The sequence below is a fragment of the Copadichromis virginalis genome, linkage group LG8 (genome assembly GCF_057382275.1).
Source record: "Copadichromis virginalis isolate Kocher_CV1m ecotype Utaka linkage group LG8, C_Virginalis_male_GT1.1, whole genome shotgun sequence".
NCBI classification, from domain to species: Eukaryota; Metazoa; Chordata; class Actinopteri; order Cichliformes; family Cichlidae; genus Copadichromis; species Copadichromis virginalis.
Window position 1 is genome coordinate 18,913,645 of NC_140625.1, and position 121,178 is coordinate 19,034,822.

At 40.5% G+C, this 121,178-nt stretch overlaps 5 protein-coding genes and 1 long non-coding RNA gene across 12 annotated transcripts; 3 read left to right on the plus strand and 3 right to left on the minus strand.

Moving 5' to 3' along the window:
• Nucleotides 1-1,643: 1,643 nt before the first annotated feature.
• LOC146703187 (serine/threonine-protein kinase tousled-like 2) lies at nt 1,644-13,872 on the plus strand. 2 transcript variants are annotated; one of them, XM_085466316.1, is made up of 21 exons: nt 1,644-2,193; nt 3,267-3,361; nt 5,892-5,963; nt 6,638-6,707; nt 6,909-6,946; nt 7,141-7,233; nt 8,054-8,161; nt 8,631-8,723; nt 9,061-9,171; nt 9,443-9,603; nt 9,689-9,841; nt 10,179-10,245; nt 10,363-10,460; nt 10,551-10,632; nt 10,848-10,939; nt 11,054-11,143; nt 11,708-11,877; nt 12,009-12,147; nt 12,347-12,458; nt 12,552-12,659; nt 12,840-13,872. In XM_085466316.1, the coding sequence occupies exons 2-21, from the start codon at nt 3,269-3,271 to the stop codon at nt 13,017-13,019; spliced, it is 2,130 nt and encodes a 709-aa protein (XP_085322442.1). In that variant the 5' UTR covers nt 1,644-2,193; nt 3,267-3,268; the 3' UTR covers nt 13,020-13,872. The 2 variants fall into 2 exon arrangements, with proteins under 2 accessions (XP_085322442.1, XP_085322443.1); XM_085466317.1 differs by having other exon boundaries at nt 1,645-2,193; nt 9,443-9,579.
• Nucleotides 13,873-13,992: 120 nt separating this feature from the next.
• becn1 (beclin 1, autophagy related) lies at nt 13,993-19,201 on the minus strand. Its single transcript, XM_085466318.1, has 12 exons — nt 19,084-19,201; nt 18,689-18,821; nt 18,541-18,605; nt 17,766-17,824; nt 17,575-17,665; nt 17,355-17,491; nt 17,066-17,260; nt 16,832-16,978; nt 16,523-16,672; nt 15,509-15,569; nt 15,273-15,415; nt 13,993-14,729 (listed from the first exon to the last, which is right to left on the minus strand). The coding sequence occupies exons 2-12, from the start codon at nt 18,813-18,815 to the stop codon at nt 14,561-14,563; spliced, it is 1,344 nt and encodes a 447-aa protein (XP_085322444.1). The 5' UTR covers nt 18,816-18,821; nt 19,084-19,201; the 3' UTR covers nt 13,993-14,560.
• Nucleotides 19,202-20,535: 1,334 nt separating this feature from the next.
• Nucleotides 20,536-26,679, minus strand: LOC146703189 (uncharacterized). The gene is made up of 2 exons (XR_014921967.1): nt 26,007-26,679; nt 20,536-22,870 (listed from the first exon to the last, which is right to left on the minus strand). It is a non-coding gene; the product is annotated as an uncharacterized LOC146703189 (long non-coding RNA).
• Nucleotides 26,680-28,162: 1,483 nt separating this feature from the next.
• LOC146703190 (uncharacterized) lies at nt 28,163-54,136 on the plus strand. 6 transcript variants are annotated; one of them, XM_085466319.1, is made up of 21 exons: nt 28,163-29,323; nt 30,296-30,384; nt 30,513-30,566; nt 30,649-30,729; nt 30,811-30,899; nt 30,989-31,025; nt 31,117-31,241; nt 31,503-34,055; nt 34,232-34,308; nt 35,622-35,757; nt 36,160-36,217; nt 38,900-39,003; nt 39,241-39,446; nt 39,537-39,624; nt 41,866-41,943; nt 42,116-42,156; nt 42,704-42,787; nt 46,653-46,710; nt 49,524-49,597; nt 50,373-50,433; nt 53,893-54,136. In XM_085466319.1, exons 2-21 carry the CDS (start codon nt 30,311-30,313, stop codon nt 53,985-53,987), a joined length of 4,173 nt encoding a protein of 1,390 aa, XP_085322445.1. In that variant the 5' UTR covers nt 28,163-29,323; nt 30,296-30,310; the 3' UTR covers nt 53,988-54,136. The 6 variants fall into 6 exon arrangements, with proteins under 6 accessions (XP_085322445.1, XP_085322448.1, XP_085322447.1 ...); XM_085466322.1 differs by having other exon boundaries at nt 50,376-50,433; XM_085466321.1 differs by having other exon boundaries at nt 39,244-39,446.
• Nucleotides 54,137-67,960: 13,824 nt separating this feature from the next.
• Nucleotides 67,961-101,737, minus strand: LOC146703191 (rho-related GTP-binding protein RhoN-like). Its single transcript, XM_085466326.1, has 5 exons — nt 101,305-101,737; nt 99,899-99,986; nt 78,161-78,270; nt 73,926-74,060; nt 67,961-69,004 (listed from the first exon to the last, which is right to left on the minus strand). The coding sequence occupies exons 1-5, from the start codon at nt 101,407-101,409 to the stop codon at nt 68,750-68,752; spliced, it is 693 nt and encodes a 230-aa protein (XP_085322452.1). The 5' UTR covers nt 101,410-101,737; the 3' UTR covers nt 67,961-68,749.
• A 3,590-nt stretch (nt 101,738-105,327) lies between these two features.
• LOC146703192 (NADPH-dependent quinone oxidoreductase VAT1-like) lies at nt 105,328-120,740 on the plus strand. The gene is made up of 6 exons (XM_085466325.1): nt 105,328-106,014; nt 111,344-111,551; nt 115,591-115,761; nt 115,898-115,987; nt 118,315-118,553; nt 120,336-120,740. Exons 1-6 carry the CDS (start codon nt 105,511-105,513, stop codon nt 120,516-120,518), a joined length of 1,395 nt encoding a protein of 464 aa, XP_085322451.1. The 5' UTR covers nt 105,328-105,510; the 3' UTR covers nt 120,519-120,740.
• The last annotated feature ends 438 nt before the right edge of the window (nt 120,741-121,178 follow it).

The window sequence follows — 121,178 nt, forward strand, 5'->3', positions numbered from 1 at the left end:
GCATTTTGGCCCGTAACCAGGTTTGGGGGGTTAAATGCTAAGCTATCAGCTAAGGTTATCGAGCATGGTTAGCAAGGTGCATCAATGAAAGCACAGTTGCATTTTCATTTTTTAACATTTCTGGCTTTGTTTTTCACCTCTGGAGGTTAATGCTTCATTTTGATCAGTTGCTTTCCAAAGTTTTCTCAGATGGCCCCAGTAGTCATTCTGTCTGCCCAGCAGAAGATCTGTGCTCCGCAATTTAAGGAAACACTGGTTTAAATCAAACCACAGGTTTGGTTTAAACTACAACTTAAAATAGAGTAACGCTAATAAAAAATCAAAAGCCCCTCAGTGTTCACATTAGTGTTTGTGCAGTTTGAAGGTATGTTAACACAATGCCACAATTTTCCCAGGAGTGGATATCCCACCAAAGGTTAGACCATGCCATGCTCAGTGACATTACCAAAAACCCAAGAGATACACCTCGGACTCTACAGGCCTTGGACAGCATGTTAAATGTTAAAGTTCATGAAAGGGGGAAAAAAAGTTCATAAAGCACAATTAGAAAAAGACTAATAAAGTATTGCTCTTTTGGAAGTGCTGTTGGAAAAAAGTGTCTTCTGTCTAAAAAGATCATGCCAGTACAGCTTAGGTTTGCAAAGCTGCATCTGAACAAACCACCAGACTTCTGGAACAATGTCCTTTGGAGCAACAAGACCATAATGGAAATATTTGATCATGATGTACAGCACTACATTTGGTGAAAACCAAACACAACATATCAGCGCAGAAAGTTCATACCATGTGGGAGCACAGTGATGGAAGGGTGATGATTTGGGATTGTTTTGCAGTAGAAGGGTCTGGACACTTTGGAATCATTGAGTCAACCATTAACTCTTCCGTAAACCAATGTATTCTAGAGTCAAATGTGAGGCCATCTGTCAAACAGTTAAAACCTTGTTGAAATTTGACAATGATCAATTGCACTGCTGCAAATCTGCAACAGAATGACAGAAAAAGAAAAGATGATGGTGTTGCAATGAACCAGTCAAAGTCCAGACCTCAATCTGACTAAATGCTGTGGTGGGTGAAGTCCAGAAACCTGAAGGAATTGAAGCAACATTGCATTTACTTCTGCTAAATTCTACAAGTTATAACCTACAAGCAATCGGGTGTACTTCATTTTTTCAACTGATGGTAAAGCTTCACGAGAAAACTCCTTTTAACACCGCTGTTTTATGTGAAAAGTAAAAAAAAAAAAAAATTACCAGAGCATAAAATATCTGAATACATAATATGTTCAGTGAAGTAGCTTGCATAGCAGTGATGACAAGGACTTAAGCTCACACAAATACAGTGTTAAACATTTACTAACTTCATTCATCAAGTTTAAAAAACAGCAACAGATGTCTTTGGTGTAATTTAATTTGTGGTGATTTAATGCATCTGTTTATTCTAGGAATCCATGCACAGTTCAGGCAAACGACTAAATGCATTAAATTATCCTATAAGCTAACAAAAACATGTTGTACATGCAGGACATAGTTTAACTGTAGTGGTTGAAATCCAGATTTAAAAAGCAGCTCTCAGGGAAGCTTTTTAGGGCCCCTTGTGGCGTGGAAGTTATCGATTTCACCCGGTTGTAATCTAACCTTGAGTACAGTACTGAGTCCGTTTTGGGGGAGCGTACATTATGTGGTAAACCGGCGCACTGGAAGCATCACTGTAAAAGGTCTCCTGGGAGCTCACTGCGGCCTTGCTGCGGGAGGTTATGATCTTTTCTTAAGCATTAAAATAATGGACTGTAACGAGATGACTCCTCCCGGTGCAAGCATCGCTCTGTAACGATAAAAAGAAGAACGAGTGAAGCAGAAATGTGACAGCACTTGTCAGGAGACTTCAGAGCACTGACAGCTCCCGGTTTGCCCGTGCAGGGGCACCAACACGGACGAGGAAACCCCGAGGATCACGGCCTCCTGTCCGGATGACACCGACAGGAGCCAGCCACACTGGTCTTTATAGCTAGCATTAGCTAAGCTAACAAATGTCTTCCCTGATTTCGAAATAATTGTAAATGGATAACTTAATACAGACAACTTTATTTGAGATGCGGGGAGCTCGGGGGTGTTAAGGAGTTTGCTGTCGCCGGTTGGACGGATAACATCCTTTCTGGGGTTGTGAGTGCTGTGAAAACTGCAAAAGGTTCTCCAGGTAAGACTTCTACTGTAGCTGGCGTTAGCTCGATTCATCACTTGACCCTAGCTAGTTTGGGCTGTGTAATAGGTTCAAATCCTACATTTTATAGGCAAAGTTTGAGTCGTTCTGCCGATTGGCATAGGATAAGCTGACAGTTGATGGGAGCGCATCGCTTTTGTGTTGTTGTTACCAGGATTTTGATTAGCACCTTTAGCTTTAGCCAAGTTTGGCATTCCTCGTCCACTCGATCGGTCAACAGTATCGAAACGGTTTTTTTCACCCACTATTATCAAGATGGTTTTGCTGAAAGGCTGCTCGAATTGGGGAGCTATGAGCCCATGGGATTGCTTTTGATGTTGAGATTGAGCTAGATAGTATTTCTGTTTAGGGAACTTGTGCTTTCTAGGATTGTTTTGATACACAAGTGAACGGGCTTGCTGGGCTGCCTGCTCAGAAATGAATATCATTATTTTATTATTATATTCTTTGGTGGTTTTTGAGCTATGACACGTCTCATATGTGCTCTCAGATTTAATTTCCTTTTTCTATTATTATTATTATTATTATTATTATTATTATTATTATTATTATTTTATTTTTTTTAAACCTATTTCTTGAAATTAATTTCAGAGTGTCACTTTAAGCAAATTTTCCCTGGTGTTTGTGTTTTGAGGAAAGCGTTCCTTTGAGCAGCAGGCTGTGACGTTTACTGATCAAATAATTGCCTAGGTTACCATGCAAATGTGACAAAAGGTGTTACATTTTCCCAGTCAGACCTCAAGCTTGTTGGGTCACTTCCCTAAATCAGAAAGTGCCACACAATTCAGTGTATGTCATTCTAACTCAAACCAGGTCTTCCACATAAGTTAAATATTTGTGGCTCAGGAGGTAAAGCAGGTCATCCACCAATCAGGAGGTCAGTAGTTCAATTCCTGGTTCCTCCAATGTGAAATCTGGGACGTTAGATTAAAAGTGCCTAGGTAAAAACAACTTGTGTGAATGAGACTTGTAATAAGAGAGTGCCCAAATTAACTAGAAAATTGCTATACAAGTACCAGTCCATTTACTGTTTATGTCTTACTTTCTAGGCATGATGGAAGGACTTCATAGCCAGGCTATCAGCCTGGATCCACGAAGGCAGGAGCTGCTTGAGGCTCGGTTCACTGGAGTCGGTGTGGCCAAGGTTGGAACATTTTAACATTGTAATGGTTGTTTTGTTGCTTAAAATGACAACAGTTGCAGGTACAGGTCATTTCTGTGGATGCTGGACTTGATGCATGTTGTTTTTGCTAAATTTTGCAATTCTTGCTGAATTAATTCCTGGAATTCATCCCACAACCCCACTGTGAGTGCAATTGGTTAGCACTCTTGTGTTAGTCTTTCAGTTGAGGTATGCTTAGAAGTCCTCTCTGTTTACAGTGTGCCCTCTGTTCAGGAGGTTTCTTCAGTGCTGTGATCTGTTTTCATGAGCTAAAGGTACAACAAGACAAGCTCTGTTTTGGCTGACACAGGAGCTGGCCGGCAGCTCTTTGTTTCAGTGGAGGATAGTGACACTTAAATGGCACAGCAGCTGAAGTTCACAGTATTGGCTGTGCTTTGCTGTACCCTGCTGTTGAACTGGGTATTAATAAGTGAGGGTGCACATCTGAGAAAATGGCAGCTCCTAAGAAAGCAGCCATTTTTATTTATTTATATTTTAAATGCTCTTACCTATATTTCACTCTTAAATTTATTGTCAGGACTGCTTGCTGTGGTATAGGAGGATAAATGATGTAAGGCTGTGGGTATGATACCAGTGGTATACAGTGGATATAAAAAGTTTACACATCCCTGTTAAAATTGCAGGTTTTTGTGATGTTAACAGTGATACCATAAGTCATTTTCCCCACTTTTCCCACCTTTACCTTACTTAACTCAACTGAAAAACAAATATTAGATAGTACACCCTACACTTTGTTGAAGTACTGTTTTGATCCAAAGATTCAATATTCGTCTAAATATTGATTTAGATATATGCTTCAGGTGATTCTCGTGTTGAAAGGTGAAATTCGTCTTCATCTACAGCTTTCTGGCAGATGTCTTAAGGTTTTAAAAGCATGATACTGCTGCCACCATGCTTCAACATGGATATTGCATTATGCCACTTATTTATTTGTGTTGTTGATTTTTAGGTTTGTTTTGTTGTTTTCTTTCCCCCTTTTTTTTTTTTTGTTTTTTTTTGTTTGGGGCTTTCTGTATGCATGTGTGGCCAGTCTCCTCAGATCAATGTAAATTTTCCACCCTTCTTAATTTTAAACTTGATGATTTAGCAAATTGTAGCTGGTCTTGGACATTTTTCTTTGTCAGAAATGGCTTCCGTCTTGCAACCCTACCCCATAGTCCTCACCGCCAGAATTTCCTGCAGCTCCTTCAGTGTTGCTGTAGGTCACTTGGTAGCCTCCCTGACCAGTTTTCATCTTGTCTTTTCATCACTGTTGTCCCATATTTCTGCCTTTTTATTTTTTTAATGACTGGCTTCACTGTGTTCCATGCTACATCCAATGCTGTGGACACTTATTTATTTATTTATTATAAACCTTTCTCTTGACTGATGCCTTTCAATGATAACATCTCTTTGATGCTTGGCTTTTGCTCTAGTTTGCAACGGAGTAAATGTTGGGAAAATCCTACTAGGGCAGCTGAACTTTATTTGGGGTTAATCAGGGTTTCTTTTAAAGTAAAGTGTGCGTGTTAGTCCCCATAGGGAAATAGTTCCTCTGCATTTAACCCATTCACCCAGTGAAGCAGTGGGCAGCCACCAGTGCAGCCCCCGGGGAGCAGTGTGTAGGGTCGGTACCTTGCTCAGGGGTACCTCAGGGTAGCCATTCAGTGGAGTCGAACCCCCGACCTTCCGATCATGGGGCCACCACTCTACCTACTGAGCTATCCCTGCCCTTAATTAATGGCAGCTGTGTACCCAAGAAGATTGATTGCTGTGATCTAATCAAAAGGTGCTTTAAGAAAGCATTAGTTTAAATGTGTGGACACTAATGCTGGTTATTGTACTTTTGTTTTTTGCTTTTTTTTTTTTGTCTTCAATTAAATGACACATGTTATAGGTCACATTAAAGTTTGGAAATGAATGGATGGATATATATATATTTTGACATTATAGATATCCACTGTATGTCTTTGAGTGCTATTTAGGACGTTGCAGTCAAACTGTAGATGTTAATATAAAGGAATGAGAGGAGTTGTCTGCTATAGTTGTGACCTTGAAAAGCGTTAAGCTAGCAGGCCTTAAAAAGCATTAGCCTCCTGCCCCAGAAAGCCTGCTGTTTCTTCTTAGTCCCATCAGGCTGTGCAGAGTCTGGCCTTTAATGACCCTAACCAATTCAGCCAACTGGAAGTCAAGTGAAGATTAGCAAGGTGATGTGTGTAATGCGCACTCACAAGGGTCATAGTGTGACAGTTGTGAATTCTGCCATAGTGGTTGGTGTTTTATTTATTGTTTTTGTTTTTTTGTTTTTAAAAAATAATACTGCACTGTAGAAATCTGCAATGAAATGAATTGGAGAGTAATGCTGACAGACTCTAAACAGGCCACAGACGTCTTTTGCTTTATCTCATGCATGCAGATCATTTAAATATCCCGTATCACACATTTTCAGTTCTGTCCATAAGAGTAGTTAATGATTAACCAATCGGGTCTTTGTCTCTCTTCTTTGCTGTAGAGTTCGGCCAACAGCGAATCATCCAACCAGTCTTTGTGCAGTGCAGGATCACTCAGTGACAAGGAACTGGAGGTTGGTTTTTGATTTTTGTGTGTGCAGCTCGCAGGTTTTCAGTATTAGTTGTTTCGAATTAGTTATGTATTTTGTGTAGTACATGCAGTAGTGTATGGAAACACTTTGGTATGGTGGAGTTTTGTGAATAATTTATCAACCTGGGTTTTTTTTGTTTTGTTTTTTTACACTTTAATTAAATAGTAACAGAATTTAATATTTAATTCTGTTACTAAGAAATTGAAAGAAAACCAATAATTAACCCAGAGAGAGAGGAAAAAATGCTTTTGTAAATTTTAGTTCATGCTTATGGATAAATGGGGAACCTAGCTGGCTTAAAGAAACTCACACAAACATGGGAAAACATGTAAAGCCCTCAGAGAAAGAATCATTATCCAGACTTAATCCTGAACCCTCTTGCTGTGACGCAATGAGGCACAGCAATAAGCCAGCATACCACCTCATAGGCAAATTTAAAAACCTGGTATGACTATAATATGACTGGAAGCACTACAAAGTTTACTAAATACTAAACTCGAATAAAAAAAACTGCTGTTAATGTTATTATATTTTTTCAAAAGTTTATTTTAACTAAGAGACTCGAACTTAAAGCTCTAAGACTTACATTTATACAGTTTCTTTGCTGTTAATGTGGTTAATTGATCAATTCTAAGCTGCTTTTTTGTGTTTGTCAGACACCAGAGAAGAAGCCCAATGACAGAAGCAGGAAGAGGAAAGGAGACACCTATGACAACAACAGCCAAGGCAAGTCCACATACATCTTATGTGTTTAAAGCAGAAATGCCTCTCTGTATTGGGAAATGATCAGCTGCTCAACTTTAAAGTGTTGCACCACTTTAAGTTTGGTGTTAAATAATTGTTTAAAAAAACTGGAGTCTTAAAATACAAAGTTGTAAGAGTCACATTTACGTTTCCTTTACTATAAAAGGCTGTTTTTGTTTACAGGAAAGGGAAGAGTGCAAAAAATGAGCGATTACTGCGATGTGAGTACAAACTGAAAGGACATAAGATGCTTTAGATTTGTTGAATGCATGGTTTCATTGATGCTCATTGTTTTCAGTTCTGAAGCTTTCCTCTTTCATACGCTTGTCCTGGTTATATCAGTACTGCCCTTCATTGATCCTTTGCTAAATAACCACTCTGTCCTCTTTGTTTCTTCTCTTTGTCCTGTGGTCAGTTTGCTGGTAGCAGCGGCTCTGGCACCAGTCCTGCTCGAAGCATCCCTATGCTGGTGCGCTCGTCTCCTCAACATTCACTGTCTAATCCTATGGTGAGCACAGCATTCGTCTCTGTTGCACCTTTAGCCAGTGTCAAAGTCAACCGATGGTTGTGAGTTTTCTTCTTTTCTGGGAGGACTAACTGGCACATCTTTGGTTTGTCTGCATCACTTAAGTCAGTGGTTTTAGTGAAATGGGAGCTAACTTTTCTAGTGCTGGTGTCATGCCTTCAGTTTTGGGCTTAACTGGCTGGGATTTAAAGCAGGGAACAGTCCGGAAGATCAATGTGTACATTACACGAAACATTTGCTCGCACTAAATGTGTAAGCTTCTCTGATGGCTGCATTATATAATTGATAACTTGGTTACATGCCATAACTTTCCCCCCAGCAACCAACAGCCCTGTAAGCAGTAATTTATGGCGTTGGGGTTCTAAATGAAAGGAGCAATAATTGACTTTCTGTGGCATCCTAGTCAGATGCCTGAACCACCTCAATTGGCTCCTTTCAATGTGGATTAGCAGCGTTATCCTCAACTCGGCAGACCGCTATCTGCAGCTGTTTCAGCAGGCCAATGCTCACCACTATCTGCCAGAGTAGAGCTTTTCTGGATCCGGAGCATATCCAGACCTTCACCAGCATTTAGTCCCATTATGTCTCCAAGGAAAGTTGTAATAAAACTACTATGGACTGTCAAAACATTTCTTTCTCATTCTTTTTTTTTTTTTTTTTTTTGTAAATAAAATTCTCTCCACATTATGTTTTCCTTTTAATGCCTTTGAGCTTCTCTATAAACTGATGCTGTCTGTGAATCTGGGTCTGATATTTTGTCCCCCATGTTCCTCTACTTTTTCTTTCTTTCACTGAAATACAGCTTCAGCACAACAGTCCTTCGTCCACAGGATCAGCCCACACAGACTCTTCATCTTGCAGCTCTGTTAAAACAGCCCCCACACACTCCTATTCCCATAAAGCCATCCAGGTAACTGAGACTGACCCAAATCACTGCTTGACACCTTGACTTTTCTTCTTTTCTCTTTTTTTTTTCTTCATTATAATCTCAGTCATGTTGAAGCACGTCCCTGGTTTAAGTGTTCTGTAGAGTCTGACAAAACTTGTAAGGTTGCAACACTGCACACCTTGTTATGCCATTAAAAAAGTACAGTACAGTTGGGATGTGGATGCTAGAATTAAAAGGGCATTAAAGGTCTCACACTGCTGGTTTTCTGACATAATAGTTGCAACAGATCCAGCTGTTCTTGTAAATTACACTAATTGGCCTGATTTAAAGGTCAGCACTTAAAAGTCACTTCTAATATTTGCGATACCAGTGGCTGATTTTGATTTAAATTTAAAATGATGGACTTCTTTGTTAGTGACCCAAGAGGTTTGTCCACCTTTTGAACGAGATGCTTACTGTGGGCTCGCTACCTTTTGATCTCCTTCCTCAGTCGGACCTGACGATCCTGAAACTGACAGCACTGGAGAAGAGCAAGAACTCTGACCTGGAGAAGAAGGAAGGGAGGATAGATGACCTGTTGAGGGTAAAATCAGCAGTTACTCAAATGTTTCTCTTAACAGATAGCTTGGACCATTGAAAATACAACTGTGAGACGAGTCATTATTGTCCAAATCTGTTGCTTTGTTTATTTGGCTAACAATGACAAATCTCTCAGTAATTAACCTTCACCAGTCCGCTTACAGCTCATCACGCTCGTTAACTTTTAAACGCCACTAGTTTGCTGACATTTACACCACTTTCATTTAAGCTACAAACTGAAATTCTGGCAGTTTTTCCCCATCGTGTCAGTTTAATAAGCGGCCTTGAATCCTTGCTGTAATGAGAATTGGTTGTCAGAGTGATGATGCGTGTTTTGGCAGGCAAACTGTGACTTGAGGCGGCAGGTGGACGAGCAGCAGAAGATGCTGGAGCGCTACAAGGAGAGACTAAACAAGTGTGTGACCATGAGCAAGAAGCTGCTAATTGAGAGGGTCGGTGTGAATATGAATTTGCACAAGTATGTTTACCTGATTTGGGACACCTCTGTAGTACAATGTGAAAACCAAAGAAGTCAGTTTATGCATGTAAGCATTGCCTGAATGTAACTTGTAAAAGGCTTTATGGTGATTTAAGGTGGAACTGAATAGTATTATTTGATAATAATATTTGATACTTCATATCCTCTAGGTTTTTTTTTTGCTTTGTTTTGTTTTTTTGTGCCTACAATGTTTTACTCATTTATTTCTTTATTTGTGTTTGAAGTCAAGACAGGAGAAGATGGCATGCAGGGACAAGAGCATGCAGGACCGTCTACGCCTGGGTCACTTCACCACCGTACGCCACGGAGCTTCCTTCACTGAGCAGTGGACAGATGGATATGCCTTCCAGAATCTCATCAAGTCAGAACACAAATGGGCACAAGCGTACATTTAAATTGTTATTTATTTATTTATTTTTTCTATTCAGCATACAGAAATGCTTACGCCAGATTGTCCCTGCATGTTGTAGGCAGCAAGAGCGAATCAACTCTCAGCGGGAGGACATTGAGAGGCAGAGGAAGCTGCTGGGGAAGAGGAAACCTCCCTCCATGGCCCAAACGTTTCCACCCAACCTGGAGCACAACAAACGAAAAAGCAGAAGCAACGGCCAAGAGAGTGAAACGTACGGTTACAAGGAGCAGATCACTTTATTGTGTAATAAATGGTGGATTAATAAGCTTGTAGCCTGAATATAATGAGGTTTACTGGTCTGTGGGGGGCCAGTCATGCAGTTTTGTGGTGAGTGGTATTGATGGCTGTCAGTAAGCCGTTAACCTGAACCAGCATTGGGTGAAAAAAAATTTAGTAAGAGGTCAAATGCTGTATATTTAACTCTGTAGATCACAATTATTTAGACATTTAACATATTTTCTTCAGTAAAATCTCACGTTTTCTTTGCTTTCTGTTTTTAATATCTTGTTTATGTAATAATGCATTTCTGGCTCTCTGATCTCTCACAGGTTGTCACTGGCAGAGTATCGCGAGCAAGAGGAGATCTTCAAACTTCGAATCGGTCATCTTAAAAAGGTGCCAATGTTTCTTTTCGCTTTTGTTGTTGTTTTTCCCACTTTTTTTTCTTTCTTTCTTTTGGAGTCACCCGTTCAAACGATGAGGTAGGTGATAAATCTCTGCACTTGTATGCAGGAAGAAGCAGAGATCCATGCAGAGCTGGACCAGTTGGAGCGTGTGAGAAATCTGCACATTCGAGAGCTTAAGAGAATCCATAATGAGGACAACTCGCAGTATGTATCATCCCAGTTTAACATGCCCTACTCAAGCTCTGTGGTGTCTTTTTAAAGCAACAAATACTTTAACAACGTGTTCCTTTGTAGATTTAAAGACCACCCCACACTGAATGACCGATATCTGCTGTTACAGCTCCTTGGAAGAGGTGGCTTTAGTGAAGTTTTTAAGGTAAGCCAGTGCTATTTACTTGGTTTCCATTCCTCATGAATACCTTTTTTGTTCCTTCTTTGTTTTCTAAACTTTGAGTGACGTACAGGAAGATAAGTCTTGCAACACTTCTGTATGCAGTAAACAGCTACTGTAGAGAATTCAATGGGAAATTCAGGCTATTCAAGCTGCTTTGTATTGATGTGAAATGTACCTTTTTTTTTTTTTTTTTACAGGCTTTTGATTTCACAGAGCAGAGGTACGTGGCCATTAAAATCCATCAACTCAACAAGAACTGGAGGGAAGAGAAGAAGGAAAACTACCACAAGTGAGTCTGCCGCTCTGTAAATGTGCTCTCTACGTGTTATTGTGTGATCGGAAATATTTCTTTTATTTATACTCAAGTGATTAATTCGGACTCATTAATTTTTTTTCGTTGCAGACACGCCTGTAGAGAATACAGAATCCACAAAGAACTCGATCATCCTAGAATAGTGAAACTTTACGACTATTTCTCGCTCAACACAGACTCGTAAGTGCTTCATTTCACATAAAGCTCACGATGTGGCACTAATGCGAATGCGATGATTATTTATAAGTGTTTGTTATTCGGTAGTGTTCAGGGCAAAAACTTCAATTTTTATTTTCTCATCTGTAGTTATTATGGATGTTTAAGAGCTTGGGTTTCAGTTGGAAGTTTGTTCTGTGTAGTTTGTAGTCTGTGGCAGTGGCTATGGAGGTGATGAGAGCCTTAGGTGACAATATTTAAGAATTACTTATTAACAATGATACTTTTTTTTTTCTTCTTTTTTCATAGTAAATACTAGAAAATGTTAAAACTGCTTTGTTTGATGAAAAGAAATGGAAAGCAGAAGCTTTGAATATTTGAATACCATAAAATGAATCTATAGATTTCCAGTAATAATAATTTGGCAGATGCACATGATCTTTTTTTTGTTCATGTCTTTTGTAAACTTGGAAAGTGTTGCTGATATTATCACTTTTTATCACATCAGGCATCTTAGAATATGTTTGAACGTGTAGGTGATCATTGACGCCTTCACAGTTAACCCATGTGTTATCTAATCTGGTGCAGGTTCTGCACAGTACTCGAGTACTGTGAAGGCAATGACCTGGATTTCTACTTGAAGCAGAACAAATCGATGACGGAGAAGGAGGGCCGCTCCATCGTCATGCAGCTCGTCAATGCCCTCAAGTACCTCAATCAGATTCGGCCACCCATCATACACTACGACCTCAAGCCTGGTAATCTCACTGAGTTTTATGGGCAACACACAAATGTGTTTTCTATTCTAAACATAAAAGATCTCTGGCTATGTTTACAGTGTAGGACTCGTGATGCTTGTGAACCCTCATTTTACGTGTTCTGTCACCAGGGAACATCCTGTTGGTCAACGGCACAGCTTGCGGAGAGATAAAGATCACAGATTTTGGTCTCTCCAAGATCATGGACGATGACAGCTACAACTCTGCAGATGGCATGGAGCTGACCTCACAGGGAGCAGGGACCTACTGGTACACATAGACACTTTGCACTGTATTTAGTCACCAAGCAACCAGGATGACTACGCAGGTTTAGCAGATGTGCAACGGTTTCACAGTAATGCTGCTAACTCAATTTTAATTCTGTATTCAGCAAGCAGTTTGAGAATAAAGAAAGATCAGAAAAAAACTTTTTTCTCTGATTTGTTATTTTTGTTTGTCTTGCTTACAGGTATCTACCACCTGAGTGCTTTGTAGTGGGCAAGGAGCCCCCTAAAATATCCAACAAAGTGGACGTTTGGTCAGTAGGGGTCATCTTCTACCAGAGCTTGTATGGACGCAAGGTAACCACTAATCTGTATTACAGTAGTTGTCAGGTTTCTGTTTTGTTTTTGAATAAATGAACTTAACAAGTCTGTAACTTGATCTTTTTCAAGCCGTTTGGTCATAACCAGTCGCAGCAGGATATCCTGCAAGAAAACACGATACTAAAAGCCACCGAGGTGCAGTTTCCCCCCAAACCTGCAGTCACCACAGAAGCAAAGGTCTGGTATTCATTTCTTTGAAACTGCAACAAACTTGTTGACCAGTTGGCATAACTATCTGCACAGTGCATTACATATGTTGCATTAACAGAACAGCAGTTAGCCTGAGAATTTAAAAAAAAAAAAAAAAAGTGTGTTCAGCTATAATGAGTCACTTTTTGTCACGGTTTCCCTTTACAGGCCTTCATTCGACGTTGCTTGGCTTACCACAAAGAGGACAGGGTGGATGTGCTGCAGTTGGCCAGTGACCCCTTCCTCATGCCCCACATCCGAAAAGCCCTGGGCAGCAGCACACCTCCAGCACCTCCCATTCCTTCCACCTCCAGCTGCTACAGCAGCAGTGCCTCCAATTCGAGCTAGCTGAAAGAAACTAGAACAAAACCCCAAAGCCACATGGAGACGTTACACCCTTGATGGAGCTCCTCCTTTGCTCTCTTCATGGCAAGAAAGCAGAGCGCATGATGGGAAGGAGGCATCTTAAAAGAGTGAATGGAACCAAAATAATCTATGGTGTGGCGTTGTAGTAGAATATGTGCCCACCACTGTTATTCAAGTGGTGTAAATGTGCCAGCCTCTGGCTGCGGGCTCAGTAGAACCCAAAGAATTGCCCATATGCATGCACTAACAAAACTTTGGCTCATTTCAAGAGGCTTTTTTACATGACGAATATATGAAGCACCTGAAAAATTGCATAACTGTGACAGGCTCAGAGGTATGCTATGTGTGGAAAATCTCTTGCCTATACTCCTAAAAGGCTTTGAAGAGGAAGCATAAATTAAATGTCACCCCATACTGCTTGAAATACATCGTCTATCAAAGTATTTTCAGATTAATAGTTGTCAGTTTTAAATGTGTTCTGATAGAATTGAACCTGGAACTTTTTTTTTAGGAAGGGCTTCGAGTGATGAGGAGTGACTGATGACCAAAGTTCGAGGCCTGTCGTCATGACGTGGCTTCTTTAAAAGGTCATAAATGACTTGACATAGAGAGGGCTGACTCTAGAAGACTGACTTGTTTGACCAATTTGAAATATTTTACTTGATAACTGGAATTCAGCTTATTTTAATTGTTAAGTCCATATTTTTCCATGAGATTCACCCCCACCTCTAACGCTGTTAAACTTGAATGGTGTGTGGGTGGTGACTGAGTGATTGTTGTGATGCGAGGTAAGATTAAACTGAATTGATGAAACCATTAAAAAAACAAAAGAATATTTGGTTAACTGTGTGGTGTCTCGCTTCATTTTGGGAAATTGTGCAAACTTTTTTATATTAAGTTCAAACATCAATGTGATTTAATATATGCAATCTTAAAAAAAAAAAAGCTCCAGATATTTTCTTCCAAACAGTTTTATTAAGTCATTTGGTACAGAGTATGAACACAAGGCTGAAGCATCAGTGCACCTCCAGCAGTTATGTGTATGATAAATCTGGTAATTGCATTCAATGTTAATGAAATACTGACTTGTTGAATACTAAAATCTACTCCAACTATCACACAGCCTTTAAATTTTAATAGGTGAGGGGCAACAGGAAGTGGACAATACATCAAACTTACAAATATTGAAAGCATATCGTGGTATTAACAAAGCAGGCAAGAACTAAATGAAACATCATCCTGCTTAATTTGAGGGGGATATCTACAACTGTATTAATTTTCTTTATTTTTAGTGAACCAACAATTTTAAATCTCCCTGTTGCAGCAAAATAGACTTTAATGGATTTTCTGTAACTTGTTTAAAAAAAAAAAAAAAGGGGCTCGATATCACTCAAAGCTTTTTGCTGTATAGTGCAGACTTAACCATTCTTTTCCTTTGGCTAAAGTATCCAAATATATATTGCATGATATTCCTTCAACAGATGTGAATGTGACTAATCAAATATTGACACTGTCCAGCTGCTTTATCTGTTGTAGAACTGTGAGGTAACCCAAGCCAGTCCCCACTTCAGATTGGTTAACATAAACTTGAGCGCTTTCGTCCACTGCTCCTCAGAGTTAAACTGAGTTTTGATGGAGTAGGAGCCTCCGCTGCCACCCGTATCTTCGATCTTGCCCTTCTCCACATCCATTCTGAGGTATGAGGGAGAAAAAAGTCAAGACTAGTTTCTAAGTTTATAAATATAACACTGAATCTGAACTTAAATCAAAAACCTGGGAAATGTAACATTCCTGAGTCACAAATTTAATATGTTCACAGAGGCTGAAATGCTTATTACACCGGAGTATCCAAAATTTCCCCGATTTGCTTACATTGAACCAAAGGCCACATGTCTGTATTCACAGTACAGAGTTTAAGTTTATGAAGGATCAGTCTGTTAAAGAATGAATATGATTTGGGATATTCCAACCTTGATGTACTAGCAGGGAACAACTAAAGTGTAGATTTTCACGTTGGTTCCGAGTGTGGGGTCGAAGCTTGCCTAAACTTGCTTATTTGACTAAGATGCTAATAATAAAGGTTCACTTGTGTAGAATAGGGCTGACATTGGACCAGAATTTACATTCAAACTACCGGTACATGTATATTTATAAATTCATTTTAAATGGCCCATAGATGTGCTACACAATGAGCACACAGAAATTTACAATACACACATAATGCTGATATCTGACCTGTAGGGGAGGCAGAAGCCAGTGTCTCCTTTTTCCACCTCCTCTTTGAACTGTTGGACACAGTCCAGGAAGGCCACCATGGCATGATCGAACTTATTGTCCCAGAAGAACCTCAGTCCACCTGAGCAGTACAGTGGGAGCTCCTGAAAACACAATGGTAGACAAAAAATGGCAGAATAAGAACCTGGACAACTGTTTAAATAAGCACAGGAGAGCCGGGTGTAAGAATGAACTACCTTTGACTTGTCTGTCAGTGACTCCAAGTATGAGTGGTTTCCATATGGGACAAGACGATATCTGAGGGGACAAAGAAGAGTTTGAGCTAGTTTATTGCACTTCAGACTAACAGAAGATTAACTGGAAACCGCACTAAATTTTAGTGATTCGAGGCTGGGATTCATTAAGGTTACAGAACTAAGACATTTAGACAGACAATGAGCACAGCAAATTACAAGAAAATTATCATTCCAGGACAAAATAATAGCGAATAATTCAATCTTGTCAACTAAAACATGATTTGCAAACATTATTGAGAGAATGTAAATCTGTAAGAAACCAAGTAAGTGATGTAATAAAGCTATGTAGGCATGTAGATATGGTAAAGAAAACCTGGCGAAGTTCTCGCTGAGCATCAGAATTAGAAAGAAAAGTGATTTAAGAGACTTTAAACGTGATGTGCTTCTTGGTGCCAGACAGCCTAGTCTGACTATTTTAGAAACTGCTGATCTACTGAGATTTTCGTCCCAGATCACCATGTCTATGGTTGGTTTTAAAAAGACAAAATTAAAAATTCATCCCATCTCTCCATCTCTCTCTCTCTCAAGCTGCTGCAGCACTGTCCTTGAGGTGTTTGGTATATCCTTTTCAACGCTCCACTGTTGTTGACTATATCCACAGTTACTGACAGCTGCTTCCATCAGCATAAAGCTCCATGTGAAAACCTCAAATAATCTTAAACATATCAATGAGTTCACTGTACACAAATGGCCTCCACAGTCACCAGATCGTAATCAAAGATCATCCAAGAAGACTTCCATCATGTAGCCGACAAGCAACAGGAACCATGTGACGCTATCATGTCAATATGGACCAAAATAGCCAATGAATGTTACCAGTACCTTGTTGAATCTATGCCACAAAAAAGAGGGTCCAACATTATACTGACAATCTGTACCTAATAAAGGGGCTGGCGAGTGTGTTTTAAGCTCAACAGCAAATGGTGAAGAAAGCAAGTTAAATTAAGCGTGTACCTCTGAAAGCGCAGCCCCATTTTGTTGGCGAGAGCGTGCAACAGAAGCACCGTCTGTCCCCAGGCTGCGTTGATCTCGTTCCACTCCACCGGGACGCTGGGGAGTCGGCCCAGGCGGAAGTTGTTGATGGTACCAAACTGGCCGCTGTGCCTGGAAAAAGAGGAGAAACGAGTCGGATTCTCAGCCAATAGGCTCGTCTCATAGTCTGTGTTAAAGATTTGAAAGTCAACATTGATTTAAGGACCTAAATTATTTCTTAGCATACACAACAATGTGTTTGCCACCGTGTGTTTGTGTGTGTGTGTGTACCAGATGTGAAATGTAGCATTGAAAACGTTGGTCTTTTTCAGGCGGTCTAGCTGAATCTGGCAGTAGCGCATCTGGTTATCAACACTCTTGAGCTCATCATCCAGCTCTAGCTGTTGCCGTTTAAACTCGCTGTACTCCTTCTGGTATCTTTAGAAAGGGGAAGACAGAGGAGTTAGGTGCTGTATCATTTAAAATACACCCATCACCTGTCTACACCATTGCTAGCTCACTCACTGTAGCTCCTCTGTGTCAAGCTGCTGAGCTTGGATCCTGCTCTGGGCCAGGTCTTGGGCCACAGTAGCCCTCTGCTCCTCCACAGCCTCCAGCTCCTGAACCAGTTTTTCCTCATCCTCTTTGAGCTGCTGTAGCTCTGCCAACAGGGTCTCCTCATCCTCCACCTGCAGGTGCGATAGCAGCTCCAGACACTGCCTAGAAATACATTCACAAACATTTGGAATCAGCACTTTAAGTGGTTCTCAGTACTGGGCAGCTGCTTAGGCTGGATCCTCATTCTTGTGCTCACTTGTAATTCTGGCATTCGTTCTCTGTGATGTTGAGCTGCGTGTCTAGGTGGTCCAGCAGAGTGTCGGTACATTCCTCGCACAGTGGGTGGTCCACATCTGTCTGGCCCGACATGATGTCGAACAGGTCACTGGTTACCTTGGTGGGATATGATCAGAGGCAAAGCTTATTTGGTTTTGTCACACAGATAATACACCGTGAAATCAATGCATGTTTGTCACCTTCAGTCTACGACTGAGGTTTTCCATGGTGCCGCCATCAGATGCATCTCCAATGAGTGTGAAGCTGTTGGCGCTCTCTGTTGACATCATTCTGAGGAAAAGCACGCCATTCAAGATTAAGCAATTCTGTCAGCTTTGTTGGACATGCAAGTAAAAAAAAAAAAAAAAAAAAAAAAGAGTTGGGTGCTCACCGTGCAGGAGGGATGTATTTTCTCGAAACTCCATCCTGCTTGTTTTCAACAAATGTTTCCTGTGAAAAGAATCCAAGTCTAAGAGTCAAACAAATTTTTCAACAGCATATTTTCACATAAAACTGAAATAATTATTTGTTTTTCATCTTTGAAAACCAAGAGTGACAGGGCCAGAATAGCACTTAATACAGTTATAACAAACAGCACCACCAGATACATCTGTATCTGTAACTGAGGGAATACAAATGAGACAACACAACACTAAAAGCAATCACACTATTCAGTAGTACATCCTCTACACACAGTAAACAGCAATGAGACTCTCAAGTCCATTTATAAGTTATTCCAGGAGAGACAGAGAGCTAATACAGCCTTTATACACTGCGCAAAAAAAAGGAAAACTTTGAAAACATATCAGATTTCAATGGAGGAAAATAACTGGATATAATCATGCCACACCTTTTTACGTAAATGAAAATTATCTGGTATTCTTCAGAGGCCTGATTTCAAAAACACATGAAAATCAAACTGAAAAAAGTAGCATGAGCTAGTCCATTTTGCTTAAATTTATTTGCAGCAACTCTTAATGGTACTCAGTTTATATAGTCCCCATCTGCTCCAATGAATGCCTGACGAAGTTAGACTGCTCCTCCCACAAATAGATCAGAAAGTCTGAAGTTTCATTGGCTTTGATTATACTTTGATTAAAAATCCTTTACTTTTTCTTTTTAATAATGTATTACACAGAGCAGTTTCCAGCTCGGCATTAACCTACCTCTGGTGCCGTCTCCACTCCGCTGTTGTCAGACTGTTTGCTGGGGGTCACTGAGACTATTGGAGCTGACGAGGAAGAGGAGGAAAGAGGTCATACATAGGGCGACAAATGGAGCAGGTTCAACATCAAATACGGCGATTAAACATACCAATAAGCTCCTGGATGGTGACCCGATCGAGAACATTGAAGGATGTGTCCAGTTTCAGCGGCTGGGAGCAGCGCTGACACACAAAGCTCACCTGCATGGTGGTGCTCGACGTTTTGGAGCCCTCCATCGCTGGCTAAAAACAAAAAACAAGTTAATAAGTAAAACCACGTTTCATTTTAAATTAACGACTATCTCCTCATGTAGGAACGCTTCGACTAGTGACGAAGGTTAAAAGCAGCGCATAAACACTTGTCTAGTCACCGTTTACTTGCTAGCTAGTTAGCTGTTTGGCTAAACACTTGCTAACAGCAGGTTGGGTACAGCCAAACCATAAGTTTGGCAGGTAGTTTTTGTGTAGCATACAACCAGGGTGTAAAAGCACAAAAGAGACTCACTGTCGTGTGTGATAATTAAACGCTACAGCATTATAATCCTAATGCTGCGTCCTAAAGGGACTCCATCCCGCCTCCACTTCCTTATTGTTGTTTACGGCGGTTTTGACGTCATGTTAAAAGTTAGTCACGTGAGAAAGCAAGAGCCCTTGTGTTACTGTGATTTATCATTAGTAAACGTATTAATATTAAGATATACTTTATCAGTCCCGTTGTTGCCATATTCACATTATTACAGCTGTAATGTTTTATTGTTTATTATTTCGCATTTATTGCTGGACAGAGTAGAATAAATAGATATAGATTGATAAAAATTGATAATAGATAGATGCAGCTTGAGCAATCCCAAGAATACTACACAACAACAGAAAAATGTACACTATACAGTACTATAAGTACAATTTTAACCACAAAGACATACACATAGAGAGAGAGAGAGAGAGAGAGAGAGAGGAGAGTTGAATATTACTGACTGGATACCAGTGCAGATTTGTTTATCAGTCCCCAATGTGTGTATGTTTGTATTAACATATGTAAGTATATATGTGGTCTAACGGTGGCTGGGAGGAAAGACCTTTACACACCGTGGATGCAGGAGCCTGTCACTGAAAGGTTTACTTCAAAGATAGTTAATAACTAATATAAAATTATATAATTCTCTATAGAATATATCATTCTTATATTGCAGTTTTATTACAGCTCAATCTGATGGTCACAAACTAATATCTGATTAAGACATTTCATTGCCACTGCAAATATTTGATTTGATCACTCCCGGCTACCAAAAAAATGGGATCCTATAAATGCAGACAAAAGGAGACAGACCCCCGCTGTAACCATTTTTTCATCAAGGTTATATAGATACACCAAAGCAAATCTACTTTATTTGCTTTGCGTGCGCATGGTAATTTTATTAACACTGTCAACTGTTATTTAACATAACATGTGCTTTTAGCATTACTAAAAAGTGTACATTTCAATACTGGTAAATAGAAAATACAGCAAATCAGATTATATCACCCAGTGAAAGTAAATGAATGAGGGATAAAAAGCTGCTGCTTTTAGCCACCTGCTGAGAAACACTTCTGCTCAGGTAATTTAACTGATTGTCATCTACCCCTCTTTTACACAACAATATATTATATAGCATTTAAGAGTCTGTTTTTCAAAGCCAAAGCATGCAAGTTACAAACACATTGTTTTTCAATGGAAACGTCTTTTGGCCACAGCACATAATCTGACTCCTGATTCCTCATCCTGTCCCTAGCATTCTCTAATTTTCATCCAACATCTGTCCAGAGCATACCTTGTCCTCTCTAGACTCTCTTTCACCTGCTCCCTGCTCTCAATACAGATCACAATGTCATGTGATCCCCCATCTTGAATCCATCTGTGTTAAAGATATTCTATTATCAAAGTACTCAGATGCAATGAAATATCACTCAGACACTTAGAGCAGTTTTAAACGTGCACGGGTGAGAGACTCAGGGAGAGACTCACACACCTCCTTGGTGCAGTCTGGCTTTATTTATACACATCATGAAGCATACAAAAAAGGGAATATCATCCTTATCTTGTCAAGAAAACAGGTGTGGTTTATCAAAAAACTTCGTGTTCTCTACAAGGTTGTTTCTTACTCGTGGGTGGCGGTTTCCTGCTAGTGTGAAGGCAAACAGTGACAATGTGAAGGCAAAGACTGATAATGTGAAGGCAAGCAGTTTCCGTTATAAAGTAGGGAGCCAGCAATTAAAATATGCAGCTGGTTGAGTACAGAACAGAAATATAAACACTCTTAGCTGATCATTATATGAATAATAAAATCTTAGAAAGCAAAAATACTCTGACATTCCCTCCTGTTGTTTAGATTTCTCACATGACAGTACTGTTATTTTTGTCAGTTCATAACCTCTTGTCTAAACATTTTCGGTTTGAACGTCATAAAACAGTCCTGTGTTCAATTAAACTAAACATTACTGTATGGATCATCTTTCAAAATTTCTTCCATTTGAGACATCATCACATAAGCATTGATAGAAGTTGTCACCATGTTTGATACCATTTTCTTCAGACAGGGTACTACACATGTTGTGAAAACACATAACAGTAAAAGCAAAAATGCTATTCCAACAAGTCCTTTAATCAGAAGGGACTTCCATGAACCACCTAGTAACCATGTCAACCAATCATCAGTGCTTGTGACATAGTCTTGTTGTTCAGCATCTTTAATCTTTCTCAAGGTGTTCAAAGCGTCGGTCATGTTTTGTGAGTGTATGTTGTCTGGGATGTATGTACAACATGTAGTGTCAAACAATACACACAAACCTCCTTTTTCAGCTAGAATCATGTCTAGTGCGACTCTGTGTTGCATCACTACAATGCGTATTGCGTCGATTTCTTCATTTTGCGCTTTGTTGATTTTCATTGAAGCATTTAGAAACAGTCCAAATCGATAGTCAAGTGTCTCGATCCTCAGCATGTTTTTCCCAACTCCTACCCAAGGGAACAAGGAGTGGAGGACTTTCTGACCATCAGTCCATAGTTTGAAGTTTTTGGGCACATCTGATCCATAGATTGAGTCATGTGGCATTACTTCAGTGACTTCAGCAACTTCACGTTTTGCTCTTGACGTGTGTGTCTCTGCTGTGATCTTGAAGGTGTGGTCTGAAATTAGTACTGGTGCACACAGACCGGTGGAGTTCGGTGGGAGCATGAAGTAGGTTTTAGGCCCGCAGGCCCAAGCGGCTCCCTAGACCCAGAAAGTTCCATTTTTGAAGGTGTGTATTCCTTTGGATTGGGTCAGGTCAAGTGTCTGTGTGCAGTTGCGGTTTCGTCCAAGTTTCCTGTTTCCATCGGAGAAGTTGAAACACATTGGGTGCTGTATGTCCGGCGGCAAAACTATGGCGAATGATTTGTTTTTTGTGTTGTTGGCTTTGACGTTTACCCAATGTTTTTCGTTGCAGGTGTAGTTCCAGTTCGTCAGATTGTAGGCACAAGGGGTTGTCTGTTCAATTAGGATACGTCGTTGTGAAAGTGGTTTCGTGACACGTTTGACGTCTGTGTCACTACACCATGGAATTAGGTCTTCTTTCTTTGTGCTTTGACCTTTTAGGGTCAGTCCTGTTGCCATCAAATCTCTGCGTGTGCAATTGCCAGTTGTTGCTTTGTTGAACACACACATCGCTTCGTCAAGTTCAGGTGCCTTTCCATATATTGTTGCGTGTACGGCTGTTGTTGGCATATGTGAACATACATAGCATTCCGTGCTGTTGTCGGTGCGTGTTCTATCATACACATATCTATACCACGCGTTGTTCATCCATGGGTGGTTATGGTCTTGGTTCAGGTCACGTAGATGCGAATTATCATGTGTCCATCTTTTTTGCAGGTGGTGTTGTTTATTTCCTCTCATCTGGGTGAGTGTTAGTAGGCTCACTAGGAGCGCAATGCTGGCCACTAGGAGGACAAGTGTCTTCATGATGACCAGGCACACCTAGACTTCTGGTGAGTAGACTATTGGCGAGAAGTAAAAAAGGGCGGGATATACCCAATCAGCCCTTCCCTTCACCAATAGATCACCTAGAAGCCAGGGGAGCCGGCGTCTAAGCGTCTGGATTGTCACTCACTTTTTTACAGTGGCTGTGGTGGATCCAAGATGGTCTTTCTGCTATTTTGCAGGCGGTGGGTGTGGTAAGTAGGACTTGGTATGGGCCCTCCCACCTTGGTGAACTCCAATTCTTTCTCTGGAGTACTTTGATCAGGATCCAATCACCTGGTTGTAACCTGCAAGACACTGGAGAGAAATCACTCGGCAGTTGGTTGTTTAACACAATCTCTTTATTTTCAAACAGTTTAGTCATCCATTCTGCTAGGGTAGTTTCCCTTATTGATTTATTAATAGGTTCACTGGTAATTGGCAATGGAAACGCTCTCCCGTGGATGATTTCAAAAGGTGTAAGTTTCTGAGAACCTTGTGTTATTCTCATCCACATCTTTACTAGGCCTAGACATTCAGGCCATGGTCTTCCTGTTTCTTCCATGCATTTTCTTAATCTCTGTTTTATTGTGCCGTTAGTTCTTTCCACTAATCCTGCGCTTTGTGGGTGATATGCACAGTGATGTTTGATGCTAAATCCTAGAGCTTCAGAGACTTTGCTGATGATGTCATTAACAAAATGTGTTCCATTGTCTGACCTTATCAGACTGGGAATGCCATATGTGGGGATGAAGTGATTGCATAAACACTTTGCCACTGATATTGCATCTGCTCTTTTTACTGGATAGATTTCTGGCCATTTTGAAAATACATCTATAATTACTAGAGCATATCTTGATGCTTGGCATTCGTTAAGTTCAATAAAATCCATGTGGATTGTATGGAAAACTAGCCTCTCTTAGGTCTTAAGTTTCCTTGTGAGTTGTGTTGTTTTTTTTTGTTTTTTGTTTTTTGACAGAATAGGCATGTTCTTACAAATTATTCGCTAAAGTTTCAAAATTTATAGTGTGTATTGCATTGTTTATCTATACTATATCTCCCTCCTGTTGACACAGGTGTTTACCTCATGTGTCACTACAACCGCTGTCCTGTGTAATGACTCTGTTAATATAGGTTTTCCATCACAGACCATTAAGTCATCTTTCAGTTTACTCCACATTTCAGCCACTTGTTTTGTTCAGTGATTGTTGCAGCTTGTTGTTCGGTTTTTAGTACATCAAGTGGTATTTGTAGGCAGTAGTTGGTTTCTAGTAGCTCTGCCGATTGTTTGCAGCCTGTTTTGCTGCTTGTTCTGCAAAATTATTTCCTTTTGTGACAATATAATTGTCTTTTTGATGTGCTCCACATGTGCACAGTGCCAATTGTTTTGGCAAGGTGATCACTTCCAGCAAGATTTTTTTTTTTTTTTTTTTTTTTTTTATAGATGGAACATTACATTCTCACTTGAGGCATTTTTAGATAATTTCTAGTTTTTCAAAGAATTCACACATCTCACACATCTTACATATTTTAAACAAGTATTGTCACGAATTTGTTTCCAAATCAACAAAATAAAATAATCAAACAAAACCGAAAACATACATGAGTCAGGACCCAAAAAGAAAAATGCTGCTACTGAAACAGAGCAGACATGTGAGGGAAAACTGAGCTCACAGACAGCTGCATGTGTTGGCTTTTATGCAGCTTCTGCTCTAAAAACAAATAAATAAAAAATAAAAGAAAATGTGTAACATGCTCATCAACTTAGCGGTGTCCACATATTTAATTCAGCTTCACAATCCTGTAACTTTAGCTGTTGTCTACAGGGTTTGGCTTATTAGTTGTTACTATAGATGTGCTCTATATCTCAGTAATATTTTATCCAGGTTTTCAAGCATGTCAAGTGCCTCTATGCACCTAAGTAGTTTAGATATTTCCTTTATTTTCTTCATCTCCTATGTCATTATACTGAGTTTGAGCAAACCTTAAGCTTGATGCAGACTACTTCATAACAATTGTCCATCTCACATCATACTGACTAGGTTACTTCTTATTATTATCATCTTTTTCTTTCCATATAATAACAACAGTATATTACAACATTTTATCAGTGTATATAAAAGTGTATATTACTATACTACTACTGAGCCAATTTAATAGTTGGGATCATCTTACTCAGCAAACAGATAACTTAGAATTCATCCAATCTGTACAAATTTGCTTCTTCTCTGAACAGGTTTGTGCCTACTTTTTAGACTGGTCTTCTGTTTGCCTCATCTCAGATCCAACCTTCGGTCACTTTCATTCTTTCTGTTGCATGTCTAACCAAGCAATTTATTATTATATATTTTATATTTTATTTTGTGTCCATCAAGGGCTTCGGGTGATCTGCAGCTTCACCTTTTCCCAAGCTGGAGACATTTACCTTTTCACACACTTTCCTTGGCTGACCAATGACACAGCCTTAATGTACCTTATGCATCTCTCTATTTTATTTAAAAGGTTTTCGTGTGAATTATTTCCTTTTATTTATTTTATACATTCTGGGCATGAACGTCTTGCCAACTATGTTTCATTGTTAATATAAGTTTACAGGTTGTTATCCTTCCTATTATTAGTTTCAATACATTAAAAATAAGTTCTAATGTAATTTTGTCTTTATTTATTTTATTTTTGTACTTCTTATATTTATATCTATTCGTTGAGGTCTGTTTCCAACCTTTTTAAACTACTTTGATCTCTAGTTTTCACTTAATAAGGGTTTTATCAGTCACTGCAGTTTGTCCGGCGCCTGGACATTTTTCTCTAGCCACTGCTCGTCAGCAGTGAGTTTTGTTGATTTATTACCCATTTTTCTTTCTTATTATTTTTATTAGCTCATAGATATATTTACGTTTACACACACACATACACACCCGTGGTGCTTTCTCTGGCACGAGGAATGGGAGAGGCTATTGACACGGCCTTCTACTTTCAAGCTAGCCTTGAAAGCGGTGTCAATTTTATGTGATGAAACACAACCTTTTCCCGTTCCACCAGAACTCGAGCAACCAACGGTAAACAATTCGGTGGAGTAGTTCAGCCTCCTTAATGTGCTGTAAAATCAACTTACTCCACCAACAAAACAGTAAAACAACAGATTATACGCGTAATGAGTTTTTTATTCTGGGCAACACTGTGTCTTTCTACATTGCTCCAAGCCCTCTTTCAGGCGAGCTGCTTCGTAACCTCTACGAGTCCTTTTTCAGACGAGAATGTTACTATCCTGTCGTATTTTGACATTAAACTTGCTCCGAGCCCTTTTTCAGGCGAGCTGTAACCTCTACCAGTCCTTTTTCAGACGAGAATGTTACTTAATTAATCTGTCATACATTGACGGGAAACTATTTAATGTACAGACCACAGGTTGCCTCAGTCGTTTTGCGCAAGATGTGAGTGAGTGCTAAATATTCACCTGAGTTATTGTGTGGTTGCTTTGGTTTCCTTCATCAACCCCTGAAGTCGTGGACCTCTTATAAGAACGCTGGCCAGAACCCGAACGTCACGTCTCTGGACTTTATCCTCTGCCTGGAGAGGAGTCGACAGCGTGGGCTTCTCACGACGTCAGGACTTGACGAAGGTCTCCTATTGGAGCATTGAAAAAATATCAATGTCCAATCCGGCTCGAAGGACCAATTAAATGTTAAAGATATTCTATTATCAAAGTACTCAGATGCAATGAAATATCACTCAGACACTTAGAGCAGTTTTAAACGTGCACGGGTGAGAGACTCAGGGAGAGACTCACACACCTCCTTGGTGCAGTCTGGCTTTATTTATACACATCATGAAGCATACAAAAAAGGGAATATCATCCTTATCTTGTCAAGAAAACAGGTGTGGTTTATCAAAAAACTTCGTGTTCTCTACAAGGTTGTTTCTTACTCGTGGGTGGCGGTTTCCTGCTAGTGTGAAGGCAAACAGTGACAATGTGAAGGCAAAGACTGATAATGTGAAGGCAAGCAGTTTCCGTTATAAAGTAGGGAGCCAGCAATTAAAATATGCAGCTGGTTGAGTACAGAACAGAAATATAAACACTCTTAGCTGATCATTATATGAATAATAAAATCTTAGAAAGCAAAAATACTCTGACAATCTGTCACTCTTCATCACTGTCTCACTGTCCTCATACATGTCCTGCATCACACATACTTCTCAGCTACTCCCGGCTTCCTCATGCAGTATCATTTTTTATATTCGGCAAACTATCATATGCCTTCTTTAGGTACACAAATCCTCAGCGCAGCTCCTTCTGACCTTTAGGTACTTGTCCATCAATACTCTCAAAATAAACATTGCATCTGTAGTGCTCTTTCTCAACATGAAGCCATGCTGCTGCTCACTGATCGTCAGCTGTCCTCTTAACTTAGCTTCAACAATTCTTTCCCAGAGATTCAGCGTATGGATCATCAGCTACAACTCTGCACAACATTCTTGTTCTTGAAACTCGGGATTAGTACATAACTCCAGGCACTTCCCGTTCTCTTAGATAGCTCCATACTTCTACAGCTATGACATCAGGACAAATGCCTTTCTACTCATCATAAGATAAGATAAGATAACCTTTATTAGTCCCACACGTGGGAAATTTGTTTTGTCACAGCAGGAAGTGGACAGTGCAAAAGTTATGAGGCAAAAATTAGAATACAATAAGAATAAATACAGTACACAGCTGTACAGAATAGAATAAAATAAAATACTATATACAGTAGAATAAAATAAAATAAATATACAATAAGATAAAAATAGAATACAAATACAAATACAATATACAACTGAGTAAAAATACAACGATGACGATCATGCAGCCCTTACTTCTACTTACTAATCCTCTTCGCTTCATGATTCATTAACTGTCCTTGACCTATCCTCCTTTTTCTTTCTCTTCTCTTTTCATCTCCTCAAAGTACACCTTCCATCTTCTCAGCACGCTCTCTTCACTGGTTAGCACATGTCCATCTCTATCTTCAATCACTTAACCTGCTGCACATCCTTTCCAGCTCTTTGTCTAGCCAACCGTTATAAGGCCTTTTTCCTTCCTTAGTGACCACATTCATTTGCCTTGAATACTGTCCAGGGCTGGACTGGGACAAAAAATCGGCCCGGGCATTTTGACTAGAGACCGGCCCACCAGGATAAAGATTGAAAATGTGACGTCATTCAGGGGTAAAACCGCAAAGGATTCTGGGAACTTGTGGCAAGAGGTACTAGCGATAAAAAGAAACCCAAAAAAATGCCAAGAAGCTGTTGTATTATTAACTGCAATAGCTGGTCGCATGACAGCCACGGGAAGCCGACGGGTAAAGAGATCGTTTTTTTTATCGGATTACGTCGTTGAAGAGAAATTTTTTAAGCCATGTTTCCGAAGTAAGAGCCGACGGATGGTCTGGATATACCAAATATAACGTCTCAGAACACTCCAGCTCACATGTTAGTCTGCTCCAAGCATTCCCACAAAGGTCAGAGTTTTGTTGTAGTTAATGCGTCATTTTTCTTAACATAATTGGTGATATAGGTTACAAGCAAGTCTGGCACTGAACAGAAATTGTTGCTCTATGCTCCTTTGTTTATTGTGCATAAATAGTGAATTGTCCTGACACAATATTGCGTTTCGCTTCTGTTATTATGGTACATTGACAAAAACATATACTTTTATTCACAGGGTAAAACAGTTGTTTTGTATCACTAATTGTCCAGTGCGATTACAGCATACAATATTATTGTCACTGCTACATTTCTGTGATGCTACCAGAAATTATTTCCACTACTAATTAATTACCGTTGAGCTCAAAGGTTATATTAATAAACGGTTAACGAATGTGTATTTATGAGGACGATTTGTGAGACTGGTAAACTTATGATATGTACGATGGTCTTTCGTTCTACACGGTGCATTTCAAGGTCCTGCACCCATCTGTCGGTAAACTGTACCTGGGCTTGTTGCAGTGATCTGAAGTTACTAAACTTCACGAGTGTATGCACTCACTCCAAGAACCGTATAATTATAAATCTGAGCGTGGTGAAAGTTGAGCAGCACGCTGACGTCTTTTGTCCACTCTGGGTGCTCCTAAGGGTCTGACCCTTTCACTCCTTTGATTTTTTCCTCGTATTTTTCTTTGTCTTTTCGTCGAGTCTGTCTTTGTATGGACCGGCATTGTTCTCCTTTTGTTTTGTACATTCCTTTTTTGTGCGGCAAAGAAAAAACAAGAAGGTATTGGAACCGGAGAATGAACGTTTTGCGGTGCTGCAAACGCTTGCATTTGATGCGGTACTTGGATTGTTTTGCCACGAGTTCCCGGCATGCAATGCGCGAAAATCACGTGATTGCTAAACAAGGGGGCGGGTGCATCCAGCCTCCTCGGCTGTAATTGGTCCAGCCCAGAGTCGATCATGACCAATTGGCCAATCCAACACCTTTCATTATATATACCCTTCCTAAAAAAAAAAAATCCATCGGCCCATAAAAACAAAAAATCGCCAGCGGCCCACCGGGCAAGTGCCCGGTATGCCCGATGGCCAGTCCAGCTATGATACTGTCCCAACAGTCCAGGAGTCTGGAAAACTGTGAAACACAGCTGTGTGCGTTTGTGTGGTTTACTCTCCAGTCAAATAGGGGGCGCTGTTACATTAAATACAAAACATCTTTTCAATCAAAGCAGAAGAAGACGGTAGTTGCGGGAAAACTGAAGCGGATGATTCTCATGTTGGAGGCTCCAAACTGCAAGAAAACAGGTAGTTTTAGGAATATTTATGAATATGTACAGTTATTTACTTGCGCGATCTGTTTCTTCTTATGAGATGTTAGTCTGTCGGGGTGTTTTTGTCGATTGTCCGAGTCTCAGAAGTTTCAGAACAGAGCTAGTTATGTAAGTTACACCCCCAAAACAGAGACAGCTAGCCAGCCTGATGTCGAGATTTAACTACTTTAAGCGACCGTGTACGAACATTAAACGGTGTTTTATAAAGTTGCCAATATATGTAATCAGTGGCTTTTGACTGACTTCACAATGCCGCTTCATTGCGTGGTCGCTGTTTTCAACGTAATGATGCTTTAATATCAGCAGGCAGACTACTTTTTGTGTATAATTGAAGCACTTGTGCCATTTATATAATAACTTATTCAATTGATGAGAAAATAGTTGTGCGGTTTCCACTGAGCCCAGTACAAATAAAACATCGCGTCTCAGACAACATGATTTTCTGCAACATAACCGAATCTATCCTCCTATTGTCCAGATATCTGCCAAGCTAACAGTGCATGCTGTGTGTACAGTGAGCAAAGTACACGCAATGAATAGTTAAACATTCAGTCAACAATAGGTTGTAAAGGTAGGCTCCATGCATTCATGCCAAGCAGGTTGGATTTTATTTGCAGGACCATCCGAGTCATCGGTAGAACTCTTTGGACTTCATCTCATTCAGAATGACTCAGACAAATTCCTTGCACATGCATAGAAGCTTGAACGTGCTACCCCAGTACTGAAGCTACTTCATTACCTCCCAGTACATCTCTGACTTGCTCATTGTGCCATCCATCCATTCGTGGCGGGGGCTGGGGCCCATCCCAGCTGCCACAGGGCGAGCAGCAGGGTATACCCTGCACGAGAATGCCTCTCTGACACAGGGATAGATACAACTGACCTTGATATTAATGTGTTATAGATGCTGATCACAGTAATGTGTACACAGATTTTTATCTCTTAGTCTTTTAGAATCACCATGAAAACCCCAAAAGTCTCAGATGTCAAGAAAGGGATTTCGGCGCTTTGGGAGACTCTGCAGTGTCCCATTTGGTGAGCATTATTTAGAATAAGAGCCTGTGTTAATAATATATAAAATCATTCTTCTGCTTTTGTAGTATTTATTTATTTTTTTACAAGATTTAGATTGTTTTTTCACGTAGGTGTTCTTTTGTCTATAGCTTGGATTTAATGACTGCTCCGGTATCTACTAAGTGTGACCATCAATTCTGCAAGTAAGTGTCTTCTTAACTGAAAAGCTTCTGTTAAATATGCACAGGCTTCATGCTTATGACTTTAGCTCTCTTTTTCTACCAGATTTTGCATGATGAAACTTTTGGACAAATCCAAACAAAACAAAGCCAGCTGCCCCGTGTGTAAAAGCACAGTCACCAAAAGGTTGGACAGAATATATATGCAGATGGTTTAACATGTATTATAATACGTGAAAGCTCATTGTAATTGTTTTTCTGCTTACAGGAGCTTACAGGAGAGCCCTGGGTTTCAGAAACTTGTCGCTGGTTTGCAGGACATGATCCAAGCATATGAGCATGACACTGGCACAAACTGTAAGGTTATATCACAGACTTTCTAAAATGATGTCATGGAATTGGCTTGCATTATGTCACCTGTTAACATTACATCTATACATTTTCAGACTTCACTGGAACATCCCAGCAAGGGCGATGTGCAGGGTTGGAACAATTAAGATTTATTTTTCACAGTAACGGTCATTTATTGACTCAGTCTGCTCAGATACAGCGTTGCGTATTTTCTTCTATCCAGTGTCACAGGTGCAGAAACTACTAAAGGAGCTCTGACATCTGGAGATGAATGTGGCACTGACATTGACAATGAACAAAATGCACTCTTTGGTGATCTTCCAGAATCCCACTCCTCAACTATTGCAGGTGAAATCTTCCTCAAATCAATTGTCATATTACTCACATTACTGCCAGTGCTTTGGTGTAACATACACTACTAAGGTGTATATTTGCTGCCCACAGTGTGATATCAGCATTTCTACCACCTTTTTCTTTGGGTTGGGAAAAAAAATATGTGTAAAGTCCTTACAGAGGACAGAGTAAAGAGATGGATGTGAAGTGAATATGACTTAATCAAAGCTTGCGAATGAACCTGATTTTCTTATACTGTTTTTTTTTCTGTAACAGCCCGGAATGGATTTGCAAGACTCATGGGGCTTGAAGATTCCGCTCCTTTGACGACAGAAAATGAAGCTCTGGATAGCGGGCTTGGTGATGCTCCACTAACGTCTGACAAGAAAATGTCCAGCCCCACAGACAACGGGGAACCAGTGAAAGCTGAAATGTCAGACGTTGTGGCGAATACTTCAAAAACGCGTAGGAATAGAGGCAAAAGGAGCCGGGAGAATGCCTCCCTTTATTCATCATTCATTCCAGATGAAAACGAAGACCAATCCCAAAGAAAGTCCTCTAGGAAGAAGCAGAAAAAAGATGTGGTGCCCGACAAGATCCTTGACCATAAGCGTAAGAAAAGTTTAGAGAAGGTTGCAGAGTGGCTCATGAAAGTTCCAGCTGAAGGAAGTCTTGAGTTAGAAAAACCAGATGAAAACTCTGATGACTCTGACAGCTGTTCCTCCGCTTCGACAATAGATATCAGGCAATGCAACAGTGAACTGAATCCGAAGAAAGAAGAGCGGGCCAAAGCCCTCGAAGAGCAGGTGTTTGGGGCTGTCTACAGACGAAGAGTGAACAGGAACGTCTCTCCTCCGCTTAAAGTTTTTACAGAGCCATCGATAGCTGAAGAAATATTGAAGAGTGAAGATGCTTCCAGTGTTAGAGAGGAAAACGGTTTTGCTTCTTTTGCAAAAATAAACAAAAGTAACGTGGAGGGTGAGCAGCAAATGACAGAAGAAATAAATGATGGCAGTGGCATTTGTAAATCAGCAGAACAGATGGAGATCGGGACAGAAATTGATACAGGCATGCATGTGGACGAGTTCAACAACTTTCCAGAAAGTCACCAAAACAGAGGCAGAGATGACGTTTCCAGTGTTGTGCCTGATAATGTAGAACAACAACTGGGGAGGAAGACGAGGAAAAGGACGTGCAATGTTTTGCAACAGGTAGACAGCGACTTACAAGAGCAAGCTCGGGCAAAATCAGAGGGTGGTGAGCAAAAGAAAACTGACAAAAGGAAAGGTAGAAACACAAGATCCGAAAAAGGCAAGCCCTCCAGAGTGCCGAAACCCCTTGTCCTCGTTGGAGTTCAGAATGGGGAAACCACCCCTGTTATTAGAATGAGAGCAGAAGAAGTTCAGGTTCAAATTGAGAATTACCCTAGCAGCGAGGACCAAGTAACTCCTGTCGTTAAGAGCAGTAGGAGAAGCAGAAGACTTCAGCTGTTTGCTGAGGAAGTCCAGGAGGGTCACAAGCAGGTGAGCGAGAAAGCTAAGGCAACTGAAGGAAACAGCAGTGTGGCAAAGCAGCCGGAACATGCTAATGGCGAAGCGCTTGATGATGTAAATAAGGTGGTAAAGTCAGCTAAAAAAAATGGATGTGTTTATAATGAAGACATAGGAGAGATTGAAAACATAGAGTGTGCTGAGAGAACATCGAATCTGAGGCCAACAGAAGCTGTTAAAGAGTTAAATGCTGCCTCAGGCTCTGCTCAGCTAGATGATGCAGCCGTGGTAGGGCCAACGCTTGAAAGTGACAATCAAAACAGTATTCAGTCACAGGCCTCGGTTTGTAAAACTAAATGTACCGAAACAGAAAACGAGGAGGACAGGAACGACAGTGAGCTCGACACGGAGCAACTTCTCAAGAGCTTCAAAGCAACTAAAAGGAAATCTTTCTATCTTGGAAGTCCAGACGTGAAAAGCAGCCGCGGTTCAGACAAAGACGCCATCAAAGAACCAGAGAAGAAACATGAAGATTGTTCTGGTGTTGAATCTGCAGAAAAGGCTTTAGGAGACTCCAGCAAGTCCTCTTATGATTTCATCTCTCCTTCCAACTCACCGGTCCAGCCGAGAATAACTGTTTCTGAGAAACGGGATCCGGCAGCAGTGGAAGCCTTGATCTCTGAACAAAACTGTTCAGGTCGCTTCAGGAGTAGTCCTAGCAGTGGACTGAGTCCTAACAAGGAGGCAAAACGTGGTGCAGAAAGTCCTCCTCTTTCTGTGGTCCCTCAGGTCGTAGATTCTGGTCTCCGCTTCACAGCCGTTGAATGTGACGAGCTAAAGGAAGCCTCTCAAAACACAGAGAGTCGGGCTGACTGTGAGGATGTGAAGGGGATAAAAGATGACGCACCTGCCACTTTAAAGTGTTCCTCAGTCAACACAGCTGAACATAGGGGAGTTCCAGAGTCTTCTTTGACCCCTGATGACCTTATCGCGTCACCGGTCCAAACTATCCACAAAGCAGAGATTAACAGCAACGGTAGTGGAGAGGTCAGCATCAACTCCTCCATCAATAGGAAACCGAGGAGGAAGAGAAAGGCTCAGAGACTGGAGCCTTCATCCGAGTCCGATAGCAGTGGATCCAAAGAAGAATTACCCACTCTGACACAAATCTTTGGAACATCAGCTCGTCCTTCCGCTCAGAATCGGAGCGACTCCGGTGAAGACGACAGATGCGAGGGAACAGCTGATGCAGCAGATCGGTTACCACCTGCATGCCCCAGCCCCGACTGCGTTGATTCCAGTCAAGCATCTGTGGACTTGTTCGGCACGCCAGAAGAATGTAAGACGATTCTCTTTAACTGAAATAGTTTTTTGAAGTTTTATTTTTTTCATGCTTGCATCAAAGTAGCCTATAAGCCAATGCACGTGTGTGAGTGCTTGCTGTGTGGTTTCCTGCTTCAAGAAGTTAAACATCTTTCCATTATAAGATGTGAAAAAGCTCCTATTCTCTCCCAGCAGGTGACGTTCCAGTAAATGACACCAGTGTTACCATAGAATCGTCACAGTTTTCAAGCGAAGTCCTTGTTACACAGGTAAACGAGCAGGGCCAGAATATCTTAAAATTCTCTCCACAGGATGCATGAAGGAGATCTGGATCTCGATTATGTTCTTATAGTTTCTTCTTGTTTAAGACATCAAAAACACTTTGTGAAGATCTGGTTAAAAAAGCAGTTTTGCTGTGTGTCACAATGGAAATTAAAAGAAAGTCCTCCCAAAAAGTGGAGCTGTAGATCTGGATCCACATCAGCTCTACACGTTGACTTCTAAGTTGAGCCACGCTCCACCTCTGGTAGAAATTTCTTGCCGGTCAGTTCATTTTTTTGACTAACAACTAAACGAACACGAAAACCAAACCGATCATGTAAACTGTTTGGTACATATACAATATTTACATTGCATTCCTTTCACTGGTTTCATATATATCTGCATGAATGTGCCAGATGTTAAAAAGAAAAGTATGTGAAACTTGTGATTCTCATCAAAATGAGATTTGACATTATTTTAAACACTCTAATCTCTTCCGCTTGCTCAGCATTTACCTGGCTTCGTTGTGCTTTCAGCGATGCACCTTCACGTTACGTCCCATAGAGGGCAGCCACCACATTTTCCCCGCACCGAACTGTCAGCCGCCTGGATGACAGACTACCTCGCTCAGTGAAAAATGTCCCCCTCAGCAGCTTTCTAAATTGCATTTCATTTACGTTAGAGGAAATGCCGCCTAGAAGATGATTCTTGTTTTCTACCCCATCCATCTTCCAGCACTCTCAATTTTATCTGTCGACTGGATTTGACTGGGGAGTTCAAGTTTGACGCCCTGGGGTTTAGAAGGGGGGGGGCTCAGGATTACGCAAATCAGAGGATACAGAGCTTTTCTGTTGTTTAGCAGTGCGTCTTTTTTACATAATCAATGTACTTGCTGTGTAAACTCACAGGAGGAAATTAAAATAACAAAAGCACAGCGTAGTGACGCTGTTGGAAACGGGGCCTGGTGGTAAAAGCTTCCATCACCTGCTTTCTCTTTTGCTTTTTGAGCTCCTTCATGAAAACATTTGACAGTCAATAGATGCTCACTGGCTCAAAAGCCACCAATGCCCTTTAATTGATGTGAATGACTGCGCGTGGGTCCCTCGTCACTGACTGACAGTTGTCACTTCTTTTCATGCATCAGTGCAATACGTCAAATATGCCGCCAGCATGTGTTCCTTTATTTCATGCAGTAAAATGCTGCATTGCAGATTTCTGTTGTCTTCTTATTACCACTCTGTGCGTCACTTAATTGTAATTATGAGCTGATATGCTTTATCTCTCTCCCCCCCCCCCCCCCCTTTTTTTTTTTCTTTTTTAGCAAAAGATAGAAATGCAGAAGGAGCTGGTGAGGCTGGAGAAGCTGATGGCCCTGGTCTCAGAGGTGCTTCAGGAGAAAGAGAGCAGTCCTTCCAAAGAAATCCCCCCACAAACCCATCAGAGCACCAGAGACATGGGTAAGAAGATAATAAGCAGATGCTTATTTTCAGAGATGAAAAGATTAGTTCACAAAAAAGATGAGTAGATAATTATGTGTTTACAGCATCTGAAGGAAAAATATCCAAAACTGATTAATTCCAGACTCTCAAAAGGCAAATACATATGAAGACTGAGTCAGTTTCCCCTGGTAGTAAACTAAATATATTTGAGGTTTGGTAAGATGAAGATGGGCATTTTTCACAATTTTTCTGACGTTTATTGGCCAAAACATGCTGGACAATTTGTAAAGGAAATATTCTGTAGATAAATTGAAACTGAATGAACACAAAAATTTGAAGTATGCCCGAAACAAAGTCTTTTTTTTCTGTCTTTTGAAGTATTGAAAGTCATAAAATGTAATATAAATATTGTGTTTGCAGGCCCAGACGCTCACAGACAGCTTCCTCGTGACCAGGACGCAGGGCACGCCGCAGACAGGCAAGTAAAGGATTGTAAAAATAGACTTGCTCAGTGCTGCTGCATAGAAATATCTATACCCACAATCAGTTTTACTCCCTCCTCACAAGATCTCCTCGATCTAAACAAACAGATCGGCAAAAAGTCGTAAGATAAGTCCCAATAGCATTGAAAAAGTCAGTGTTTCTGATTTATTTTGCTCAGTTTCTTTTACCTATGGAAAAAAAACCCTTAAACTTATTCCTTGAAACAATAGACATGATGCAAAAACCACAAATAAACACTATTTTAACCCCTGTCCACCATGACCTCATGAAAGCTGAAAGACATTAAGTCCGTCTTTACAGGAAATACAGGAAATGATTAGAGGAACAGATAATATCACAGCTAAATGACTCTTAGAAAGCTAGAAACCAGTTCCACATGTTAACTGTTTGTTTTCCTGAGTTCCTGGTGTCTTAATCCGTTGTATTCACCTGGTGATTAAAAACAGCCGAGGCTTTAGACGGTCTGATTTTATACCAGTCATTTGTGTGAGTGTAAGTACCTTTGTGTTATAAGTTAACGTTAAAGCAACATTTTGACGTCTCTTTGTGTCTGAGCAGCTCCTGTAACTTTTTGCTGGCAAGTGAAAAAGGATAACTAGATAGATAGATAAATAAATAAATAAAACACTGTCTGTGAAAGACACAGGAGGAATTATGAGTCATAACATCAGAAGGTTTTCTTTGCTTGCTCAGCAGCCTAATTAACCAATCACCTCGCCTAATGTTGGCCTCCAGTCATGTGACAATCTTCGAACTCAAACCTGACTTCAGTAATTAAATACGTCCGCCTCACCGCGCTGCAGTCTTTCCTTAGAGGGTTCTACATATTGTTTATAGATTTTAAAAGGAGCCATATTTCAATACATCTATATTAGCCAGTACAATAACTGGAGTAAGTAGCATGTAATTGGTCTCTTTCAGTCTGTAGCTGAAGGAGAAATTTGGCGAGTGTGTGTGTGCGGGCACGTGTACGTGTGTGTTGGTGGTTCTCAGAGGGTGATGCATCTCAAGAGGACAGGCAGATAATCTCACTAATGAACCCAGAATCTGCTTATGCTGTGGAGAATAAAAAAGTCATTACTGACTGCATCTTATATGTCATTTAGAGCACTTAGCGGGAAACTTGCATCGCCACAGTAATTTATCTCTTGCGACTGATTGCGCACACAGACACACACATACAACCTCTCGCCTCCCAGAGTTCTACGTGCTGTCCTTTGGGCGAGAGAGTGGGAGAAATGGCGGATGAGAACACAGAGGGGTTTGGTTATACAAGTTCTAAATGAAAAAGCACATATTCCAGAACTGCAGTAGTGAAATTGGAAAGATTAGTTGGCACTGCAGTCTAAGTTTTCAGTGAGCTGGTGCAGGTAATTTAAACGCAGGCACTCTGCCAGAGACTTTGAGTGAAGAAATAAACCCAAAAGAAAACAAAGAAAGGAAACTTTACCAACTTTATTCATTTTGGAGAATAAAAGCATACCTCTGCCGAAAATTATATAAGAATGTGTCACTGATATCAACTTTCTTTCTTTGTCAAGTCCTGGATCAACATTTACGCTGTAGCGTGCAGTTGAGTTGGGAATCCTGATGATAACTGATGATATTCTAATGCATCATGCATGATATAGTGCTCTGCTCAATACATTGCAAGGCAGTCATCTATGAAATATCACAATATCTGTTTAACTGAAGGAGAAGAGTTCAGTTTTAATGATATGTCAGTTCTGTTACTTAGCTCTGCCCCGCTTCTCACCATTTCCCTCCCATTAGCTCTTTTATTTATTTATTTTTGTCCTGATTCATTTGGTAAGATTCACCATCAGCAGACATGAATAGTGACTCTGGTCATTTAAATGGGCTTGGGTATCCATTTAGAGCGCCTGCATGCTTTAATAAAAATACTGATGTTTGCTGCCATCATAGTCTCATCACATGAGGAAAATATTGATATTTTGTCCCAGCCCCGCTCTGCAAACTTAAAGTGTTGCTAGGAATTAGAACTGGAGTGTTATTCAAAGGGGAACAGGCACTCGAGACCTGTGGTACTAATTCAGTTTTGTGCAAAAGTTTTATAATTTCTTTATATGTGTATATGTAGTATGTGTATTATATTATAGGAGATGGGGAAAAAGTGCAGTGATTTATTGAAACATACGAAAACTCACATGGAAATACAGTTTTATGGGGAAGAACTGTACAAATTCAGAAGGTGATTGTGCAACAATTTGTTACACAATCACCTTCTGTTACATTTGAATTTGTAACAATTTCAAATGTAACAATTTGTTACACCTTCTGTGACGCACCGATTGTGAAATCAAAACTTTCACAATTGGTGCATCCCAAATATGCAGGGATCCACAGATCCAACATTGTGTAACAATTATCTTCTGGATACGCAACTGGATACAAAAACCAAATGCAAAATGAATGGAAAAAATAGCAACCAGGGTCCAAAGAAAAATGTTCATAGACCTTTAGAAAGTCTGGAAAAGTACTGCTGAAGACCACTTAAAATATTAGAATGGAATCTGGCTCTTTGGAAGTGAAATACAAAGAACCTTTGCACAGTCTGTACATGCAGGTCAAAAATCCAGGAAATGTAAAGTTAAAACCAATGCATGCCAAGCTTACAGACACATCTGTTTTGCAGGAAAGCTGTTCCAGAAGCGGGACCGAACCTAAACCCAGAACCATCTGATTGCAAAGGTGTTCCCGAACCCAACCCGTCAGAGCCTGAAGGTGACACACAGATGGGTATGAAGTGAACTGTAGAAACATGTTTTTTCAGATAGCTTCATTATTCTATTTGCACATTTAATACCACATGAACATAAAGGAGCAATTTGACATTACTGCAGTTTTTTTTTGAGTCGGTTTGATTTAGCCTGACTGTGGTTGATAAGGTTAATCTCTGATGAAGGATCACCAAAAGTGGTGAAAGAGGAATGGGTCAGGTCAGGTGACTGTGTGTCCTATGTTTTTTCTCTCCAGCAGCGCAGAAGTCTGCGCATAAAGGGGTCGGTGTCAAAGGCACTGGAGTCTCCAAAACACCTTCTTCAACTTCAGCAGCTAAGACTCAGAAGGACAGCAGTTCTCTGTCCGATGGGCAAGAAGACAAAGAAAATAACAGCCCTCCAAAAGACGCATGCAAAGCTAAGCTGGTGCTTGTGTCATCAGGATTGGGCCCAAATGAGCAGGTGACCTTTTAGACAATCAGTCAGTTTGTTTGCTTTTTAAACTTAGTCAGTTTTAGAATAAATAAACTGATATGACGCTGTTGCCAACAGATTATGGTGAAAAAGTTTGCCAAGAGAGTTGGTGCCCGTGTGGTTTCCCAGGTAACACCAGAAGTGACTCATGTCATCATGCGTACAGGTAAGTACAGTCACATGCTCTCCTTTTAGAGTCAAAGGGAGCCACTGGACAAATTGGCTTGATAGGCAACAGAGCAATTAAATCCTTTAGTACTTTAGTTGTTTCTAGCTCTTGTGTTTTTTTTCTAAAAGAACATTTGCAATTAGAAAAGGACATTTTCTTTCTACGTGTAGTTACAGCTTGTTTCGTGCGTCTTTTAAAGCGCTCCTCGGAGATAAGCTCTCTGTTTCTCTCCACCCCACACACTCTCTCCTCCATTTATCCGCTAGTTGCTAATTACCCTCTCTGATAGATTATTTTTAATTTCAAAGCTCGCTGTCTCCAAAGCACCATATTAACTGTCACATTTTAAGAAGTCCTCCTTTTTTTTCTTTTTTTTCTTTCTTTTAATTGCAGCGGTTTCCTGGGCAACTAAAAATAGGAATCGTAGGCCTCTTGATCTTTATGGTTAAATTTTGGGAAAGGAGCAGGAGGTCTCATATTACTGCCATTAGTAGAAAATAAGTTTAAAGCCTTTAAAATGCATTTCTCAGAAGAACTGGCAGTAATGGGCATTTTTGACTCTTACCTGGATTAAAAAGTTTCTGTCTGCCTCTTTCACGGATTTGAAAAGAGAAGAAAAGATGAAGATTGATTTCCTTTAAATCATCAGAATGAGCCAGAGTTGGACATTTTTTCCTGTGCATGCACTGACACGATTGTATTGACTCACCTGTTAGACCATCTGACTTCTGATCTGTCTTGGCTTCCTCTTGTTGTTAGGTCTCCCGATTTATGCCATTTAATAGCAATTATATAATATTATTCTCGACTGGGGAAAGAAACGTGTTTAAGTCATTTTGCACATGTTAGGTTGTACTGTGTGTGCAGTCTACTGTGAATCTACCTCTGAGTACACTGACTTTACCTCGTTCCCAGTTCAGACTGGGAGCATCTCGTCTCGCCACTTAACCAGACTCCGCTGAACTAAAACCTAACTGTTGATGTTTTGGAGCTGTTGTGAAGATGCTCTTAGCTTGAAAGTGCTACTTCAAACTTGAAGTGAGCTCTTTGTGAGCCTGAAAGACTTATTGACTTATTATCACCCAGACGCAATTTGAATTTCACTGTGATGTTGTTCTTGTCCTTTTCACTCGTAAATCTGAAATATTAGAAGAAATGGCTCCTTGCAAATCTCGTGAGCATGGGCACTGACACTAGTTGGAGAGCAGCTGGATTGCATCAGGCTTTATCCTTTTTGTGGCAACAGAAAGAACAGAGGAAAGGAGAAAAATGTTAGAATTAACTGATTGCTTATTAAAAAGTAGCTAAATAACTCATAACTTGGAACGCAAAGTGTTGTAAGTCTATTGAGTTGCACTGCAACACTGCTACTGATTACATTTGCTTTGAGATAATAAGTCTTGTGTGACTGCAACTATAGGCCATCAGTTAATCTTATTTTTAATGAAAAAGAATGACTATACTTTGTTTACAACACTTTACCAGGATTTCCATATTAAATTTAAATGTAATAATGATAATACTGCAAATGATAACATATTAAAAAAGTAATTTCTGGCAAGAGTGAGCAGAAGTTATAACCATATATTGTCCTTTGTTTTGCAACAGAAACCTTTTAGCGTTGCGTCCAAGAGCTCAGACGGTTAATAACCTTAATAACATATAATAACCTTTATACTCACTGGTCAATTTATTAGGTACAACTCGCTGGTTCTTCATTCAACCTCCTTCTGTCTTCTTAACTGCCTGAACTCTTCATGGGTTAGATTGGTTGGCAGCACATGTATGATGTGAATCTCCCATTTCATCACATGCCATATTGCTTTATTTGATTACAATCTAGTTAGTGTGGGGGGGGCTTTTGATCACAGTGAACTGCCATGTTCAAGGAACCACTGTGAGATTATTTAAGCTTTGATACATGGCACATTATACAGCTAGAAACAGCCATCAGAAGATGGATAGACTGCGGTCATAAAGATATGGACATGTCAGCAAGGCTCAGGTAGGCCATGGTATTCAAAGGATGCTCAGTTGGTAGTAAGGAGCCAGCTGAGCATCTCTAGCCCCTCGTATAGCTCCATGGACTCACACTTAGCAAGTTTGTGACTTGTAGGCCTTAAAAGATACTTGGTCAATTTTACAGTGTATAAGGTGTATTTGTACAATCACCTCATGAAAGAGCTCTCGTATTTTGCATTTCCTTTCATGCGTCTGTTCTTTTTCTCTCTCTGCCAGATGAACAGCTGGTATGTGAGCGCACACTGAAATACTTCCTGGGAATTGCAGGCAGGAAGTGGGTGTTGAGTTTCCAGTGTAAGTATAACTTAACTTAACTAATAAGTAAAGAGTAATTAGTCTAAATTTAAATGTAAAAAACAGCATGGCATGAAAAGGTAGGCTGGAATAAAAGGGTGTTTTACACAGTAAAGTTTTTGTGTGTCAGATAATAAGCTCGCAATCTTTTGCTCTTTTTTTCTCTCTGTAGGGATTTCTGAGTGCTTCAAACAAAAGAAAGTCTTAGATGAGGTACGCTCGCCCGTGTGCTCGTTGAATCAGCGCAGCAGTGGCTTACAGTCACATCTGTGTTTGTCCCGATGTTGAATTAAGGCCACATGATGAATCTCTGGCTGTGGCTTGCTGTGATATACCACCATAAATGATTAGCCATCCATTTGTTTTAGCAAGTCTGCTTCTGTGATAGGCCAGTGTAATCCAGCCAGGCTACATTTAGTATCGGTATTTCAAGTTATTTTATCCATCACTGGGGCAGTTTTAAGAAGAAGAGAAAAAAAAGCATTATATCATGAACACAGAAATGCACTCTTTACGATTAAAAGTTGATTGCTGTCACATTGAAGAATGCTCAGTGTACTCATAAGAGCATACCTGACTCTGGGAAGAAATTAATTACTCTTAACAGACTCTGTGTTTAAATTCAGTCCTGAGATTGAATAATCACTTAGGCTGTTTTTAAAACGAAAATGAAAATAGAAAATAACCGAGCCGAAAATTTTACGCTAACTGTGAGCTTCATGTTTGCCTATTTGAGTCTTTTTGCTTTCTTCTTAACCAGAGTCCGTTTGAGGTGAGAGGGGATGTGGTGAATGGGCCCAACCACCAGGGCCCCTCAAGAGCTCGGACCACTGAAGACAGTAATGTGAGTGCTTTATTAACTGAAGGGGACTGATAAATATACTCGTATAATAAAAATAGAAATTGATCATAAAGCTTCATAGATCAAGTGTGGTATGGATTGTCAACAAACAATAATAACTCATCTCCAGTTATTTACAATTCAATACAAAAGACAACAATATGAATATTCATACATTTGTTATACTGTTTGGTGCGTTTTCAGGGGCTTGAGTCAGTGAGTTGTGCTCCTTTGCAGTGCAGGCACCCTCGTCCAGCAGTTCTTGCATATTATTTGTCATTTGCTGTGTTTGGAGTGTTTCCACACAATGATCTGCTTTGAGGGACAAGCTCTTCGTTTCAGCTGTGCCAGACATCCGTATTTAGTTTTAATGGACTATTATGTGTTGTAAAGCAGTCTTTTAATATAGTGCTACTTTCTATCCAGAAAACCTTAGTCTCCAGGGGAACAGCTGTGACTGGCATATGCAGCCACATCATCAGGCAGTGATCTGGCGGTGCTTTGCATTCGATTGATGGAGCAATATCAGTTGATCGTCTTGATTTAATTGTGGAAAGCTAAAATCTTGATTAAGATTAAAATTCAGTTAATTGTGCAGTCCTATGCCACATAAAATTAATATTATAGCTTTAAAACGGATGTTTTAGCTTGAGGCTTAAAAGAAAATCTAAAAGTACTCTGAAACTTTGATAAGAGCGGTACAGCTACAAAAGGTACAGTTAAAGAGGTGCATAACAAAGATTTCAGGTAGGGTCAAGTATGTGGCTTTGCATTATTGTTACTTTTGAGGAGAAATGGTATTGATGAATGGCACAATAGCTTTTTACTATGTGTGCTTGATTGTTAACAACATAGCCTTATAGCTCCACAGGATTTTTTTAGTTGTAGATTATTTTTGGATGATCATTATATCATATTACCTGTATAATTATTGGATATTATAATTTGCATGCTCACTGAAACTGCAATGCATTCAATTCAGTTTGATTTGTATAGCACAAAATCACCTCAAGTCGCTTTATATTCTGAGGTAAAGAACCTACAAGAATAGAGCAATAAACCCAACAATCGGATGATTCCCTGTGAATCCCACTTGGAAACAGTGGGAAGAAAAAACTCCCTTTTAACAGGAAAAATTATCCAGCAGAGCCAGGCTCTGGGAGGAGCAGCCACCTGCTGTGATCCAGTTACGGTGAGGGGAGGGAGACACACTATGGAAGAGAACCAGAGATTGAATTGGTATTTCTCTGAGTGAATAAGAAAAAGAAGAAGAAACAGTACGTGATAAGAAGTCCCGCAGCAGCTTAGACTTAGTGCAGTTTAACTAAGGGTCACCTGATTCAGCACTAACTGTAATCTTTATTAAAAATCCAAGTTTTAAGGCTAATCTTAAAAGTAGAGATGCCGTCTGTCTCCCAAACAAACTGGGAGCTGGTTCCACAGAAGAGGGGCCTGAAGCCTTAAAGCTCTGCCTCCCATTCTACTTTTTAATATCCTAGGACCCACACGTAAACCAGCAGTCTGAGAGCGAAGTGCTCTCTTGGGGTAATGCAGTACTATGAGGTCTGCAAGATAAGATGGGTGCTGTCTTTCTAGTCCCTGTTAGTCTCTAGCTGATGCATTTTGGAACAACTAAAGAGTCTTTGGGGAGCTTTTAGGACAGCCCGATTATAATGAGTTACAGTAGTTCAGCCTAGAAGTAATAAATGCATGAATTAAGTCTTTCAGTATCAAACTGGGACAGTATTTATTTATTTTTGTATACTTTATTAATCGCCTGTAGGGAAATTTCTCTCTGCATTTAACAGATTCACTCAGTGAAGCAGTGGGCAGCCACCAATCCAGCGCCCGGGGAGCAGTGTGTAGGGACAGTACCTTGCTCAGGGGTACCTCAGGGGAGCTATTCGGTGGAGTTGAACCCCCGACCTTCCGATCATGGGGCAAACACTCTACCTACTGAGTTCTCTCCTCCCCTATTTCTATTTTCTAATGTTTGCACAAATGCAAGTAACCAGTTCTGCATATTTGTTTAAGGTGCACACTGAAGGACATATCATTGTTAAAAAAGACTCTGAGTTTCCTCACAGTGTTACTGGAGGTCAATAATGCTGTCTAGAAAAGGTAAAGATACCAGATTACTACGATTTTTAGGGACGATGTACAATAACCTCCGTTTTATCTGAATTTGAAAGCACAAACTTAGAGGTCATCAGGCTTTTATGTCTTTAAGACACACTGCATTCTGGCTTCATGGATAAATAAAGCTGGGTATCATCTACATAGCATTGAAAATCTAAGCTATACCTTCATCCTGCACCACAGGATTCGTGGCTCTGCCACATTTATATTGCTCCTCCCTAAATCTGCCTTTAAAATACTCAAAGCTTCATTAGTTATATATCCACGAAGATGCACATCTTCTTCATCTGTTCAGTTCATTAGCCCACCAATGCCTTTCCATTCTGTCAGTCTGTTTTACTGTAGCTTATAGAGATTTTGCAGCATGTCAACATGTTGACTGGATGAAGCAAATTTGTTTTAGAACACAACAATTATTTAGGAAAACAAAGCAAAAACAGCAAATCGGCGCATTAATTCCTGCTGTTATCGACAGTTACCACTGCTCGTATTTTTTAAAAGCACAGTGTTAGTCCACAAAGAATAGTCTGTGATTCAGAGAGGAAAATAAAATAAAATGGCCCAATTACAAGCAGCACTTGAACTTGTTTCCTCGTGTTGCACCAGCCTCTTAGCTCAGACCCTGTTGTGAGGAGCTAATTGTAATTTTCCCCTTGGTGTAAGGCCAGCAGGACCACTACTGTTGCCACTGAGGGGGGAAATTAGAAATGGCTAGATGTCATGTTGGCCGTATCACTGCCTTTGAAGAACCTCTGCTAATTGAATTAGCTAGTAATTTCAGGCTTATTTAAGTGGCATGTGCACCGTGCCGGCAATTTGATGGAGCCAGGCAGATTGTCCCGTTCATATTCACTTTCTGTCACCTGCACTAGTGTGACAAACGGACTAACAGATGAAATGGAGAGTCGGGGAGTCTGTCACCAGAACGCTCTGGAAATCAGTCAAAGAAACTGCGTGAGTGTGTGTGCCTGTGTGTGCTTGTTATCACACTCTAATACCTCCTGAAGGACATTAGCTGTTGTCTAAATTAAAAATCTGTAACAGAAACACTTTTTCATCTCACCGAGCACCTCTGGCTAATGATGATTATGGATGTACAGGGAAGCGTGAGAAATGAGTATTTCTCTCCCCTGTCGCTCGGACATTTATCTTTCAAACACTTCCATCCTGCCACACGCTGTAGATGAGGCCGTGTCATGAGTTTCCTTTCAGTGGTTATCATAGTTCAAAGAAACAAGTTTACATTCCCATTTCAAGCAAGCCTATTGACCCTGAGTGTGATAAAACAGCGTCCCTGGTGTCGAGCCTCTCGTTTTTCTTTGCCTCCTTTAAGTGTGATATTACCTCGGTGACGGTAGCTTTATTTGCACGGTTCTCTTTTACTCATCACTTCATTTACTGTATTACAGTGAGGGCAAAAAATCAACGAGGTCTCAAGGCTTTATTTTACCCAGTAAGTGAGGAATAGATGTTGTAAATTGCAGGATATGCTTGGAGAGGTGTTTCAGCTCTACCACTGTAACCCTTTACACAGGTGAAGAGTTCAGAAACACACTCAGCTGTAATGGTAATAGCAGTGTTGGCTGCTCTCATCCAGTGTTGTTGAGCATTGTTTGAAGGTTAAATCCACTGAGTAAATGTCCTCTTTACTTGCTTTACTCTACATATTTTTGAAAACATTTTAAAGCAGCTTTTTTATCCTTCTTTTAAGTCTTCCTTTTGTTTTCAGCTGCTCATGAAGGGCTTCAGCATCTGCTTCCAGGGGCCTTTTACAGACATGACTGCAGGTAAGAAACATGATGTGACATAAGATCTCCAGAAAGAAAGCTTATTGTGTACTGCAGTAAATTTAGGGTTAAAATTGAACATGCAAACCAGGCAGTGTTATGATATATATCTCTAACACTGTTAGAGATGCTCCAGAGTGGCCAAAAAGCACAGTACTGTGCAGAAGTGTCAAACCACTCCTCATTAGTTGCTGCCAAAGAGCACGGTGGGGCCGTATTTTCCGCACTTCCACTTCTGCAATCCTTTAATTTTCTCCAAAATCGACAGTGCGCCTTATGTATGAATTCTGCTTACTGACCTTGAACCAATTTTATGTCGCACAGGGCGCTCAAAAATCTGTCAAAAATGTTTTAGTACGACTTCGGTAAGCTACGAAGCCGCACCGCTTGATGGATTGTCGGAGCATTACGTTTACCGTAGTCAGGAGCCTTGCGGACTCAAAGTAATCTGGGTCCAAAACTCCGTCCTCTTCAGGTCCCAAAGTCAAACAAACACTGCGGCATCACAGAGAGTTAAAAACTGTCTAAATTCTTTCATCTTTAATAAAATGATCTTTACCAGGTGTAACAATTAAGTTTAACATCCAGGCACCCATGATAACAGAATGTATTCAATTTAATGGAGTTAGAAATTAGCAGGAAGTTAGCTCTCTAGTTTCCACCTAAACATGATATAGCATGTTCTGACTGAGAGATTTCTGAAAAAAATTCAAACGTACAGCTCTGCTGTCACTTCCAACATAAATAAAGACAAAAAAATAAACAGCTGTGACGTTTGTAGGGTTACTGAAGTTGGGCTAGCTGGTATATAATGATGTGTTACGTGATCGCAAGCAACGCAGCTGTGTTAGCATAACATAAACACAGTGAAGCTGGAGGATGAACGCTAACTTTTTTCCCCTCGATAAAAGTTAACGTGGGGGTTCCTGATGGTTAGGGACAAATGCAATCGCATGGCAGGATGCTGTAAACGGACCAAACTTCAGTCAGGAGAACAACTGAGATAATTCATCCACAATACGAAGTTGGTCATTAATATACTGCAACAACATAGGAATAGAGCAGCTGTGATAGAATTCAACATTAACGAGTCAATGGTACAGAAGTGGAGGAAGCAAGAAGAATGAGTTGAGTAAAGTTCTGTTTTGTTTCGCTTATAATCCAGTGCACCTTATGTATGAAAACAGACCCGTTCATCGACAGTGCTCCTTATAACCCGGTGCTCCTTATGTTCCGAAAAATACGGTACTTCATTTTTAAGTATGACAGTGATCCTAAACACACTGCCAATGCAGTAAAAACATACCTGGATAGAAAAAACACACACAAACACTTTGACTCTGCTTTGAATTTTCATTGTGCAATGAACCTGCATCTTTTTTTTTTTTTTTTCTTTTGCACTTTCAAATTTATGCAAACTTTAACTGTCATCTCCACTTTTCTATTTCTATTTTCTGTTTCCGGTTGATTCAGGAACAAAGCTCTAAAACACCACAGGGCAAGCAACACCCACATGGTGCCTCAAATTACTGGCTGCAAAAACAAAGATTTTAAAACTTTCTTTTTTTATAGTTGTCTGAAAACCTCAGGTGGTGTTTTATTGCATTGTTTCCATCTTGCTGTTTGCAATGTTGCTTTCTCAATCAAGAAATACTGTTCTCGACCGCCCTTATTCCATCTTATTGATGCCTCCGTCCTGCAAGACTCTGATAGACACACGGGAGAAAGAAGACAATAAGGAGAGGGACAGTTAAAGTAGCTCACACAGCTTTTGACTGACACTGAGAATAGCTTGAAACCTGTGCTGTTTTTAACCTCTGTCATTTCAGCACTGGAGAACAATGACAAGTGATTCCAGCGTGTGGGTGGGTTGAATACGTACTTAGGAGTCGTGTGAGATGTTTTTGGTGTGGTTTTGTCACATTGCACAGCAGTTGCTATGGAGTCTGGAAATTATTTCTGAACAGAAAGTGGAAATGAGCTTCCAACCATGGACAAAGTCGTCTGCAAGACTCCTTTTCCAGAATGCTCTTGCAGTTTCTGTAAGAGGTTTATAACTTTGGTGCCAAGGATTTAAACTGTTTATGACCTCCCAACACAAGCTTATAAGCAGTTCGGTTGCCCTTCATACAGCATAATTCTTGGCTCTTCCCTTTCAACATGGTTGAATGGAGAGAGAGAGAGATCATGGTTGAAGGTCTCAGGGGGGTCCTCATTGCTTAAAACCCCTGAAGGCAGCATTCTTCATTTTCCTTCTTCCTGGGGCTCTAAAAGTGCTCCTGCCGCATCCTCCCCGCTGCTTGCTGGATCGATGAAGCTTTGCTAATGGGTTGACATCTGCTAGCTCGCGTGAGTCGTTTAAAAGACTTTCTTTTCTTTTTTTTAACATGGCACAAACACGGAGCTGTTTTCTTCTGGGATTTCATGCATTATTTAACCACTCGGGTTGATACATATTGATGTTATCTAGAGCTCGCAGAAGACGCTCATCAGTGTTTTCCTGACATGAATGAACGTACCCAGGAAGATGAGTTGTTGATTTATCTTTTTGATGGCACTTGTGGTATTTCCTGTGAGCTGCTGGAATATAAACACAGTTTTCTGAATGAAGTTAAATGTGTGTTGACCGAGTGAACTGCACAAATGAATCTGGAGCAGCGAGTGAATCTCTGACCTGTGTTTGTCCATCTGATCAAAGTAAAGCTTAGCTTGAAATGGGTCTGCTGTGTGTCCCCTTGGGGTTAGAGGCAGTAAAAGCAGATCTGATCATCTTTTATTTTCCTGAAATAGACATTTTCATGTGTTTCCGACAGATAAAATGGAGTGGATGGTGGAGCTCTGTGGAGCTGCTGTAGTGAAAGATCCACTTCTACTCGATGGTAAACAGGTAAGAGTGTCCAGCCGCTCAACTTATAAACTCCACAAAGAGCCACTGCTGTTCTAAATTCATGCTTTCCTCTCTTACTTCAAAATGTATCTTAAGATTGGTTTAAAACTAGATCTAGGATGACTTACACTTTATACTGTAAGGTAAGATGCTACAATAATAGAGAAAAAACCCTGTCTGCAAGCACTTGGCAAAAGTGGGAAGGAAAAACTCCCTTTTAACAGGAAGAAACCTCCAACAGAACCAGGCTCAGGAAAGGGGCAGCCATCTGCCACGACTGGTTCGGGGTGAGGGGAGGGAGAAGGCAAAAAATTCCTGTATATGAAATTTCAGCGTTAATGTCTCTGTTTCACTTACGATCCCCGCGATGCGCTCCATTACGGGTACAAGTCAGGCAGCATTCGGTAAAGCAGATGCCTCCCAGAGCAACTCTTTGTCTCACAAAGCTGCATTAGTGCCTCTTATTTGTCTCCTGGATTTAATTTCATTTTTGAAAATGACACATTAATGCTGAATTGTTCAGCAGACGTGACACTAATTATGGTTAAAAAGGCAACATTTATTATTACTGACAGTCAGAGATGCAGTAATCACAGTCGCTGCTTAATCAGCCGTGAGTCATTTAGAAAGTTCCAGACAAGATCGATCGACAGGCAAGGATAAAAATACTGCGCTTTAACATTTTGACTGATTGTAAGTACTAAACTGTTTGTTCTATTTGTGCTTCGTTTTATGATGAGAAATTGTTGTTTTTTCTACTCCTTTTGTTCCGCAGAAGTCCCGGCAGCTCGTCATTGTACAGCCTAAACCAGAGTCATCATCTTCAACTTACAACAGTGAGTCTTGGCTAGAAATAAAAATAAATTTTCACCTTTTAATTAATTTATTTTTTTAATATCTGATCATAACTCACTTTATTTTAACCTAATTGGCTTATTTCTGTCTCTCTCACAAGCAAATAGTCTATTACATGCTTCCACACGCAGAGGTCGTGAAGACAGAGATTAGACTGACCCCGTAACAGGGGTTACATATTCATACACAGCCTCACCGAGGGGTTCGGGCTACTACAGAGACAGACAAGAATTGTGTGTGACACACAGTGTACTAATATAGTTTTGTGTTAATATATAAGATGAGATTTCATAAGCCTTGATATGGTGCAACAAAGAAGTGACACCAAGTGATGACACATTTTGTAGGCAAATAATGGATGGAAAAGATTTTCACATTACAAAATGAGTTTGTGCCAAGGAGTCAGTTGTTTTTGTTTTTTAATATTATGCTCAAATGCTAAAAAGAAAAGGAGACAGACATTTTTCTTTTTCTTAATGTTCTTAATTATTACAAAGTTTTATTTATAGATTTATTGAAAGTTGGCTTTTCTCTGTAACTAGTATTTAGCATTCCAGTTAATTTAGCTGATGATTTAGTCTCTGCAGTGTATTACAACAGTGTGCAAAGAGCTTGTTGGGTTTGAAATGGGTGTGAAACGGCTATATTCACAATAGCTGCTTACATTCACAGTCCACCTGCGTTACTTCGTTTTGATCAGAAATTAGTGATGTAGTTGCAGCCGGACCGATGGAAACCAGTGGAACTGAGTCCCATTCCAGACATATCACAGATGAGTTTGGTTCATCAGGGCAAATTGACTCTGATGGATTACAACATGATGGCAATCTAGCTGCATTTAAAAGAAAAAAAAGAAAAGAAAAGAAAAATGAAATAGCAGTTGTTTGCAAAGCTTCATCAATCAATCTGAAGTTGTAGGAAACATATTTCCTTGCACTAAACGACCTATATAATTGGCTTGTGATTGAAAATGGGCAACCAGTTGGTTGCCGCTACTCGAAATTGACTGCCGATGTGAAAAAGTGTAAGGCAATCATTTGGGAACCGGCTGTTTGTTGATTACTTATAATCTATTGTGACCGAGTTACAGTAGATTTTACCAGTGAGCTTTTGTTTGTTTCAAAATAAAAGTATTTTATTCAGTTAACCGAATATTAACTAAAGATTTAATCTGATTGTAGAGACACAAAGGGTGATGATGTCTAGTTAGCCAGTGCTAGCCAGTACACATTACTAAGGTCTATTTATTATCTTGTTACATTACTGATGATCGCCAAAAGGGTTAGGCTTTAAAAATAACCCATGAAAGCACCACAGAGACAGAGTAAATGACACCCACTACAGGAGGAAATAGTTGGTGTCGTCACAAGCAAAAACACATTAGCTCTCTGAATGATGCACGTTACACTGTAAAAGAAGTTTCATACTTTCAAAAAGCTTTAGTTTAATTTACGTGGATATAGTATCCTAATACGGACCCATTGCTTGTTGCACTGTTAGTCTCTCACACAGTTCTGGTCTTAAGCATCCTCATGCCCTGCTGAAAAGCTCAGTTTGGGGGAATTTTGCAGCTTTTAAAAACTTTTTTTGTGTACCCGCATGGTGGTGGATCTTACTGCAGGTTTGCCACCCCCAAAATATCTTCATTTTAACAGCGATGCTATCCTATTCAGTCTCCCAAATAAATTTTGAATTTAAATCAATTTATTACATTGATGACTGGGTATGAGATTATCTAAGGGTGAGGTTTTGTATCTAAACTGACTGTAATGAACGAATATTCCCCACAAGCACAGACATCCGGGGCTGCTGTGCATGTCAGCGCACCTGTCTGTCCATCAGTGCGCGGTTTCGAATGCATTTTTTCCGTAAGGACCAATTGGAGAGCGACAGAATGGTGAAAATGGCAGATGCTGCCAACCAAAATGAGACAGGTCCCCAACAAGAGCGAGGAGAGTGACTTTTCAGGGAAGCATGTGTGAAGGGAGTTGAGCAGCAGAGAAATGGCCAAGAGTAAATTTCAGATTGCAGCGTGGGGAATGTCAAAACAAATTGGCCACAGAACAGAGGGGCTGATGTTGCATGAGGAGAGCTGACAGTTTGAAAGAGAAGGGGAGCAAGTAACACCTCGTTTCCCTCCTCATAGCATCCTAATTTGCACTGCTACATATTTAATGTAGCTTTTTCTCTTCCATGTCCTCTGGCACCTATAGAGCAGGTAAACGAGCAGTTCCTCTACTCGTTCACCGCTATGTATCGTCTGCTATCCTCTGTTTGGGCTCCACTGATTGAAATCACTGCCTTTCTCAGTCACCCATCCTTTATAATTCATGGGTGTAAAGGCAGCATTTATAGATATGTGTTATAAAAGACCTTATCTGGAGATGTAAGTACAGAACACTGACTTAAGGACTGTTATTTTGTTTTGTCGGATTTCTGAGAATCAGAATTGAGGGTTGGGGAGCGGGGGTTATTTTAAGGGATTTTGAATGCGGCAGAGTTGTTAGTCCCAGATCTACTGGAAGTTTCCCACACGCCATTTCTGGGAATTACAGAGAATGGTTAAAAAAACAGAAAATGTCCAGTCTTTGGAGAAAAATCCCCTGTTGATATCAGATCATAGGAGAATGGCCAAACTGGTTGTAATCAAAGTGTGCAGAAGAGCATCTTTGATCGTGTAAAACTTTGAACCAGATAGTCTACAGAAGCAGAAGACCGCACCAAGTGTAATTCCTGTCAGCCGAGAGCAAAAAACTGAAGGTAACTCAGTACTAGCAAGATGTATCTAATAGGGTGGTCGCTAAGTGTATGCTTTCACTAAAGGACTACAGCTGTTAGGGTTTGTGTGCTGGAACCTAACCCCTTACATATCGTGGATACAATTAAAAACTTGAGCTACACACAAATAAGTGCATCATCATCCCCTCATAAAAGCTTAACAATTATTCCTAAGCTGAAAATAGTCCCAGATAAATGCAGTGTTATTTTTTCCTAATAGTGAATGTGGCATCTTTCAACAAATGAAATTATATATTCATGTTTGTTTGTTTTTCTAGATCCATATTTTCAGCAGTAGCAGCTGGTTTGGGACTTAGCCGCTGAAAGGCTAGGGTAGTCAGAAAGGCCTGAGAGCTGGACTATTACACTGCAGGAAGATCTTTTCATGGCATTTGCTGAAAATGGAGACAATGTAGAGTAATACAAGCCTCATGCATTAAAATATGAATACTGGTTCTCCTTCAACTGTTAGCTCTTACTGTTATTAGAGCATTAATCATACAGATGTAAAAGTTGGAGACATTATAAGCCCTCAAAGGCTTTTTGTTGGAATTTCACCTGCTCTAACCCTACACCTACACCGCACTCATGTCCTGTTTCATGCGTGTTCACACTTTCAATACTTTATCTTTAGAAGGCATTAACATCTGTCCTCTCTGCAGGTCTTTCCAAACAAGCTACTGTTGTAACCCGTGGTTGGTTGTTGGATACAGTTGCGACCTACACCCTTCAAAATTACAGCAGCTACAGAACATAACCCAAGGAACCCAGAGATCTTCCCACGGCTTCACTATGACCTCTTATGGGGAATTTAACTGTTCCATTTTTTGTTTTTCCAAAATATCCACCTGTTATACATATTTCTGTGTCTCTCATTGTATGATGTATATAAAGTACTCGACTAAAGAGGCCTGAATTGAGTTTTTCTTCCGGTTTTAAAGCACAAATGTCAGTGCTGTCTATGAGGACTATACAATGCCTGTTCAGTTTCCTGAACATGGTTTGCAAACTGCAACATGTTCTGCATTATTGAACAGCCGCTGTGGGAATAAAATGGCACAAAAGATTTACTGTGCTGGATCAGATAAGGGCAGGAAATATTTTGTTTCCTTTTCAAATCTTATCAACAGTCTAAAATATTTAGTTTGCTGCTCCAAAATGGTACTAACATAAAAAAGACTAAAGTGCTAATATTTGCCACGATACAGTAATCTGACGAAGCATTTAAAGGAAATAGATGCCGGCTTTGCGCTTCACTCCTGTGGTGTCAGCGTTTTGTGAAGGAATATAGACGCACCAACTTGACTTGTTAACTTTTAATTAAATTTTATTGCTTAGGAAAAAAAGTATAAACCAAACATTTCACAGATGACTTCATGAGCCTGCTTTCTTCTCCATTTCTTACAAAAATTTGGTGTTTTTATACATGGTACCCTGTTTTTCGAGGATTTTTAATTGGACTGAAGAGCAGTTTATGACCTGGTGAGGCCTGCTCCCTCGTTAGTTCATGAAAAAATGAAGCATACGGAATACCTGAAGTTGTTGGACTTTGAACGATGTAGTTCTTAAAAACTTTTCACTGTAATTTTATGCGGAAAGCCCAGAGAAATGCCACTACAAGTGATGGAGGGCATCACTGGGCTAAAAGAAACAAGACATAACTCTACCACAGAGAGGCAAAAACTTCAGGAGTGCCAAACCAATAATCTGGTACATTCTTAAAAGAATTAATACACTGACCAACTCAGCAACAACAAGAAGCCTGAAAAGCCACAGAAGACAACTCAAGTGCATTATTGTGGAGTTCTTTCTTTGGCAATTTCTAACCAAGTCAAGAACACTTTGAACATGTAGGCGTGTTGTTGTAAAAGTCTTCAATCAAGAGAGCAAACCACTCTTTACACTCAAGAACAGGAAGGAGAGATCTGACAGAAAACATCTTAAAACAACAAACACCCTTCAGATTAATGACAAAAGTGAACTTGTACCAGAATGAAAAAAGTATGCAGGGAAAAGAGGAAGATGATGATTCGAAGCGTACCAGATCATCTGTCAAACATGATGGAGCCAAGGTATTTCTGCCAGTAGAACTGGGTCACTGGTGTTTATTGATCATGTGAGTGCTATTGGGAGTAGCAGGATGAATTATAAAGTGCACAGGACTCTACTCTCGGCTCAGATTCAGCCAAACGCTGCAAAGCTGATCAGCCTGCACTTCACAGAGCAAATGTCTAACGATCCAAAGCATGCTGCAAAAGAAACCCAAGAGGTTGTGAAGGGAAAGAAATGGAAACTTCTTAATTGGTCACGTCAGCCACCTGAACTCAACCCAAAAGAGAGCTTTTCAGTTATTAAATGCAAAACTGAAGACAGTGAGGCCCACAAACAAGCAACAACTGAAGGTGGCTGCTGTAAAGGCCTGACGGAGCTCAGAAAATATTCATCCCGTTATTAAAAACAGTTCTTTTTCATGTAACTAGTTTGTTCATTAGTTCTGAGCCTCTGAAAACAGGGACTCTAATGTAACAGTGAATGCTACACTTTTGTTAAAGCCCTTGAATTAAAGTTGAAGGTCCCGACTTTAATCACTTCTTAATTGCTGGATTTAAAATCCCCTCTGGTGGTGTGCAGAGGCAAACATCTTATGGACCAGTACGTCTATGCTTTAACAAGGATGTGTGAGGAAAGCAATAAGTGACAGGGGACACAAGTTACATATGCTTGCGCTGTTAAAATATTAGTAAAAAAAATCTCAGGCTGCCTGGGATGTGGGAGAAATACCAAGAGAAGTAGTAAACATAATAGAAGGTGAATGAAATTAAATACAGGCACATTGATGTAGTTTACATAATTTCAGCTCTGTAGGCCACCAAATTAGACTTAAACATTCAGGATGAAAATCAAAAGCAAACTTTCAGCTTTAATTCAAGGAGTTGAATAGCTGCATAAACTGTTGATTTACAGGCTAATTAATTCCCATTATATATAGATATATGCAGTCCGTGTGAAAAGCATAGCACCCTAATATTGCACTTGTACCACTAGCTCACAGTTAATCAGGATGCGTTGGTGGTCTTAACTGTGGCAATTGTAATCGATGTAACAACAAACCAGAGCTCATGCCCGATGAAAAATGTAATCAACGTGAAAATAGGCATGCGAGTTTAAAGGTCAGAGATATAACAAAAAACCTATTCAGCTCCTGCAGCCACACTCAACTTTCTGAGCTGGAAACAATTATGCCTCAAGGACATGAGTCTGCTTGAACGGCTACACAATATAACAAGCCCGTATAGATGTTTGCTTAAAGGTCAAAGTGGTGGTGATTGTACCTTCCTATGTTTTCTTAATAATAGGTGTTTTTGGGCTCAAAAGTCTGTAATAGCGTTCTTTAACTTGAATTGAATTTATATTCCATTAATAACAAATCATCCGAGAAAAGAATATTTATGCCAACGTCGGCATTGTGTTGCGAATTTGTGACTTTCGGTTGGTTGCAGAATGAATAAAAATACTGAATTCCTTGACATTCATCGCTATGACAACAACAGATATCAAAAACCAGGTGGCTGAAAATAGAAAAGGAGCCTGCGTGAAACAATAATGTCAGCTTGTTTGCTCTGAGGCCTTTTAAATGCCAGATGTGTGGTGCCAGACGCCAGCGTGCCAGGACGCTGCTTTCCTCCAGTCAGCTGATTTTTCAGTGCAGAGCTGCAGCCGAGCGTACATTCAGCTCAGTTTCCCTGTGTGGGACCTGGGGTTACAGCACGGCACACGGCAGACGCTCACACAATGCGACACTGTTTACCGCCATTGTGTGTACAGCTGGCTGAATAACTGCAGCCTTAGTGTCTTGTCAGTTTAATAGACAGACAAAGGGGCAGTGGCACTTAGAAAAGCTAATCCTCTTTATCGACTGCCAGGTGACAAAAAGTAGATTTTCCAGTATCATGTCAGCAGTAAACTGAACCCACTAACTGACTAACTGAAAATGTAAAGTTTAGTTTAGTAATTTAATTCAAGCCTCTAGCATTTTTAAAAACAATATTAAGAATGTACAGTCATGCTTACTTCTCTGTGAGATACCTTCTCACAACTTAATAGTACATTTTCTGATAAAATTATAAAGTGCTTCACATTTTACTTAAAAACCAGCACACATCTGTACAAGTACATGTGTCCATGGAACAAGGCAGGAAGAACGGGGGATGCAAGTCCTTAATTAATACAATTTGGATTGTGTTAGTAAAACTAATTCTGAAGTTAATTAAAAGGTAATAAAAGAAATAATCACCCTTTGCTGTGCAAGACTGGATAATACATTTAAAAAGGAGGTAACGAGAGTAGAAATATTAGATTTTTGCACATTTTTGTAGGTTAGTGGCTGATTTTATACAGTAATGGTAAAAAATGATGTCAGGGTTCCTTGTCCCCTCTGTTCAGTCTAGTCTGTGCCTGTTGTGTGCTTCCTGTTTTATTTTGATAGTCGCTGTCCTGTGTGCAGTGTGTCTGGTTTGTCCTTCTGGCGAGTGGGCCACCATCCAATCATAAAGGCCACGGTTTCCCCAGCGTTGAGATGGATAAAATTTTGAGGCATCATTACTGACAGAAACATTCAGGGTGTTTGGCAAAGAGTGATTGCACTCCGACTGCAGTCACCATGTCAGGCCAGAGATTTAAATCAAGGCCCCAATAGTGGCCCAACAGACAAGAAGGCATCGAAGTGCAAGACTTAAAAAAAAAAAAAAAGCAAAACCTTTAGTTGAACATTAGCATAATTTGAATTCTCAGTTTTTGAATAAGAACTGGAAGAGCAGGTGCTGAGGTTACTATAGTACAGGAATTAAATAGTAAGCATGCAGTTCTGTGCTCAAGCCTCTTTAACAGTGAATTATGGATGCATGGGTGAATAGGTGTTTGTGTAAAAAGTAGGTTGCTTTACGAATCCCCAAATTCCACCAGCACGTCAAGTGTGCCACTAGGGGTGACAAGATTCTGGACAAAGTTTATTCCAACATCAAAATGGGCTACAGGGCCAGACCTTTGCCACATCTGGGTCAGTCTGACCACTTGTCACTGTTTCTAATCCCTGCATATGCCCCCCTCAAGAAAACTGCTCTTACCATCACAAAGAATATTACCATATGGCCAGAGGGTGCCTCTCAGCAGCTGCAGGACTGTTTTGACAGGACTAACTGGGATATCTTTGAACATCAGGACTTGGAAATGTTCACAGACGGTGTCCTCTGCTATATAAAACACTGCATAGACACTGTTACAGCAGTCAAACGGATCCGGGCTTATCCCAACCCTGGATGACCCGGGAGGTCAGGCAGCTGCTGAAGGAGAGGAACATTGCGTTCAGGTCTGGCAACAGGGATTACTACACCACAGCCCGATCCAACCTGAAGCGAGGCATCAGAGAGGCAAAGGGGGACTATAGGAGGAGGATCGAGGACCATTTGAAGAGTAATACCAGCCGGCAGGTGTGGCAAGGCATCCAGCACCTAACCAACTATAAGATCAATCTCGGAGCTGCGGACGGTGACCTGGAGCTGGCAGAGGAGCTGAATATCTTCTTTGCCCGCTTTGAGACCAGGGTACCGGAGGTATTGGAGCCACAGCAGCAACACGCCACCCATAGCAGCACCACCCTCACCCTGGAAGAGCACGAGGTGAGGCGCATGCTGCAGGCTGTTAACCCGAGGAAGGCGGCGGGTCCTGATGGTGTGCCAGGTCGAATATTGAGGGATTGTGCAGGACAGCTGGCTGGGATCTTCACCAGGATTTTCAACAAATCCCTCGCACAGGCGACTGTCCCACTCTGCTTGAAGTCCTCCACCATAGTCCCCTTGCCTAAGAAGCCCCACATCACCGGCCTGAATGACTACAGACCGGTGGCACTCACCCCAGTGGTAATGAAATGCTTTGAGAAGCTGGTCCGCAGACACATCACAGCAGCCCTGCCCCGCAGCCTGGATCCACACCAGTTTGCCTACAGAGCAAACCGATCCACGGAAGACGCTGTAGCCACAGCACTCCATGCTGCATTAACTCACCTGGAAGAGCATGGTAGCTATGTGCGGATGCTCTTCGTGGATTACTGCTCAGCTTTTAACACCATCCTTCCACACAAACTGGTGGCCAAGCTACAAGACCTGGGGCTTCCATACAGCACCTGCATGTGGATCAATAGCTTCCTCTCGGGCCGTAGACAGAGAGTCAGAGTTGGCCATCACACATCCTCAGCCCTGAGTCTCAGCACTGGCTCACCCCAGGGCTGTGTGCTCAGTCCACTGCTCTACTCTCTCTACACACACGACTGCACTCCTCGCCACCACAGCAACATCTTTGTGAAATTTGCAGATGACACCACAGTGGTGGGGCTCATTTCCAAGGGAGACGAGTCTACGTACAGAGACGAGGTGGAGCAGCTGACGTCATGGTGTAAGGCCAATAACCTCCTCCTCAACACTTCAAAAACCAAAGAACTCATAATAGACTTCAGAAGGAAAAAGGCAGAGATCCAACCACTATTCATAAATGGGGACTGTGTAGAAAGGGTGGCAAGCTTCCGCTTCCTGGGAGTCAATATAGAGGAGAACCTTTCCTGGAGTGTGAACACCTCCGAGCTGCTGAAAAAGGCCCAACAGAGACTGTACTTCCTGAGAATTCTCAGGAGGAATAACATCACACAGAGACTGCTGGTGTCCTTCTACAGAGCCACCATTGAGAGTGTTCTAACTTACTGCATATGCATCTGGTACACTAGCTGCACAGGGGCTCAGAGGAAAGCACTCCAAGGGATCATTAACACCGCCCAAAAGATCACTGGCTGCCCTCTCCCCACACTGGAAGTTCTACACAACGCCCACTGTTTTAAAAAGGCCCAAAACATCATAAAAGACACCTCACATCCTGGCCACTCCCTGTTCGAACTGTTGCCCTCAGGCAGACGGTACAGGGCAATCAGAGCAAGGACTAATAGACTCAAACACAGCTGTTATCCAACTGCAATAACACATCTGAATACTACAAAAAAATGTCCATCACGCCACTCTTGTGTTAATCTATGCACGGTCTGAAGCATGTGTGTGGGAATGTATGTGAATGTTTTACTGTTATATCTTATTAGTATTTTAAGTATTCTATCTATTTTATTTATTGAATTTTATTGTTTTATTTATATTTTGATATTGCTAGGGATGATGCAATGATCGGGGACCATTCTTAATTTCGTTGTTCTCATGACAATGACAATAAAGTTTCTGATTCTGATTCTGATTCTGATGATTCTGAATGCATCCAGTTGTTGAGTCTTAATGCATCACTGTAGTTCAGGGTATCCCGCTGTGAAAGATATTCCTATTTCACAGGGGAAATTAGCACGAAACAATCTGCCTGACCATCTGGAATATTTCTGTGTGCTTATTTGTTTGTGAAACTGCACATCTGTGTGCATGTGTGCAAACATGTACAAGCTGACTTCCATTTGCTTCCAACACCTGAGGGCAATAACTTACCCCCCAGCCAAATTTGGCATAAGCGCAGAGATCGTTCCTGCTTTTTGTATTGTTATTTTTTATTTATTTATTTATTTTTAAAGTGGCAAGAGATCGTGTGGTCGCGTGAGATTCTTCTGTTCACGTACACTGTCGTGAAAGAAACAACAGCAGAACCACCACAACAACTTAGATTAACGTTCTCCGATATTACACTCACCCACCAACAGCATGTTAGCTGATTTTAAAAAGAAAAATCAAATTAAAAAGATTCACTCAAGCTTTTATTCAAATGAGCTAATGCACTAAAATGAACCTCTGACACAGACAGGGATCTCTAATGTGAATGTAACGCACCCTGTCAGGATCGACTTTAATTCACCTGCTTTAGTAATTCGGATGTTCATGTGCACATTACATGCGCTCCCATGTCAGTCAAGCTGCTGTGAATAACGAGCGCACTTGTCCGTGATGGTCCTGTCTGCTTTTGCACTTTGCCGCTGTGATCCTCATTAACCTCTTGGCTCCGAGAGCATTTAAACTGTATTTTGGTCCGACTCCCTTGGCTGCAGCACAAACACTGTCTCCTTAAAGCTGTGTCACAAATGGGAAGTCAACAGAGCTTCATAGTAACCATCAATGAAATGTTTTATTACTATAAATTTAAGGAATATTTATAGCATATTTATTTAAACAGTAGTAAATAATTATTTTATAGTTAACTGTGAAAATGACAGTGATTAGCACTACTCACTGGAAATAAAGTTGGACCCTCTTTTGCCTGCAGCACTGTCTTAATTCTTCATGCCATGGATTCAATAAGATGCTGTAAACATTCCTCAGAGATTTTGTTCCAATCTTCTGATGACTACTTCCAATCTGTGGTCATGATGGTATAGAGATGGTCAACATACTACTCGGGTAGGATGGGGTTTTCAGATGATGCTCAGTTGGAATTAAGGAGCCCAAAGTGTACCAAGCAAATATCCCTCATATCATTATATCACCACAACTGCCTCAAACCATTGATGCAAGACAGGATGGATCCATGCTTTAATGTGCTTTACATTAAATTCTTGTTTTTCTCTTCTGTTGTCGAAAGAGCCAAGAGCCTTCCTTTCCACTTCCTCCATGTAAAGGTTGGCTACAATAGGTGACACGGGGGAACCCATTTCAAGGGAAGAGTACCCAGCCATTGGTACAGATATGTAGACGACACCTGGGTCAAAATCAAGACACAAGAAGTGGAATCCTTCACTGCGCACATTAACGCTGTGGATAAAAACATCAAGTTCACCAGGGAAGACACAAAGGACAACTGTTTGCCTTTCCTGGACTGCGCCGTGCACATTGAAGAGAACGGCAACCTCAACATCGAAGTTTACCGGAAGCCCACACACACGGACCAGTACCTCCTCTTTGACTCCAATCACCCTTTGGAACACAAACTTGGAGTAATTAGGACCCTACACCACCGGGCAGAACATGTTCCCTCTAAGCCTGAAGGAAAAAAGAAGGAACACACACATGTAAAGGAAGCACTCAAAATGTGCGGCTATCCTAAATGGGCGTTCTTAAAGTCAGCAAAGAGGCACAAAAACGAAGACCAGACACCAGCGAGGGAGGATAAGAAGGACAGACGCAACAACATTGTCATCCCCTATGTAGCCGGTGTATCAGAAAAACTCAGGAGAGTTTTCTCCAAGCATGACATCCCGGTGCATTTCAGACCCAGCAACACGCTCAGACAAAAATTGGTTCACCCGAAAGACAAAACACCAAAACACAGACTTAACAATGTGGTGTATGCGGTACAGTGCAGCGAGGAATGCTCAGACCTCTACATTGGAGAGACCAAACAGCCACTTCACAAGCGCATGGCACAACACAGAAGAGCCACCTCCACAGGACAAGACTCAGCAGTCCATCTGCATCTTAAGGATAAAGGACACTCTTTCGAGGATGCCAATGTTCACATTTTGGACAGAGAGGACAGATGGTTTGAAAGAGGAGTGAAAGAAGCCATCTATGTCCACTGTGAGCGACCGTCTTTGAACAGAGGCGGGGGTTTACGACACCAACTCTCTGCCATCTATAATCCAGTTTTGAGATTAACGCCCACTCACATCCTGGGCCATCTGATCTCAGGAATTCGCATGATAAGGTGGGGCCAGGTTTCACAATGAGCTCACCCGAAACTCTGGCTGATCGGGACCCACACCCAGTTTCACACCTTGGCTCAGGCGATTAGAGGATCATCAGGGGGTCCTTTTGTCCCTCTGTGGGGGGTTATCTCCCACTAGGTTTATATCTGGGACTCTCCACCATTTGACCTTAGAACTGAAGAAGCTTCTTGGATGAGAGGTGAAACGTCTTCAAGCAGCTTAAAGAAGTCCAGACGCTTTTCTTTGCAAGCTCCTTTGACTACGATGACCTGGATGACTGAGAACCTTCACAGACTGTACCCTCAGTTCTTATCTGACAGGAGTGCCATCGAGTGCGTCTTCTGCTGCTGTTACGTATGTGGTTCAATGTGTTGCGTGTTCAGAGGTGCTCTTCTGCATATCTTGGTTGTAACAAGTCATTTGAATGCCTGTTGCAAGTCAAAGGAGTCTGGCCATCCTCTGACTTCTGACAAGATGACATTGTCATACAGAAAAGTGACACTTTTTCTTTTGCAAACCATTCTCTGTAAATCCTAGAAATGTTTGTTTGGGAAATCACAGTAGATCTGAAACACTCAAACTGTCTGACAGTCTGTCACCAACACCACTTTTCAACCACTTTTATTGCTCATCCAGTTTAATTTTCACAATCTATGTCTACAAGACTTTTGTATTAATTGGCAGCCATGTGATTGGCTCATTTGATATTTGCATATTTTCATAATGAACAGCTGAACAGGTATACCTAATGCAGTGGTCAGTGAGTTTAGTAATATCCATGATAGCATAGCTGATAAGAGCAAAGAACATTTCCATGCTGGTGACACTGGCGCACAACTTGCTATACATTAATGATTAAGAAAGGTTATTGTTGTTTTGCAATAAAGCCTTTTATTATTTACCAGTGAGACGATCCTCCTTCCTGCACAAGCTGTCCTTTGGCAACGGTCCCTGGCAGGTCTCCCTCATTACTTGTCCAAACAGAAATCTCGTTGCTTTGGGTTAAAAGGATATTTTTGGTATCTAAATCCAACCAGACAGCTTGTAAAAGTTATGAAAAACAAGCAGCAAAAACAAAAGTAAATATCTTAACAGGCTCTGTGAACATTATTTGGATTCTCTTTACAAACCAAGTGTGTATAATTTCATTGACTTACCTAAAATTTAATTAACTACCAATTGACCATTTATTAATGATGCCTTTACGAGTCTGTACACAGTCTTTACTGTAAACCTGCTCCCTGCATGTATTGCATTGCATATCTGTGTGCTTTTACAAAGTCGTTGCCTTCATTGTTACTCAGAGCCGGAGATGCAAAGATGCAGCCTTTCGGCTCGTGGACACGGGGCACATATATTTTTAATCTGCTCAATTTTACATACTGTTTAAATGACTCCTGCATTTTTAATGAATCCCGCTGACACGACAGCCATTACCCCAGTGTTGTTATTGCGTTGCCTTATATTAGGTAGCCGATGCTTGTTGCCAGCCTTGTGGTCTCAAAAGCAGAGATTTGAGTAAAACTGAACTTATAACAGAGCAGCCCTGTCGGCCACATCCCACCCTCGGAGCATTAGGGTGCAGTTTTATGGCTACTGACACTGTGCAGGCAGGAAGGACATTAAAGATGCAAAAGGGTTGAGCCTCGGTGGTCAGTGATCAGCGCTACTTTATAGCAGAATTAAAATGAAAAATGGACCCCCTGCAGAGTGTGTTTGTATCAAGATAATGGTGCATATAATAATAAAGCAGGAGAAGCAATTCACCCGACCAGTTTCCCGTCTCGCTCAAAAGTGTACGAAAAAACTTTCCCATGAAACCATAATGGATTTTACATGTCACAGTTTTCATAACTGTATAAAAACATTTTTATTTTATATGTGGCTAATTTACTCCACAAGGGACTTGTGTAATGCAAGCCGTCTCGAAACCTAGAGGCTGTTGGTAGAGTTCATTTTTACCTCAGTGTAACACTTTCAGTTGATAAATGCCTTTTGATTAGGCGGTTAGATTGGAAACAGCAGGCCTCTGAATACGGAGGACTGAGAACCACTTGTCTAATTGTAATCATCCTCCTACCTGAGAGCTGTAATTCAATCACGCTGACGCCAGAACCCCTAAACATAATTGAGAAAGTTACTTTTTATCTTGCGTGCAACAGGGCTGGTGCCTACCAGCTCAGCCGTCACTAGAACAACAGGCTAAAAGAGAATTTTCTCCTTCGGGAAGAAGACATAAATGAATAATTTCTGTCATTCTGAAGATGATTCTGCACATTTCATGCATGAGCTACAGGTTTGTAAAGCATGAGCTTCTCATATACAGACTTTAACCACTGGGACTCTGTTTTATTGAATGTGCTCTTTCATCAAAAACAGTGCATGCAGTGGTGGGATACACATTTAGGTCTCATAAGCAGGCCACTCTTGTTCTGTTATCACACAGCTTCCATTTGCATCGCCTTAGATTAGAAGAAAATGCTGCTTTTTGTCCTTTTCCATTCAGGTTGGTGTGCAGAACAGATGCTTGCTTAGCTGATATTTTCACCCGAGTCAGGAATCTTTAGCCAGGTTAGCAGCGTGGTTTCCCAGAGGATAAAGCATGCTGACTTTAGTGATCTCATGACTTTTTCTGTTTTGTCTAGTGCAAAAAGAGCAATTTTTTTTATTTCTATTTTTTAGTAAAATATCAAAGAGTGTTTAGCAGCAACTTGGATGTAAGCCAAAGCATTACACAAATTAAAATCTTCAGCTGATAATGGTCTTACATAAAACCACTGACAGAGGAGATAGAGGAGTTCTGACATCCGGAGGGATCTTGAAGTAGAGCCATTCCTCTTTTTTTGGAAAAAAAGGAGCAGCATGAGGTGATTCGGACATCTTGTTCAGATGCTTCCTGTGCTCCTCCCTTTGGAGCCTTTCTGGGCAGCATCAAAGGGGAGGAGACCCCAAGGCACACCCAAAACCCTCTGGAGAGAGGACTTCAAGATGTTTGAACTCCAACATGTGATGGTGAGCTCCTCACTAACCTGGAGAAAGAGCTCCACCCTTTTCAGGCTGAAACCCATGGCCTCATTTTTGGAAGTGCTAATTCTGCTGTCAGCCACTTTGCACTCCCAGCATGAGCTGATCAGCATTTGCTGAAGCCAGCAAGCTTTCATCCTCCACACAAAGCAAAGAAGTAATACAGAGGCCACCAAACTGGGAACTCAATGCTGCCTTTGCTATCCCTAGAAAATCTGTCCATATAAGTTATGTAAAGAGTCAGTGATAAAGGGCAGCCCCGGCAGAGTCCAGCCGCCACAGGACAATACTGCATGAAACTACTACACCTATACCAGTATTGTAACTATATTTACATATGTACTCTATTTAGAATTACATCGTATTAGTGAGAATCATTATACAAGAGTTTACTGAGCAGATTTTCTTCTCTCCGTTCGTTGGTGTGGACATCATCTCCCCCCGACAGGGTGTTTGCACCGGCCTGGCCTCTAGCGTGTGGAGTGACCTAACGCTCCCTGCGTGGCAACATGGCAGTGATGCCGCAAAATGTCACTTTGCTGTACTCGCACAGGCAGAGAGTTGCTGTGGGGCCTTATCCATGGTGGCAGGAAACAAAATGGAACAAAAGTAACAGTTAAAGGTCAGACTACAAGGCTCATAAAAGCAGCAAAACCAACTGCATTATTTTTTTTTCTTTACGTTCAGGAAATACAGTGTATTCATGTTACATATATATTTCAACTTTTTGTATAAGTGTGTGCAAAATAGCCACTGAATTTCAGACTAATGTAGGTTTCTAATAGCTGCTGCCATTAAGGAGTCAGCAATTAGACTACTGATATTTTATTTAGTGTACAAACACCAAGGTTTTCATTATTAATGCCTCTTTTAGTCAAGACCTTTTTAAAACCACTCCAGTAACTGTTTCAAATCAAACTTGTTTGAGAAAACATTCGGGTTACACTTTAAATTCATGTTATACTGTGTGGTTATTCACTGATCTGCACTCACAAGTCACAAACATGGACAAACATTGATGAGACCATGTTTTTTCTTTATACCTTGGAGTGAGAAGGTGACTTTTATCTAAATGTGGAGGTCAGAGCCATTGTTTTACCATGACTTAACAATATGCAATTGGAAATGTGAGTAGTCCGTTTCTGTTCTGTTTGCTCTGCAAACTGCATGATTGGTCCACTAGTTTGATCCAGACTGCAATATCGCACAAGTACCTTTCGGTAGCATGCTGGGACCCGGAGAGGAGGTAGTAGAAAGTAACAGAGCACGCAGCAGACTGGTTAGGAGACACCGCAGTGAAAAAGGATCACAAGGAGCGTTTGAGTTGCACGTGTGATGAAAGTGTGCGAAGCGCTGGGACAACCCACGACCGAGTTGCCCACACCATTTGAACGGTTACCCAAGAAACTTCCTGCTGACATCAAATTGTCATAGGTGGTCTTTCTGTAGATGAGCAGCACTACTGTACAGCTGTGGCTCAGGTGGCAGAGGTTCATCTACCATTTGGAAAGTCCACATGCCGAAGTATCCTTGAACCCAGAGTTGCCCCCGATAGAGTGCGAGTGCATGTAAGCATAAATAAAAGAATGAATCTATTTGTGATTGTGTGAGACCTGCAGTAGAAAGAGCTTTGAATTCTTAACAGAGTCGAAAGGCACCAGTCCATTTACATGACAGGTCACCGACATACAGGTGAGTCAGCATGTTCACATTTAACTGAAAGCACTGCTGTGCTGAAGTACTGCTTCACAGAGCTGCTGCCACGATCACAGACCCATGATTACAGAAATGTAGGATTTGCAGGTTTTGTGGGTCTGCGCTGCTCCGAAGCATTGTGTGTACTTTTTGTCTCATTTATTATTTTTCACCTTTTTCAAATTTAAAGCCACATCTTTGCAGGCAGAATGATTTTTTATTTTTCAGAGAGATATTTTCTTGTCTGGGCAAGAAAATGTCTTGAAACTGAGGTGCAGTTTCTTAGCTTTGACAAGCATCCAGCAGATGAATATGTCACATTAAAGATCTTCCAACACTTAGCAGAGACGATTTTTTTTTATTTCATTATCACATGTACAACATAATATTCATCTCAACGCCCTCTGTGACGTTCCTTTCCAGTGTTGATTATTTGAACAACAGTAATTACACAGCACAACAATATTATGTGGTGAGTGATTATTTCGTTTTTCAATATTAAAAGCACTTGTGGTTTAAGAAAATTAGTGTCATCTCAGCCCACGAGTCCAGATTTTCATTTTTAATTTGTTATGCACAGCGGGGAGAGCAGAGTTCATTCCCTGACATTTACAGACTTCTCAGAGCGCTTTGCGTGCATCGTATTGTGCTTCATTTGCTTAAACACTTGAAGACAGAGGAGCATTTCAAAACAGGAAACAACAATAATAGAGGTCAACACCAGCACGGTTACCGCTGCTTCCTGCAAGACGATCTTTCAAATATATATTTTTTTCCTTTTCATCTCCTTATGCACTATTTTGTGTCTTGTTTTTAATTTATCTGTTTTTTTGTCCACTTGTTCAGGTACAAGCGTTAAAGAAATTTGCTTTTGCCGCTACGATGTCCTCCCCTGATGAGCGCACAGCCACAAAGAAAAGTAAAAAGCAGAGTTTTGCTAAAAATGGACAAACAACCCTTCAAAGACCTCCTCAGGATAGCATCCGTTCTCGCTTTTATCACATCGTCCTTTATGCAGTGCAAAGAATCTGACAACAATTCACCAATAAGTTAAGTTCATGTGTGGCATGCTCCGTCAGCACACACACACACACACACACACACACAGATCAGGCAGCAGGTAGGTTCTGGTCCTACATGAGCACACAGCTTTTGGCTCGGTCCTTTCTAATGGCAGGCGGACGCTCGTGAATCTCAGTCCGAGGTGGCTGCTGGGAAACCCGCTTGAGGCCGTGGCGTGATCCGGCGTGTTTGAGCTGAGGCCGATGAATGTTGGACACAGATGCCAGGGTGGTGACGTGAAATACATCGCGGACGCTGTTCTCCGAATACTTTGAGGTGCACTCTGCATAGGCCACGGCGCCAATCTGCCTCGCCAAAGTGGTTCCCTAAAAGCACAGAATGTGAGTTAGTCAGGATTAAAAATGAAAAGCCAAGACTTAAAATTGATGTTTTGACCACTTGAACACTGCAAAACAAGATGTAAACACACAACTGATATATTATTACTTCTTAATGAGCTGTAATGTTACCACATTTTAGGTTCCATCTAATATTCAGCCTCCTTCTCGTTTGATTTTCGTCTCTAGAGGGAAATCCGTGGCTATTGCAGCTTTATGTTACAGCGCCTTCAATAGTTAGTTCCTAGCTCTCTATCTGCCTTTAAAAAAATTTAGTTTTTTTTTTTTCACTGAAAACATTTTCTGCCTCCTGCTGCTTTTCCAAAAAAGGTTCATAAGAGTGCTAAAAGCTAAACGAAGCTGTGGGTCAGAAAACCAGAACAATGAGTTAATAGTATAACACTTCACCCTGCAGAGGCGAGCTGTAGCCGGCTAATCATTCTTACTGGGTTCGTGTCTGAGTGGCTCCAATCTGAGTGCAGTCACACACGCAACTAGTATTTACTACATATGGCTGACAATATTACACCATCACAAGGAATAACACAGCAATTGCTTCATATCACTTTTTCTAGTAAATAAAACTAAGATGAGGTTTTAGTTTTAATCTAGAATCCTTTTGAGTCTTTTAAGTCTGCATCTCTGTTAATACGTCTCTGTTAGCTTTATTCTGGTAGGCTTTTGCAGGTTGTGTCTTGTATTTAGTTTTACTTCCTTTATTACTTTCAGCTGTCTTTTTACCCAGTGTGTCCACTCAACCCAGTTACCTTCTGTATCTATTTAAAGCCTCATTTTGACCAAGTACCTTGTTGTGCCATACTGTGTTCTAGCTTTGTTTGTGCCTTGTGTGTTTCCTTGCAGTGTTATCTTGTGTTTATTTTATAAAGGCTTGCTTTTTGTGTTTACGGCCTCCTGCCTACGAGCATGTCGTTTGGCCCCATCTGCATGCATTTCATCATAACATTTCAATGTGAGACACACAGTTTGGAAATAGTATAAAATAAACCTATGGATATATGCAAAGCAGGTTGGCAAGTACCGTTTTATGATTTGTCATTTTGGCTGTTTTCACTCATTCTGCATTTACTTAATGTCAGTCAGTCACAGCAGAGGGAAAATAGCACGGTGGTTTCCGGATGATTGTACTGATTTTTTTTTTCCACCTCACACTTTGAGACCGAGTGCTGATTTTTCAGAATCCCACAGCCTCAAACTGCGGGAGACCACAGTCACCAAACAACTGCAGTTCCACTTGGACTGACTGCAGTCATTCTCCGACAGATTGGCAAATATTTGCAAATAACTGCCATCTAATTTATGTGTCTCTTTGATAATTGGGGCTCGATTAAACTGGCTGCCAACTGGTTGTATTGTGGTTATATTCCTTTATAACAGCAATGTCGCTGAGCACTTATGGCACTTTACAGTTAAATCACCATCCTGCATGAACTACATCAGGATTGAATTTTTTAAAGCAGATTGAATTGTGTCAAGTTGCAGACTGATAGCAGACTGAATCAGTCTTGTTGGAGTTTTTCTGTCACCTTAATGCACTAAAGACTGCAAGTGTTTGTTGATGTTATTCCCATCTTCTTAAGAAACCATCTTAAAGGCAACAGCTGCAGTAATTTTGTTCGTGCTGCCATTTCCAACCACTCTTTGTCCCAGTGTGACTCTAACACTAAGCATTTTTATTTACGCCCTTCAAACCTGAACATGCACAGATGCTACCAGGCAGACATATATGCCAGACATATTAAACAGACCCACCAATAAACAGGCTTTACCCTTTAAGCTCCCCAAGAGCAACATTTTTTAAATTGTCCTGAGAATTCACAACGAGCGAGTGTGCATCATGTGACTACCGCGCGCAATCTCAACTCAATCACCATCCCTCACCTAAACCGAATTGAGTTTTTTGAGTACTGCATAAAGATCTGACCTTAACAGTGGCCTGCTGTGTTCACATGCATCTCAACTTCATTCTCGAAATATCATACAGAGTTCCCGTGGGACAATGGCTTGAGAGAAGAATAGTTTGAAAGCATGTTCTAAGATTTGGTGCACACGCTTCAAGGCAAAAAACAGCCTTCACAATACATCCAGTCACTTCTTTCTGTTACTATAAAAATGCCGTGTAGTGTAGCTTTGAAATACAGCTTAGTTTATGTTTGTTTGTCATCCAAAAGCAACTGACTCACCTAAAGAGCTGCTGAGAGCTAGTACTTAGAGCTAAAAACATACAAAACCTTGTGTGTGGATGAGAGATGGGTCATGTAGTGGAAACTATGCTTTATTTTATTTATTTATTCTTAGATGTCCTTAAACCACATTGAACCACTAGAATTCTGTGGAAAGCCTTGTGTAACCCAATGAAATAAAATAAAGCACAACATTTTTAAAAGCCACTCATTACTCTGAGTGCAGACACAGTGGACATTTTTAAAAGTATTCTCTAAATATTTGTTATTGTAAGCAATTGTCACATGCTGCTAGACGAGCCCTTCCCTGCTTCTGTGGATGGCAGAACACTGCACTTGGTCGTGTGCACTAACACCTCCCTCTTAATAAAAGCCTGCAACCTCTGAGGTCTGATAGCTGATTGCTAGCCAGGGCATACGGAGAATATCCCCCACACTATGAAATATTCAAAGCCTTTCTTTGCAGTTGCAAAAACTTTATTCCCTCGAAGGTTTAGCCCCATTTCACATCTGGACAGCTTCGGCTTCATATGTAGTACTATTTTGCTCACCTGTTTTCCAGCAGTGCTTTCTAGTGATTTAGGTAGCAAAACAAAACATTTTCATTCTGTCATCCTGAGTTTGAGTCACATTATTTCTTTATTTTTTGATCATGCAATTTCCTTGGAAAATGTACAACAAATGAAAGCGTAGGTGTTCAGCCTTCGGTGCTACTGATGCACCATATTGAAGCAGCATCTAGCTGCCATATGGGGTGACATTACTTCTGCTCGTGTGAAAAATATTAAAGGCTCGAGCTGTATTATTTTTGTAATACTGGAAACGCTCCAGCACTTCAAGTGTTTATTTTGACGCCCTTAAGCCAATTACAGCAACAGTGACACAGTTGGTTTGCGGTTTGTTCTGCTGACTGCGCTCTCCCCTGGGGTTCGCATCAGTTGGTCAAGTGGGTGAAACGTAAAGTTCCCGGCTTGTTTCAGTCTGTTTACAGTGCAGCTCTTTAAATAGGGTCCACTAAGAAACCGCACTTTCAAGAATTACTTAGGCAATCAAAAACCTGTCCCCTACCACATTTTTATCCGTTGTTTCACTCTAGAAGTCTTCAGCACAGATATAAAATCAGCAACATTAAGGACCATCATAAGACCTTTAATTATAGGGCCATATCAAATGTAATGTTTATTACAACCAATAAATATGGATTAACAATACTTGATCCATCCCTTCATCCTTTTTATACTGCTTATCCAGGTCTGGGCCCTGGCTTCAGACTAATCTCGGCTCACTGTACCATCATCCTCTAGGTCTGCACTAGAGTCCCCTCCCAAGTCAGACCCAGGGACCCAGGGACATGCATGAAACACTTCATCTGTGTGGGATTGTGGAAGAAAGCTTAAATGAGAGCACCAATCCTGACAGTGAACCTGGACACCCTGCAGATGAAGCTCTTTCTGCCCCTTGCGTTTTATTCCTTCAGCCGCTAGAAACGGCTCAGGGCCATAGCAATAAGGGCAGGAACATAAAATAAATGGTAAATGAATAGCTTCAATCACAAAAATCACTAATTTGTAGCGGTGGATGGGGCTTGCATGCCCAACTCAGCCCATGAGCAATATTGTCTGGGGCAACGTGCCTCTAACAGGTTCTCCTGAGGCAAATGGCATCTGGTTGAGGGGCTGTTGTCCAAACAAAACCCCTCAAAACCCAAAACATCAGAACGTCCTATAGTGAGTGTCTAAAGGCAAGCAACAGATGGCTGGGCTACATTGGATTGCCCTCTTGAGTGCCCACCACTTGAGTCCAGTGTTTTGTGCAGCAGGCATCACTTGGAGGCCTTTGAAAACCAATCCTCAGTTGGCGTACAAGCACATTACTCAGCCTTTGTTTTTTCACTGTTATCTGGTTGCTATGCTATTAACACTAAAAAATGATTACGTATGGATGTAAATAATTCAATATATATGTATTAAAAGACATGTTAAATGACCTGCATAGCTGCAGTAACGTCTTAAAAAAAACATGTTGATGTTTCGGTCCAATAAGAAGCCTCTATGAATTTTGAGCCAAAGCAAAATATATATAACAAGAAACGAATCTGAGGTTGTGATGAACCAATTTTGATGTCATTATTGACAGGACAATACAGGTCGTTACCTTTGCTTTGTCAGAGATGTGGGAAAATATTAATTTGTTGACAAAAGGCTGCCAAGGAGAGCAAATTCACATTTACATGAAAATAAGCTATTAAAATTCATGCGTGCCGCTGCTCATTGCTCCAAGACACAAACAAAACAATCGTATTATCGCACATCCTGCTGTTTGTCTTCTTCTTCCTTCAGTTCCAGCTCCTTTATAGTCGTTGTGCTTTCACATTTGTGGAAGTTATGATCTGACGCAAGTCTCATTCTTCAAATGCACTTTCAAAAATATTTGCCTGTGTGCACAAGGGAGGAAAGTAATAGGTGCCTTTGTCTGTGCTGATACCATATAATTTCTACTACAGGCGAATAAATGTCACTGCAGCTGAAAACCGCAATGAACTGTGCATTTGAAACTATACGTCATGCATATTTTAAAGTTATAATTTTCTTAAAAACCAACTGCTCACGGGCAGCATTTCTGCAACACTGTCGGGGTACAGAAAAAGGCAAGCAGCTAATTTCCATTCAAATTTTAGAGGCGAGCGGTGCTTTCTGTGAACTCCTCACCTGCTCATGTGTGACAGGAATGAGTCTGTGTTTGGAAAGCTCTCTCATGACGTTGAGGTCCGTCCTCATGTCCAACTTGCAGCCGACAAGCACCACTTTGGCATTGGGGCAGAACTCCTGTGTTTCACCTTGCCACTGTGCATCAGAGAGACAAACATATATCAGTGTACATGACCTCTATTATGCTACAGTACGAGAGTATTCTGAGTACTTGAGCACTATGTTCATAGTTGCATCTCATTTGAAAACCTTGGACATTAACGTCTTACTAATATGCTCTTCTGGGAAGCCTTTCATAAGATTTTAGGACCTGGTTGAAGCGAACGCACTGTTGATGTCGGTAAATACGGTTTGGAAATAAGGCTGGGTGGATTTTAGGTAAGATTTGTTTGCAGGCTTGTCAAGTCCTTTCTCTCTGAACTGGAGAAAAGGAGGAAAAAAAATCTTCCTCAAACTATTTCCAAAGCACATTTTTCTCTAAATTACCATTTTAAAATTGTAGCTTTAAGAGCTCCATAATTGGAATGAAGGCGCCTAGTTCACAGCTTAAAAAATGCCCGTGTATGCAGACATGTGGGAACAGTCTACAATTATTAAAATGCTCATAAATGAGGTGCTGAATTGAGATTTATTTGACTTGGGAGCAGTTCCTTTCCATCAGGTCATAAATTCTTATCTCCTGCCTTGAGAGGGCCTTAATCCCATCTGCAAATCTGCTGTCCAGCAGTTTAACTTCTCACCGTGCTGCAGTGATATTCAGTTAGTTTATCTGTGTAGTCTCTTTGCAGATTAACAGACTGCAGATTAATGGCATTCAAAATGTGGAACTGACAGGCTGGTCATATAAAAACTGTAAAAGAAACACTAAAATCTAAAATAATAATAATAAAATGAATTTCTAAAAAATAACTTAATAATATTCACAAACTATCTCAATTAGTTTGCTCATCATTTTAATTGAATTTTAATGGGGTTTTTTTTAATATGTGTGTTCTTCTTGCCTGTGTTTAATTGCGTGATTTTTGTAACTATGAGATACTTGCTGCTGCCTATCTTGGCCAGGTCTCCCTTGAAAAAGAGGTTTTTAATCTCAGTGGGATCTTCCTGGTTAAAGAAATGTTAAATAAAAATAAAATAAAATAAAGATGTTACCGATATCATTCCTCTGTGTTCTAATGTACCAAATAAAAGAAATCAAAAAGAGCAAATATGATACCTGTTATACTCATGTACAGCCAATCACTGCAATGATTTTACAACACAAAACAAATAACATAGAAAACAACTTATTCTATTCCGGGTTATTTACCTGATACCTTTCTTCATATTTGATGGAAAGTACAAATATTTGTCAGTTTTAAGATTCTGGTTCTGACTTTTAGAGCTCTTCATGGAAAAGCACCAGCTCGTACCATTTATTTGGAATTCTAGGATTTTTGGTATGACCAAATAATATTTTGAGGATTATATGTATTCTCTCTTCTTCTTGAAAGACATTCAAAGCTCTTCAAAGCCAACACAGGGGCCATAGACACTTGATATTTACCTCCTCTGTACATATTGACAACCAAATATTTCAAAGTTGGATTCATCATGGCATAAGGCCTGATGCCACTGACTTTCAGTCAAGTGTAATGTGGCATACCTCTAACTTTCTAAGTTTCCCTTCCTTAATAATAGCTTCTTGACAGCCACACTTCCTCTGAGACCATTTCTGATGGGGCTTCAGTGACCAGTAGATGTAGAAGCATCTCTCATGTCATACTGCAACATGCCACGTTTTTGGCTAATAGCTCTTTGGGAAACAACTTGTTGGTGCAAATATGTTATTTTATGCCTGTTTTGTTTATTCAATGAAGGAAACGGGAACAAATTATGTGTTTTTGTGACAGGCCACTAGTAAAGTGCCTAAAGATATAATTTAAAATTGGTTCTTTGCTTTTCTGCGGTATGTAGATATAACACTGTGGTTCATCCTTTGAGTTTTTATAGCTTTAAAAAAAATCCTCTGAAAAAGTTTTGTTACACAGCCTGAACTGAAAATGAATTAAAAAGCAGGCAAAGTAAAAAAAACAAACTTTGCAAGTCCAGAGAACTACAACTCACGATCACTTAAAAAATTCCAAGAAAGTTTGGCTCACTGGAAGTAAAATATTAAGACTTTATAACACTACATCATCAAAAATGTGTAAATCTTGAAGTTGAAGGCTGGAGCAACACCCACACAATCACCAGTATTTTCTGGCTTACTGTACCATTAAAATGAAACACTGGCACTGTTGTTCACTGCTCTGAAACTGGAATTTATATCACTCCATGTCTTAAATTTTCCATCGTGTATTTGAAAACTGCAATCAACAAATCAAAGGATAGAAGAGGGGGGAAAAAAGGGAAATGCTCATGGACATAAATGCTGTATAAAGACCGAGACAGACAATTCTCATTGCAGGCCAAAATATGACTCAAGCTATTAAACTCTCTCTATCGCTGTCGTTCTCTCCGAGACTCCTTTCATTATCTCCTCACACCATGGCAGAGGCGACTGCTTTGAGCACTGTTGCTCCATTTGTTCTCCCTTACAAAGAGATCTTTTCTCCTGGATGCCTGCGTCGCTGCTGTTACGGGCTCTAGCGCGCCGTTGTGCAGAGTGAGCTGTTGCCTTTCAATAGGACCCTGTGCCAAACCGCATGCAACTGGTGAACAGCAGCAATTTAGATGAGTCACAAAGGGCCCATGGGAAGAGCGGCTTATTGTCTGTGTTAATGTTAAGAATTGGTAAGCAGCACAAAGAGGCAGAATGCGAGCTGTTGGAGCCGAGGCGCTGGTTTATCAAAAAAGAAAAACGGAGGTTGTTGTTTTTACTTTCCTCACTTTCTCACTGTGTGCAAACCAAGAACGTGCACATACCACAGCAGTCAGGTAGAGGTGAACCCATTATGCTCATTTTTGCCTGTTTGATCCACGGTTCAAATTAATTATCTCTTCATCATGTCTTATAGTGGACCTAGGTGCATCTGAGTTCATGCGTTTTCTAACACAAGCTGTTTTAGCTACGTTCTCTTAAGCCAACTTTTTTTTTTGTTGGAGCTTCTGTGCTCACAGATGGAACTGTGTGCCTCAGATAGAAGAAGTATTAAAAAAAACAATTTCTTCACCATCAATAAAGCAGGAAAAATGAATCCCCTCAAAGCCGGAATCCTCTTAAAACATGAGAAAAAGGGTTTAATTGATTCTGTTTGGAAGACACATTCCTCTCGTCCGTGCCATTATTTATAATGACTTCATCAATACCAGACGAAAACGCATATCTGCCAATGCCGAGCGAATTCTCACGTCTACAGGGGGTCCACTTGAGAACCAAATTCAACTTTGACCTTATCAAATGACCTTAGTAATCGCGGTGAATGTGCCGGTCTTACAATGCATGCACGGGATGCCAAAGTGACATGTCGAGCGGTCACTCTATCCAAAGTTTAGAAACAAAGCTTATCCTTTGCTACGATCTCATGCACCTAATTCAATTTTTTATGGCAATCTGCCGCCATGTCTTGTTTCTCTGCAGTTTGCTTTGCTTTAAATGTATTTTCCATTTGCAAGCTTTAAGTCTCAAATAAGTGCACAGCACTTTTTGTTCTGACATCTCTGAGAACCTTCCGCCTAAGCAATTTTTGCAACCTCTAATTTTCCTTTTACAACGACTATTCTCTCAAAGTAATGCTCTGCTACATGAACACTACTTGAGTCTTTATCGCTTCCCCCTTTTCCCTTCTGTACCATTTGTTCGTGCTATCTATCTTTTTTCTTCCAGAATCTCACTTCATTCCCAATATCCTCATTAATCTCTGTATCTCATGTGTTGGCTTGTCCGCGTATGCCTCTCACAAAGCATTATCCAACCTTAAATGTTATCCCAGTCTCCACCTCTACAGCTGGCAATGTTTTCTCATCGTTTCCTTTTTATTCCCCTATCGTAGATTGACGGATCAGGTTATCAGTGAACGAACACATGGTGGCCTTAACTTGAACACAGACGTGATGGTGAAAGCTGGAAGCTGTATATCTCTGATGACGTAGATCTAGTCACTCTATAGAGGAATCGATTTCCAGTATAAAGAGAAGAGATGACTTCTTCAACCTGCATATTTAATGTGAGTACACTGCCCTAATTAGAGACAAAATGCACTTAAAATTAAAAAAAGAGGACACATTCACACATCTAACAACGTGACACTGACCTTTTTCAGTACGCTGTCCAGTGTCTCCGGTCGACTGATGTCAAAACAGATGAGCACAGCATCTGAGTCAGGATAAGCTAACGGCCGCACATTGTCATAGTAAGCTGAACCTGCAGGGAGAAAATATACACAGACATGAACGGCACTTCCAGATGGATTATATGTAATTTAGTTACTTTCCAAAGAGTTTACTTTTTTTTTATCATCACAAGGAGAGTCATTATGGAGCACATTTAGTGGTAATCACTGTGATTAAATGTAATTACCATGAGCTTACCCACTCTGCAGATGACTACAAGTGGGTGTGATTCATTGCTTTCGCAACACAGGGTCCTCGGGTCTGCCTCTGACCATCTTGAATAAGTCAAAGGGACCGACGTGTGACAGCGATATAATGAACGACTCGAACAAAGCGTCACCTGGTATGTTTTTATGGAGTGGCGTGCGTTTTTTTGTCGGGGGCCCAGACTGAACTGAGCGTTGTGACCTGGGCAAGGGGACACATTCCTATCCAGACAGAAAGGCACGGTCTCCCTCGCCGTCATTGTCTTCAGCACTCGGTGCCTTTGTCACCGTGCACAGAGCTTTGGCAACGTAACAAAAAAATGCATTGACAGAAAATTCCCACAGAACCCGACCGAATCCTCTGCAACACAACTGCCAAAGCACAGAAATCAATTTGGCTCGTTTGAAGTTATTTTTAAAAAAAGCCCAACTTTTAAATTGAAAAGTAATGAAGTTTGTGGGATTTAATTCATGTTACAAGTTTACAACTTTTACCCTGAATAATTAAACGTGTGTTATGACTCATTCTGTACTCAAATGACTGAAAAATATTGGCCTGTTAGCCAACTATACGCAGTCCTGGGAAAGAAATGTATTTCACTTATGAAGGTCAGTAGAACAAGACTAACCTACTATCAACCAATCAAATCAAACATTTATCAAGATTTTTTTTTAAATCTCAATCCAAAGTGCTAACCGATGCACCAATGTGCATGATCATGACTTCACTATTGAGCTACTGATCTTTAAGCACTAGACATGGTAAAAACTGTTGATTTCATTTAACAACCTGCCTCACATTGTTCTGTATTCTTACCTATATCACAGGCAACAACATCACACTGCAGTGGATTAGTGAAAGATTTAATATTACCCACCCAACACACACATATTACAAAAGGAATTAAAAAATAAGTCAGATATATGGAGGGCTGGAGCAGGCAGCTCGCAAGACAACTAAAGGATAATAACCAGACGACAGAAGACATCACAGGTAAAAGAATCCCTTTAAAAAAATATTTTTTAAAATAAACACCTGATGCCATTCCTGACATTACCCCCAACTGGATTTGTGTGTCCTTTAGTGGTCAAACTTTGGTGATCTTTTGCTTATCAGGCAAAAGTGTAAACCACCATGCTAGAAATGAAGATCCAAAGGTCTCTTCATGATCTAAGGCTGTGAGCATGCTCTTATTAGAAAAATGGTTCTTCTATGTACCTTGTGGCCAGATCCAGACGAGCTTTGAAAGCGATCATTAAAATCTGAAAATCAATTGTAGAAATGCACAGGAAGCCAGTGGAGCTAAGCCAGCGTAGGTAAGAAGTCTGTCTGCAGAAACCAGTAAGAAGCAGAGCTGCTGAATTCGGAACCAGCTGGAAACTGGAAAGTTGCTTCTCATTAATGCCAGAGAGTCAACGATCCAGTCTTGAGAAAATAAATGCTGGCAGTGAGTGCTGTTTGATTTAGTGCTATTAGAATACCTTAAACTCAAAGTGAGAAGAATTTTAAAAGTTTGGGGACCCTGTTTGAACTATTTGTAGCCTACCGTTGCTCATTATAAGTTTAGGTGAGCAGATGTGCTCTGTTTGTGGGTTGTTTATTGACAATTTTACAATGGATCTAACCTTTTACTTGTTAGAAATAAATCCTTGGGGCGGGGGCAGCCTCATGTTAGCTCACGGATTTTAGTAATTCAATTATAGGATTAAAATCTTATCATAATAGTTGATAAAACATAAAACTAAGACATTTCAAATTCTGATTACACAGCATCTTCACACCTGGAGGCACAGGACTGCAAAAAAAGGAAAAAAGTAGACACATTTACCCTCATTAGTGTTGCGCCGTCAGAATTTGGCCCCAAAGCAAAAATGTGTTCGCGCACGTGTGTTGCTGTGGTCAAAAATGTCAAACTAAAGGGCACAACCATTTTCTCCCCTGTCTCTTTGACTAATTCCTGCCCCCAGCTTTCACACATACCACACACACCCACTTTCCCCTTTTGTGCTTTAGCATTTTGCAGGTGCAGGATACGTCTTTAACGTCCACAGAAAATGAGGATGATTAATGGAAGCAGGGCTTAAGAAAGAGAGGGAGCATGGAAGTGCATCTGACAGTTGCCATAAACCATCGAACAACCTCCTCAGACTCCCTTCGCACGCGTACTAGCTGAGATGGCTGTTCTTTAGCTGCATCAGATGGCAGTCATAAAGTGCAAAAGTTTGAGTCTTTGTCTCTGCAGTTGGTCCTTTGCATTTTTACATATTTCTTATTTGATTATGACACCGTTTTCTCCTTTAGGTTTGTGTCAGTGGCAGAAATATAGGTCACAGAGAAAACTGTGAAGAGAAGCAAGAAAAACACAGGCATGCAAGTTCAAACTTTCTATATGAAATATTGCTCGCTCATTCTGGGCAGTAGGATGAGATGTTGTAAAAGAAGTCATTTGCAGAGATGCTCAGTAAGCAGTTCCTCTTACACCAGGTCTATATAGGCTACAACTATGCAGAGTAATGTGTTTTGTTCAGGTACCATCACTGAGACTCATGCCGACTTGCAAAATGCCAAAGGACGTACAATTCTGACTCCAAAGTAGTCGGGATGTTAATGAAAATAAAACAAAATGCAGTGATCCTCCTGCGAATCAGGGGTTCTCAAAGTTTGGACAAGCAAGTGCCAGTTTAGAGGGGGGGGGAAGTGTGTACTTAGAAATGTGTTCAAATGGTGGTGGTTTATGTTTTACACTTTTAACTGTTTTATTTACTTAAATCATAATCTAGGCATTTGTTTTTTAACACTGTAATATCAGTATTTCTTTATGTATATCATGTGCCTCTGAGGTTTCCTGTTAAAGTTTCTGTTTCTGTCTAGTTTTCTCATCAGAACTTAGCTTAATGTAGTTTTAATTTGCTTTTATTGGTCACTTTGCTGCTGCATTGCAAATTGTGAGCATCACATTAGAGCTAATATAGTTTTTTATTTTTATTTTATTTTGGCTTTTGACTTTTTGTTTTTGATTCAGTTTTTTTCCAGGTGGTTCCCAGAGTGGATTTTCTTGTTTTAGTTTATTTTTTATTAGTTTACGTGTTTTTTATTATTATTATTATACGATTAAAATACATAACATTTTAAAAACAGTTAAATCACAGCCATGTAGATACCCAGAGCCTCAATAAACATGTCCTTCATCAGACAAAACCAAATAATTTCTTTTCACATCTAGTTTTAGTTTGTAGTTAGTTTAAATTAACTGCAATAACCTTGCATCGCATACTTGTTATAGCAGTCAGTCCTTTGTGATTCTTGATTAGGACTGTCATTTCTGCATTAAAACTTCTAAAAACATCTTGTCCAGTTCTACAGATTTCATTAGCTTGTGCATTCGCATCATGCCAAATATTTCCAACAAATGTTCAAACTCACAGAAATCATTTTTGTCGGTGTAATGATCTGTTTCATTTCAGTCGCCTGGAGTCACATCCTGTCAGTTCAACTCTGTACAACAAAACTGAACACAGCTACACAAGTATTACATGCCGCCGGGCTTATCAAATCCTTATATTATTTTCTGGCTCTGATTTTTTTTAACAGCTGCAAAACCATTACAACAAATTCATAGACGCTAACCTTTTGCAAACCTGAAACGCATCCAACTTGCTTCTCTACTCCGTTTTCTACACCACGCTCTGACTCAGAGATAATAAAACTGTTGTGTTGCTGAAAATCTGTGAACGTTTTAATCTCCCATAGAAAGAAAATTGAATTGGAATTATTAAGCAAATCGAGAAAGATTGCTACTGGCATCATTAAAATCCTTTCAATCCATAGCAGTAGGATAAATTAATGGTAAGGCAGCAAAAAGCATGATATTTGTGGCTATTTCTTGTATATGAAATAACATAATGTGACGACATTTATTATGGCTGAACATTATATGCAGTTTAAATTTGGAAGCCTCAAACCATTCCTGAACCTTTTTTGCTTTGTGGCCATGAAGAGACGTCCAATGTCTGCAATAATGTTTAGGTAGGCGGTACACATGGATGGCAGGACTTAAGGTTTCCAAACAGAACATTGTGCATAGCATCAGACTGCCTCCGCTGGCTTGCCTTCTTCCCATGTTTCTCAGGTAAGCGACTGACATGCACCCGGCCATCCATGTGTAAAAGAAAACAAGACTCATCACACCAGGCCACCATTTCCCGACCTTTTTCCATTGCTCCGTTGTGCAGTTCCGATGCTCACGTGTCCACTGTTGGCACTTTCTGCAGTGGACAGGGATCAGCATGGGCACCTATGTCTGGTCTGCAGCTATGCAGCCCCATGTGCAACAAACTGCAATAGACTCTGTATTCTGACACCTTTTTATCAGAACGAGCATGAACTTTTTGGATCGGAACGCCCTGATGCTAGTTCCCTTACTGTTCTTTCCTTTGTTGGAGATGGTCTGACCCACTTGTCTAACCATCACAATCTGGTCTTTCTCAGACCTGCACAAATCCTTCCACTTGCACATTTTACAGGCTTCCAACACATCAACTCCAACAACATAATGTTGACTTGCTCCCTAATATATCCCACTCACTAACAGGCGCCATGATGAAGAGATAATCAGTGTTATTCATATCACCTGTCAGTGTTACACCAGATTGAGGGAAAATTTTTTGCAGTTGAAACTTTTGCAGTTCGTCTGAAAAGATGGACTTGCGCTTTGGGATCTTTTAAACATCACTGGGCGGATTGCTGATCGCGCTGTCTGTCCCGTCCATGCTGACACACACACACACAGACACACATGCAGACACTGGAAGCTTCAAGGTTCCATGAAGTCAGCTAATCCATGTTCAGCACTCGAGCAGAGGCTAATGTGTATTGATCTGAGCTTTTCTGACGCTCTCTGGGACTTGTAGTATGATGCCCCTCATGGGGAGTTTCCTGCTGTTGTAGCAAGATCAGTCCATCTGTCTCTGAGTAAAACCCTCTGATCAAACTCATAAAAGACACATGCGACGCCTCAGGGGTACTGCATGAATTTAGCAATCTCAAAGAAACGACGTTAGTGTCATTTAAGGCATTCAGAGTACACGGGCTTCAGCCATCATGCAGAACAAGATTTGGATGTTTAATTGCATTTACAGCTAAGAAGAGTTTGCAGATGTAGCTTGGACCCGAAATGTACTACCAGATGCACTTTCCACAAATGGAAAACTCTGGGATGTAAACAATCTACAGAAAATAAATGTCAGTATGTTTCAGATGTGTGGCTGATGTATAATGTTTGGTACAGTGATGCAAAGCAGTCTGGGAAACAGCAGCACCATGCTGTGACTCCACATGAGGTTTTCATGCTTTGATGTTTGGTGCCTACAAAAATCTGCATTTCCTTTTTTCCTCTTTGTTTGTAACTCATACGCATTTACTCTCCAAGCACTCGTGTAATTTTATGTAATCCACTTGTGTTCCACCTTTGGCTGTTCTCTCTGTTTCGAGATGTTTGTCCTTCTAAAAAATCTTCTGATGCTGCTTGAATTTTACATTTTAGGAAGGATTCTCAGTCAAACTCTACAAAACGCTTTGAAAAATCTGAGTGCGCACAAGCTGCCATAGGGTCAAGTGGTCACTACACAGAGCTGTGAGACTATTTAAAACACGATTCTTTATTTGCATCACATCTGGATGTTTAATAAATATCAAAACGTTGGCTATTAATTGATAATGAGAACTCCAACGAGATGCAGATGACACTGTCAGGAAATATCCTCAAGGTACAGGAGGCAGACCTGGGAAGGTGATGTAGGGCTACAGCTGCATATATGTTTTTCCAATTTTGAAGAACTGAAAGTGACATATTAAAATAACTAATCACTAATGTCTTCTGATCCAGTTCAACCCCATACAGGACACACTCACCAGCCAACTGATTAGTTACACCTGCAAATAATTAGCCAGCTAATCATATACATGATCAAGAGAACCTGCTGAAGTTCAAACCCAGCATCAGAAGCCCACGCGGTCTGGTCTGATTGTTTCAGAAACTGCTGATCTGCTACAGTTTTCTCACACTAAGGGTTTACAAAGAATACAGATTGATGCCAGAGGTTGGAGAAGACTGCCGAGGCTGCTTTGAGCTGATAGGAAAGCAACTAGAACTACAATAACCACTTGTTACAACCAAAAAGTTTGCAGAAGAGCATCTCTGAACGCGTAACAAATAAACCTTGAAACAGATGGGACACAGCATCATACAGTTCACATGGGCTCACCAAAATTGGACTACAGAAGATTCAAAAAACATTGCCTGGTCTCATTTGAATGGTAGGATTAGAATTTGATGTAAAGCACATGAAAGCATGGATCCATCCTGCCTTGCACCAGTGCCTCATGCTAGTGGTGGTGGTGTAGATGGGGGATGTATAGGGGGATGCTCCATGTCAAAACCTCTCAAACAAGAGCTGAATTCAGAGGTGCAGCCACCAAATCTGCAGCAGCTGAGCGATGCTGTCGAGTGAAAACAGGCCAAAATCTCAGAGGAATGTTTCCACGTTGTCGATTGAAGAATTAAGTCAGTTCTAAAGGCAAAAGCAGAGTCCAGCCCAGTACTAGTAAAGTGTACCTAATAAAGTGGCTGTTGAGTGTAAATCAATAAAAAATAAAAAAAAACAGCTCACACTACAAAAGCTGCAAGGAGAAGAGTTTTGGTGGAAAAAGCTTTTCCATCATTTCAACACTTCTTCCTGACTAATTGTTTCACATCGCTGTAAACTGATGAGGGAAGCGCGTAGTAAACAAGAACGTTTGTCATACGCATGGTGCCAGTGTGCTGCTCTTAAGAAAAATGGTAGAAAAGAAAATCTTTACCTCACCGAAAATGTTTCTCGCCAACAGTTCCAGTGCAGCGCCCCATCCTCTGAATGGCCTTATCGGTAAAATCCTCCCTGATATTTGATCAGTCCAGTTTAAGAATCTGTAGCCTCGTAATCTTTTTTAATTATTGTGTTTGTTTGTTTTTTGTTTAATTCATCAGCCACCTGCACGTTTTAGAGAAGTTCACTTTTTATGAAGCAGAATTCCTTGAGGAGCAGCCTTAAACGATCCCCGATGGGCAGGTTTCTTAATTTAGAAAATAAGGAAGGAATATTATCTATTTTATGTTTAATATGCCAAATCTTGTTAGTGATTTTTTATATATGTGCTCCAGAGATATCTCTTTTTTATATTTTGTCTGAACTTGTAAAAACTCATTATTAAACCTCCTGTGCTGTATTTTGGGTAATGTCTCGGGTTAGTCAAGCTCAAAGCTGTAAAGCTGCTGATAAGAGACAATCAGACTTGTCGTAGCCTTTTGTATGCATAGTTGCATGATTCTGAAGAAACAGACTCACATACACACACACCTTTTGAGATGTTAGCACAGAAAATCATTATTAATCCCCTCTTATGGCGCTTTTTCCTGCCAACTTTCATCACAGCGCAGAAATGTTCATTAATATTAAAATCCTGTTTGTCCTAGTCATGCCCTTCTGAAGAAATAGTTTGGGTTTTCATTCCTGAAATACATCCAGACAGAAAACAGCACAAGAAATGAATGCTATTGATTAATGCATTCATCTGCTACGCTTCGAACATATAAATAATGCCCCCTGCAGTGGCTGAGCATTAGTGCTACGTACTCATGCTGTGTGAAATATGCAGACAATATGGAATCAGCCTGTAAGTTCGGTTGAGCACCAGGCAGCGATAGAGTCCACTCTGTATGCATGCTCCACGAGGCTGATCACTCGGCGTACATTTGTAAACACTCTGAGACACCGTGCAGAGCAGACAGTCTGCTGCTTTGTCTGCTGCTCTGTAAAAAGCTAAAGCATCATCATTTTAACATAAAAGTTTTATTCATTTTCCTCTGTTATCTCTTTGTCTGCCACTTAAACAAAGCGAGTTGCAAAGCTATTGAGCTACAAAGTTTTCTAGACACATTAGAGCGTTTTAATGTTTCTAATCTAAGGGCAGTGGAGCAAACAAAGCCAAAATCAAAACAAATGCTTGATGTCTAACATCATCTCCGAGCAACCTAATGATGTCATCAGGGTTATCTAGACTTGGAGATAACAATATTCTTGTGCTAAAGTCACACTAAGGAAAACAGCGGTTGGAGACTGCAGCACTAACAAAATTATTGCGACTGCGGCAAATGGAACCGTGATCTCGTTGCCTTTGAACTGGTTGCTTTGAAGACGGGAACCACGGGGCATCAAGACGACGATAAAACAGCAATAAGACGGATTTCACTGTATCAGTTTGCATTTCAACAGGGTCAAGGTGAAAATTACTTGCAATCTGTTTGTGATAATATGGCGATTCACTGCTAAATGGTGAAAACTCCAAATCTGTTGCCGTTTGCATGCACAGAAATTCACATTCACAATTTAACTACTTACATTTAAAGTCCTGAGAGAGCTGAAACAGAAAGTCAGAAACTGCTCTAAAAATACTGACGTAGTTACTGCAGGATTGCAATTTTACTGCAAAACTGCAAAGGCTCTCAGCAATCTTGCTTTTGCGTAGGAATAAAACCAGAATATAACAGGTGGCAACCAGTTGACTCCCCTTTGCAGATGTGTTGCCTGTGCGCTCATCAGCGCAGACTGACAGACTTGTATGCATTTATCAATGAGATGGTGATTATTTGCAAACCTTTACATTCGTCAATCACTTCAGTCAGTCTGAGTTAAACTGCAACTGTTTGGGGACAGGTTGCTACCCAATCAGGAGACCTGTGTAACTATCTTGCAATCAAAAGTGACTGAAAGAGCTATTCTCCAGCAGATTGTGTCTCTTTTTATTCCTAATGTAACTGAGCCATTAAAGCTTGTGTTATAAATTCATCATATAAGGGATTGAGGGAAAGGCCTATGCTCCATCAATCAAATATTATGAACTTGTTAAGTGATGATATATCATATCAGTCTTCTAACCCCTTGGACTCTGTGCTTGTCTGTGTTTGGGAAGTGAAGCACCTGAAAAAGTCTAATTACATCATACTCGGTCGCACATCCCCTGACCCATTGGGTCAAAGTCAAGTACCGTTTATAAACAGATGGAATTTTCTCAGTTGCCATGGAGACAGCACAGAGGTCATCATACGACCTTTGTATGGAACTTTGCTCACGCCATAACAGATGGTCATATATGGTCAGGTAGCTGAACCATGACAAGTGTAAATCCATCCACTGACGGCTGCCATTAGATAATAAAAAAATTCATGTTACAGAAGTTTTCTATTTATTCTTAATAGCTGATATAAATCAATTAATGCCATGACCTCGTCACGCACCACATTTATGATAACTGGAACTCTTATTTTGATAGGAAAAAACGAGGAGAAGGCTAGGACTGCTCCTCAGGTAAGCCGTTCTCTTCTGTACTGAGAATAATCCATTTTAGGTTTACATGAATCAGAGATTCATGTAACCAGAGCACACCGTGCTTGTTGTTATGCATACCTCTCTGCTTGAATACTGAACAATAATAGCCTGAAAAGCAGCGTGGAGGACTGAGTGAAGCTGGTCCTGGCAGTCGCAGGCACAGACAGACACATTTTGCACAATGTGGTTGTCAGCAATGTGACAACAGATTTGGATTTTCTTTACCACACTCATGCTGGAGTATGTGATCTGTCTGTTATTTTGCTGAACGCTGAAGTGGGACCAGCTCTTTATTGGAAACTCTTCAAATTATGAGCCATCAGGAACAAGATTACACTGTCTCTGTTTATACCCAAGCCTAGCTAAAGTTTTTCATTTAGAGTGTTGCCAAGTAGCAGCTGTAACCTGGCTGGATTTCGCTGAAAAACTGTATATGATGTTATTTTTCTAACTCAACAGGCATAGAGGGAGAGCGCTGCCACTGAGCATACTTTGCCTGAAATCAGCAGTAATCCAGCAGGAGTCTTTTAAATTAATGACAGAGGGAACAGACTGGCATCTGGGCCTCAACCAGCCCAACTGTATGTGACTCCATGCACCGCATTCTACATTTAAACTTAAAGTATAAAAACATTCGTTGTTCACCACTTGTCTGGACCAGACCTTTTGAATGTAGTTTAAATATCACAAATTTGCATGATCTAGTAAGCTCTTAAGCTCTTAAAGTGTTTTGCCTAAATTTGAGTTAATTAAGAAACAGAATCACAGTTTTCTTCTGTGCAGAGCTGAAATGTCATCGAGTGGTAACTAAACGCAGCGTTTACACGACTACACATTTTGTGCTTGTCGGTAATTATTTTTAATGCGCCATGACATTTAAGAAGTTGGAGGTACGACAACCAAACATTTAATCAACCGACAGAAAATGATTTTGATCATTTCTGAATGATTATTTGGGTCAAACAAAGTAAATCTTTTCAAATGTAAATCTTATGTTATAACTAATAACAATTAAAGGTAAATTTGGTACATGAATTGGTACATTCATAGTCTTCTGATGTCTTCTGACGTGATCTACTGAGAATGAACCGAGTGTGTGTGCCTAATTGTTGGTTGCAGCTCGGCACAATTTCCACTATAAAGATTGTCATGAACTTAATTGTCCAATCAGGAGCACCAATTTGCAATAGTTGGGCCAAGAGTGTATTTGTTAGAAGCAATGAAAAGTAGCTGAAACAGCAAGCCCCTTCTAATCTGAGGGACACAGTGTGAATGCAAACCTGAGCTCAGTAAGAGAAAGCTGAACCATCAACATTTTCAGGATCACTATTCCTACCCTGACACCGTCCCTCTGTGTAGATTATGTGTGTTTTAAAATAACAGTTCATTTCATTTTTCTGTGGCGCATCTCCATCAACTGGTCCATCGTTCTCATTATTGGTTCATCCCTGTCTTTTGTGTGCACGCATTCACTTAATTACTTTGTATTTCAGGGATTTTACTTTACTTTAACGTGAATACAGAAAACAGAAAACCAGGTTCACTCATGCTTGTACTTTAATTATGGTGAATCACATGCAGTAGAAACAAGGTCAAAACCATCCACCACCTCCTGCTGTAGGAGTAATGGCAGGTGTTGGGGGGTTGAAGTGAGTGGTCAAAGCTAAATCGTGCATTATAGATAAGGGATGGAGAGGGTCTTAAGTGGATATACCCCTTGAGTGGCCTGTGTGTCTAAACAAAGTGTGTAATAAAATCTTTTCAGTGAGTACAGAAGGATCCAAGATGCAGACACAGAGGCAGGTGGAGGTTTAAGTAAAGGCGAGCCCTTTATTGAGCTGATATATTTAACTACATGATTCAAACGCAGAACTTAAGGGAAAACTGTAAACTATAAACTCGTAAAGAAACTGAGATTCTAGGAGCCAAAGATCAGGAACCAGACCAACACCGAGAAATTGAACAGTACACTCTGACAAAGGACAAGAGGAAACTGAGACATTACACACACACACACACACGGGTGGTTAGGGGAAGTGGAGACACATGGGAAACAAAGTAGGAGCAAATCATTAATAATAAGGGAACACTAGACAACACGCTATCACAATAAAACAGGAAACATAACCAATACTAAGAGATAATAACTAAACATTACGAAATCAAGAAAAGGAACCAGAATATAACAGAGAATACGAAAGATTAAATAAATGCTAAAGGAAGTTAGCAGTAGAGCTACAGTCACAGGTAATTTTCTTCTCATGGTTTAACTTTTTGCTATGTTGGAGCACATTTAACCAGTTCCAAGGACTTTTATTGTACTCTGACCTTTTATTATCATTCTACTTATCTGGATTAACCAGTAAATTCTGCCTTTCTTTTTCCTGTGCTGCTGGAATGTGTTATATCAGGTTAAAAGTAAATATTTTAAACACACTGTCAGACAACGTGCTACATGAGTGATATACCCAGTAGCCATGACATTGCCATGATGTTGCCATGGTAATTAATTACATTAGCTAAAACTTATGCAACTCATGTATTGAAGTGACCAGCAGTACTTCACTACATTTATATCAACGACACAGGCTAACACCTGTTAGCTTCCAGACCCGTGATAAGCAAAAATAATGAACTGTAAACAAAAATGAAAATGCATCATGAAAACCAAAAAGAAACAAACAGTCCATAGATTATTCATAAAAATGAAATACTGAGAGAATATATAACTAAGCAGCTTCTGCTCTACAAAAAAATGTAATTGTCTTCCACCAACGCCCTGTTGTGCAATTTTATCAAAGGTGAACCAAAGACGAAAAAAAAATGAAAGGCTTCTTCCTTTTCTCAGCTCTCCAACAAATATCATGATATAAAGATTGGTAGTTTTTGCACAGTTTCACTAACACAGACAAACAAACCTCTGCCTCAGTTCCTGTTTTGGCAGAGGAGTCATGGAGAAGGTTTAAAAAGAAATAAGAAAAAAGAGATGACAACCAATTATTAGAAAGTACATCTGCACTGCTTAATTTCCCATTTTAAGCACAAATTGCTGGCAGAGGAATAAAGGCATATAATTAAAAATGAGAAGAGCTGCTGTAACAGGCATGCAGTATACTCTATATGCCACCTGCCATATGCGTTAGTGCGTGAAAAATGTCTCCGTAAGTCTGCGCATTGTGCTGGGTGGTAAATGTCATGTTGTTTTACCTGATGTTTTAAATGAATGATGATGTTCGCTGTGCTCAAGTTCATTCAAAAGTCTTAGACAGACTGCTGAGTTACACACTACAGGTACTAGCTGAGAAACAGACTCCGTGTCCCGGGGGAATGGAGTAGAGACGCATCTAGGCCACTCATTTTAAATGCACCCTTGGTCTTCTAATGGACTGCATGAGCAGAGGAGAATGAGACCCGGCTGGCTGGAGCACAAGCTCGCACCATGAAACCCTACTGACACTCAGCATATACTGTCTCCCATCCACGACTCCAAGCACTTAGCACTCCACCAGGACTCTACATTCCTCCATCCCTTCACTGTCCCTATTTATATATTTTCCCACTTGTGTAATCTCTTTCAGCACTTACTCATACCCTTACTCACACACACCCCTGCACATGTTCAGTAGGAAAGAAAAAAACAACAGAACTTGGACTACAAACCCAGTTCCCTGCTATCCACACTTCTATCCAAAAAGCCTCTGAAACGCTTCGACACACCAGACCATTTTCTCCGCTCCGTCCTGTCATGGAGCCAGTGCCACTCGTTTGCCCAGACGCTCGCTTAAAGCACATCTGGGTGCTGCTTTCAAGGAGCCAACATGTAATTGGGGTCATAAAAAAGAGCTCATAAATGAATGATGGATTGTTGAGGAAATCTCTGCCACAGACTCTGCTGACCTGGGATAGATTGGAAGGTTGGATTCAACGGGGCAAACAGTATTTTCACTGCTTGTGTGTTTAAGTATCTGTGTGTGTTTTAACATGTCGCGGCATGTCCCTGTCGGCTCGAGGAAGTTAGGAAAGTTCCAGTGAGCAGGAAGCTAACTTGAAGTAGAATTCAGAACAGTGCATTCCTTCACTGTTCACTTGCTATAGGTGTGATAATGCAGGTTGAGCCGGTTGTTTTATTAACTCATACCTCACATGTTCACACAGTCACCTGTAAAACCCAGGTGATCTGAACACCTTTGTTGTTGTGGCAGGTGCATCATGCAGAGTTGAGTCATTTCAGTGTCATCTAGCCCCAGTGGGGGAATAAGGTCAGAATTCAGCTACTCGGCATTTCTTTACATTGACAGAAAGGCGCACAAGCCAAACGGTCACATTTCATTAAGTGTCCACACTCTGCGTGTGTGAAATATGCTGAAACAAAGCACTCTGCAATTTTTTAGCTACTCGATAGGAGCAGGAACCAAAACAGCTGCGCATTTATACTTCAGGTTGACATTAGAGTAACATTTTCATTTATTTAGAGTCATGTTTCTGAATGTAACGGCACGATCCACTTTCCTTTGAGCTATGTCGGGCTCATTTCCTGAAGAAAACACCTGGCTCCATTATGTTTAGCAGCTTGTTGCCCAGTGCCATTTCGTTCTGAGCAAGTAATTTAAGGTGCGTTTTAGAGAAATGTTTATTATTTATATCTTAAAAGAGCAACACGTTGCAACAGAAAATGTTGCTGATGACAGCGATCAGATCTAAGGGTAATTTTAGGGCTGAAAAAGGAAACATTGGCTGCTTGTTCTGCTCATTTTCAGTCCAGTCCATGTACCTGACTTTTTGAGAGGATTGTTTAACACTCACCTATGAATCATTCAGGGATGAAGGAGTGTGTGCACATAACAAAGAACCTAGCAAAGAATCAGTTTTAAATGAATGTTTACGCACTTTGTTACTAGCAGGCTGATCCATTTCATTGAAGCCTCACTGGTCTCAGAGGACCGGTGGCTGTCAGGAGGTTAGGACAAGAACAAAAGCTTGAGGTATGTCAAATTATTTTATATATATTTTATATATATTTTTTATATATATATATATATATATATATATATATATATATATATATATATATATATATATATATATATATATAATATAATATAATATATATATTATATAAATATATATTATATTACATATTATATATATATATATATATATATATATATATAATATGTAATATAATATATATTTATATAATATAATATATATATTATATAAATATATATTATATTACATATTATATATATATATATATATATATATATATATATATATATATATATATATATATATATATATATATATATATATATAATATGTAATATAATATATTATATTACATATTATATATATATATGTAGTTATGTTAGCTTTTTGTAATATACTTTCCCAAATACAATAGTTAAGAAATAATAATGTTAGAAGGTGAACCAGGACAAAGTTCTATTTAATGTGAAGTTTAATATAATAAAACCATGATTTATTTGTACCTAAGTATCCAGGGAAAAGTCATTTTAGGGCATATTCATAATTAATACCATACAATTAGCTAAGAATGTAAATGCCATCCCTGGAGTCTATGTATTAATCTGATTTATGACCTTTTTAAGCCTCGCACTCAAAGATCGGTTGATAACTGAGTAAAACAGATGCTCGTGAAATCTGAATTCCTTTCGGCTCAAGTTAGAAAAATGTTTGACTTGAACAAAGCCACACAGGACAATCAGTGCAGCAAAATAAAATCACACTGGGAGCCAGTGGAAAACATTTAATTAGCTCCCACATACGGTTAGGTCCACAATTATTTTAGGCAATGATGCACTTTTTGTCATTTTGCCTCTGCGCACCATTACAGTGGGTTTCAAAGCAATCAGTCACGACTGAAGTACAGACTTTTAGCTTCAGTTCAAGCTGTTTAAAAAAAATATTGTGATATCTGTTTAGGGATTACAGCCATTTTTATGTTCAGAGGCTCAAAGGTAATGAACTGACAAGCAGTTTCATGGTCAGGTGAGACCTGCTCCCTTGTTATTCCATGGCATATTAAGCAAATAAAATATCTATGGTTATTTTTGCTTTTGTACGCTGTTCACTGGAATTTTCAATACAAGGTCCAATGCAAATCGAGGAGACCATCATCACTGATTTTCCATGATTTCAGTCACTTATGGGATACTTCTGTGTGGACATTGTGTTCAACAGCAGTGCAAAATCTGATTGATCTGTTGGACGTCTACACACAGCAGACTTTCAAACATCTTCCACGCCGCTTGTGATGCTAGTTTGATTTTGTTTAAGCAGTTCACATCTTCCAATGCATCCAATATAATTAAGCTGTTGTTCATAACAGACTTCGTTAATAGGAGGGGTCGTTATCTCACTCAGTCGAGCACTATTTATTTCGCAGCTCCAATTTGCCTCTGCTTCACCTTTGCCCATTTTTCCATGACAATCTTCTTCCACCATCTCGCAAAAAATCCATACCATGTCACTTCAGCCTTCTTTGTTTCAGTTGCAGACAGCTGCCAAGTCTGCACATTTGCAGTAAGTGCAAATGTGCACATGCTGTGAGAGGTTTGACTCTTATTGTCAATGAATACAATGTTCCATAAGCACATTTGAGATCATTCCCTGTCTGAAAGGCAGAACCAAGCCTAGCACCAGTGCAGTGCAAGTTGTTGCCGGAATTCACAACAGTATCCAACATCCAAACTGAAGACATTCCTGAGCTCATTGTTGGCAAGCCATCCTTGGCTCTACAGGATTTTTTGTTTTTTTGTTTTCTTGCTCTTTTACTTCCTCATCCCTGTAAAAACCTTTGTCTGGGTTTTACAGTAGGACATTTGTATTCCACAGCAGCTACAAGTTTCATGGTTTCAGGCTAAAAAATACTGTATATATGTACACAGTATAAAACCTGTCAGAGAAACAGCAAAAATATCAGGAGTGGTCAAATCAACAATCTGCTACTTTTCTTTAAAAAACAAACAAAGCTCAGCCTGAAGGAACTCAGAAAAACACTAAAGTGGAGGATTGCAGAATGTATGCAGATGTAGGTTGCATGTATGGGGCCCATGTAGCTACTGCTTATTGATGATGTGACTGCTGATAGTAGTAGCAGGTTGAATTCTGTAGTGTACAGGGCTATTGAGCAAAATGAAGGGTTTGAGACTTCACACAGTCACTGACTGCAAAGGATTTTCATCCAGGTATAAAAAACAATCCTTATATTTAGAATTGTCTTAGTCTGTAATTATGAGCCTTGACAATGACCCTAAATAAAAAAAATCATCAAGAAACCCACTGTTTGGGTTTATTGTGACAAAGATTATGCCATCGTCCAAATATCTAAGGACCTAACTGTGCATTCTGACTGATTTGTTGCTGCTTCCAGGATGCTTTGCTTCAGTTTTTTTTTTTTTTTGTCGCTGCGTATAAAGACAGATTACAGTGAGCCATATGCCGGAATCTGGGAGAAAGAAGTATGGGAAATGAGAAAAGGAGTGAGTGAAAAGTGAGGAAGAGATAAAGATGGATAGAGAGACAGACAAAGAAAACGCAAGGTAAGCTAATCAAGAGCAAGAGTGCTGAGAGGGCACTGCCCCAATACAGTGGGACTCCTGACCTTGACTTGTTGGAGACAGAGACAGAGAAGGAGCCGGGTGGGAGGCTGGCAGCCTGAGGGGATATTAGGAAGAATTGATGAAATTAAAGAGAGGAGGAGAATACTGCAGAGAAGGGCAAATCTAGACATATAAACTGTTATGACAAAATTAGGTCAGCTGGGATCAGATTTTTAAGCACTTTTATTTGTTTTTTATTTGAAGAGTAACAAGTTCTTGCTACACAACTGCTGTGTCATCATAATCAATAATGCTTGCAATTTTAGACTACTTTTATTTTCTAGTTGTTTTTTTAATTTTTTTTTATTGTGATCTGATGACTCCATGGGATTCATTGTCCATTAAACATTGCAGAGGCTTTTTATGAAGATGAATTAGAATAAAAGCCCATACCATTCACCCAAAGCATTAAAAATGCCTACCTCATATTGGGTAGCCACGCCTGCTGCTAACAAAAACATCTCCGATCCATCTTTGGGGGTACACTTATACCTTTAGGTAATATCTGTAATGTGTGGGGGCCTCTGTGAATTAAGTTTTTTATGTAGAGGATCAATATGCCGAGTTTGGAGGCCCAGTCTTGAATTGCATTGTGACAAACATAGTCAGTGTTATTTATTTAACCTCAAGGCTGATCTCTGTATATGCAAATACTGATTAAACCATTGAAAGTTAGAGATTTTGGGGGGGGGGGGGGGAATATCTTCATTCAAGACCTCTGAATGAATCAACCACATCAGTGATTCAAAATCAGATCCAGTCTATCATCATCTTGTACTAAAACCAGTGATTAACTTTGCATTCATCCCATGTTGCATAAACCAGACAGCATTGCTCTGGGAGTCACTGTTGATTGGTTAGGTAAATACTAAAGTATCCAAACCAGTTCAAAACAGGTTTATTTATAAATCACATTCACAAAAACAGTCAATCCAAGCCATTAATGTAAGGTAAAGATCCTACAGTATTAGGCATAAAGCACAAACAATAAATTGATCACCCATATGAGCAATCACTTTGGAATGGTGGGAAGGAAAAACTCCCTCTTAACAGGAAGAGTCCTCCGGCAGAATGAGAGTCAGGGAGAGGCAGCCATCAGCCTCAACTGGTTTTAGGAGGTGGTGGGGGGTGAGGAGTTTGAAAGAACAAAGGGAGACAGGATAAAACACAGACTAAGGAAGAAATAAGACAAGAATTTAATGAGATATATGGGGAGTACCAAGAGGTGAGTGGAGAGGAAGTGCTGAGTGTATTGCATGAAGTCCCGCAGCAGTCTGAGCCTAAAGCAGCATAACTAATAGATGGATCCTGGTCACCTGATCAAGCCCCAGCTATAAGCCTTATCAAAGAGTATGTTTTATTCTGATCCTAAACGTAGATAGGGTGTCTGTCTCTTGAGGTGGTTCCACAGGAGCTGAAATCTGCTTTTAGAAATTCTAGAAACCACAAGTAAGTCTGCAGTCGGCGAGCAAAGTGCTCTGTTGGGATAATATAATACTATGCCATCATTAAGATATGATGGGGCTCAATCTGCGGAGTTTGGAGGCCCAGACGAAAATAGTCAGTGTTATTTATTTAATGCGTGGCCAATGGAAGTCTCATTGCACCGTTTTGGATTAACTGGAGATTCTTTTTCAACATCTTTATGATAATGAGTTGCAAAAATCCAGCCAACAGGACTACAGGACAGTGAATGAGTCTCTGTGTCATGATGAGGAGACATAGAAGGTATAGTGTATTTTAACTACAATACACTCAATGCACTTCTTTTTCATTGATTTAGTTTTGTGATGGCATACCATCTCCAGCCTTGTTTTGATAGAAATGGTGCAGAACCATTTAGAAAGGGTCTCTTTTTTTACAGGAATGCCATTGCCATTTATCTGAGCTTGATCTCAACTTGGTCTCACCTGCAGCGCCACATGACTGAAGACAGAAACAGAGCAACATGACAATGACTGAAAGACTGAGGAAGTGTAAGGAGCCAGTGGGCAATAAATTCAGGGTAAAGTTTAAATTGGCAGGGGGAAAAAAAGAGTTTAACCTACAAGGAAGGGAGTTTAAACTACAAGCATGTTTGGATGTAGCAGAGGGAAGCAGGAGGTGGGTTGTGTGGCAAGATGAAGAATGAAAGAGACAGGGGGCAAGTGTTCGGTCACACAGCAAGTGCCTGATTAATTAAATCCACTGTTTGTTTCTGCACAATAAGCGGGCAGCTCAGAGACCGCTTCTGGCACCTTGCCTAATACACTCTCCTATCTGTGAGCCTCTACAACAACTCAACATGATCCTTTTCTTCTTATCTCCTCCCCTGTCATCCACACTGGAGTTCAAGCTTCATAGCTTAAAATGTGTGATGAGTTTTTGCTCTTATATATTTGAAACCTCTGGTGCTCTGAAGCTTGGGATTGGGTTTTTTTTATATTTAGTGTTTCATCCAGAACTTCAATTTCATTGAGTCAGTTCACCTGCGGTTAAACAAACTGCACACACTGCCATGCCACATGTCACAAACACACATATCAGCTAAAGCATGTTCTTTATCAAATCACATAAATCTGTGATTGCATAAAGTAAGCAGGAGCAAGTTTAAAAGTCAAGGGTATTGCAGCAGTGTATATACAGAAAGTTCCATGTAAGCACACCAGGTGACTGTAACCCCCCGTTCAGCTATTAGTAAAACACAGCAGGTACCAGAGGGAATTGTGGTGTTACTGATGTAGTTGCCGATGCACCTGTCTCCTGACACAAACCCAGAATAGCTGGCAGGGATGCTGCAAGGCAACACACATGTCTCCTCCTCACTTAAAGAGAGCTGGAAGAAGCCACCTAAGGTCAGAGTTGGATCAGCTCCCGTTAACCACTGCTGCTCAATATGGGGCCATGTCTTTGTATAATAAATGTTCTCTCGTCTGATTCTTATCAAGGCATCTAATGAGCACACAAAACTAATATTGTAACCACTGGTGCTTGCAGAATTGGCTTCTTTTTATAGCTTCTAGTACCATTTATTAGTTATAATATAGTTTTGTATAAAAAATTCTAATAAAATCAGATAGTATTGCTTTTTAAATCCCTTTCAGTTAGACATGCAACATTTTGGGGTGCCCGTATATAAAGAAAAATCCCTCTGACTTGAGTAAATCCTTCTGTAAACCCTCCTAAAGTGATGCACATTACAATCTAATTCCTCTTTTTCTTTCACAGTAGCACAAGTAAGCAGATTTTATTGTCTTATACATGTTTATGGAGTTTTTTGACAGAAGCTGGCCCTTCTTTTACCTCACACCTCATAAACTCATTCACAACTGGGAGCGTCATGTCCGCTCAGATTCCAATAATGTGACACAACAATTCTGAACGGCACCTGCTTCGCACAAAAAGGTGAATTGCATTTCTTTCCGAGGCGGAGTAAATTACTGTTTAAGTGTTTTAGTGAGGGAAAGGTGTGTGCGTGAGCCAGCCGGTAATTTCGCAGGGTGTTGTTTAAACACCGCAAAGCGGCCTCACCCACCGCAAAGCAGCCTCGGCAGCTGCAGCAGCTCTTAATCTCCAGCTTGCCTAGCTGGTCTCCCTGTCTGCACGGGTGGAGGTTAATGGAGCACTTTGCAGTAAAGTTGCTCTCACGCTGTGTGAGAACAAGTTTTGGGGAGTTTTGTAAGTAGAAGTGAAACATGAAGGGGTCTAAAGGCTAAAATGGGAGAGAGTTAATGCACATCTGGAGACCCATAGAGGCCCTCCGTCTGATCATCTCTCCAAAGTGAAGTCTTGAAAAGATATAATGACTTTGTAAATCAAAAAATGTTCAGTAAACACATTTAAGAGTTTGTGCAACAGCTTCGCAAGCTCTCAGCGCTACAAGTGGACAGAGAACACTTGTTATCTGAAATAAACTGGTGCCATGTTGCATGAATTCAGTCAAGATGCCAAAATCCTCATCAAAATCATGTATGCAGGCAATTAATTTGCATTTTCATGTGTTGATTAGCTGTGGTTGTTACTCGGAGTAGGTATGTGTTGAATAACAAGCTGTTCAGAGGCCTCACATAACACTTCAGCTGCTGCTGAAAGTGTCAGATTAGCTCTGAAGTAGGACTGAAGTTATATAAATACACACAAGTTATGTTTCTGCGTCCCAGACTAGATTAATTCATTTTGAAATTAAAAAAAAAAAAAAACAACAGTCAGTACTCTCAACAGATTATCCTGACACATTGTGGTTGTTCATGTTTTTGGCCCACAGCCTGGAAGTTGCGGAACACTCCAAGGAGTCAGCTGTCTGCCGATCTGGAGCTCCTCGCTCAGTAACCTCATCACGGCTTGATGATGCGGCACACCTTTCATCACTCTGGTGTGATAATCTTGAGTTGAAAGGAGAACATAAAGAGATGATTGGGAATCTCACCTGATGTGTCCCACATGTTGAGCTCGATCCTCTGCTTCTCAATCTCGAAGCTAGCCGTGTAATTCTCAAACACCGTGGGAACGTAATTCTGAAACGAGAGGCGTGTGGTGGCTAAAATTAGATCAAAGCTTGGAGGAGATGATATGCCCACTGTAAAAAAGAAAGACGGTGTGATTTTCATGACAAAACAGTCAGATTCCTAATTAATTCAAATAGCTGCTGTGGGGATGGTAAGTGCAGTTGTGAATGTCAAGAGGCGAGAGATGGTGTGTGTGTGTGTGTGTGTGTGTGTGTGTGTGTGTGTGTGTGTGTGTGTGTGTGTGTGTGTGTGTGTGTGTGTGTGTGTGTGTGTGTGGAAAGTAGATGAGTCCAATGCTTTGCTTTGACCTATTTGCAAGTTCTGAACTTTAGTTCAAAAAGCTTTGGTTTGATTAATCCCAACAGTTCAAGAGTCTGACAGAATGCATTTCCTGCATCACATAAAAATTCTCCTCCTTTGGAACACAAGTTCTTCCTTCTTCACTAAACACATTTCCTGTTGTTAGTGAGTTTAGTCTGCATTCCTCTCTAGTTTTGCTGAAAAAGTATGCTTTGGGGTTTATCCATTCACAATCTGTAAGTTTTTTGTCATAAACTAGTTCTTAAAAAGCTATATATATATATATATATATATATATATATATTTACTTATATATATTTACTTACTTCAGATGTCTTATTGGTGTAATTAAAATTATGTAATCAAGTAAAGAAGACAGAGTACTACTTCTGAGAGACAAAGTATTACTTGTGCGAACTTTTTGCCTCTATTCGGTTTTCGCTCACCACTATAAAACATTACACACTCCCGGGTTTAATATCTCGCGTCTCACAGCACACAATCTAGCTCCCAGGCGGTTATTCTGTTGTTCTGGTCAAACCTGCAAAGTCCCACATCAACAGACGGACACGGTGCGCAAAAGCGCACGTAGGCAAAAAAAATTCAGTGATAACTGGCCACTGAATTCTAATTATGTTATTAATTTACATGATGCTGTTGCATCACTTTAGATGAGGCTTAACACAAACCCCGGTAAAATCCTGACATGATGAAATAATACACAATGAGAACACCATAATGTTTCTTTAAAAAGAAAAGAAAAAAGAGAACATCCATTTACAGTTTCGAGTTTTAACTTCCATGATATTTTTGGCGGCACAAATACATTATAATAAATGTTTACAGGCCACACATTTAACTAGGTATCAATCAGTTCCCACAATGATCCACAATGTCAAGCCTTCTTGTAGCGATCTCACTCTACGTGAAAACACTGCCGCGTGGTTTCGGGGACTTTACGCACCTGTGCCGTCGCACCATTCAGGGCTGCTGTGCGTATTTCTATTTCTAATAAATGCTGCCTTACCTCTGGGTACGAGTCTTTGGCAAAAACGTGAAGGAGAGCCGTCTTGCCACACTTGCTGTCCCCGACAACCACAATCTTACAGCGAAGTAATCCCTTGCTCTCCATGATTTCCCCTGTTTAAATCACTGAGTGCTTCTGTGTCGCTACCTCCTTGTCATTTAGCTCCAAGCAAATAATAATGTCGAAGAGCAGCTTTAAATGTTTATTTTTTTTCCCACAGATGGAATAAAACACTCCGGGTAAAGAAAAAAACAAAAGAAAACAAAAGAAAACTTCAACTCCACAGTCTGGTGTAGTTTCGGCTACATGCTCTGCGCGCTGCTGCGCTCCACTGCTTCTTCCAGTCAAGTGAGGCGCACAGCTGACGCTTTCGGTCAAAGTCACGTCCTTAAAATGCAGATTCCTGTTTGGCTTTTCACATTTAAAGCCTACGTGGTGCTGGCCATGTAAACAACATTAACGCTCAGTGTATTCCATCCGCGTCATGCTAGAAAAGCAGCTTAACCCTGCGAGCAGCTGCTGTTATTGCGCTAATACAGCCGGGCTAACAGTCTATTATTTTGAATGAAAACTTGCAACTGTTCAAGTCTTTCTATAACAGACTCTGCCCAGCTTGACACCGCGCCACCCCCCGCGTCGTATATCCACCCAGGTGGGTTTATATATCTCTGTTCAAAACAACTGAATATCTGCTGAATGAAAAAAGCCAGATTAATCACGTCTACTTTGTATAGATTTATGAACTGTCACTTTGAGTTACTGATATAAAGTCACAGAGCAGAATCAGGACAAATATACAGAATATACTCCATGGTAGCAAAATCATTATCTTTATGATTACAGATTTACTTTGCAAGTCTTCACAGTTTAGTGACAGTCAGGTTTTTAACACTGCTGCTGATAGAAGGATTCTGGTGTGACACCCCCACATCACTAATCTGCTCTTTTGTATATAAACACAAGATGCCAGCTTCATTCTGAACTTTGTTACCAGGGATAAGATCTGTGTGATCTGCCTCAGCGCATTAGAACTTCTAAAGAACATTTGCAGCCTGTTAGCTCCATCTTCTGGTCAAAAAAAGAGAGAAGAGAAAGAGAAAAAATAGCTTGTTTTCCAGTATTTTACTAAATCCCACAGCCATTGTGCACTTGTCTGCTTTTGCTAAAACATCAGAAAGAAAGTAAACTGTCAAATTGTCCTTGGAAAACTAAAAATGTTGCCTCGTCAAGAGTTTAATGTGACATGTAAAAGGAAACCATATGTTCTGAATTTATTAACAGTATGTTTGATAGTCTCAGCAGATACAAGTTTATTTTGTGCAAAGACAATGTGAAGAGAGTAAAAAGACACTTAAAGCGGGCGTCCTCTGCCAAGGAAACATCCTAATATTTGATTTTGAGGAAAAAGATATGCATCAGCTCTTCTTTTAACTTGTCTGTCTTCACAAAAATGATCAAATGGACATGTAAACATGATCAATAGGTGAACGACAGGGGAAAGAAAGAAAACATTAACTTACCTGGATGATTGAGCATGCATCAAGATGAAAACATTAAGTTGTTATGGGGATCTGACTTGTTTTATGCAGGTACTCATGATGGGTTTTGGATTCACTACAGAACAGTGAACTGTTAACTGAGATGGTTTGGACATGTGCAGAGGAGACATGGTGGATATACTTTACAAAGCATGTTGACCATGGAGATCCCAGGCAGGAGGAAAAGAGAAAGACCTCAGAGAAGATTCATGGATCTAGTGAAAGAGGTCATGCAGAGGATTGGTGTGACAGAGGAGGATGCTCCAGATAGGATGAGATGGATGCAAATAATCTGCTGTGACAAGGGAGCAGCTGGAAGATGGAGAAGAGACTGATTACTTTAGCTTCAGCAAAGCTGAAAAGGCAGTTAAACTATAGTAGTCAATAGCTTTTAAGCAGTGAGGGGGTGTAAAACCGAAGTCTAAGCACAGAACATCTGAGAGTGCTTACTTCCCCTCACATCAAAGTTAGCAACCACAGTTCTTTGTGTTTTCAGTTAACATCGTATTTGCACCAGTCGTGTGGTGTGAGGCTATGTACAAGGCCAGAGTTCTCAGCTAGAAAAGACCCAGTGTGAAAGCTGCAGTGAAGTCATTAAGTACTTTGCTTTTTCACAAAATGCACTATAACACACAGCCTGCTGATGCCAGTATTAACCTTGTGCACAGGAGTGTAAATAGTGAGGCGTTGAGATAAAATACTTTCACTGTTTTGTTAAAGAAACTGTACATGTGAGGGTTTTATGCCTAATCTGTAAACTGTAATCCCAGCATCCCCAGTGAGATTAAGGGTTGTAATTTTAATCACTTTCTTCAAGATATCTCATCTGTTTTCATCTATTGCCTTAAGAAGTTGCTCAAAAATACTTTAACAAGAACATGTCCCTGAACTTGATGCCTTTTATTTGTCTGACCCACTGGAGATCAAACTGGGATGTATGTGGCCCATTGAGTGAAATGAATCTGACTCAGTCGCCCCAGATTTTTTTTTTTACTGGATGTCTATGGTATGAAGGCTGTACCCTACCTTATGTCTATATAGATATATAATGCAAAGTCTCCAAAAGTTGATTCTGTTCATCTGGACGTAGCGTTTTGTGGAAGAAATGATTAAGATTGGGGAAAACTACAGTCAGCTGAGACTGAAGAAGTCACTTGGATGAGTGACGAAACGTTTCTCTCACAAAACGCTACGTCCAGATGAACAGAATCAACTTTTGGAGATTTACTTTCCTGGATGATTGAGAAGGCATCAAGACATATATTGCAAAGTGTTTGGTTTGACTTTTCTGCCCCTTTAAAAGGCAACTCTTATCTTTCTCATCATGTCCCCACTTCCTGTCTGTACCAACCACAGGAGTGTGAGTGTGTGAGTGTGCACAAAGTGTGTGTGGAGGGGAGAGCTGTGGCTTTAAATACATTAGAATGATGTTTATTCTACAGTAAGGCTTTTTTTTTTTCATGTATAACCTCAAATGTTACCAGCTTCCGGGGCATATTGGTTCCTATAGCTTTCAAATTCCGCTAAATAATCATTTTAAAAGTAATTTGTATTGCAAAAACATTTGACTTATATTTGAGAACATAATTTATTCACATTTATTAACTCCTGACTATTATGTGATCTTAATAATCCCACTTCTCTTTCCAGGGCTCCAGTGTCCGGGCTTTGACGCTCTCCACGGCTCTTTGGCTCTTGTCTCTGAGCTTTTTGCCAACGACACATATCGGTCACGTTTTGAGCTCTGTCAAGTAAGCCACCTGGAAGCAGAAGTGAACCGGAAGTTACTTTGATGATGGACTATAAAAATAAACTCCAGAGAGAAGAAAAGAAAAAAACACCCCATGATCATGTCCACAGCGAATATTTAGCACATTTGAAATTTGACACATTGCAGAAACATGATTATAAAGATCGCTTTTATACTTATCTCTGCCAATTTTTGGGTTAGAAATATAAAAATGGTTAAATGTGGAGCTCAGTGGATGCAAAGAGCAGCAGTTTTGTCTATTAACGCCTCTGAGTACCCGAAAAAGTGTTGTGTAGATCCAATGTTGTTATGCTTGTGTGTTTAAAGTCCTCATGCAGGAAAACGCGGATATTATTAGAAATGAATTGTTTATTTTTATGTTACTTAGTCGGAAAATCTTCGTGTTCAGCATTTTCATCCCCTGAAAAATATTGGACATGAATGCATTGCCTGAGGAAGTTGGGTTTTTTTTAGACTTTTTAAAATCAGTTCTCGACAGGTCTTCATGGGTGCCATAATTTTTCTTCTTTTTTTAACCTGCACAACCTGAAACAAACTCATCTAAATCTTGCGGGATTGGTGAATTCAATTTTAGCTGCCACATCAAAAATGAGAAAGAACAGAAAAGAAAAGAAACGTTTTGGTAAATTGGCATCCGTATTTTATTGTGAAAATCACTCTGGAACTTGTATAAAATACGCCGCTCTTGACTCTGGGCACTTGTTGATCTAGGCGCATACACAGGAAACCGCGCACATCTTACTGAGGACTCGACTCTGCAGGAAACACCCTCTTATTTCACATTTTTATACTAGAAAATTTGCACTAAACGTTCTTGGAGTGTTTGGAAAGGAACGCTCAAACAGGCGCAACTGTCAAACTGAAAAGCTTTAAAAGCGCACTTAGAACGTGGTTATCATGTCTAGCGAAGAGGGTCCAACTCAGCAGCAACAGCCTGAGCAGGAGAAAAAGCCTGATGAGCCTCCCTCAGCTGCTTCGGATGCACCTCAGCAGGAGTCAGGCAGCAGCAGCCCTGCAGCAGAACCACCAGCAGCTGTAGCAGAACCACCACCAGCAGCTGTAGCAGAACCACCAGCAGCTGTAGCAGAACCACCACCAGCAGCTGTAGCAGAACCACCAGCTGCAGCACCAGCCGCTGAGGAGAAGCCGCTCTCCTTCCGCGCTCTGGTACTCACGGGACATGGGGGCTACGACAAAGTCAAGCTGCAGGTGAAGACGATGGCCAAGCCGAAGCTGAAGGCAGGAGAGGTCCTGGTGCGCGTCAAGGCATGCGGGCTGAACTTCGCCGAGCTGCTGGCCAGGCAGGGGCTGTACGAGCTGCTGCCTTCCCCGCCCGTCACGATGGGAATGGAGGGCTCCGGGGTCATTGAAGCGGTCGGGGAGGATGTGAATGACAGGAAAGTGAGTAAAGGCCTGCTAAATGCTTTCCCCACACCCACAAAATTCTACTGTGGTCATGAAAGAGCGTCAGATCAGCGGCTCCGTAGCTGCCAAGCAAAGTATCCGAGCCTTTAATTTTTCTGCATTTCTTGCCAGTGCGTGACGCGTGTAATCTTTTCCAAACGCCAACCCAGAGCGCTGCTGTCATCACTTTCCACGTTTCTTTAGTGAAAACCGTGAACTGAAATCTCTTTTAATAGCTGTTAATTTTAGTTCCTCTCAAATCTCAGAAGGCACAATCGGATTTCTAGCTGACGTGAGTTTGGACTGGCTGTTTCCTTTCTGTGTACCACAGACTCGTCTTTGGCACTCAAACAGCGACATTTCAATAAACAACCTTAATCGTAGGTGTGTTCGTTTGAGCAGCTGCTAGAAAGTGTGACACTTAAGAAAACTGACGGTGTTTGAGTGACAGTCTGGCCTTGACGCGTTTTTAACATTTTCTCCCCTGCACAAAAGAAGCTACGTGTATTTTCTTCTCTGATGAAAAGGCGCATTTCTAAACCAAGTGAGTGTGTGCCTCCTTTTAAATTCTTGAAACTGATGGAAACTCGTAGGCTGTAACACCTGATGTTGGCAATTATACTCGATTATATTTAGAGAGCTGCTGATTTTAGCCTCTTTGAACCTTGCATGCGCCTCACAGCTACATTATGGCACAGTTTAAACACATACTCAAGTAACAAAGCTCTTTCAGTGGCCGAAGGTCATTGCTTTTATGCACTGCGTTTGGTTTTACAGTGGTATGTGTAAGATAACGTCTAAGTGACTCATCGCAAGTAACCTTCATGGATTTATATGCTAATGCCTTTTGCAGAAGTTCTGTAACTTTTCACTTGTTGGTTCAGATTTGTTTGCACAGAAATTAAAAGAGGAAGGGTTTTTTGTTTTTTTTGTTTTTTCCCCATCTAACAAGAGTTTCTTATGTTCTGTGTGCACTAATGGAAGGTGGAAAACACTCACACATGACCAACGGCACTATTTAGCCAGCCTACTGGGTTCAGTAGGTGCATTATTTGGTTTGTATGCAAGTCTTGGCAATGGATGACTTCCAGGCAGCAGTTGTGGATGAATGTTGATCTTAACCTTTAAAAAAAATTTTTAATGTTGACATCAGAAACAAAGAAACTGCTTGTTTTAAGATCTGCATGAGTCGAAGGAAAATGAGACCTTTCTGGGAGTTTTGCACAGTAAATCAGTGCCCCAGTTTATGCTTGTTATGTACTGACATCATGTTGGAGTCATAAAGCTTGTGTCATACAGGGAGGTCTCATAGCTCAGATTCTTGTCTAACAAGAATGATCACTGCATTTGCAGGCTCTTTGAACACAAAGTAAGATGGTAGATTAGGTTTCTATGGATTCCAGCACCACTATCGAGTCTGTTTAAAGGTCAGATGCCTTATTGATTCTATCATTAGGGTCCCGATACCTGCTGTGTGACAGAAAAGGCAGCTCTGCACACGTTTTTAATCTTCAGTCTTGCATGTATCTGGCTCAGGTGCAGATTTACTGCTGTGTGTTTGACTTGATTGTTTAGCAGTGCACAAAAAACACGACACTGCCAATGAAAGGTAATCATAAACTTGGATGAAATCTATTCTAGTGGTTTAAACAATTTGGAACTCATCCCTGTAAATTAGCAGCGCAATATTGCAAAGGGACCTTGATTATGTAAAATCCACTTTCATTATTGTTTCTGTATCTGGGGCGCATCTGTATTCTGTATCATCCTCATTTGAATAAGATGTTAAGATAGGAGTGTGTGTGAACTAGAGAAGGCCTAACAGTGAGGTTACTTCTGTTTGTTTGCAAAGGACTTGAATATTCTTCCACCAGATCCAGCTTTTCTTTCTTTATCCATGCAGTTAATTGCATGATGGCTTCATTATGTGTATTTTCTAAGAATCACTGAAAGTCCTCCCAATCCTGAAGTGTCAGCATGGAATTTCCCTCCTCCTCCTCTTTCTCCCCCTTCTTCTTCACCACTTACTGCTCTCCTCCTCTTTCCATTCCCTCCATTTTTGTGGATCATATTCATTCCAACACTTCCTTTTTGGAAGGAAGCATCAAAACACAAGACACCACAAAGCACCAGCCGCAGCAGTGCAGGAAGCAGTGAGAAATCCCAACAGGAATTTAAAGGTTAACATGCGAGATAGTTGGTTAAGGTTAGTGTAAGGATGTGGGTGGGACTGCAGTGCAGACAATAACATTTAGGGATGCCAGAGTGTTTTCAGAGACTGATACTGAGAGGCTGGAGCGAGGCTCCAGATGAGAGCGCTTCAGGGTGTGGCTGTTTCATAAGAAGACTGTTTAGATTTGTTATGCAGCTTCTCTTGTCTTTCCAGTTTCCATTTGTTAGTGATGCTAAAATAAAAGCACAATATATACGATTGTAGCCCACACCTTTACTGCTATTTCAGGAAGATGGGAGCAGCAGTTTTTGTTCCAGCTGACTGCCTGAGAAAGGATGCAAGATGCCACCTGTTTGACAAATATGGTCTTTAATTGACTTGATGTGCGAAGCGATGATGTGTTTAGGTCAGCACAGCGCATGCTTTCTGGTCTGGTGCATGTGGTGCAAATGTTAAGCTATCGATGCACTTAACTGCATTTTCTTTCCAAGGCATTTAATCTGTCCTAGGAGTATTTACATGCTATACTATAAACATTTAATTACGTAAATACTGGAGGGAGTTGGGAACCATTTCGCTAAACTTTGTTAGTGTAAGGCACACATTTTCCATTTTCAAGTAGATTTTGCAGATTTTTGGTTTAGAGCATGTGTTAGTCTTGAATGTAAAAACAAAACAATCTGTATGATTGGCTGCTGTAAAATGCACAAACGGTCAGAATGGTATGCAGTCGTTTGAAAAACTAGCTACACCTTTACTGCTTCCATAGAATTACAGGCTCAGCAGCAGCCAGGTGCTGCTAATCACATTCACTTCATTAACTGAGCTCTGCATGTTTAAAAGTATACAAAAACGGTCTTTGGCAATTTGCTGGTCTGAGCATTCAGGTGCATGTTAGCACAATGCCACAATTCTTCTCAAAAGTGGAGGTCCCAGCAAACTCACCAAGGTCACGCTTTACCGTTGCTTGGAGAAACTGGGAGTGGGCTGCATCTCAGACTCTACCAGCCTCAGTTAGCATGGTAATTGTTAAACTTGATGACAGTATAATTATGAAAAAGACTGAGCAAGTGTGGCTTGTTCAGCACAGCTGAGATTTGCAAAGACTTCTGGGATAATGCCTTTTGTACAGACAAGACCAAGGTTGGGTGTAATATACAGCGACACATTTGGTGACCAACAATCACAGCATATCACCATAAACACCTCATACAACTCTCAAGCATGGTGGTAGAGGTGATAATTTGGGCTTGTTGCTTGCAGTCATTTAGGTGACCACAAATTTTTCTGTATACCAAAATATTCTAGTCGAATGTGAAGCTACCTGTCTGAGAGTAAAAGCTTGGCCCAAATCGAGTCATGCAACATGACGATCTCAAGAATGGCAGCAAATCTGCAACAAACTGTCTGAAAGAGGAAAAGAGTCGAGGTTTTACAATGACAAAGTCAAAGTTCAGACTGCAACCTGACTGAAATGCTGTGATGACTGAAAGTCATACAGCAAATGACTGTCAAGCTACAGCTGCTAGCTTTGGTTCCAGTGGGGTTGGGTTTGCTTCTCCCCTGTTATGAAAAGTTTAGAATTAAAAGGATGTGCTTTTGTTTTCACACGACTCTGAATTATGGATGAAGATCTGCTCTTTCTCTCGGCTACTGAGATGCTTTAGTGGCAAAGACAGATTTCGATGCACTAAAATGAGCTGCAGAAAACCAGGCGTGGCGCTAGTTTTTGTCACGACTGACTCAAATGAGCAGCAGGTTTTCACTCTCCTATTTGCACTCTGTAGTCTCTGCAGTGACTTCACTTTATGTCAACCTTCCAAGAAATGAACTCAGCCCTTCTTTAAGAAAGGGGGAAAAACAGGCTATTAATTTTTGAGTTGATCCTGCAAGTTTTTAATGTTTCACAAGTGCAGGGGTTGAGAAATCGAGCGTGTCATCTGAGGTGGAAGTTGAGGCTTTTACAATAACTCGCCAAAAATTGGGGCACACACGCATACCAAGTGTGTGTGTGTTTACTGTGTTTGCGAGTGTAAATATTTGTGTGTGTCATCTGTCTATTGTCATGGGCTGTGTGCAGCAGGAAGTGGGTGTGACTCAGCTCTTGAAGCTGTTTTAGCAGGAAACTGCAGCATTCATGATCAGATCAGGCTGCTTTCCTGCACCCCTCACATTTTTGGAACTTTTCGCAACATTGGTCATATGACTCTTTGAATTTGGGAAGGCTGTTAAACATGAACAGCATTTCCCATAAGCCCCCATATCTGATGTCCCCATTACCAGAGAATGAATGTTAAAATGTCGTCTTGTTTAATGGTTTTAGTTTGTTTGAGAGGGTGCTGTGAGTTTCACTGAGGCACAGAAGTTTGTGGACTCAAAGACAATGTAGTGAGAATGTATTTTGGAAAGAATGCATGAAATATAAATCTCTAATCACAAGACTGACTTGGGGGTTTTTTCCCGTTAGAACTGGAGGGGAAAAAAAACCCAATGTCCAAAGAAAAACATGGAAAGACCTCCAGAAACCCTGGAGAACTATTGCTCGAGACCACAAAATAATAAAGTCCTTGAGAGCAAAAATGTAAAGAAATAAAGGGTGGCTGAAGATTTTTGCACAGCACTGTATGAGAAATGGAGCAAATGCGATTCTTTTCACCGTTTATCTTTTTAGAAACGATGCCTATTCAAGTTGCAGGCGCTCAGTTTCCCTACTTTTGGTTCTACAGACTTTGCCTGTTATTGTTCAGCCTTTGAGATATTAGTCTGAGGTTTCTTCCCCCACAGTGGAAATATGCAGTTGTTTTGTACTTTCTACAAAGATCAATAGAACGCCAGGTTTCAAAATGTGGGGCACTGAGCTGCTGAAAGTGGGGCATAGATGACCACAGGAGGAAAACTAATCAGAGTGAAACTAAGCTGAATGACAGGAAAGTTTAAAAAGCACTAATTTAACTTCCCCACTTTTGTTTTTTACTTTCAGATTAGCATCAGGTGTAATTTGTGTTTACTGATTTATAATTTTGTTAAATCAAACTTTTAAGCTTCCCGTATTAAGTTGATATGAAGAAATGCATCATTCCACAGCTGTGAACGTCTGTGTTTTAGTTTGACTTCACAACACCTTCTCCCTGTCCCCCTCTTTCCTTCCCTCAGGTTGGCGATCGTGTCATCGCATTGGCCCGCAGCGGCATGTGGCAGGAAGTAGCTGTCGTGAGCGCTGACCGCACCTTCCTTATGCCCGAGGAGATGAGTTTTGAGGAAGGTGCTGCTTTAACTATTAACTACATGACCGCCTACATGATGCTGTTTGAGATGGCCAATCTTAGGCCGGGCAAAAGCGTTCTTATACACATGGCAGCAGGTAAGACTCGTGGAGACGCCTGAAAATAATTTCCAAATAAAATTAGTGAGGAGTTCTTGTTTTTATTCTTCTTCGTTTCTCACATGTGAGATTGCACAGCAACAGAGGCTCTATAAATGAGTATAAATGCTGAGAATAGTGACGTCCACTCGTGCAGGCGACACCATAGAGTCCACACAGTGCAGAAGTATAAATTGCACATTACGTGGCGAGGAGCTGAAACAGCGGTTGCACCCTGGTGTAAGATGATAAACACTGTTTTGATGTGTATCCTAAAATTATCAAATGACCCAGTTTTTGTTTGTTACATCAAATCATTACTCAGTTAATTGATTATTTTTATAATCGTACGCATAGCCTTAGTGTGAAAATTAGTTTGAGGAATAGATAATGAAGGATCTCCTCAGACTAGCTCAGTGGCATCTCCAATGTTGTGTGACAAGACTACTCTCGTTATCAGTTAATTAGAAGGTGTAACAAACCTTCTGTCAGTCTCCTGGGTAACGTGTAAAGAGTCGCACAGCACGCTCCCTCCTGCTAATCAGCTCTTTGAATGCAGCTGCATTTCTGTGCTCAAGGATTATCAGCTAAAAGACTTAAAATCAGCAGTGAAGAGGTGTGTTATGTCAAAACATCTTCATACAAAACTGGATTATTATCACAAATGGTTGCTTGGGCAACACTTCTCAAATGCAAATTTCTTACACAAAACCATCTGTAATGAGTGTGGATGTCCAGGAGTTATAAACCAAGGCCTTTCTTAGCTGTATGTCACAGTTATAGGGTCAGCTAGTGTGACATTTCACTTCTGCCTTTGATCAAATAGAGATCACCACACTCTTATTAGGAAAACTAAAAGTTTGCAGTGCATGTGCAGTTGACACCTTCAGCTATGAGGCTGTGATGACATTTTTCACATTGTTACTGAAAATATCTTGAACTTGTGAAACAGCTGCACAGCATATAATATAGCTGTGATAGTTATGAGCATGTGGTATAATCCAGTTAGAGCTGAGAGAATTGAGGAAGTGTGTGTGTTTAGCTTTGCACTTTATTCAGTTTGAATTCAAAGATTTTACGTTGTGTTGTCACAGCAGCACAAATATCTACGTGTTTGATCCCCCTACACTGAGTCGAAGAATAGAGGACAGTTACTGTGATGCTCAGTTGCTCTTCTGCTCCTCTGCATCCTCCCTCTCAAAGGCTGCTCATCACTGTTGAGTGGGTGAATGGGTGTCAGCTGACCTGTGTGAATCATGAGGGCAGAAAGGATTACTGGTGAACCTGCAGGCCCAGGCGGTCATCATCTTCAAAAGCCTTTCACTGTTAAGTGGAAATGGGCCACAGAGATCAGAAAGCACTGCTTTCTATGTCGCCTTTTGTTCACCTGTCTTCTGAGGTTTCCACCCTCTAAGGCTACGTACACGGGTATTTTTGAAAACGGAGATTTTCCGTTTTCGTTTTAAAAAATAATCCCATCCACACGTAAAGGCAGAAATGAAGGAAAACGCTGCTGTGAACATGCCAAAGCAGCAGGTGGCGATATATTCCTAACCGTGCAGAAATGTTGGCCAATCAGAAGTCTAGAAGCCTCGGTGGGGAAAAAGTAAACAAAGCTGGGGCATAGAAGCAGAACCATGTGTGGAGGGACAGTAACTGTGTGTATATGTAAGCATTTAAACACTGCAGAGAGTAGAAGTAACAGTATTTGTAGAAATTCATTTCACCGAAACAATAACGTGGCGCACAGTGTGACTCAAAAAATGCGCACACCTTTGACGCTGCGTTTTCTCCGTTTTTTCTAGTCCACACCTAAATGCAAAAACGGAGTTTTCAAAAATATCCACCCTGGACGGAGTTTTTAAAAATCTTCGTTTTCAGTGACCAAACACGCCGTTTACGTGTGGACGAAAGGTGCAAACGCATAGAAAAATCTGCGTTTTCAAAAATACCCGGGTACGTGTGGACGTAGCCTAAGTCGCATCTCTAAATTACGCTCTCCGTGGAATTGGGTGTGATGTGGAGAGCGAGAGGACATTAGGGGGAAAAGGTGAGGCGATGACGCAGTAATAATCTGACCAGCTCCGATTTAATACCGGCCCATGCTGGTGTATTTCCTACAAAATCATAAATAATGTTGCTCCAAAACAATCGCTGGCTAATCAGTGTTGTGATGACTCCACCTTAAAGCATTAATTTATTGCCAATTTAAATCTAATGAGGATCATAATTTAATTAAGAAGTAAATGTGACTTCAGTGGTAATAATTTGATAAGAAACTAACTCGACTAACATTTTTACTTGGATAATTTTCCCATAGACCTTTTATTCATTTCTCATCACCTTTTTGCTCAAGAGTTGTCCTCAGTATGATGTGATTCAATCACCAGTTACTAGGGGAAAAATGCATTTCCCAACTGGTTGAAAACCAGTCTGAGGGGTCACTGACCAGTCTGTAGGCCTGTGCAACTGGGGTTTAAATAATAATTTTCCCATTAACTTCATCAACGTCTAGCAACCACTTGGGAAATGCTTTTTAACTAAAGCAGTGATTTTACTTTAGAAACGTGACCCAGTAGAGATGCACGCTGCAGCCTGACTGCTTGGTGAAGTTCAGGGTCTGGCTGCTGGGCTGGGGTCAGCATCCAGTCAACCCAACTTCACTCTGGGTTCTTGGCTAGCTTAGCGTTACCATGCTCTCATTGTGCTGAAGTTGTTGTCATAATAGCATAATACAGTCGTTTCACTGTGCAGTAAAAAATTAAAGTTATATCCACGCTGCAGACTGCGTCACTATTTTCCTCCTCTACGAACTGAAATCAACTGATTTTAGCACAAGTGGAAGCAGAACCGATGAGCGTAATTGACAGGCAATAGAGTAGAATACAACGGAATAATTAAAAGGAATTGAGCTATCGGGTCTTGATTCCCATTCCTACTCATGACCTATTGTTGTGGCTTGGTCTGTAGGCCTTTATTCCTTGATCCTACAATGTCACTATGATTTTTAGGCCCAAAATGGTGCACAAGTTAACATTAAGGTCACATCTCTGGCTGCAAGGAGTGAAACTGTACTGAGATTTTCGAGTACCGCTCCCTCCTGACCATTTAAAAGAATGACTATTTAAAGCACTTGTGCTTTGACTTCAGACTCTGAAGCTCCATTCAACATTTGTTCAAAGCTCTTCTGGTAGAGAGAAGTCTTATGAAGAGGATCAAGGCCTGGAAAAGGTTGTGATGAATGAGAGGGCCTAATGCAAAACAGACACCCAGGAGACTCTGGTGTCCTGTGTGAGACGGTCTGTAATTTTTGAAGTGTAACTTTTTTCTTTCTTGTGTGTGTGTGTGGGTGTGGTTAGTTTTAAGGACAACATAATAATTCGAGTCAAAATGGACAAAACATTAAACGGGTGTTAGAAAGACAAATGTCTCCCATTCGTGACCTTTACCCTTAGATTGCAAAGCCATGACATCATTTATCAGCTGCAGTCATGGTCCTGGAGCAGCATTACTTATGCTGCTGTAGAAACAACACCTACATATTGACGTACGGTCTGGCTCTTAACCACTTAGCATTTTATTTACAGCGCATACAGGACGTTTAAGCCAAAACGTGTAAAAGGTCAAAACGAGTTATACAACAGATGCAGAACTTTCCACATGTGAAGAATGGAATCTACCGGTCTTCTCATGCTTTATCTTTTTATCAAATGCAAATATTAACTGATTACACAAATTCAGATGGGCAAAGTTGATATCTTGTAAAGTGTTTTGTCTCAATCATTAGTCATTAGATTTGTAAAAGCTCACTACAGTTGCTTGGTAACAACAGTATCGTCATTTAAATTTCCCCTTAAAATGTATTTACTAGGAGCCCGGTTGAGTACTAACTCAACATTCAAAGCAAGCATAGTTTGAATGTTTGAGAAAATTGCTGAGTGGTTCAGAGAGAGACCGCACAGAACCTCTTTTGCTGAAAGTGAAACACCTGCTCCTCCTGTTCTCATGCCGGTCTTTGCTGCTGTCTGCACATCTGTAGGTGGTGTGGGTATTGCTGCTACCCAGCTGTGTCAAACTGTGCAGGATGTGACTGTTTTTGGCACGGCGTCGGCTTCCAAACATGAGACTATTACCCAAGGCGGGGTAACTCACCCCATCGACTACCGCACCAAAGACTACGTGGAGGAAATCCGCAAAATCAGCCCGAAGGGTAAAAAAAAAAATACTCTTGTTTTACTACTGCACAAATGGAAATCCTTGCCTCATGTTTTCGTTGTGTTGAACATTGTCATGTTCTGTTATCTAGAAATTTACAAAGCTTTGCCCTTTTATTTCTGTCTCTGCAGGTGTGGACATCGTTCTCGACCCCCTTGGTGGCTCTGACACCCAAAAAGGCTATAGTTTGTTGAAGCCCCTGGGCATGATTATAGTCTTTGGTAAGACGCACAAGCAAAAAATGCATTGTGTAGACATCCTTTGGGGGGGGATCTTTGGTGTTTCTACTAAAGCTTTATTTCACTTGGTTTATTTAACCTGTCATGGTGTTTTAAATTATTTATTTATTTTTAAAATGAGACCTGATTGGCGAAGTAGCATTTTATTTTAAATGAGTGTATAATTTGTTTTCCTCCTACACACGCTGTCATTGTAATGTCGGCCTCATTTTTTTTTCTTTCCCTTTTATGCAATGAATACCGAGCTGTTCAAGGCTAAAGCTGTATCCAAGTTCCATAACATGCAGCAGCTTCAAAAGCAGGAAGATGGAAACTGTTGCTCTTCGATACAGTGCTAAAAGGCAATGGATCGTCTCTCTAAAAGAACTTTAAGATGCAGTATGATGGGGCATGATCATACAGGACTCTAAATAAATTTCAGATTTAATAGGGAGGCAGTGAAGCTAATATCTTAAAGGCAGTCTTGCATGTTGTTCCTGAGCCAGGTTATGCTGGAGGTCTTTTCTTGTTTAAAAAAAAAAAAAAAAAAAAAAAAATTCTTCCTCCTCACTGTTGCCAAGTGCCTCCTGATTGGAGATCATCTGATTGTTGGGGTTTTCTCTCTAATATTGCACTTTCCTTAAATTATAAACGGTGCCTCTTGTGAATTAGTGCAGTATAAATAAAATTGAGGTGAACAGCCTTGTTGGTAGTCTAAAATGCAGCCACACCTGTGGCTTCTCTGACATGGATCAACAGGTTTGGAGCCAGCTCTGAGTTGATGCTCGGCAGATGTAAACATTAATTAAGGTAGCAGACACCGTAGGCGTGGGGTGAGTCCAGTTGTGAAAACATGAGGATGTTTTGCACGTGTAATCTGCTCCTCTAACTGCCGGAATAAATGGCTCAATCTTGAAAGGTCGATGTGCCGCTTTTCTCCTTATGAATGGAACATCAGAGGTTCAGGATTTGGGATTACAGTCCTAGGTTAAAATGCTCTCATCTGACCATGTTTTCAAAGCAAGTCTGTGCTGATTCACCACTGTTGTTAAGCAAGTCGGTAGCTTTGCACAGCAGAATTCCCTGTACTTAGCATGCTTCAGTGTTAGTTGACCCATCTGAAAGCATAGAAAATTATAACCTGATAACAGTTTTAAATAATGACTTTAAGATTTGTTTTAATTAAACTGAACTGAAAACCTTGGCTTTGACATATTTTCGAGATATGACCAAACTGGGGACAAAATGAAGCTGGGTTCAAACTCACAAAGACATGGGGCATTAAACTGTTTACCTTCTCTTGTGGGGTAGTTTGGCCCTGATGCATCTTCTCCACTGACATCATGCACGTGATTAATGGCGAGTCTGTCTCATGCAATTTACAAGAAGAATTCAAGAATTCCATTTCTCCTGTACTGGCTTCCCTTCATTGGCTCCCTGTTAAATCCAGAATTAAATTCAAAATCCTGCTCCTCACATACAAGGTCTTAAATAATCAGGCCCCATCTTATCTTAATGACCTGGTACCAGATCACCCAATTAGCGCGCTTCACTCTCGCACTGCAGGCTTGCTTGTTGTTCCTAGAGTATTTAAAAGTAGAATGGGAGGCAGAGCCTTCAGTTTTCAGGCCGCTCATCTGTGGAACCAGCTTCCAGTTTCGATTCGAGAGACAGACACTATCTCTACTTTTAAGATTAGGCTTCAAACTTTCCTTTTTGCTAAAGCATATAGTTAGGGCTGGACCAGGTGACCCTGAATCCTCACTTAGTTATGCTGCAATAGACGTAGGCTGCTGGGGATTCCCATGATGCATTGAATAGTTCTTCTTCAGTCACCTTTCTCACTCACTATGTGTTAATAGACCTCTCTGCATTGAGTCATACGTGCTATTAATCGCTGTCTCTCTTCCAAAGCATTTTTTTTTTTTTGTCCTGTCTTCCTTCTCTCACCTCAACCAGTTGCAGCAGATGGCCCCGCCCCTCCCTGAGCCCGGTTCTGCCGGAGGTTTCTTCCTGTTAAAAGGGAGATTTTCCTTCCCACTGTCGCCAAAGTGCTTGCTCACAGGGGGTCATATGATTGTTGGGTTTTTCTCTGTATGTATTATTGTAGGGTCTACCTTACAATATAAAGCACCTTGAGGTGACTGATGTTGTGATTTGGCCTTGCATAAATAAAACTGAATTGAAATCAGAGTTGATGCTCAAACATTTATTTGCAACGCAGTAAAGTTAAAGGAGGTTGTGATAAGGTAGTGAGACGATTATTGTGAAGTTTGGGGGGTTTTTCTGCCTTTTTTCAATGTTCCCTTAATCACTGTTTGACATTGCAGGTGCAGCCAATTGTGTGACGGGCCAGAGGAAGAACCTGCTGGCCATGGCAAAGACCTGGTATAACCAGCTCTCTCTGAACACCATGAAACTGATGCAGTCCAACAAAGCTGTCAGCGGCTTCCACCTGGGATACATCACTGATGAGCAGCTCTTCGGCAGGACTATGTCTACGCTGCTTGAGCTCTACAAGCAGGGAAAGATCAAGCCCCGCATTGACTCCAGCTATCACTTTGAGGAGGTAAGTCTGATCGGGTTTGCAGTGTAAAAAAATAAATAAAACAATTCCTTGTTTTTTGAAGATGCTTGTTGGAACTGCTTCTGTATTTACTTTACTGCATATTGAAGTATACATTGACATTTATCTTGCTCTCGAATGGGTAAGAGCCTTCCTCTGGATAATTATCGTAGTCATTGATGCATTTCAGCTGGTAGGAAGTTATTTATTCATCAGTGATGCCATACGCAGCTTCTCATTTCTTAAAGAATCAGGGTCGGGTTTTAGACAAATCCTTGGGTTGTGTAAAAGGCATTGCTCCAGTTTTAGATGGGTAATGGATAATGGCCCAAAACAATATTAATATCTAGAAGAATAGTGAAACTTTATCTTTGAGGAAGAAATGTTGGTGGGGATGGGTGGAGTGCAGGCAAAGAATCTTGACTGGTTGTGATCAGAGATTGCAACCTGAAAGCTTTGTTTGCTAGTCAAGATAAGAGCACCTTCCACATGCACAAGACAACAAGGGATTGGGACTAAGCATGTAGCCTTAAGAAAAGTCAGGTAGGCTAGCTAGGGATAGAAGCTTTAGTTTGCTAGAGAGCATAATGAGGATACTGGAACAACTGAAAGGGTTTGTAGTCTGATTCTGATTCACCCTGTTCCCCAGTGTCAGGGTAAGAAGATGGGTGAATGAAGTGATGCTTAGTGCCTACCATATGAGCCTGCAGGGTCAGTGCTGTGAACTGGTGGTACTTCAGTTAGTCTGGTCTGCATTCAGTGATGTTATTCAAAAAAAATAAAAATTGTCTGACTGCTTGAATTCACTGAATGGCCAGGTTTTCCCATCAGTCCCATCTTTTTCTCCCTTGATGATACAGACGTGTTCCGAGATGACAATGAGAGAGCAGTTTGGGGAACATTACATGTCAATTTCACCACAGTCCAGAATTTCACCCCACTGGGAATCTTTGGGATGTGTTGGCGAAGACTCTGCTCATCAAATCAAGATCTTGGCAAAAAATGAATGCCACCCTGGATAGAAATAAATGTGACTTTGATTAGCCTCATCAAATGATGCTGTCTAAGCATGCGCCATCATCAAGCCTAAAGGCAGGTGAATTAAATATTAGCCTGTGACTTATTTGGCTGGGCAGTGGCTAATTCAGCATGGGGCAGACTTTGTTCACCTTTCAATTAAAGCTGCTCAAATCAAGTGGGGGACTTAGATCTTCCACAGTGATCAGTCTTTTGCTGCGATGTACAGTCAGGTTTTTTGCTTTTTATTGCCTTTTCACTCATCAGCTGCACTTCCTTCCTGCAGTTCTCTAATATATAGGTTAGGTTTCCAGTACCAAATTTAGCAAGCAGGAAATGAATGTAGGGAAACGGATGGTTGTAAAAGCCGATGGTTTCCTTCTAGAAATAGTGGACACAAAACAGGGCCGAAGCAAAGCACCCTATACATGTTGTGGTGTGTATGTGTGTGGGGCTCCATGTCTGCTTGATGTGTAAATATGCATCCATTAGCTGAAAATAATAAGACTTTTGTAAGGTAACTGCAAGTCATTGTTGTGCCATATGTGGCCAAGTTGGTATGACTCTCTCTCTTCCCCCCCCCCCCCCCCCCCATCCCTTAAACATTCAAACAAGAACTTTGTTATTGCCCAGAGAGGAACTTTACAGCAGATTGTGTTTATCGGGGTTTTAGTGACTCGCAAATAGTTTTTGGCTGCATTTAAATGGCTGATGCGCTCAGTTACTGCCCAATGTGAACATCTGCTCTGCTCCCCTGTCTCTTCTCAGGTGACTGAAGCCATGAAGCGCATGCACGAACGCCAAAATATTGGAAAAGTCATCCTTCTTCCTGAACCCAAGAAGGAGGAAGAGAAGCCAAAGTCCAATGCTGAGGCTGGGGAAAATGTGGAAAAAAATGATGCTGCCATCAGCGAGAAGAAAGAAGAGGAAGTTGAAGCAGAAAAGGATTGAGTAAGAGTGTTTATTTCGAGGGTTTCCTTTTTTGCTCTGCTGTTTAAGGAAAAAAAAAAGGCGGGGTGAAGGAAAAAAGCAAGATGTCATGAATTCTTTGTCAGTATTTTTTTGGAAATGTTGATGGGTTTTTGTTGTGCAATATGGTTATACTGTGGTGTCTTTGTCTGGAACACTTGTTTGTAACTTTTAAATAAAATGTCACTGCATTCTGATACATCACCTGAAGAAAATGCATTCTGATTACGGACTGTTAAAATTCACAATTGATAAAAAGACGGCATTTGTTTTTTGTTTTTTTTTGGTTTCCTATGACAACAGCTTGATCGCAGCTCTAACATAACACTGGTGATAACAACATACCAGGGCTGGTGCTTATAAAACTGAACACTGACTAATCACTTTGAAAAGTAGGACTGACGAGCTTTGCTTAAAAACAGAAAATTGCACTTTTACCAATGTTTAAATGGGACTGTGCTGCCTTCAGACTACAATCGTGTCTACCACAGCATCTAATCTGCCAACAGCGCCTCTTCAAAATTGGCACACCAATGAACCAACATCACAACGTGCATTATAAAGATTGTCCAGCTGCATATACAGTTAAGATCATTTGGGCAAGATGTTAATAAAAAATTTTTTTTTTTTTTTTTTTTTTTT

Coding starts and splice junctions, on each gene's coding strand:
- LOC146703187 (XM_085466316.1), top strand. CDS start 3,269: ATGATGGAAGGACTTCATAGCCAGGCTATCAGCCTGGATCCACGAAGG. Junction 10,940..11,053: donor AAGAAGGAAAACTACCACAA/GTGAGTCTGCCG, acceptor TTTTCGTTGCAG/ACACGCCTGTAGAGAATACA. Junction 12,660..12,839: donor CAGTCACCACAGAAGCAAAG/GTCTGGTATTCA, acceptor TTCCCTTTACAG/GCCTTCATTCGACGTTGCTT.
- becn1 (XM_085466318.1), bottom strand. CDS start 18,815: ATGGAGGGCTCCAAAACGTCGAGCACCACCATGCAGGTGAGCTTTGTG. Junction 17,492..17,574: donor ACCTCAGTCGTAGACTGAAG/GTGACAAACATG, acceptor TATCCCACCAAG/GTAACCAGTGACCTGTTCGA. Junction 16,979..17,065: donor CTTGACACAGAGGAGCTACA/GTGAGTGAGCTA, acceptor CCCTTTCTAAAG/ATACCAGAAGGAGTACAGCG.
- LOC146703190 (XM_085466319.1), top strand. CDS start 30,311: ATGAAAACCCCAAAAGTCTCAGATGTCAAGAAAGGGATTTCGGCGCTT. Junction 46,711..49,523: donor TTTTACAGACATGACTGCAG/GTAAGAAACATG, acceptor TGTTTCCGACAG/ATAAAATGGAGTGGATGGTG. Junction 50,434..53,892: donor ATCATCTTCAACTTACAACA/GTGAGTCTTGGC, acceptor TCCTCTCTGCAG/GTCTTTCCAAACAAGCTACT.
- LOC146703191 (XM_085466326.1), bottom strand. CDS start 101,409: ATGGAGAGCAAGGGATTACTTCGCTGTAAGATTGTGGTTGTCGGGGAC. Junction 74,061..78,160: donor TGGACAGCGTACTGAAAAAG/GTCAGTGTCACG, acceptor TCTGATGCACAG/TGGCAAGGTGAAACACAGGA. Junction 69,005..73,925: donor TTCCTGTCACACATGAGCAG/GTGAGGAGTTCA, acceptor CTGTGCTTTTAG/GGAACCACTTTGGCGAGGCA.
- LOC146703192 (XM_085466325.1), top strand. CDS start 105,511: ATGTCTAGCGAAGAGGGTCCAACTCAGCAGCAACAGCCTGAGCAGGAG. Junction 115,762..115,897: donor CCGCAAAATCAGCCCGAAGG/GTAAAAAAAAAA, acceptor CTGTCTCTGCAG/GTGTGGACATCGTTCTCGAC. Junction 118,554..120,335: donor CCAGCTATCACTTTGAGGAG/GTAAGTCTGATC, acceptor GTCTCTTCTCAG/GTGACTGAAGCCATGAAGCG.